Below are 121,896 nucleotides of genomic sequence, written 5' to 3'. Positions count from 1 at the left end.
AGCTACTGTCCTGATTAAACACCACACACACACAAACAAAAACACATAGAACTGCGGACTGGTGCCTGTCTCGAAAGATGGCAGTAGCTTAAACTGAGCGTGCCCGTTAAGCGGAATACCCATTTTTAAACAATTGTGTGGTTTTCTCTACCCCTCTCCTCCCTCCGATGCTGAGGCTAGTGGGAAGAGGAGTCTCCCGACGGGGCTGTTTTACTAAGATGCTATTCAATCCTCACAGACTCTTTGCAGAGGTGATCAGGCTATAGGGAGACTTATGCTTTCCAACTGTGTTTTGTTTATAACCTCCCCCCCCACACACACACATTTTCAATCATTGCAGCTATTCATTGCACTGGGGGGAGGGAAGGGGTGTGATAACAGGGATCCATTCCCTCCCTCCCCACCTGACACATGAACCAGCAGCGTCCGCTTGCAAACTCCTCGGACAGCGGCAGAATTACAGGCATGCCCCCACCCGGGAGGTTTGGGGAGGGGTTACATTCTTATCGCCACCTGGACCAGCCCCACCACGGCAGGGCACCAGAGCCAGCGGCCCCACTCACCCACGCCGTATTTCTCGTGCTCTGTAGGGATCCACATGCTCACAGCGTGGTTTTGTCCCTCTCCGAACAATGAGAGCAGCGGCGGCCAGCGAGCCCCTCTGCCCAGCGCCGCCGCTGCCGCTGCTCGGCGGGGCTCAGACACGCTCCTCGGGAGCCAGCGGAGAAGTCATTGTTGTGATTGACTCAGCCCCGCTCCCCCGCCGGCCACTCACAGCGGCCGCCCGCCTCCCCTGCCCCGCTGCATGCCGGGAAACGTAGTTTCCCCGCGGAGTACAGCGGCGGGGGGCGGGGCCCAACCAAGGCCCTACCCCCTTCTGGAGTCCGCTTCCTTAGAGCGGAGAGACTGCGAGTCCCGATGAGCTCCGCGTTCTGAAGGCGGGGCCGGAGCCCTCAAGGCTCTTTCCTATTGGTTCAGGCGCCGTTCCAATGCACTCACGTCATGCCAGGGTCCATCTGCGAACAGTGGCATGGCAGCTTCCTCAGGCGTTGGCGCTGCGGCCGACAGAGGCGGTGAGTGTGGCGCGCTCCAGAGTGTCGGGACGGGACCTCTCCTGTTCAAGCGTCCTGTCCCTTCTAGTGAGTCTAGGTGCTTACATGGAAAGCGTGGGTGGTACTGCAGCATACCCTTGTTGAGGGTCCCTCGGCCAAGTTAGAGCTGAGCACTGTCCCCGAACCTTATCATCATTACTTATTAATACTTCATCACAACACATTACAATGGTGGGCAATCAAAGAATATGAAAACAGCTGCAGTCTATCGCACAACTGGCAATACACTGTTCAGAACGTATGCCAGAGAATGGATGCTTAACTGAAAGGTACAGAAAAAAAAATCGTTTTTAATGCCAAAATAGGTAATGTACATAGAAACCCTGCCAATGTTGACCTCGCTAACCATCTACTGTATATTTAAGAAAACACACCATGAAAGGTAGATGATAATAGAGTGAGAAGTCAGTAAGGTCAGAGCAGGCAGCTTTTAACCCATGCAGTAGAACGTACTATCTTTCAAAGTGGTAGCCGTGTTAGTCTGTATCAGCAAAAACAACGAGGAGTCCTTTTGGCACCTTAGAGACTAACCAATTTATTTGGGCATAAGCTTTTGTGGGCTAAAATCCACTTCATCAGATGCCTGGAGTGGAAAATACAGTAAGGAAGTATAAATACACAGCATATGAAAAGATGGGAGTTGCCTTATCAAGTGGGGGGGGGGGTCAGTGCTAATGAGCCAATTCAGTTAAGGTGGAAGTGGGCTATTCTCAACAGTTGACAAGAAGAGGAATACCAAGGGAGGAAAAACCACTTTTGTAGTGCTAATGAGGCCAATGTAAGCAAGGCGGCCCATTTTAAACAGTTGACAAGAAGGTGTGAGTATCAGCAGGGGGAAATTAGTTTTTGTAGTTACCATCCACTCCCAGTCTTTATTTAGGCCTAACTTGATAGTGTCCAGTTTGCAAATTAATTCCAGTTCTGCAGTTTCTTGTTGGAGTCTGTTTTTGAAGTTTTTTTGTTGAAGAATTGCCACTTTTAAGTCTGTCATTGAGTGTCCACGGAGATAGAAGTGTTCTCCTACTGGTTTTTGAATGTTATAATTCTTGATGTCTGATTTCTGTCCATTTATTCTTTTACGTAGAGACTGTCCGGTTTGGCCAATGTACATTGGTAGTGATATATCACTATCTTTGTGGCTTTTGAACTTACAGGTACCATTGGCAAGCTTATCCTCCACCTATCACAGCACATACATAGCTTGCCTATACACAAAAGCTGTATCACATTATATATACTAGTAATTAAAGCGATGCACTCCGCTTGCCCCCCTACACAAACTCAACCCCTAGTGTGGATGCACTTGTATTGGTTAAAAGGTGCATTATAGCAATATAGTTATTCCTGCATAGGAAGGGGAATAAGCTATACTGCCCCTTTATACTGGTATAACTGCATCCACACTAGGAGTTGTCCCAATATAACTATTTGTGTGGGGGGGAAAACATACCCCTAACCAAAATAGTTATATTGTTACAAAAACTGAATGTAGACCAGGCCTAAGAACCAGACAGCGCTCTGGTAAAAGGAGAGTTAGCCTGAAATCTCTGGTGTGGAAGAGGTCTAAAGCCACTTACCGTACTGCAGAGTAAGTTTGTTCCCACTGGGGTTCGGAGATCTAACCTAGAATTTTTTTCTGTTTATTGTTAGTTCTTTTCTCATGGTGAAGTCAAAGTATCCTAGCTCTTCCACTGAGTTGTTGTTTTGTTTTTAACAATGCTTTGTGTTCAGGACTTTCAGTCTTTCTTCACATCCTCTTAACAGCAGGTGCACTGCAGTTTGTCTCTCTAAACCAGGGGTAGGCAACCTATGGCACGTGTGCCAAAGGCGGCACGCGAGCTGATTTTCAGTGGCACTCACACTGCCCGGGTCCTGGCCACCGGTCAGGTGGGCTCTGCATTTTAATTTAATTTTTAAATGAAGCTTCTTAAACATTTTAAAAACCTTATTTACTTTACATACAACAATAGTTTAGTTATATATTATAGACTTATAGAAAGAGACCTTCTAAAAACATTAAAAGGTATGACTGGCACGCGAAACCTTAAATTAGAGTGAATAAATGAAGACTCGGCACACCACTTCTGAAAGGTTGCCGACCCCTGCTCTAAACACTCATAGGTATCAGTGAAAATGGCTTCTTCTGCCCAGTATAAAAAGCCTGAGAACTATGACAGGATCCAACTGCACCTTTGACCCCTCCTGGTCTCTTTGAGTGTATTCCTATCTCCCCCAAGGTCTCAGGCCTTCAGCCATTACCTTTCTTGGAATGGAATCACACAGTTCTCCCACACTCAGATTGGGTCTAGGGCAGCAGTCACCTGCTATTCACTGTGGTTTCCTCAGCAAGTCTGATTTAGACTCAGATCTTGCCATTCTGTTCCTTCAATCCCAGCTGACTTTTCACCACCTTGAACTCATTCCTGAAACCCTTCCCACATCCTGCCACTACTCTCTTAGCATAATAGCTTGCTGATTTCTTTCAAGAGAAGATTGTCAAGATGAACATAAGAACGGCCATACTGGGTCAGACCAAAGGACCATCTAGTCCAGTATCCTGTCTTCCGACAGTGGCCAATGCCAGGTGCACTTGAGGGAATGAACAGAACAGGTAATCATCAAGTGATCCATCCCCTGTCACCCATTCCCAGCTTCTGACAAATAGAAGCTAGGGACACCCATCCTGGTTAATAGACATTGATGGACCTATCCTCCCAGGAATATATCTAGTTCTTTTTTGAACCCTGTTATAGTCTTGGCCTTCACAAAATCCTCTAGCAAAGAGTTCCAGAGGTTGACTGTACATTGTGTGAAGAAATACTTCCTTTTGTTTGTTTTAAACCTGCTGCCTACTAATTTGGTGACCCCTAGTTCTTGTGTTATAAGGAGGAGTAAATAACACTTCCTTATTTACTTTCTCCACACCAGTCATAATTTTCTAGACCTCAATCATATTCCCCCCTTAGTCGTCTCTTTTCCAAGCAGAAAAGTTCTATCTTCTTAATCTCTCCTCATACAGAAGCCATTCCATACCCCTAATAATTTTTGTAGCCCTTTTCTAAACCTTTTCCAATTCCAATGTATCTTTTTTTGAGATGGGGCGACCACATCTTGAATATTGTGTGCAGATGTGGGCGTACCATGGATTTATGTAGAGGAAATATGATATTTTCTGTCTTCTTATCAATCCCTTTCTTAATGATTCCCAACATTCTGTTTTCAGCAGGGCTTTGGAGCTGAGCCCGGAGCTGGAGCGCAGAGCAGCTCCAGAGCAGTGAAGCTGCAGGTTTTTGCCTGGAGCTGGAGCGGAGCCGGAGCACAACTCCAAAGCCCTGGTTTTTAGAGAACTATCCACAATGACGCCAAGATCTCTTTCTTGAGAGGTAACAGCTAATTTAGAACACATTGTTTTATATGTGTAGTTGGGATTATGTTTTTCAATGTGCAATATGTTGGATTTATCAACACTGAATTTCATCTGCCATTTTCTTGCCCAGTCACCTAGTTTTGAGAGATCCTTTTGTAGCTCTTCGCAGTCGGCCTGGGACTTAACTATCTTGAGTAGTTTTGTATCATCTGCAAATTTTGCCACCTCACTGTTTACATCTTTTTCCAGATCATTTATGAACATGTTGAATAGGACGGCCCAGACCCATGGGGGACACCACTATTTACCTCTCTCCATTCTGAAAACGGACCATTTATTCCTTCCCTTTGTTTCCTATCTTTTAATCAGTTACCAATTCCTGAGAGGACCTTCATGACAGCTTTTGACATGACCTTCCCCCTCCCTTCGACTCTCCTTCCTTCTTGCTTTTTCTCCTTCCCATCCCAACTCTGTCCTCCTCCACGGTCACAGATGCAAACATTTCCAATCTTTTCTCCTGTTCTAACCCCTCTACTTTGCCCAGTAACCCCATCTCATCTCCTGATCTCCTTTGAACCCATTCTCATTCCCTCCCTTACTCTTCTCATTACCCTCTCACTCTCCTCTGGCACTTCCTCTCACAATACAAACATGCTTTAGTATCACCCATCTTTAAAGAACCCACCTTTGACCCCATTTGCCTCTTCAGCTACCACTCCATTTCCCTTTCATTTCTAAACTCATTGAACATGCTGTTTATAATTGCTGTCTGGAGCTTCTCTACTCCACTTCCATCCTGCAACATCGCCAATCTGACTTCTACCCCTTGCTCTCAACTAAGAACTCAACATTCACATTGAAGTCACTAATGACCTCCTCTTAGCCAAATCTGAGAATCAGTCAGAGGCTGGGCACTCCAGAAGGAAGCTCTGAGGACTTGAGGGTTGGCGTGTACCTATAGTTATCTTGTAAAGAGAGAGGAGGGCCTGCAGAAGCATAGAAGCAACTGTTTGTGTTGCCAAAGGCTGGTGGATTTGGGGAATTGCCCCCCAGTAGGGACAGACAAGACTTCCTCATGCTAAGGGCAGGTGGTAGTGAGGTGTCTCAGAACCCTGGGTACTCCCAAGAAGCATCACACCATGATTCCTACAAAAGACTTGACTCTACTGCCACTGCTTATCATGCTGACCTATATTGTCTCATGTTTCCATGTATTCCCCTGTCAGTCTATCTATATCTGCCTCTTGTCTGTAGTCTTGTACTTAGCCTATGCCCCAAGGAGCTTACAGTCTATCCTTTTTTCTTCAGTGTTTGTGATCATGCTAATCATGACTCTAGTATAGTGGAGTCCTGAGCCAGGATTAGGGCTCGTAGGTGCTATGATAACACAAATAATAATACACTGAGATTGGTAACTGGTAACCAAACTGCCTTCTTAAAGCAAACTATGTATGTAGAACCAATTGACTTGAGAAAACAGATCTTACAAAGAATAAACTAAACTGTCCATGTGCTTGCCTTTCCTAAGGCTTACCATTCACCTGGATCCGGTGAAAGATCCAACTTGTTCAGGCTCCTCTGCAGACTGTCAACCTGTCCCCCTGACAGTTGACCTCTCCCTTCTCTCCTGAGAAGGGCTTTTTATCTGTTTAATGTTCTTTTGATCTCTTCATTCCAAGCATTGGCAGAACAGCTGTGTTACTTTGTTGGAGACAGGATATAGGATGCTCAAAGCTAATAGCTTCCCACACTTTCTTTCAAGTGCGTGCCTGAATGTTCTTATCTAGGATCACTGTGTTACGTTCCTGCTTGTTCTTCTAATAACCCCCTTTTTCTTTATTCTTTTCCCACAAATCCTTTCACTCTTCTTATCCCAATCTCTTACCTTCCCTGATGCCCTTTATTCTTTCCTCTCTCTCTCTCTCTCTCTCTCTCTCTCTCTCTCTCTCTCTCTCTCTCTCTCTCTCTCTCTCTCTCTCTCTCTCTCTCTCTCTCTCCCCTCCCCCAATACTTTCCTTTTATGCCTCTTTTAAAACTGCTACACTCTCTCCTCCCTCAGTTGTCCCACCTGGGTTCAGCATTTCCTCTCTATTCCCTCCCTTCACACACACTTTCTGCCATTCCTGCTTTGCTCTTCCTCCTTCGCGCCCCCCTCCCCAATTTCTGCAACCTCCAGTTCCTATGTATCTCCCCACCATGGGCTGTGCATGACTCCTGCATTTGGGGAGGCTGGGTGCGAGCGCCAGAAGCTCCCTAGAAGTGACAAAGGGGGCGAGGTGGGCTCAGGTGCAGGCAGAGCAGGACTGGGGGGCAGACCGGTAATAGGGGTTAGTGGCACAGAATGGGGTGGGTTGGGTGGGACAGAAACATCTATGCACTGGTCAGGGTGAGTGGGGACAACCTGGGGAGTAGGATTGGATGGGCAGTGGCTGAAACTAGGGGAAACTGCTACAGGTTTCTCCACTTCTCCTCTTCTCTTTAGAAACTTCTAGCCCCCACTCCTGGGCTACACACTGTAGGCCCACTCTGACAACCCCTTCCTCCTCCCAGCAACCGTCATGCCTTTCTGGCTGACAGTCTCACCTCACTTCCCCAAGGGTATGTCTACACTACGAAATTAGGTCGATTTAATAGAAGTTGATTTTTTAGAAATCGATTTGATACAGTCGATTGTGTGTCCCCCCACTAAGTGCATTAAGTCGGTGGTATACGTCCACAGTACCGAGGCTAGCGTCGACTTTCAGAGCGTTGCACTGTGGTAGCTATCCCACAGTTCCCGCAGTCTCCGCTGCCCATTGGAATTCTGGATTGAGCTTCCAATGGCTGATGGGGCAAAAACATTGTCGCAGGTGGTTCTGGGTACATGTCATCAGGCCCCCCTCCCTCCCTCCGTGAAAGCAATGGCAAAAATCGTTTCTCACCTTTTTTCCTGGGTTACCCGTGCAGACGACATACCACGGCAAGCATGAAGCCCGCTCAGCTCACTGTCACCGTATGTCTCCTGGGTGCTGCTGGCAGACACGGTACTGCAGTGCTACACAGCAGCATCCCCTGGCCTTGCCTAGCGGACGGCAGTCGGTGCAATACGACTGCTAACCGTCGTCGTCATCCCCCCGTGGGTGCTCCTGGCCAACCTCAGTTAGGTTGGTCGGGGGCACCTGGGCAGACATGGGAATGACTCCAGGTCATTCTCTTCTTTAAGTTTCATCTAATGGAGTTTCAGTCCTGCCTGGAATATCATGCCATCTGGAGGCTTCTGCCTCAAGCTACTCTCCCAGTCAGCAGCACCGCGCGGTCGCACCTACCCCAGCCTACTCCTTGCTCCCATGGTTCATGAAGCCTGGACGGTAGTAAGAAGCAGTTCAACTATAGGCTGAGCAAGTGCATAATGGTGGTAGAATGTGCCTTTGGATGTTTAAAAGCTCGCTGCCGCAGTTTACTGACTCGGTTAGACGTCAGCGAAACCAATATTCCCATCATTATTACTGCTTGCTGTGTGCTCCACAATATCTGTGAGAATAAGGGGGAGACGTTTATGGTGGGGTGGGAGGTTGAGGCAAATCGCCTGGCCGCTGATTACGCGCAGCCAGACACCAGGGCGGTTAGAAGAGCACAGCAAGGCACGCTGTGCATCAGAGAAGCTTTGAAAACCAGTTTCATGACTGGCCAGGCTACGGTCTGAAAGTTCTGTTTGTTTCTCCTTGATGAAAACCCGCCCCCTTGGTTCACTCTACTTCCCTGTAAGCCAACCACCCTCCCCTCCTCCCTTTGATCTCCGCTTGCAGAGGCAATAAAGCGGAGATCAAATAAACAACAATAAATCAAATTGTTGTTTCAAATTCATGCATTCTTTATTAATTTGTCACACAAATGGGGGGATAACTGCCAAGGTAGCCCTGGAGGGGAGGGGGAGGAGGGAAGCACAGGGGTGGGGTAGTTGTAGGAGCACCCCCTAGAATGGCATGCAGCTCATCATAGAAGCGGCACGTCTGGGGCTCTGACCCGGAGCAGCCGTTTGCCTCTCTGGTTCTTTGGTAGGCTTGCCTGAGCTCCTTAAGTTTCACGTGGCACTGCTGCGCGTCCCTGTTATAAGCTCTGTCCTTCATGTCCTTGGAGATTTTTTCAAATATTCTGGCATTTTGTCTTTTGGAACAGAGTTCGGATAGCACGGATTTGTCTCCCCATACAGCAATCAGATGCAGAACCTCCCGTTCGGTCCATGCTGGAGCTCATTCAAAAGTTCCCGGGGCTTCTCCTGTCTACCTGGCCAGTGCATCTGAGTTGAGAGTGCTGTCCAGAGCGGTCACAATGGAGCACTCTGGGATAGCTCCCGGATGCCAATACCGTCGAATTGCATCCACACTACCCAAATTCGACCCAGCAGGGTCGATTTCAGCGCTAATCCCCTCGTCGGGGAGGAGTACAGAAATCGATTTTAAGAGCCCTTTAAGTCGACAAAAATGTCTTCGTTGTGTGGACGGGTGCAGGGTTAAATCGATCTAACGCTGCTAAATTCGACCTAAACTCATAGTGTAGACCAGGGCCAAGTCTCCCAACCCCTGTCAGCTTGTATCCTTCCAACCTGCTGCAGAGGGGTGCAAGGAGTGCTCCTTCCTCTTCCAGTGTGCGCAATGTGTGTGGGCGTAAGAAATAGTGACTTTTTTTCTCACTGGTGAGAAATTCACACAGGGAGCTGCATAAAGCATTGCATCTATCATGATGGGTCTTTGCCTTGGGCACACAACGGTCACTTCTTTGTAAGGTCAATGGAACTCTGATGAATAACACCTGTTAGAAGGTGGAACATCCAGAGGACCCTAGCCCATTGCCCTGTGCATTTGAATGCTGATGGATTTTAAATTGCTGTACCCAAGGTACCCCAAATGTCCTGTTAAAGTCCTGTAACATCATAATTTACCCAGACTCCCGGTGAACACTCCAAATGCTCTTAGTTGTTTAAACCTCATTACTGATGCCATGTGGGATTCTAAGTAGAGCTCTGCACGGGACTATTTTTTTCAATCTCACTCTTGTCCTGCCCCACAATATCCACTCCCATCTGCTCCTGCATTGTTTCTTGCAATATTATCCCACTCCCACCAGCAAAAACCTTAGATCCCCACAAATCCCACAAGAGAGACAGATTGCGCCATGCTACAAAAAAATATAAACCAACTTTTTTTGGTTTTTTATATTTATATATATATATATATATATATATATATATATATATATATATATATATATATATATATAAAAATAAAAGTGGAATTGAAACACAATTTTACCACTAAAAGAATAAAACAAATCTTGCTTAAACCATGTGAAAAAAACTTTAACTCCTGTTATAATAGACATCAAATCTTTCTATCCTTGCTTAAATTTAAGTATTAAAATCTTTATTTAAAAAAAAAAAAGAATTTCAGCAATGTAAAGCAAGTTTTGTGACAGACTGATGAAAGACTTCGTGTTTTCCTGCAAATTACTGCAGCCTGTTTTTTTTTCCCCACCCAATCCCGCCCTCCACAAAGTACATTTATCTGCTCCAGCTATTATGGCAGTGGGACCTGCAGAACCTGCAGGGCTCTAATCCTAAGCATCCAAAATACTGTTGATTCTCTGGGAACTTCTCTTGTTTCTGTGCCTACATCTCATTCAGTTTGAAGCGTTTCCAAACTTGTACCTTTCTCAGCCTCCTTCCTGAGAAGGGAAACAGACCACTGCCCTCCTACCTATAGCCTTTGTCAGAACCTTTCGGGATACTGGTTTGGTACAGTGGTATAGGTTAACAATTATAAGCAGCAACATTTAGTGATTGCTGCTGAAATAAATTTACTAATTAACTTAAATCAGTGGTTCTCAAACTTTTGTACTGGTGACCCCTTTCACACAGCAAGCCTCTGAATGTGGCCTCCCCCCGTTATAGATTAAAAACACTTTTTTATATATTTAACACCATATAAATGCTGGATGCAAAGCGGGGTTTGGGGTGCAGGCTGGCAGCTCGTGACCTCCCATATAATAACCTCATGACCCCCCTGAGGGGTCCCGACCCCCAGTTTGAGAACCCCTGACTTAAATACAGTAGGCTGTATTTTATTAAAGTAATATAATTACAAAAACAGACCTTTAAAAATATTGCACTTTCTTTATATTAAACTAGTTCATATATTTTAAAAAAGCCTTTTAAAATTATTTATAGGAATCTAGTAACATTTTCTTAAGTTATTACCTGCTGAACACATTGACCTTTATAGAGGACTGAAAACAGGTTTAATACAGTGGAAACTGATTGGTTTAACAAATCCCTTTTCTATGTGGAGTTGTGTCAAAATACCAGCAGCATTCTCTTAAATAAATGTTTGTTACAGTAACAGAATTTTAGTGCAACAAGGCTAGTTTACATTCTTCCACAATGTGTTTTCTGTATAACTGAGTGACAGGAGAACATCATGAGACTAAATATTTCAATATAATGGATTATTTTACTTTGTGAAACAAGTCTGTATTGTCTATGATCCCACCATAATTCTACAGATAATTGTATAGCATGAATGTGTGTTGTATCTGCTCTGATGACATGCCTGTATAAAACAATGGGTGATCTCCTCGAGCCTTAGCGTGTATGCATATCTCCCATTAATGTTAGGCATAGACTGTTATGTTCTGTGAAAAAGCCAATTGAGGCCAAACAGTTTGAAAGCTCTGGGAATTTGAAGTTATAACCATAGCTTAAAAAATAAACTGTAAGTCAACTATCCTTCTAAATATAATATCTTAAATATCTATTAATGGACATGCAGTTACACTTAATTTCAGCAGTCTGGGGCATTCTTATTTACTTATTAGTGATTCAGTTGCTTCAGGTCTTCACTTCACTTCTGTTACCTACCATACAGTTGTTTCTGAGCAACAAGGAGAGCAGGGTTGCTAGGTGTCTGGTTTTTGACCAGAACACCTGGTTGAAAAGGGATCCTGGCGACTACGGTCAGCACTGCTGACCGGGCCGTTAAAAGTCCAGTTGGCGGCGCAGCAGGGCTGGCAGGCTCCTTGCCCAGCTCCACACAGCTCCCAGGAAGCGGCCGGCATGTCTTACTCCTACGTGAAGGGGCGGCCAGGGATGCTCCGCATGCTGCCCCCCCCGCCCACAGGTGCCACCCTGGAAACCGCGGCCAATGGGAGCTGTGGGGGCGACACCTGTGGGCGGGGGCAGCATGCGGAGCATCCCTGGCCGTGCCTCTGCCTAGGAGATTGAGGGACATGTCGCTGTTTCCCAGGAGCCACCTGAGTCAGCACTGCCTGGAGCCCACACCCTGAACCACCTCCTGCACCCCAACCCCTGCCTCCGTTCGGAACCCCCTCCCACATCCAAACTCGCTCCTGGAGTCCGCACCTTCTCCCGCACGCTTGCCCCAGCCCCATCCTGCACTCCAAAGCACTCATCCCTGGCCCCACCCCAGAGCCCGCACCCCCTCCTGCACCCCAACCCCTTGCCCCAGCCCAGTGAAAATGAGTGAGTGAGGGTGTGGGAGAGCGAGTGATGGAGGAAGAGGGGGTGGATTAAGCAGGGATGGGGCCTCAGAGAAGGGGCAGGGCGGAGACCTCTGGGAAGGTGTGGGGCGGGGCAAGAGTGTTCGGTTTTCTGCAATTAAAAAGTTGGCAACCCTAAAGGAGAGAGAATCTGTCCTGGATATTTTTCAAATTACAGGCTGCTGATTCATGTGTGATCTAAGTGCACTAAACTGAATCAGTAATAGCTAACAATATGTATTCTTCCTAACTTTTAGTAGAATTCTCTCTCATTACTTACATAAATGCACAGGCCTAAAGTTGTTAATTATCCAAAAAAACTCTTTTTAAAAAGTAATTTTTTTTTTAAATCTAGAAAATGTTTTTTTGGGGAGGGGTCTTTTTAAAGATTGTGTGTGGGTTTTTTTTACATGTAATATAGGAACTTTTTTATGTTGGATCCACAAAACACACTTTCAACCTTACTCCTTATTTAATGGGTTTTTTTGTTTGGGAATTTCCCAGTTTTTTGAGTGAACACCGAAAACGTAAATTTGGTTGGGATCTAAGGGACCCATATATAAATGATGATATATGTTATGAGATCTATTAAAAATGAGTTTTTCTCCTTCTGCAAGTCTATATGATGTGGAAGTGAGAGGGAAGTTATACCTGGTTGGGACTGGTATACAGTGGGGAGAGAGGGGACAAGGACTTTTATCTCATGGAAAACATTAAATGCTTAAAACCTTAGATCTGGGAAGATTAAAATACTGCATTCTACTACTTTAAGGCAGGCATGCCTCTGTTGGGAGCTGGTCTTGTACTTCTGCACAGTATCCCTTTGAAGTCAGTGGAGCTCATATGTGAGTAAGGGTCCATGTTTATGGGGTGTGTTTTTCTTTTGTTTCTGGGGGGGGGGAAGGGGGGAGAAAGGATTAGCACCTCAAGGAATAATATGTTCATTCATTATAACCAATTGAGAGTGAAATATACACTATCCCCAGTAACAATGATTACAGTTATAATAGTTTGAATTAGTCAATAGTTTGAGTAGTAATACTGTGCTACATAATTTGTAATAACAGAAGCTCCGGTTTTTCTGCATGGTAACACAAAGCATCAGTTCTTGAAAGGTACAAAACTTCTAAAAGATTTTGTCTGCAATAACAGTAGGAACATAGACCTATACAAAGTGCTACATAAGAATGTACAAAGCCTTCTGCCAGTAATGCACTCAGCCAGTTATGCGATACTGTATCATGCAGGGAAACTTTCCTGACCCAGCTTGTGATCACTTTATACCCTGAAGTATAAAGAAAAACACCTGTACTATAGAATCGCAACAATCCTCACCCCTGTTAATTCATATACAAAATAAAAGTGATCTCGCACTACATTTTATCAATAGGACAGGGCTATAATGAGGTCTCACATTAATACTTCATTGCTGTTACAAAATCTGCTACAGTTATGAAAGCTAAAGTATACTAGTGAAGTAAATGAATGAACTACACTCTGCATTATGCTTGGGTATTTTTAATTGGCTTTGTTCACTAGAATGGGCTGTAGCTCATTAGTATGAAACAGTGATGCTCATCTTTAAATGTTAGAGCGAGAGGAGGTACAGTAGTTGGAGATCATGCCTGATCACGGATACTGGAGTATAGTTTCCTAATCTATAATTCTTCTTTGAGTGCTTGTGTAACCCACACACCTTCTGGGTGTGGTATTCTATCCCATCTCGTGGGCACTGAGACCACTTAAAGAGAGAGATAAAATGAGTCTGCTCTACAGCCTTAACTAACAGCCAGTTGGCTTTTAGCTCATGCGGTAGAGGCTTATGCACTAAGTTCCAAAGGTCCCCGGTTCAATCCTGCCTGCTGATGACCGGGGTCTGTTGGCATTACACTTACATATGTCAATTCCATTCTAGGTGGGCATACACCCACATGTGTGGTCACTGGAGATTTTTGCCTTAGCGGTACTCATAGGGTTGGTACCTCTGGAGTGCCATGCTCATGACACGGTATATCAGGCGCCAGCGGCCCTATGCCCTCTCCGTTCCTTTTTACCGTCCATGGTGGTTAGTCAGAGCATCTTCCTTTGGTAAGCAAGAGCTAGTGGTTTTTTTTCTCTTATGAACTTCATGCCTTGGGCCTTTGTACATAGTTTGTATACAATAGTGATTAAGTAGTTGTTAAATAGCAGTTAAATATTTGTTAGTTAGTAGTTAGGCTCCCAGCGTGGACTTTGCCCTGGGGGGGCATGCCCCAGTCTCCCAGGTTTAAGCCCTGCTCAGACTGCAACAGGCTATGCCTGTGAGTGACCCCCATAGCAGATGTCTTAAGTGCTTGGGGGAGTCGCACGTTAAGGATCAGTGCCAGATTTGTAAGACCTTTCGGCCCCACACCGAGAAGGAGCGGGATATCTGCCTCAGGGTCTCCTAATGGAGTCTGCCCTCCTCCTGGCTTCCGAGCCGTCCAGACAGTTCTCACCGAGTGCTTCGGTCTCTGTGTGCAGTGCGCCACTGGCACTTGGCTCCTCCTGGCATTGTTTGACGTCGTCGGTGCTGAAGAAGAAAGCTAAGAAGCGCTCCCTGTCACCAAGCAACATGGCCCAAGGGTCATCGACTAAAGGACCCAGGCCTGGCTGCCAGGTTACTCTGGAGGCACGTAATCGTGCCTCCCCGGTTGGGGCCCCCAGCCCTCTTAAAGGTATGCCACTGACTCCTGGGAGCAGTATGGGACCCACACCCCTGCCTGCATCATCATCCTCCCAGACTCCCCAGGCACCGAGAGAGCACAGTTCTCCACCAGCTCTGTTGATGACTCCGGTGACGGAGAACTTGGCTATGGCTCCCCAAGAGGGAAAGCCAGCCTCTAAGACCCCTCAAGGGGCAGGGGAACACTGCCGGTCGCCTGACAGGAGGCGACAATCCTCTCTGCCGCGTCGAGGGTCCAAGGACAAGTCCAAGACGCGTCATCGGTCGCCCAGACCAAGTCAAGATTCCTTCGGCATTACTCACCGGTACGGGGTCGGCACTCCCCACACTACTCCTGGCACCACTCATCCTCTCGTCAGTCATCCTCCAGACATCAGTCCCGATCGACGGCTCAGTGGGAGCGTTCCCCATCTCAGCACCGGTACTGCTCTCCCCAGTACCGACACCAGTCTCCCACATCTGGTCAGTGGTCACCGATAGCCACGAGCAGCAAACAGACGCAGTCATCAATGGCCCCTTCCCAGTCACCAGAAGGTGATTCCTCCAGCACAGAGGGCCAGTTGAGCCCACCGCCCAGGTCCCATCGGCGAGATTGGGTGCCAGAACCTGCACTGTCATCTGCGGCACTGCAGTGGCATCACAGCCAGCGCAGTGGCCTTATTGGAGCATGTAGGACGTACCATGACGATGCCCCCTTCTTAGCATGATCAGATATCCTCGATTGCTGTGTCAGAGCATCGACCGGTGGCACTGGGCTCGGTGCTGGAGGCCTGTTCGGAGACCAGAGTGGAGGAACTTGTGCCCACCCTGAAGCCTCCATCCCTGGTGGCAGTTGATGCCCCGGGACCTCCCCCAGCAGTTCAATCTTCCTCCTCGTCCCCGAACGAAGCAATCGTGGGACCTTCGAGGGCCCCATGGATGACTTCAGGGAGCATCAAGCCCTACTTCGGCATGTGGCCGAGAACTTGGGGCTGGAGGTGCAGGAGATGGCGGAGCAAGAGGACACCCTTTTCAATGGCGTCTATGCCCACCCAGGTCGCCCTGCCTGTGCATAAAGGGGTTCTCAAGATAGCCTAGGCCCTGTGGCAAACCCCCCTCCTCCATTCCTCCCACCTCGAAATGGGCCTAGAAAAAGTATTTCATTCTGGCCAAGGCTTTTGAATACCTTTATACCCACTCATCCCCAGGCTCGCTGGGTGTGTCTGCAGCCAACGAGAAGGACAAACAGGGTCACACCTCCTTGACTCCCAAGAAGAAAGACGCCAAAAGGCTCGATCTATTTGAGAGAGAGATTTATTCTTCCGCCAGCTTACAATTTTGGGTGGCGAACTATCAGGCCTTGTTGGGCAGATATAACTTGAACCTCTGGGATGGTCTTAAAAAGTTCCAGGAGTCCCTCCTGCAGGGTCTATCCCAAGAGTTCGGCAGCCTGGTGGAGGAGGGTACTGCAGCAGCCAGATGCTGCCTGCAGATGGCCTGGGATGCGGTGGACTCGATGGCTCGGGTGGTCGCAGCGGCAGTTGTGATGCCGTGCAGCGCCTGGCTCCAAATGGTGGGCCTCTCCCAGGAAATGCAGAGTCCATTCAAAACCTCCCTTTCTACGGGGTTGGTCTTTTCTCTGAGCAGATGGACGCCATGCTACATGGGTTGAAGCACACTAGAACCACCCTTCGCTGGTTGGTCATGCACATGCCACAATCTGCTAGAAAGCCCTTCCGGCCGCCCTCGCCACCAAGACCCTGGCAACCTTTCAGGGCTCTGCAAGAAGAAGGGACACGAGTTTTAGTCATTGACGCCCTTCTTCCTCCCACTCACTTGTGCAACCTGGGCCCGCCAAACATCTAGGGGGCCAAAAGCGCTGATTTTGAGGGTGTGCCCGAGAGCGATGCCCCAGTTAGCCACCCGGATCCTTCCCGCCTTTTCCTCAACCACCTCTCTCCCTACTGCTCGGTCAGGTCACGGGTTACATTGGACTGCTGGGTTCTGGACATAATAGTTCGGGGCTATATCCTGCAATTTTTGGCTGCCCCTCCCTCCCACTCCCCCACCCCCCATCTCCCTGTCCCTCTTCAGGGACCCTTCTCAGGAGCAACTCCTCGTTCAGGAGGTCAAAAAGCTCCTGGACTTGGGGGCAGTGGAGGAGGTTCCTCGGGACATGGAAGGGAGAGGATTCTACTCCCACTACTTCCTAATCCCAAAGGTCAAAGGGGGCCTCAACAAGTCTCTCAAGAAGTTGACGTTTTGTATAGTCTCCCTGACCTCCATCATCCCTTCCTTGGATCCGGGAGATTGGTATGCCACTCTCGACTCAAAGGACGCTTACTTTCACGTCTCCATATTCCCGGGACCCAGGAGTTTCCTGCTTTTCATAGTGACCGGGCACCACTTCAGTTCCTGGCGCTGCCCTTTAGCCTGTCCTCGGCTCCCAGGGTGTTTACGGAATGCATGGCGGCGGTGGCGGCTTACCTGAGACATCGAGGGGTCAGGATCTTCCCATATCTCAACGACAGGCTCATCAAGGGCATGTCCCCAGGGCAGGTGCAAAGGAGCCTCGATCTGGTGCGTTTCACCTGCAGCGACCTGGGCCTGCTTATAAATACAGAAAAGTCCACGCTAATGCCAGTCCAACACATAGAGTTTATCTGAGTGGTTCTCGACTTCTCGCAGGCCAGGGCCTTCCTTCCAGAAGCGCATTTTCGGGCCATGTCGGACCTGATCTCCCACATAAATAGCCACCCACTTACCATGGCACACATGTGCCTTCAACTGATGAGCCACATGCACGTATATGGTCAGTCATGCTCGACTTCATCTGTGGCCTCTGCAAATGTGTCTGGCCTCGGTCTATATCCCCAGCAGGCACGCCCTGGACCGAGTGGTCACGGTGCCGAGCCACGTCCTCTCGTTGCTGGCCTGGTGGCTGGATTCCAAGTCGGTGCTGCAAGGAGTTCCCTTCACGTCCCCATCCCCATCGCTTACCATGGTCTCGGATGCATTGGGTCTGGGCTGAGGAGCCCACTTCGGTGAGCTCTGTACTCAGGGCCAGTGGTTTCAACATGACTTAGCCCTTCGTATCAGTGTCAGGGAGCTCAGAGCGGTTTACCTGGCCTGACAGGTGTTTTTGCCCACCTGGAAGGCAAGGTGGTGTAGGTCCTGATGGACAATACCGCCGCGATGTATTCTGTGTGTGTGTGTGTGTGTGTGTGTGTGTGTGTGTGTGTGTGTGTGTGTGTGTGTGTGTGAAAGAGAGAGAGAGAGAGATTGTGTGCGCTGGGGAAGTCTCTGAGAGACCATGCACTGTCTCTTTAAGGTAAAGGCACTCACTCACTGCCCAGAACAGTGTTCAGACCTCATACTCTTGGGGCTGTCCCCTCTCTCCTGCTGGGGTACAGGGGGAGAGGGACACCCTGATATCAACACGCACCCCTCTGCACAGCCAGCAGGAGTGTCCCAGGAGCAGCAGGGGCTCCAAGGCAGAGGGCAGGAGCAACATGGCTGCAAAGCAGCGGGGGAGGGGCACCCTGACTACACACTGCTGGCTGGATGTGAGCGGCGCTGCTAATCAACTGCCCGGCACTTCAGTTACTCCTGGGCAGCCACCCAAGTGCGCAGCTTAGATGGAACGCAGCCTGGCAGCCATTTCAGTGTTCCACCCTCCATTTCAAGGCAGGTCGGTCTTTGCCCACCCCATGACGGCATGGTTCCTGAAAGGTCTGGAGCGACTTTACCCGCATGTCTGGGACTCGGTTACCATGTGGGATCTGAATCTTATGCTGTCAAGGCTCATGGGTCCCCCCTTTGAGCCCTTGGCTTCCTGCTCCCTCCTGCTTCTCTCCTGGAAGGTCTCCTTCTTGGTCGCTATAACTTGGGCCCAGAGGGTGTCTGAGATCAGGGAGCTCACGTTGGAGCTGCCTTATACAGTCTTCTATAAGGACAAGGTCCAGCTGCGTCCGCACCCGGCTTTTCTGATGAAGGTCATCTCCCAGTTTCATACTGGTCAAGACATGTACTTGCCAGTGTTTTGTCTAAAGCCCCATGCGACGGATGAAGAACGCAGGCTGCATATCCTGGATGTCAGACAGACGCTGGCCTTCTGCATAGATTGAACAAAGCCGTTCCGTAAGTCAGCACAGTTCGTTGCTGTCGCAGACAGGATGAAGGGTTGTCCAGTGTCTGCCCAGAGAAACTCATCTTGGATCAGGGCCTGCATCCACTACTGCTGTGAGCTGGCAAAGGTGCCCCCGCTGGCAATTGTGACTGCTCACTCGACTAGGATGCAGGTGTCATCGGCGGCCTTCCTGGTGCAGGTGCCAATCTAAGGAATCTGTCAGGCTGCCACCTGGTCGTCCATCCACACATTCGCATCTCACTACGCGCTTACCCAGCAAGCTCGATATGACGCTGCCTTTGGCAGAGCAATGCTGCAAGACTGTGAACTCTGAGCCCGCCTCCAGGTGTACTGCTTGTGAGAGACCTGGAATGGAATCGACATGAGCAAGCGCTCAAAGAAGGAAAAAAGTTACCTACCTTTTTGTAACTGTTGTTCTTTGAGATGTGTTGCTCATGTCCATTCCCTTACCTGCCCTCTGCCCTCCTGCCCCTCTGTCAGAGTTGTCGGCAAGAAGGAACTGAGAAGGTGTAGGGCCAGCGGTGCCTGATATACCGAGGCATGAGCGTGGCACTCCAGAGGGCGCCACAGCTGTCCATACAGGTACCACTAAGGCCAAAATCTCTGACAACCATGCACGTGGGCGCATGTACACGTAAAATGGAATGGACATGAGCAACACATCTCGAAGAACAATAATTACAAAAAGATAGGTAACCGTTTTTTCCCATGATCACCATTACCTTCACATTTGCCACTCTCTCATCTTTTGATATACTAGTTCCTATTAGTAAAATATTAACAGTACATGTTTTTGTTAGTGGCTCAGAGACCCCAGAACTCTCAGATGGTTGCCATCTGTTCTTAGTGATGTACTGCAACTGAATTTCTTGAGCTGTTTTGTTACCTCACTTTTATTTTCTTTTTGATAACTCAGTGTGGTGTGTTTCATCTTCCTTACCTAAACCATCACTTCCACGGGAATATTCTCCCCCCCCCCCTCCATATTTCCTTTAATCTTTCCAAGATTTCTTTGCTTTTGCAAATTACAATAGGTGATACTTGGCTTTGTTTCCAAAAATGAATTTTAAAAGTACACTGTGTAGAATAAACCTGTGTTGTCTCCTTGCCCGAGTGGCTCATTCCTGGTTTGAAGCAAGCACAGATCCTGTTTAATTCAAAGAATCTTTGAATACAGGTGAGATTTATATTTGTGTGCTATTGTGTTTTCTTCTTACTAATTTTGCCTTTGTTTAAAAGTGGTAATTCTGGAGAGTCAGCCCATTATTTCAAAAAGATGCAATAGTACTTTCCACTTAATTAAGAAACAAGATTGTAGCAATTTAATGTGTTCCATTTCATTCTTAAATTAGCTCCCTTGGTAAACTACCATAAAATTTAAGAAGTAAAAGAAGCTTTATCAGAATCATTGACACTATACTAATTAGCATGTATATTTAATCAGAACATAGCACAGTGTATAGGATTAATTAGGCTCCATAAATTTCCCCTCTACCAGGGTGAAGCTTACAAACCTAGGATCTCATAGAATAATTGATCACCATCTCTTTATAACAGCCTTTAACATACTTGAAGATTGTAACCAGGTTCGTCCTCAGTGTTCTTTTCTCAAGACTAAACATGCCCTTTTTTTTTTTTTTTTTTTTTTTAAAGTTTTCCTCATAGCTCAGGTTTTCTAAGCCTTTGATCACTTTTGTTTCTCTCCTCTGGACTCTCTCCAGTTTGTCCACATCTTTCCTAAAGCGTGGCATGCAGAACTGGACACAGTACTCCAGCTGAGGACTCACCAGTGCCTAGTAGAGCAGGACAGTTACCTTTTGTGTGTTACATACAACACTTATGTTAATACACCCCAGAATGATATTAGCCTTTTTTGCAAATGTATCCCATTGCTGACTCTTATTCAGTTAGTGATCCTCTATAACCCCCAGATCCTTTTCTGTGGTACTGCTGCCTAGCCAGTTATTCCCCATTTCGTAGTTGTGTATTCAATTTTTTCCTTCCTAAGTGAAGTATTTGCACTTGTCTTTACTGAATGTTACCTTATTGATTTCAGACAAATTGGAGAATTCATCAAAATTCTTCTGAATTCTAATCCTGTCGTCTAAAGTGCTTGCAACCCCTTCCAGCTTGGAGTCATCTGAACATTTTATAAGCATACTCTCTGCTCCATTATCCAAGTCATTAATGAAAATATTGGATAGTACTGGATCGAGGACTGACCCCCGCAGGACCCCACTAGATATGCCATCCTAGTTTGATAGCAAACATTGATAACTACTCAGTACAGTCCTTCAGTCAGTTGTGCACCCATCTTATAGTAATTTCATCTAGACCACATTTCCCTCGTTTTGCTTATCAGAATGTCATGTCACGAGCCTTAATAAAATCAAGATGTGTCACATCTGCAGCTCCTTCCCTTCTTCCCCCCCTCCCCATGCCTGTAACCCTGTGAAAGAAGGAAATTAGGTTGGTGTAGCATGATTTGTTCTTGACAAATCTATCTCAGCTGTTATTTATTACCCTATTATCCTGTGGGTGCTTACAGACTGATTGTTTAATAATTTATTCCACTATTTTTCCGGGTACCAAAGTTAGGCTGACTGGTCTATAATTCTTCGGGTTCTCTTTGTTCCCCTATTTAAAGATAGGTACAACGTCTGCTCTTCTCCAGTTCTCTGGAACCTTACCTGTCCTCCATGAGTTCTCAAAGATAACTGCTAATGGTTTACAGATTGCTTTAGCTAGTTCCTTCAGTATCCTAGAGTTCATTTCCTCAGGCCTGCAGACGTAAATACATCTAACCTATCTAAATAGTCTTTAACATGTTCTTTCCCTATTTTGTCTTCTTCCTTTTTCTTGTTGTTAATATTAATTTTTTTAATCATCTGGTCACCATTAACTTTATTAGTGAAGACTGAAGCAAAATAGTACTCCTGGGGGAATTCTGCACCAAAAAATTAAAAATTCTGCTTATTTTATTTGTCAAAATAACTCTATAATCACGCCAGTTTCAGTTATTTGGTAATTTATTTCAAAATACCTGTCAGCAACTATGTCTGTAACAATACAGACACAAAAATATTCCCTCAGGAGTAGAGAGTTAAAGTAACCCCTGTTTCTTTGCCCCCTCCCGCTCAGAGCCCAGCGCGGGGGTGGGGGGGCGGGGGCCAGATACCTGCACCCCCAGAGCCCAGCTGCAGGGCATCCCCCCAACCCAGACACTCTAGCCCCCAGAGCCCAGCTGCGGGCCTCCCTGCCCAGACACTCGCACCCCCTAGTCCCCCAGAGCCCAGCCATGGGGCCTCCCCCAGTCCAGAAACCCACATCCCTTAACCATCAGAACCCAGGGATCCAGAGGGAGAAAAAGCCTGATGCTGGATCCCAGGCTCCTTCCTTCAGGGTGTGCAAGGAACTGCAGCTCCCGGAACCCTCCAGCTCCTCCTTCTCCTCCCCCTCCCACCTCACAGTATCTTCTATTTGCGAGTTGGGCTCTGCTGGGTCCAGCAGCCTCTAGTGGCGGCCAGCAGCTCTGCAGCCCATTTCTGTAGGAGGAAAAAGGAAATTCTGCACGCACAACATTAATTTCTGTGCAAATTCTGCATGCACAATGGCGCAGAATTCCCCCTGGAGTAAAAATAGGCATTCAACACCTCAGCCTTCTTGATGTCATCTGTTATTTGCTCTTCTTCCCTCATCGCTCTCTTGCTTCTAATGTGTTTATAGCACCTCTTATTGCTTATGTCCATTGCTAAGTGTAAATCATTTGTTTCTCATTTGTAACTCAGCCTTTCTGATTTTGTATATGCTTTATATATCCCTGAATGTTTGTATATTATTCTTTTGTACTTATCCTCAGCCATGTGTGCATGTTTTGACTTTTGTAGGATTCCTTTTTAGATTTTTCAGGTCATTAAAGAGCACCTGATGGAGCGATATCGGCCTCTTACTATATTTCCTCTCTTTCCTTCACATCAGAATAGTTTGCTGTTGTGTCTTTAATAATAGCTTTGTAAATCTAAACCTTTTTTTTTTTTTTTTTTGGTTAGGAAAAGAGTGGTTACTCCAATTTTTCTGCAATACATGAAAAACCAATATGAGCTTGCTTTTGTTGCAAAAGGTAACTTGCGTTCACTTTAACCTGAGCTGTGCATATTCCTTATTATGACATAGTTGGTGACGCTTGCGCGCTAACTGAGGAATAAACAAGAGGGAACTGTACCAATTTCTGACTAGTCAGAAAATAGAAGATAAAAATCAAAAGTAACCAAATTGAGCGTGGGGGGAGGGAGAGTCCACATTTTTGGTGTGTAGGATTTTCCTGTGTCAGGAAACTGGAACTCTGCGTTTCAACTTGCGGTGTTTGCCTGTAATTCTTCCTTTGCGGGGGGGAGGGCGGCAATGTTTGCCCACCCATACCGCCTCCCTCACTTTAGGAAGATACCGTATATCTAAACTGCCCTTCCTCTGCATACCTCTGCACAGTATTCTCAGGTAACATAGGCTCAACATTTGTTTTGGGGTGTTTTGGGGAGATGGATAAGTATTGCACAATTCCTGCATCACTGATAGGAACCAATATAGGGAAAAGCCAGTTACTCCTCTGTATATCGCCGTAGCTCTGTCATTATTTGACCATATTTATAGGATTCTGCAAACTTACATGATTCTTTACAAAGATATTGTCACAACCAGGATATGGGCAGTCTTGCCTAGAAGGTGGAACTAGGAGTCAGGCCTAGTGGTCAGAGCCCAAGCCAGGAGTCGAAGCTGGGAGTCAAAAGTGAGCTGAGATGCAGGTCTGTCACTATGATTGACAGAGATGTATCTCATTGCACAGACACCTCCTGGAATTCCTCCTGGGCTGAAATAGGGTTTGGGTATGTCTACAGTACGAAATTAGGTCGAATTTATAGAAGCCGGTTTTATAGATATCGGTTTTATACAGTCGATTGTGTGTGTCCCGACATAAAATGCTCTAAGTGCATGAAGCCGGCGGACCGTGTCCACAGTACCGAGGCTAGCGTCGACTTCCGGAGCGTTGCACTGTGGGTAGCTATCCCACAGTTCCCGCAGTCTCCGCCGCCCATTGGAATTCTGGGTTGAGATCCCAATGCCTGATGATGCAAAATAGTGTCGCAGGGGGTTCTGGGTACATGCCGTCAGGCCCCTCCCCCTCCGTCAGAGCAACGGCAGACAATCGATTCGCGCCTTTTTACCTGTGTTACCTGTGCAGACAACATACCACGGCAAGCATGGAGCCCGCTCAGCTCACCGTCACCATATGTCATCTGGGTGCCGGCAGACGTGGTACTGCATTGCTACACAGCAGCAGCTAATTGCCTTTTGGCAGTAGACGGTGCAGTATGACTGGTAGCCTTCATCGGCTATCTGGGTGCTGGCAGACGTGGGGCTGCATTGCTACACAGCAGCAGCCCCTTGCCTTTTGGCAGTAGATGGTGTATTACGACTGGTATCCGTCGTCGTCGTACTCCAGTTCAATCAGAGGCACCTGGGCAGACATGCTTTGTCTTCTGGAGACTCAGTTCTGCCGGCAGTCCTATTGAACCGTCTTGACGATGATGGCTAGCAGTCGTAGTACAGTATCTTCTGCCAGGCACCCAGAAGATGCCGAGGGCTATCAGTCATGCTGCACCATCTGCTGCCAGCTTAAGATGTAAAAAATAGATGTATTCATTTGCTTCCCCCTCCCTCCGTGAAATCAACGGCCTGCTAAACCCAGGGTTTTGAGTTCAATCTTTGGGGGGGCCATTCTGTGTGACGGTTGTTTGTGTTTCTCCCTGATGCACAGCCACCTTTGTTGATTTTAATTCCCTGTACCTGTACGCCATGTCGTCAGTCGCCCCTCCCTCCCTCCGTCAGTTTCGCGCCTTTTTTCAGACCAGACACCATAGCACTGGGATCATGGAGCCCGCTCAGATCACCGCGGCAATTATGAGCACTATGAACACCACGCGCATTGTCCTGGAGTATATGCAGAGCCAGGACATGCCAAAGCAAAACCAGGACCAGCCGATGAGGCGATTGCAGGGTGGCGACGAGAGTGATGAGGAAATTGACATGGACACAGCTCTCACACAAGGTACGGGCCCCAGCAATGTGCAAATCATGGTGTTACTGGGGCAGGTTCATGCCGTGGAACGCCGATTCTGGGCCCGGGAAACAAGCACAGACTGGTGGGACCGCATCGTGTTGCAGGTCTGGGACGATTCCCAGTGGCTGCAAAACTTTCGCATGCGTAAGGGCACTTTAATGGAACTTTGTGACTTGCTTTCCCCTGCCCTGAAGCGCCAGAATACCAGGATGAGAGCAGCCCTCACAGTTGAGAAGCGAGTGGCGATAGCCCTGTGGAAGCTTGCAACTCCAGACAGCTACCGGTCAGTCGGGAAACAATTTGGAGTGGGCAAATCTACTGTGGGGGCTGCTGTGATCCAAGTTGCCAGGGCAATCAAAGACCTGCTGATATCAAGGGTAGTGACTCTGGGAAACGTGCAGGCCATAGTGGATGGCTTTGCTGCAATGGGATTCCCAAACTGTGGTGGGGCGATAGACGGAACCCATATCCCTATCTTGTCACCGGAGTACCAAGCCACCGAGTACATAAACCGCAAGGGGTACTTTTCAATGCTGCTGCAAGCCCTGGTGGATCACAAGGGACGTTTCACCAACATCAATGTGGGATGGCCGGGAAAGGTACATGATGCTCGCGTCTTCAGGCACTCTGGTCTGTTTCGAAAGCTGGAGGAAGGGACTTTCTTCCCGGACCAGAAAATAACCATTGGGGATGTTGAAATGCCTATCGTGATCCTTGGGGACCCAGCCTACCCCTTAATGCCATGGCTCATGAAGCCGTACACAGGCAGCCTGGACAGTAGTCAGGATCTGTTCAACTACAGGTTGAGCAAGTGCCGAATGGTGGTGGAATGTGCATTTGGACATTTAAAAGCGCGCTGGCGCAGCTTAATGACTCGCTCAGACCTCAGCGAAAAGAATATCCCCATTGTTATTGCTGCTTGCTGTGCGCTCCACAATATCTGTGAGAGTAAGGGGGAGACATTTATGGCAGGGTGGGAGGTTGAGGCAAATCGCCTGGCCGCTGATTACGCGCAGCCAGACACCAGGGCGGTTAGAAGAGTACAGCAGGGTGCGGTGCGCATCAGAGAAGCTTTGAAAACGAGTTTTGTGACTGGCCAGGCTATGGTGTGAAACTTCTGTTTGTTTCTCCTTGATGAACCCTCCGCACCCTCCCCCCCCACCCGGTTCACTCTACTTCCCTGTAAACCAACCACCCCACCCTCCCCTCCCCCCTTCGAGCACCGCTTGCAGAGGCAATAAAGTCATTGTTACTTCCCATTCATGCATTCTTTATTAATTCATCACACAACTAGGGGGATAATTGCCAAGGTAGCCCGAGAGGGGTGGGGGAGGAAGGAAGGAAAAGGACACATTGCAGTTTAAAACTTTAAAACTTTAACACTTATTGAAGGCCAGCCTTCCGATGCTCGGGCAATCATCTGGGGTGGAGTGACTGGGTGGCCGGAGGCCCCCCCACCGTGTTCTTGGGCGTCTGGGTGAGAAGGCAATGGGACTTGGGGAGGAGGGCTGTTGGTTACACAGGGGCTGTAGCGGTGGTCTTAGCTCCTGCTGCCTTTCCTGCAGCTCAACCATACGCTGGAGCATATCAGTTTGATGCTCCAGCAGCCGGAGCATCGACTCTTGCCTTCTGTCTGCAAGCTGACGCTACCTATCATCTTCAGCCCGCCACTTGCTCTGTTCATCCCGCGATTCAGCCCGTCACCTCTCCTCTCGTTCATATTGTGCTTGACTGCCTCCACGCATTCTGCTGTGCTCTTTCAGCGTGGGAGGACATCTGGAGCTCCGTGAACGTATCATCCCGAGTCTGCCGTTTTCTCCTTCTAATCTTTGCTAGCCTCTGCAAAGGAGAAACATTTGCAGCTGGTGGAGGACAAGGGAGAGGTGGTTAAAAAAGACACATTTTAGAGAACAATGGGTACACTCTTTCACGTTAAATTTTGCTGTTCACATTATACAGCACACGTGCTTTCGTTACAAGGTCGCATTTTTCCTCTTATATTGAGGGCCTGCCTGTTTGGTGTGAGAGATCACTCACGCGGTACCAGGCAACAGAATTCGGCTTGCAGGCAGCCATGGTAAGCCACAGTCTTTTGGCTTTTTTAACCCTCATAACATGTGGGAATGGTTTCAAACAGTAGCGCCCTCATTTCCCATACCAAGGACCCATTGGGTTGGCCATTTAAAATGGGTTTGCAATGTAAAAGGAGGGGCTGGGGTTTCCGGGTTAACATGCAGCACAAACCCAACTACCCCCCCCCCCACACACACACCCAATTCTCTGGGATGATCCCTTCACCCCCCCCCCCCCCCACCGCGTGGCTAACAGCGGGAAACATTTCTGTTCAGCCGAGCAGGAACGGGCACCTCTGAATGCCCCCTTAATAAAATCACCCCATTTCAACCAGGTGACCGTGAATGGTGTCACTCTCCTGAGGATAACAAAGAGAGATAAAGAATGGATGTTGTCTGCATGCCAGCAAACACCAGGACCATACGCTGCCATGCTTTGTTATGCAATGATTCCAGACTACGTGCTACTGGCCTGGCGTGGTAAAGTGTCCTACCATGGCGGACGGGATAAGGCAGTCCTCCCCAGAAACCTTTTGCAAAGGCTTTGGGAGTACATGAAGGAGAGCTTTCTGGAGATGTCCCTGGAGGATTTCCGCTCCATCCCCATACACGTTAACAGACTTTTCCAGTAGCTGTACTGCCAGGGCAAATTAAACATTAATCATTAAACACGCTTGCTTTTAAACCATGTGTAATATTTACAAAGGTACACTCACCAGAGGTCCCTTGTGTGCCCTCAGGGTCTGGGCGCACGCCTTGGGTGAGTTCGGGGGTTACTGGTTCCAGGTCCAGGGTGATAAACATATCCTGGCTGTTGGGGAAACCGGTTTCTCCGCTTCCTTGCTGTGAGCTATCTTCATTGTCTTCATCATCATCTTCTGCGTACCCCGAACCCGCTTCCCTGTTGTGTGTTTCTCCATTGACGGAGTCAAAGCACACGGTTGGGGTAGTGGTGGCCGCACCGCCTAGCATGGCATGCAGCTCCGCGTAGAAGCGGCATGTTTGCGGCTCTGCCCCAGACTTTCCATTTGCCTCTCTGGCTTTGTGGTAGGCTTGCCTTAGCTCCTTAATTTTCACGCGGCACTGCTGTGCGTCCCTGTTATGGTCTCTGTCCTTCATGGCCTTTGAGACCTTTTCTAATATTTTGCCATTTCGTTTACTACTACGGAGTTCAGCTAGCACTGATTCGTCTCCCCATATGGCGAGCAGATCCCGTACCTCCCGTTCTGTCCATGCTGGAGCTCTTTTGCGATCCTGGGACTCCATCATGGTTACCTGTGCTGATGAGCTCTGCGTGATCACCTGTGCTCTCCACGCTGGGCAAACAGGAAATGAAATTCAAAAGTTCGCGGGGCTTTTCCTGTCTACTTGGTCAGTGCATCTGAGTTGAGAGTGCTGTCCAGAGCGGTCACAATGAAGCACTGTGGGATAGCTCTCGGAGGCCAATAACGTCGAATTCCGTCCACGCTACCCCAAATCCGACCCGCAAAGGCCGATTTTAGCGCTAATCCCCTCGTCGGAGGTGGAGTAAAGAAACCGGTTTAAAGGGCCCTTTAAGTCGAAAGAAAGGGCTTCGTCGTGTGGACGTGTCCAGGCTTAATTCGATTTAACTCTGCTAAAGTCGACCTAAACTCGTAGTGTAGACCAGGCCTTTGTGGACCAATCAGGGACCATGAGGGAAGCAGTCAGTCCAACCTTCTGAGTGGATACTTCCTGTGCTGTTTATCTCCAGAGGGTTTGTGTGACAATGCATGCGGCCCTACCATAGCTGTCAGGTAGTGGCACAGAGTTACTGGTTGTCACCCAGACCCAGATTCCAGGCCCATCCTCGCATAACCTTGAAGATACGTTGTAAATTCATGGGGCAACTTAAGGGCCCAAACTTGCAAAACTCTTATGGACATGAATAACCTTACTTACCTGAGTAGACCCATTTAATTTAGTGGGACTGGAATACTCAAGTAGGTAAAGTTATTCACATCCATAAGTTGTTTGCAAGTTTGGGCCCTAAGATAAGCAAGGTAAACAAAAGCCAGACCTAAAACCGAAGTTCAGGAAGAGGACAGCTGTGGAGAGATTGTTGGAAAGAAGAAGGTAAGTAATGTTTATGGAAGAGTGTCTTTTAAAGAGGATTTAGAAGGAGATGAGACAGGACCCGATGGTATAGCATGCTAAGAGTAAAAAAAAGAGACAACGCAATAAGTAATGCAACAGATAGGGAATGAGGGCAGGAATAGGCGGAAGCGAGACGAGAGAAGAAGTCTGGTGCAATATTGTATAAGGCAGGGATGGGCAATTGCCAGCCTGGAGGGTTGCTTCTGGCCTTCCAGATCATTTTATTTTGGCCCACCACAGCCCAGCTCGGGACAGGGGATCCAGTGGCAGCAGGGCCAGGAAGGGAGAATTGTGAGGGCCCTGCCCGCACATAGATATGCATGTCACATGACGCTGTGGCAAGACCAAAGGGTTGGAGAGGGAAGCTGGGCCCAGCCCTGAGAGACAGGAGTTGCCAATCAGGGTGAGTGCATAGTTGTCTCACTCTCCACCTCTTCCTTGCTTCTGGAACCTGGACCTGCACCATCCATGACACACACTCCAGCCTGCCAAAGGGTTTTAGTGAATTCTGTGGCCTTCTAGCACAGTGGTTCTCAAACTTTTGTACTGGTGACCCCTTTCACATAGCAAGCCTCTAAGTGCGACCCCACCCCCTTATAAATTAAAGACACTTTTTAATATATTTAATACCATTATAAATGCTGGAAGGAAAGCGGGGTTTGGGGTGGAGGCTGACAGCTCGTGATCCCCCATGTAATAACCTCACGACCCCCTCAGGGGTCCCAACCCCCAGTTTGAAAACCCCTGCTCTAGCACCTTAAAGTTGCCCATCCCTGGCATAGGGCATTTAACGTGCAAGCAAAGAACTTGAATTTGATGTGGTAAGAATTGGAAAGCTAAAGAAGAGGCTTGAGGAGATGACGGTGACATGGCTGAAATGACTGGAGGGGCAGAAAACTTTAGTAATGGTATCTTGGCCGCAGTGGAGGAGGAGTAAGTGAGAAGACGGGAGACCAGCAAGGAGGTTGCAGCAACTGAGGTAGAAGAGCACCAATGGATGGATAAGAGATTTAGCAATGGGGATAGTGAGGAAGGAGCTAATACCCTGAGTGACTGCAGCTGGTGTAGGTACAGATGTGTGGTGATGGGTGTGAACCAGTGCCAGGAGGAGAGAGAAGCAACAACAAATAAGTACAGCAAAAGCTGTAATAAGGCAAAAATAACTTGCTGGCAAAAGAGGTGGCCAAGAGTGTGCTCAAGACCTGGGGCGTGCTTTAAAGCGATCACTGACAACAAGGCATGGCCTGCTATGGGTGGAGACCAAATTACACATCTTACTGTCAATGGATGAAGTGACCATGGCCAGCCCTAGGAGTTTTGGTGCCTATGGCAGAAAATATTTTTGACACTTCCAACCAGCCAAACAAACAAAAAAAAGGGGGGGAGAGGAATTTGGTGCCCATGAATGTTTGTGCCCAGTGTGGTTGCGGTGATCACCCACCCCTATCTCTTGCCCTGTTTGGGGTGGGTGGGTTGGTTGGTGAGTTTTATTTGTGTTGATTATTTCAAAGAGGCACTGTGGCAGCAGATGTCTCAGTGAGCACTAGTGCCCCAGGCTTTGAGAGAGGAGTCATGGCCTTGTGTGACCCTGACTAGCCAGCAGTTAGAGCCCAACTTTTACCAGCCCCACTCTCTCCTGTGCCTCTGGGGCTGTGGGAGGGGCTGTCTGCCCCTTAAAAATAACTGGGGGGGACAGTCTCCACCTGCCTTTCCTGCCCTACAACAGTACATGGGTCCTACTCTTCCCTCCCATCCATTTGGGCTCTCCCTCCCCATTCCCCCGTCCCTGAGCTGTACTCTCCTCCCACCTAGCTGTCTTGCCATGTTGTCCTGATGGACTTGCTCTGTGTAGGCGGGGGATGGAGAGTGGTTGCCTCTGCCAGGTAAGTGCATGGTAAGGGCCCAGAGATGCTGCATTTCATTGCCTGCTCCCTCCCATGACCTGAATGGCAGCAATGACCACCACCCCCATTAACACCAGGGCAGCTGCCCTCAATGCCCATCCCTTGCACTGGTCCTGGAAGTGAAGTGGTGATCCTGTGTTGATGTGACAGATATAGCAATTTCCTGGACAAACCTTATTGTCAGGACCCCAGTATTAAACCCAGGCCTAGCAGGTCCTTAAGCAGCATCCTTAGCTGCTGTGCCATGGCACTGCACTGCTCCCCCGACCAACAACTTTAGTGTTAAAGACCCACAGCAACCACACCCCAGGCCTGATCTGGTGGACAGGCAGTACTCTCATTGGGTGTCTGGACTAAAAACACTCCAACAGGAAGAGAAAGCTGTCTGAGCAACAGACCATTGCCTGCTCGTTGCTCCCCAGACAAGAATTTGTACATTTGTAAGTACTTGTTGAATATTTTGAACAAATAATTGTTTCATGTTGTGTGAGCTGTTCATTTTGACTATTCAGTGGAGGGGGACATATTCACTCCTATGCAGATGACCTGCTCAAGGGCTGTGCAACTGTTAATTAATGGGTACATCACCTTAGCATTTCTTACCACCTTGCCTGACTTTCCTTCCCCAAATGACCTGGACCCTTGGATTGGATCTTCTGGCTACTGATCCTAGTGAGAACTCTGACCATTGCCCTGGACTGCCTCCGATACAGCTTTACCTGCCGGCTGTCCAACCATCTGCACGTGCTTGACTGTACTGCCCCTCGCCTCAGCCACTGGGCATTACATTTATTGATTTGAACTTAATTCAGCATGGTTTCACTTAAGTATCTTTAGGAGTTTGTTGTATTAAAAAGGTAAATGGGAATGTATTATTGTGGAATTGTATGTAAGGTCTGAAGGAGAGAGAGCTGGCTAATGTAAACCCTCGGAAATGTTATGAGCTTCAAAGGGTTATTGGAAACAATGTAAACTTTTAAATTGGATGTCCCAGGAAATCTCTAGAGGGAAGGGTATGCAAATGTAACTTCTCCAGTTATGGAAAAACCCAGCCTTTGGAAGCTATCCCCTGAGACTAGATCCATTGTACCTCATCTCAGATCAAAGGCCCAGGCTGTACAAAGGAGAGACTAAACTTTTCATGAGTATGCTTGTTCTGAGCCAAGGTGGTTATGAATGTGTGACCACAGGAAAAACCTTTGGGGGGGTTTAAGGACTTCACCTGCCAGAGCCATTGCTGGAGTTGGGCTGATCTCTGGTAAGCTTATTAGCATGTGTGTAGGTTCTTTTATTGTTTTATGTATAATGTTTTTTAATTTAAGAATAAATGTGCTTGGTTAGAAAGAGCTGTGTGGTAATTTAACTGTGGGCAATTATGCTGTTTTTATAGCCTCTAAGGAAGGAAAGCAAAGCAGGCCAGCTGAGACAGTCTGATTTGCTGGGATATTCATAATCATAGAATCATAGATGTAGGCAGGGAGCTTTGCATCCTGGAAATACCCTGGTCAGGAGTGGGAGAGAGATGTGTCTCTACCCAAGAGAAGTGATGGGGAGAGGGAAGCTAGAAGCCTGAAATTGGGTGCCCCTTGCTGAACTACAGAGGGGGAATACCGGTTCAGGTGTTCTGAACTGTGATAGATGGTACAACAGTGTATTGTGCTTAGAAATGATTTGTCATGGCACATTTTGCACTATGATTTTGGAGCTATGAAAGGAGAAAATTTAAACACAAATATCTTTGATAATTAGCAAAACAAGAAAGAGAATATCTTATTTTTTAAAATAGGAGGATGTGTTTTGAATACAATACATCTTAATTTTTTCCAGTGTAAATGTCTCTTAAATATCAGTATTAGATTATTAATACTTTGAGCATTTAACTAATGTGGATTTTATTCTCCACAGTCATGATGGTGTAAAACCAGAGTAACTCCACTGAATACAGTAGCATTACTCCAGATTTATTGAGAGCAGCTTAGCATTGTTTCCTGTTTGCTCTCTAGGGATCAGTTTCTCGGCTTAGCTACACTAGTGTAAACCCTTCGTAACTACCTTGATGTTAGTGGACTTATGGCACTCCAGATTTGCACATAATTTATCTGTCTATAGAAGTATTTAACATACTATAAATGGAAGAATGGGAATGTTTTTGTGTATTGATTACAGTTGCGCTCATAATATTTTTTTAAAGAAGTATTTGTCAGTTTCATTTAAGGTTGAAATATGTACATAATATATACAATCTTAAGAGATCCCATGGTATTTTGTTTTGCTGTGTATCCTTTGTCTATGTTGAGGTAGATTTTTTTTTTTTAATTAAAAAGAAAAAATTATGACATTCATTGGCATATGCAAGTCAACAAACTAGGCAGTAACATTAATAAATAGCATTTATGTTTTTAATATGGCCTTATTGGCGGGCACATTGGTTTTGTTTTATTTACTTCTAACAGTTAAGATTTTTATTAATCAATTTTCCACCTCTTCCATTCACTTATTTTCTGATGCCTCCACTCTGGTACCCATAGCAACACTTGTTAATGCTAATGAAACTGCAACATGTTAAGCTCCCCGACAGAGCAGCCCTGTTTAATATGGCTATTAAAGACAGTTGTATTTCTGTTAGTTTCAGCTCCCAGCAGAGACCTGCTATATGGAAACTCTTTCCTGAGATATCAGGATTTGGTGACTTATTGCTCTTCTTAAACCTGTCTGATTATGACTGGAATGAAGTCTCGTATTAGGCTGTGGATGCTCCAGACTATATACAATTTCTATAAAACTGACAAGGTTTAGCTGTAGGATGAAGTAATCTTTTGAAGTACTAATTTGCATTCAATGAAATGCTGTAGAGGGTAGAGACTGATTGATCTTGGGGAAGCTTGGAGATGTGTTGTCTCCTAGCACATGGACATTTTAACTAACTCCCATGTATCACTGATAGTGTTTTAATGAGCAGAAATAATGGCCAAATAATCCTTCATGAACTAAGACTGAATGGTAATTCAAGTTAATAGGAGTGCTTGAGCTTTTTCAATAGAAAGCTGGGAAATTGTTCTGTGTATTGTGATTCTTCTTTCACTGAGAACATGTTTTTGATGTGCTATTTGGATGGAGGGGGAATAGCACACTGTGTGTGTAATTAGTTGTAAATAGTGTTGGCCAGTTGTTAATCATCTATCTTTCATACTCTGTAAAACAAAAGAGAAATCCGATAACAAATGGAAAAACTTTTCCAAGGGTATCACTATAAATTAAATGTAAGAATGTTGCTATGCCAGTAAACTAGTTCAGTATTAGCAAGTCAGCAGCAGAGAGAAGTTGTAATATGTATAAGACGTGTAGAGCCAATGTGTTTGCTAACCTATTATAGATTTTGGGTTTTTTCCATCCCTTCTATTAAAGCTTTTAATGTAACTCTTTCTAGAAGAGTGTCTAATGCATAGGTTTACATTTGGTGCCAACTTACTTTAGGGAATTTATTTAAGTACCTAGATTAATATACTTTTGCTCACAATGACAAAGAAATTAATGTTCTCTCACTATATAGAAAAAGATAGTTTTTCCACTTCTTTCATAGATGTCTGTTGCTCTTATGTGAGGTGGTAGTTTTGCGGGGAGAGGCTGTTTAATGAGTCTGGGATTTTTTTTGTTTTTGTTTTCCTCTGCTCTTACCTTGTGCCCATTGTGGTAACTCATTTACTTGCCTGTGTCTTTTGTTGCATTCATTTTTATTTTAGGGTCATTTCAAGTTCCTACTAATCTCCTCATGATATTAACCAGCTGTATTAATGAGATAATAAACCAGGCTTGTTGCTAATGAATTGATTCATTCAACTGCTGAATTTAATTAGAAAGACACTAAACATTCCAGCAGATGTTCTTATTTGGTTTCATTATACTTGTGTTGTCACACAGAGGGTTTATAAATATATACTGTACACCTCTATTTACATAATATAAACTTAAACCTAAAACCTTGTTGTACCAGAAATCACAAAATATTGACATTAAACCTAAAAAATGGTTGAGTTTTTTATAGTTTATGTTAAAGATTATAGATGAGGTTCATTTTCTTGGATTTTCTCCAGACTTGACTTTTTAGTGCTTTCTAACATAAGTTAACACATGTCTGTAACTTCAAATATAGACACTTCACAAACTTTTGTTCCAGGACTCAAATGTTTGTTTCTAGTAATGTCCTCTAAGCTGTGTGTCCTGTAACAAACATTTGTGAATACTAGACCTTACAGTTGTGTTAGTTAATGTGTTAAGTAGCAATTAGTTAACGTGACTGAAAACTGAAGTCTAGATAAACACTCAGTAGGCTACCCATAGTGCACGGCAATGGAATCAGTTGTACTTAGGTAAAGTTGCTTTAAAGTATTTGCTAAACCTTACCCCAAATGAATTGCACCCACTCTATGCTTCTGAGATGATTATCTCCCCTTTGTGCAAAGTAGGTGAAATGGTAGTTCATAGACTGGAAGACCAGAAGGTACCATTGTGATCATCTAGTCCAGTGGTTCTTAACGAGGGGTATACATATCTCTGTACACAGAGGTCTTCCAGGGGGTACATCAGCTTCTCTAGATACTTGCCTAGGCTTACAACAAACTACATAAAAAGCACTAACAAAGTCAATAGAAACTAAAATTTCCTACAGATAATGACTTGTTTATACTGCACTATATACTAGACACTGAAATGCAAGTACAATGTTTATATTCCAATTGATTTATTTTATAATTATATGATAAAAATGGGAAAGTAAGCAATTTTTCAGTATGGGAGCCAAAGAATCTGATGCTTTACTCCCTTACTCCTCATCTGACCTTTTACCCTTGAGCAATTAGGTATAAATCACTACCAAAGCTGAATTAGGCACTCTGTGCACACCAGTGGCAGTGTTTTACACTCAATTTGCACAGGTCTAAATGGCTACACGGTGGAGAATCAGGATTGGTGTGTAAGCTCTGAAAGGAGTGTGGCTGCTCCCGTATCTTTGGCTCCTCCCATTAGCTAAAGCTGCTGGTGTCTACACTTATGCGCTTCATGAGTAAAAACTAATGGAGAAGCCGAATGGTGTAACTGAGTAAGAATTAGCCACAGAACTGCAGCATACACTTGTGACCTAGAGTCAAGCCCTGTGTGCATGGACCGCTCCCATTGTGTTATGCAGGTCGAGAAGAGTAGACTCCATATATGGAAGGATATGTTGCATGTTTCCAATGAGGGAGAACACTTTAACCTTGCCATGTTTTGCTTTCCTTTGTACATCTGATAATCTCCTAGGGAAAACATTCTTTAACTGACAAATAAGTAGAAAATGCTTAAAGACTTTACCATTTGCAGCCGACCTTCTCTTGTGTGCTGAATCCTTGCCTGTGTTCTATTATTTCACATCTACTGTATCAGCCATAAAATCACCTGATTGTAATATCAGAGGTATCGGTGATGATTTAGTGTGGGAGTACACAGGCAGAATACCTTGTCTGGAACACTTGATATAAAACACCCATATACTGTAATATGCAGATAAAAGAAAACAATCACCTAATGGCATTTAGTTAGCGTGACTGGAACTAAAAATGTTCCAGTAAGGAAAATGAATAAACTTCCTTACATCTGTTGCACCATTTGCAGCTCAGGTTCATTTATTCTATATTCTATTCTATTCTATTCTATTCTTTGCTCAAGGAAAACCAAACCCAAACTATCACCTCCTTCCAGTGGCAGATTACCAAATGGGCCTGGGGCCTCAGCCAACTGGGAAGCCCCCGCGAGCCGGAACTCCGACCCTTGCCGCGCTCTTCCTCTCTGTCCCCCTGGGGCCCCACCACTCTGCTCCTCCTCCTTCCCCCTTGAGGCCACGCCCCTTGGTCAAGCCAGACAGATGCAGGAGCTGTGGTTGGGTGAGCACTCAGCATATTCTTCCTGTGTGGAGCGCCCCTCCCCCCCCCCCGGCACAGAGCTGCCCCCTCCCCCCCAACCTCCCCTCCTCTCTCCCACATGGAGCTGCCCCTCCCCCCCCCAGCACCTCTCCTTCCCCCTATTTTACACATGGGTGTAGTGAAACACACAACGGTTAAGTGAATTGCCTACAGTTAAGCACAAACTGAATCAAGTATCACTGCTAGTTAGAGAACTCAAGAGTCCTGACTGCCAGTCTCCAACACTACCAATAGACAATATTGTTTGAATAGAAAACCTCATATCCCAGCTATTACAATATTTGGCACTTAGGCAAAGTTATCTGGCATAATGCTGTATTATGTGTATAGACAGCTGCAGCTGTCCACACTCACTCACCTGAACCTACAGGCTCCAAACGTACTGCCACAAGTATCAGCAGGGTTATTCATTCAAAACCAAACAAGTTGGTAAGATGACAACTTTAAGCCACATTTTTAGTGCATTGAACAGTTTATTTTCATTCATATTTATTTCTATGCTGCCCAGGCAGCTGTGGGGAGCCCCGGACCCTCCACCTGTCATGGGCGAGGAGCCGGGGTGCCCAAGAACAGCCTCCGGCCTGGGTCCCTGCCCTCCAGGGCACACCATCCAAGACAGGTGGAGGGTCCAGGGCTCCCCACTGCAGCCCAGGCTCTCTGGGCAGCTCTTACCGTGGCCTGACTTCTGGCCAGGCCAGGAGGCAGGTCCATGGGGGGAAGGGGAGGAGCAAGTGATGGGGCCCTGTGAGGGCGTGGGGGGGCCCCAATAAATCTTAATCTGCCTCTGCCTCCTTCCTCTGGTTCTTCTCTTATTACTACTTATTTGTATTATTGTAGTGCCCACAATCTCCAGGTGGGGATCAGGTCCCATTGTGCTAGTAGTGTGCATACATATAACAAAAAGACAATCCCTTCCCCAGAGAGGCTACAATCTAACTCTTGTTTCTATCGATCGTACTACCCAAACACCCATAGAGTACTCATCATTTTATTTTTCCTTTCAAAATTAAAAAAAACACTTCTTAATCTCCTCTTTCAAAGAATATAGCTCTGAGGTCTGATTCGCCTCTGCTTTGCTCCTTTTACACTTGTCCAAAGTGGCTGCAAAATGCCTGTTTTGGGGTGATAGCTTGTAAAATTCACTTTGCCCAGGTGCAAATTCCTCTATAGGGTAAAGGGCAAACTTTCCCACAAAAGGTTCAACCTACATGGTGTCATCAACCAACTCCTAATCCCGTAGAAGCCTTATGAGCATAGAAGGGACTGGGCCTCTTTGATGTCTGAGATCCGTGGCTTTTTGTGAAGGTTTGGGGACATCGCCATAATTGGATAGCCATGCTGTCTGACCACTATGTTGGAGGAAGGAAACCCCACCAAATGGATGACTTGGTAGAAACGCTACCGCCATGGAGTTTTCCCATGATTCTGAATTGGAGGGGCAAGGGGGAGTATTTCTATTTCGCTGCTTGTCCTCGGCCATGTGTTTGTCTGGAAAAGGGGAAAATGGGGGGCCAGCTCTTTACCACAGCTCTTTAGCACAGCCACAGCCTCAAGCACTTCTGCTATTTTCTATAAATCAAACAACTGGTTGATGGCACCCATTAGTGCCTTCCATACAACAATACTCCTATCTCAGCTCTGCCTGTCCTCCCAGTAGAGTTTAATATGTTGACATGTTGAATGACTTGTGTCCCAGCCAGAAAAAAAGAATAATGGGAAGCATAGGGGTATGCATACAGACCCAGGCATGGGGGGGCAGATTGGGAGGCTCTAGTGTGTCTTGAGGAGGGGAGTGGGGCATGCAGAATCCCTGGTGGGGGGAGACATATGGGGACCCTGGTTTGGGAGAGGGGGGTAAGACAGAGCTCCTGGCATGGGAGCCCTGCTGTGGATGAAGAAGGGGATGGGGGACATGGAGTGAGGGATCAAAGAAGCACACAGCCCCTGCTGTTAGGAGGGTCAATGGGGAATCCAGGTATGGGGAGAATGGGAGTGCACACAGTTCCTGCCATGGAGGGGAATGCGGGGGCATATGGAGAAAGTGGGAATGGGGGGCATAGAGCTGCTAATGTGGGAGGAGAGTGGGGGACTCTGGTATAGGAGGGGAAAGTGGGGATCACACAGAACCCCTGGCAGGGGGAAGACTGGGGGGAGTAGCAGGGGGATGAGAGGATGGCAAACGGAACAGTGGAGAATAGAGGGATGCAAAGAGCCCCTGGTGTGTGCAGTAAGCTCAGCTGACACAAGCTTCGAAGTGTGCGACACCCTGCCCCTGGCCCCAGTCTACAGTTCTCGAACAGCTCTTTTATAATAAGGTGACCCCTCTGGAACCACATTTGGAACAGTAGTTGCTTGTTTTGAGCTTTGAATAATACTTACTTGTACTACTATGTGTGTGCTCTGTGGTGGTTACGTTTTAATCCATTTAAGCACTGTACTGAAGGCTATAGAGTTTTGTTCTGTACTACCTGTTTGTTCTGTTGCTCAATGTTTTGCAGCAGAGGAGTACCAAGGATATTTTCATGTAATTTATCTCTAGCCCCCTTCCTTTATTTTCCTCTGCACTAAAGTCCATAAACTACTTCAGTTGCCCATGCTTCTAGTCTAGCAGTCTACATTTAATTACCTTTCCTCTGTATAGTCTACTCTCCCAGTTACGAATCAACATATGCATATTTGTTCACCTTTGTTCCTTGCCTCCTGCAATTCACTGATAAATAAGAAGATGAGCATCACAGCTAGCGATCCCTTTGGCACAACACAAATCACCTCCCTCCAATCCAGACAGCTGCCACTCACAAGTACCCCTGGTCCTCAGAAACGAGGTCAGTTCCTTGTCCATGTCAAGAGCACGCTCTCTCTCCCCCATGTTAATGTATCTTTTTAAACAGGTTTCTTGTGATGGAGTTGATCAGGTAAGAATACAGATAAATAAATGGCCAAGCTGTTGAAATGTGGCATTCCAACAGGTCCAGCTCAGAAGAGAACAAATCAGTAGTCTGCCCACTCTAGACACAAATTAACTGGCTGACAGACTATCTTCTTTAGCTCTATTGGCATCAGTGAGAATCAGCAGCTGCAGAGGAAATGGAATTGCTCTGCTTTCCTCCACAGAAACAGTTCACTGATTTTTGCAGGCTATAATACAATACTTACTATAAGGATTCACAAGCCTTAGAAACTTTCATGCTGCAGGTAGAATCACTTTTTTGGTCAGGAAAGCAGAGCCTATTCCTTGTTAGTCTGCAGAGCCAGAAAGGGCAGATAAATGCACAGAGAGCAAACTAGAAATGCTACTCCGTTTAATGTAGCCACTGTTGTCCCTAAAAGAATTAAAACTACAAAATGAAAACATTGGTACTGCTCCAACTCAGCTATGAAATAGATTGGGGAGGATGAGGAGGAAATGGGCTGACATGCAGTTAAATTATATTCAAAGTTCCTTTCTTATTATTACTTCAAAATAGAATTAGGTTAGCTATGCTGTTGCTCCTAGGAATGTTATAGTGCAGGGATCGGCAACCTTTGGCACAGGGCCCGTCAGGGAAATCCGCTGGTGGGCCGAGACATTTTTTTTTACCTGCAGCGTCTGCAAGTTCGGCCGATCGCAGCTCCCACTGGCCGTGGTTCGCCGTTCCAGGCCAATGGGGGATGCGGGAAGCGGTGGCCAGCCCGCACTGCTTCCCACAGCCCCCATTGGCCTGGAACGGTGAACCGCGTCCAGTGAGAGCTGCGATTGGCCGAACCTGCAGACACTGCAGGTAAATAAACCGGCCCGGCCCGCCAGCGGATTTCCATGATGGGCCGCATCTCAAAGTTTGCCGATCCCTGTTATTGTGTGTGTGTGTGTGTGTGTGTTTGCGTGCTTACAACCAAACAGCACAGAAAAAATTGTATCATGGGAGCTGAATTCAATGCATATTGACTATCAGTCTTTCTTCAGCCAAACTCGTTGGTGCATTTCCAGAGACTTTGGGCTTCTTGAACATCATGAGTCAGAAAAAAAAAAAAAAAAAGGCAAAATCTAAACTCTTGCCAGTTTGCCATTACTAAAAAGACAGATTGTCCACAATCCCAGATTCCAATTTACGTTAGGATTATTCAATCACTAGCTATTTATTTGTGCAGGCCAAAATTTGTCACTCATATGCCTAAGGACCTTCTCTCATGTCATCAGGAAGTATTATTAGGCTTGTTAATTACACTTCTCCAATCCGCCTGGAGATTTTCAGATAAAAGGTGCTCTATATTATGTAATAGTAAAGTGCTGGGTTAAAGCAAGTTTTCTTTGAGATAAATACATCTATTAATTTCTGAATCATCAAGAGAGCTTCACAAATGCAGCTGCATCATTTTCCAGTGTGCTGTTCCTGCAGTAGTGTGAATCACAAAGAGAAAATGGCTTGTTCCCTCTTCCCCCGCCCATCCAGCTGAACAAGTTGTGAAGCTGGCTTCATGCCAAACGTGTCAAGAAGACTGATTTTGCCAGAACACAGGAGCTGTGTCTGATTTACTTAGCTTTGCTTTCTAATGTTCATGTGCTTAAAGCCTACGGTCTGTGTATCTTTGAAACTGGTGTTCTTCTGTAATGAAGATTTCTTTGGAAAATTAGTGCCACAGTTTTATTAGTTCCAAGCCAATGGAACTTATTGAGATGCCCTTTATTGAGTTAAACTCATAGGACCCGCTGGCATAGGCCTCAGTTGCTGTATATCAAGCTTCTGTGAAGGTACGCTTATTTACACCAGCGAAGGATCTGGCCCATCATCCCATTGACGACAAATTTTGAGCATGCTGGCCCCACGGCACATCACTAATCTGTTCTGGGACAGGGAGAAGAGGCAGCCCTGCTTCAAGTCCAGCCCATCCACCTACTGAGGGCAATCCATGAACTCCAAACCCCCATGAACCAGAAGGTGGTCAGTCATTGACTTAGCCCTGAATAAATGATTAACTGTGCTCTTGTTCCCATTCGCTATTGTACCAAACTGGGCCACTGGAAATAGTGATGCCTTAATATATGGGTCATAACAGCTCCTTTCCCAGCCCATGCACAGCTGAGAAACGTTTCAGCGGATCCAGCTCCTCCAGTGGAGGCCTCTCCATCAGCAAGAACCACGTCTGTGTGACAAGAAACGTTTTGACAGTCAAACTAACAGATGCCTGGTGGCACAAGGCAAATGATTTATATAAGCATACAAAAGTGAGTGAGTGATAAAAGGTTCCTGTAAACAAGAGATGGTCTGTACTAACAGGGATAAATCCACATGCAACAACAGCCCCCCCCCCCCCCCCCGCCCCCAATTTAACCTTTTATTATCAGGGTGATGAACCTAACGCAGACCTGAGGAAGCGTTCGAAAGCTCATCTCTCGCACCAACAGAAGTTGGCCCAATAAAAGATATTACCTCACCTACCTTGTCATCCTAACACACACCTAGCCCACACACCTGTGGGCTAGTTTCTGGGAAAATAAAGTGTGTCCAACTTTTGGGAAGAAACTTCCCTGCACTAATAACCAACACACATACCACCCAGACTATACTACATGACACATACACCCTGCCTTAATGTCAGTCATGGATCACAGAGCTTGTACCCCTGTGCTATTGAAGCCTCATCAACCCACTCTAGAAGTGGAGCCATTGGCTGGCTTTGAGGAAGAAACATTTGATGGCCTTGCTAATAAATTTGCTCCTTGCTCTTGTTGGAGGAAGCCATGTTAAAGCAACAAAAGCTCTTTTCCCTTGCTCCTGATTCTACCTACACTGCTTACGAGTCATCCATACAAAATAGGTTTTCGAAAGAATGCTGGTTTATTTATGATTATTTTGGAGATTGAAGGAGAAATTGCAGTGCAACAAAGTTTTTTTTTTTTTTTTTTTGCTTTTGTTTCCTTCAGATAGTGAGTGTATTTTGGAGCCGCTGTCTTTGCCAGAAAGTCCAGGTGGTGTAGCTGCTGTGGAAGAGTCTCCATCTGTGCCTTGTATTTTCTGTGAAGAATGTTCTCCGCGAGCAGAACAAGACCAACTTCTGAAGCACATGATTATTGAACACAAGCTTGTCATAGCAGATGTCAAGCTGGTTGCAGATTTCAAAAGGTAAATTTTTCTCAGTTAAAATAGATCATGCAAATGTGTAAGTAAGATATGTACCATGGATCACCTGGTATGTAACTTTTTGATACTTTTTTGGGACATTTGCAAACTGTTACCTAACAGTGTTGGTTTGATGTTATTTATAGTGTGTTACTTAGAACATAAGAATAGGTAATTGTGATTGGTAGTTAGGACATAGGAATTGCCAACTGTTAAGAAACCAGTTGTCCAGCTAATCAATAGCAATATCAGTTTCTTCAGATGAAGTTATTTTCTTGTATTGACAAGCTCTGTTCATTTCATAAAGCACACTGTGTCAAAGGGCTGACATCTCCAGGGTGTCCCCTCGTGGTCTCGGGAAGGGCCATGCAAGGAACCCAATGCCTCAATATCCCTCTTCCACGCACTCACAGTTCCCCTCTTCCCGCAGTCCTTTCACCTGTCCACATTCATTTTCCTATATGGTATGGCAGCCCTCTTGGCACACCTTCAGTAGTGGGCTACGACAGAACAGGTGGGTCTGCCTTGCTTTCCCCTTTCTTCTGGAGTCCCCAGTAACTCCACACCAGTTTTCAGAATAGAAATAGCCCTTTGAGAGAGAGAAATTTATTACAGGAAGTCCCACAACCATAGTCCGGTTTCCCCAGCCCAGTCCAACCTCTACATGCACTTTTTCAATCTGAACGGTCCATCACACACCAAATACAGCTCCAGCGTCCCATTACGCCTACAGCTCTCAGGTACAGCTCTGATGTTTTGCACCACGCCTCACCCCAGCCCCTCTGACTGCTATGTTTCCTTCCCAGTTATGGTTTCAGCTCTTGTCCAGAGACATCAGCAGACTCACCCCTCCATCATTCCCCAGCCTTCTGCTCTCTCTGGCCCTTCAGATTCAGCTCCCTGACTCAGAGAACCAGTAGGCATCTCCCTCTGCTGCTGTCAGCCTCCAGCCCTTTCTGGCCATGGCTCACTGGCCGGGAGAAGTTTGTAGGTGAACCCCCCCCCCCCATACCCTGACTGCCCTCTGCTTTCACCCACCTGATCTGGCTCCACTGCTCAACAAGGGAACTCTCACCACTCCCTCTTTCAGGCATCCCCTCTGAAGACAGAAAATATCATATCGCCTCTATATAAATCCATGGTATGCCCACATCTTGAATACTACATGCACATGTGGTCGCCCCATCTCAAAAAAGATATATTGGAATTGGAAAAGGTTCAGAAAAGGGCAACAAAAATGATTAGGGGCATGGGGTGTCTGTCATATGAGGAGAGATTAATAAGACTGGGACTTTTCAGCTTGGAAAAAAGACGACTAAGGGCGGATATGATAGCGGTCTATAAAATCATGACTGGTGTGGAGAAAATAAATAAGGAAGTGTTATTTACTCCTTCTCATAACACAAGAACTAGGAGTCAGCAAATGAAATTAATAGGCAGCAGGTTTAAAACAAACAAAGGTAAGTATTTTTTCACACAACGCACAGTCAACCTGTGGAACTCCAGAGGATGTTGTGAAGACCAAGACTATAACAAGGTTCAAAAAAGAACTAGATAAGTTCATGGAGGATAGGTCCATCAATAGCTATTAGCCAGGATGGACAGGGATGGTGTCCCTAGCCTCTGTTTGCCAGAAGCTGGGAATGGGTGACGGGATGGATCAGTTGATGATTACCTGTTCTGTTCATTCCCTCTGGGGCATCTGGCATTGTCCACTGTCGGTAGACTGGATACTGGGCTAGATGGCCCTTTGGTCTGACCCAGTATGGCCATTCTTATGAAGCTCTCAGCCCAGCTCTGCTCTTCTTCTGTGCTCCCTCTCCGGACTCTGGGTACTGAACTTTCTCTTTCTGGACGCTATGTTCTCTCTCGCCTTTGGGCTGTCTCTCATGTATAGTTTCCGAGGGACCCCCCCCCCCCCCCCCCGTTGTCCTCATTACACCAAACTGGACTGGAGGAGAAGAGCTGGACCTGATTTTATTTAAATGACCAGCTACCTTGTTAGACACACATTCTGGTCTATCTACTTTTTTCTATTTTTGACTACCTTCCTCTCATTCCGAGGCCTTATTCCCATCTCTGCATGGCTACTTTCTAGCTAGTTCTTTCTGTCTTGCCTTGTTCTCTAGCATCAGGTGTGAGTAATTTAGAATTTAGTGATGGAAGGATTGCCTAAGAAGTCATATCAATTTACCCTAATTAGGCCTATATTGTTCCATATAATTTCCACTTTATCCTTGACTGTGCCATGCAGTATTGTCATATTCGTGTAACTGAGACCCCTTCCACAGTTACTTCATTGGTCATCCCAGCTCTTTCCTCAGCAGCTAGCTCAGGCCCAGCTGGCTCACACATCTAGATGCGGATTTGTGTATAATCTCTTGCTTGGAACTCTACAGTACCACATGGCAGTGTGTGGTATTAGGCCACCAGGCTGGCTCCTATCTACTCTTTTTTGTTGTTTGCTTTGTTGGAATGATACATTTTAGTAGGTAAATTATCCAGTTGAAACAAAGTAGGTCTTGGCACTTACACAATACCCACTTTTCTAGATTCTTGTGATCAGGCTCACTTACAAAGCAGTGATTTATGGCTAAATACCATGGTTTAATGTGAAAGATTAAGATGAAACATGGGAAATGAAAAGTAGGCCACATAAAACCCTAAGAATCATTCATTTGTTCAGAAGTGTAAGCTTAACATTGCTAAAATCAAATAATGGCACTTGTTTCTGTTTTAATGCTGAGAGCAAGAATGCAATCTTCTTTGGAGATAATGCTAGTTTCTTCATATAAACAAAAAAAGAAGTGTTCACTAAAGGAATGCTAATTAAATGGTACTGTTGGGATTGTTCTGGCTAAACAGAAATGTAATTTAAAATCACCTTTTCTAGAAAATTGCTCTTTAGATTCTCTTCCCTGCTAATGCAAATGGAAAGGAACCAAACCTGATTGAAAGTGGCAGCAAATGGTGAAGCTACAACTTTGCAGCATGCTTTGTCTTGCTTGCTGTACCATCTCCAGTTCTGCATAAGCCCTGTTACTCCTACCCTGTGAGGTTAGACTTTTTAGCTATCGAAAGGGCTTGCTGGGGTAGGAGGGAGCTGGAGGGACCTCTTGTCCACAGCATTTTAGCCTGCAAATCTCTGGAGATTTCCTCCGAGAAGATGACTATTCAGGGCAACAAGGAAACTTGACTATACACAAAATAAACCAATTGAAAAAAACAGAAAAACATTTTTCTCCTGTCAGTTGTAAGAATTTTAATTGATCCTTACAACAATAGTATCTGAAATGTTTTAACTTACCAATGTGTATTTTTAAAAAAATTCTTAGCATCTACTTAACAGAATATAATTTCCACTGACAATTTGGGCTTTAATCTTGCACACATTTACACATTATGCTCGTGAGTCATCCCATTGAGTCACCTCATGAGTAAAGTTAACTACATATATAAGTGTTTTCAGGATCATGTTTAATTTTAGAATTCCAAATAACTAGCAGGTAGACTGTTCTAGTTTTCATCCCTCCCCCCCGCCCCCCAAATCTGTAAGCTTTTTGGAACAAAGACTGTCTTTTATCTGTATGTACAGGGACTTCTAACATATGGGGGCCCTCATTTTGGTTAGGGCTTGTTAGTCCTACTGTAATACAAGTAATAAATAATAACAAAATCTTGGTTTAAACTAGCTAAAACATTAATTGCAATTGTTGCAGGATTTTCTGGAGAAATCTTTCCCAGTTGAGGGTGGAGAAATCTTTCCCAGTTGAGGGTGGTTAGAGTTGGGGGTTTTTTGTTGTTTTTGTTTTTTGGCAGGTGGCAGGGGAAGGATGTTTCTGCATTTCTACTTCTGTTAGCCTAGCTACAGGCCTCAATTTGTTTCTCTGCAAAAAAAATCTTCTCTGAGTGGAGTCTCTTTTTGTCCCAAATTTCTTGTAGAGACATTCATTATCTAGGGTTACCATATTAAAACATTTAAAAAAGAGGACACTCCACGGGGCCCTGCCCCGGCCCCGCCCCAACCCCGCCCCCATTCCAACCCCTTCCCCAAAGTCCCCGCCCCAACTCCGCCCCCTCCCCTGAGCGCCCCACATTCCCCCTCCTCCTCCCTCCCAGCCACGCGAAACAGCTGCCCGAGCGCTACCGGCTTCATGGTTTGCCGGGCAGCCCCCAGACCTCCAGATCCTGCGCCCCCGGCCGGGTGCTTCCCCAGCGCAGCCGGAGCCCGGGAGGGGAAGCGCCCGGCCGGGGGCGCGAGGTCTGGGGGCTGCCCGGCAAACCGTGAAGCCGGTAGCGTTCGGGCAGCTCGGCTCTTCAGCTACACAGAGCTGAGGTGTCTGGGGGGAGCCGCAGCAGCCGCCGCCGCCGGAGCCGCTCTAAGGTAAGCAGGGGACAGGGATGCCGGCAAAGCATTTTCCCGGACATGTTCGGCTTTTTGGCAATTCCCCCCGGACGGGGATTTGAGGACCAAAAAGCCGGACATGTCCGGAAATATCCGGATGTATGGTAACCCTACATTATCTCTTTGTTAAAGTTGAGATGTGGTTATGATATTTTGGAAGTTCTTTGTTTCAGAGCAGAGAGACCTGGAGCTTCTTTGTTCGTGGCAGACTGGGGTATACATCAACCCTGTACTAGCCTGCCTCACACTAAATGTCCATGTGGACACTGCTGCAGTGCACTAACATTTCCATAGTGCACTTTGACCTACTGCTTTGAAATGGGAGTAAATTAAAGCTCACTGCGGAACTCTTAGCATGGCAGCACTGTCTGTGTGGATACTTAGTTCAGGGCAGATTGTTATACCAAGAAAATAAAAACCAGCAGGATCTTATTAAAGGGTATAAGGCAATATGCTGCATTTATTGTGAATACAGAAAGAATCATAGTAAGCAGTCAGTTATAGCTATAACATTCCATTCAATTTCACATTCATTTATACACACACAGGTTCTGCAAGGTTGTTATCATAGTTACCAGCCTTAGAGTTGCTCATGCCAAGCCACTGGCCAGGTAGTCTGGACATGAGGAGGGAGCAGGGCCTTCTCAGATGCGCGTCTGATGCTCCTGGAAGTTGGTTTGCAGAATCAGACCCAAAGTCCTCAGTCTTCAGGGTCTGTTTTTATAGGGATTTATCCTCATACAAGTTTACAAGGTTTGCTTCATCATGCTGTTTTCATGTTTGACATGATAATCAATCACTGTTCTCACGTTTGAGGTGATAGTCAATCACGCAGATGGCACAGCAATGACGAAATGACAGTATGTTATCATCTTGTTCCTTGGCTCTTCAGCCCCCCTGTCCCGGGAGCAAGTATGCCCTCAGGGTTATTGGGCTATCTCGTCCACTGTATTCTTCAGCCAAACGGTCTTATTTTAAGGCTGGCACTTCAATCTTTAATCTTTCATTCCTCATTCAATCATACATACAATCACACTCACACTCCAACGTATATCCTGTCACATCTGCATTTTATCAGTTACCCATACTTTAACATAACCATTCTAAAATCAGTGGGATATGGCAGACTTCAATAAGTCTATTTATCCCACTTGTTACATCTAAAAGGAAGCAAACAAGATAAGCATGCAATACTATATCTAGTATTTTGGAAATGTATAAGTACTTCTTTTTAGTAAAAATGTAACCAAGTGATGGGTCTTTCTAAAGATGTGACCAACTCCCATTACTTATGTGAAGCTTGATCCAAAGCTCATTGAAGCCAGTAGAAGTCTTTTTCACTGACTTCAGTGAACTTTGGATCGGGCCTGTTTTTGCTGAAATCTGCTTCAGTGAAGCTGAATAACTTTCATGAACTGGAGAACAATATCACTTTATTAAAATATAGTCTTGTTACAGAAGACTTGGCAGCTGTACAGAACCAGCATTGGATAAGTAATTTTACATTTTAAAAAACCCTGAAATAAGAATTAAAAGGATGGGAGTAGGATACAGTGGACCAGTAGTTTAGGAAATACTGTATTTTATAGTAAAGATTCCTCCTTCACACACGCACACTTTTTTTTAAAGATACATTTTATATTGGAAGAAGAGATTCACGGAGCAGCCCATCACAGATTTCTGTAGTGTGATAAGAACCAATTCAGAAGCTCCAATAGGTAAGTGTGCTCCTTATCGACACTGCGGCCTGTACTACAGACTCAGTCCTTTAAAATGGTGAGCAATCGGGCACCAGTCCAGCAAAGTACTTAAGTATGTGCTTAACTTTAACCACATGTGTAAGCTCCTACCTATTCAGCTCAGCACTTATGTGCATGCTTAGGTCCACAGACTTCAGTGGGATTTAAACATGCGCTTAAATGCTCGGCTGACTAGGAATGAGCCTATGTACATGCTTGAGAGTTTTGCTGGATCTGGGCCAGGGTGTTCAGCAACTTCCAGGATCAAGCCCTGGAAGCAGCATTGCTCTGCAAAGGGAGCTCAGATACCAGCTGTGTGAATGGGAGGCACAGTTCTCACAGAGCTGCCCCAGTGTGCAGGGAAGCACACCCCCTGAACTACTTCAGCTCCGCACACCCTGCCCCTATGGCCAGCTCTTGTTCACAGTTGGGTCATGGCCTCACTTCTTCTCCAACTCTGTGGAAAGTATTGCCACAGGAGGAACTATTCAGTACACTAAGAGTGCCAAGACGGCAGTTGTTTCTGGCCTCTGCAAAAGATCCTCTAAAGCTCCGGGATGAACACTGTGGTCAACAGCTCTGCTTCTCTGGCACCATGGAACATTCTGTCTGGGCAGGAGACAGATCATTCTCAGGGGCCAGTCCAAGGCTGTTGAATGAGCTCCCCCAGAAACTAAGGACCATCACAAACCTCACCACCTTTATCTCCCAGTTCAGGTCAAACTTCTTCAGCCTTGTTTTCCTCTAATATAAACTCATAGCAATGTGTATATAAAAATAAAACACTATTCCCCCCCCCCCAACACACACACAATTCTCCTTCTGGTGAGAGAAAGAAAGCGAGAGAGCTAACCACACATTGAAGATGTTAGTTGCATCATTAAATACACAACTAAAACATGTTCAGCTACAACAGTGACAAGGGCAATTTAAGAACCTATATACAACAGAGGGGGCACAAGAAAGTGCAAGGGCTATGCACATTCTGGCCTTATATAAATCGACTGGTGGTGTAAATGGCTGCAAGTCCATTTATATTAATGAGATTTTACCTAGCTATGCCTGGCTTTGACCCACAAATAACTCCAGCAGTGTAAAATAAAACTGTAATTTTCTTAAAATGAAAATTACATTAATTTTTAAAATATTTAACTGAAACAGTCTAATTATATATGAGGCTGGGGGGGGGGAATAAAGGTTGAGCATGTTACAGTGCAGAATATATGCAAAACAGCTGCAAATGTCTCCTTTACATTCATTTTCTAATCTCTTAACAGAGGAACAGGACAATTATTTTCTTTTATGTGATGTTTTACCAGAAGACAGATTACTAAGAGAACAGCTCCAGCAAAAGAGACTGGTAAGTAATTATTTTGAGGACTAAGTACCTTAAGAAACTGAAACAACATAATATAAAATCAAATATGTACATTTGTATGGAATTAGAGGAAGGCATTTTATGCTAAACTGCAGAGATAAATCTTGATTTTAGCTTGTTTCCCTGATAGCCAGTTTAAAAAAACAACAACAAAACACATTTTCTTGGAGTAGTTTTACCTGCAGGCTGTATGTCAGCGTTCCACTCCAGTGGGAAATATGCCCAGAGCAAAAAAAGAGCTGAATGTGCTGAATAATTTTTCCTCTCAAGAATGTGCCATGCATTAGCACAAATTTTCCTGTGTGTAATAATAATAATAATACACCAATCCTGTGGTTTAAAAAATGGGAATACCAGAATGTCATTTTGAGGGCTTACAAAGGCCAAATCCTCTTGCTAGTCCCCCCACCCCACCGAGTAGCTTTGGCTTGGCAGAGGAGAGGGAAGCTGTATCTTTTCTTAGCCACTTTGTAGAGCTACATTAGCCCACTGATTGAAGAAGTGCTCTGTAGCCCAGTGCACCCCACTGTCACTTGAGAGCGCACCAGAGGAATGGGCCGCAGTGAATCCTCTGGGCCAATGAAATATGTGTATCCCTGGCACAGTACTCCAAATCCTCCTTTCCCTCCCCCCCACACATTAGCTTCACTGCCAGGGGTTCTCCGTGCCTTCAGAGGAGGAAGAAGGAATTGCCCTAAAATGTGAAATCTTCATTGCTGTGTACATCTTGTGGAAATGCTGTGATAGCACCAGTGGGTGGGTAGATGGGGAAGGGTAAACGGACAGTAAATCCATTGGTCCCTACCCTGCTCCTCTTCTGATCTGTCCCCAGAACCTGGGTACACTGAATTGTAAATTCTTTGGGGCAGGGTCCATGTCTTCCAGTGTGTGTTCACAGTGCTTACGTACAGTAAGGTCCACTCCCAATCAGGGCCTTTGTGCGATACCACAATAAAAATAGCCCAGGGAGTCTGCAGAGCAGAGCGGGGCTGTGCGTGGGGTTTGGGTTTTATTTGTGTCAGACCCACACCAGCTCATCTGCAATTAGGGACTTCCTCGACTGCAGTCAGGAGTGCAGGATTTGGCCCAAAGCAAACATTGCATTTATCAAAGGTTAACCGTGAAGTTAAAACAAATTTTTTTAATGTTTGTGCCTTTTACTGCTGTTTTATGAAACTTAAAGAATCCATATTTTTTCTGCCCTTTTCTGAATGTTAGAAATGTCAGATCCTTACTTTCCTCTTTTTATTGGAAAAATGAGGCTGAAACCTGAGCTGCAGCCACAGTTGGGGCTAAGAAAGTCACAGCTCAGGTTTCAGCAATAGAGGCTTCCAGTTTTTCACTTCCCTTTGCTGCAATCTGAGTGTTGATTTGCAAGTCAAACAGTTATTTTGCTTTGCGAAGCCCTCTGCCTCTGAACAAATCCAACAATTAAGGGTCAGCTGGCAAATAGGTTTGTGTGGAGTTCTACAAAAGAAAAGATACTAATATGGCTTCCGTTGATTTCCCTTGCTTCTGAATTCAAACCTCCTGTCTCCAGGGGTTTGGCCACAGTAGGATAAAGGTTGTTTTTGTTTTTAAGATATATTAGCGAATACATTTTATTTAACATGTTTAAAAACTCTAGTGTAGATAGGGCAAGTTGTATTGTGACACATCAGTTGGGCAATGAATCCTATGGGGGGTTAAATATCACTTTTTATTTTAGTGTGATCTAAAAACCCCAGGTGGTTACTGCTAGCAATACTTATTGTTCTTCACTCAGTATCTCAAGGATTGCCTCCAGCATTTCCTTGCTTTTGCCTGATCTCTCCTGATCCTTGCAATCACTGGGTCATTGACAACACTGTTATGTCTTCCAAGACTCCACTTCCATTTTATAGCTATGCCACCTCTTTGGTGGTCACACAAAATCCTGCACTCCAGCCTTGCCCATGCTCATTCCTCACGTGGCACCCTCAAATGCTCCTGCCACCCTGATACCTCTGCGAGCAGCTGGCATCTTAGAATCCTAGAACTGGAAGGGACCTCGAGAGGTCATCTAGTCCAGGTCCCTGCACTCAAGGCAGAACTAAGTATTATCTAAACCATCCCTGACAGGTGTTTGTCCAACCTGCTCTTAAAAATCCCCAATGATGGAGATTCCACAACCTCCCAGGCAATTTATTCCAGTGCTTAACCACCCTCACAGTTAGGAAGTTTTTCCTAATGTCCAGCCTAAACCTCCCTTGCTGCAATTTAAGCCCATTGCTTCTTGTCCTATTCTCAGAGGTTAAGAAGAACAATGTTTCTCCCTCCTCCTTGTAACAACCTTTTATGTACTTGAAAACTGTTATCATGTCCCCTCTCAGTCTTCTCTTCTCCAGACTAAACAAACCCAATCCCAATCTTCCAATCCCAATCTTCCCTCATAAATCATGTTTTCTAGACCTTTAATTATTTTTGTCGCTCTTCTCTGGACTTTCTCCAATTTGTCCACGTTTCCTGAAATGCGGTGCCCAGAGCTGGACACAATACTCCAGTTGAGGCCTAATCAGCGCAGAGTAGAGCGGAAGAATTACTTCTCATGTCTTGCTTACAATACTCCTGCTAATACATCCCAGAATGATGTTTGCTTTTTTTGCAACAGCGTTACACCATTGACTCATATTTAGCATGTGATCCACTATGACCCCCAGGTCTCTTTCCGCAGTACTCCTTCCTAGGCAGTCATTTCCCATTTTGTATGTGTGCACCTGATTGTTCCTTCCTAAGTGGAGTACTTTGCATTTGTCCTTATTGAATTTCATCCTATTTACTTCAGATCATTTTTAATTTTAATCCTATCCTCCAAAGCACTTGCAACCCCACCCAGTTTGGTATCGTCCGCAAACTTTGTAAGTGTACTCTGTATGCCATTATCTAAATCATTGATGAAGATATTGAACAGAACTGGACCCAGAACCGACCCCTGCAGGACCCTACTCATTATGCCCTTCCAGCATGACTGTGAACCACTGATAACTACACTCTGGGAACGATTTTCCAACCAGTTATGTACACACCTTATAGTAGCTCCATCTAGGTTGTATTTCCCTAGTTTGTTTATGAGAAGGTCATGCGAGACAGTATCAAAAGCCTTACTAAAGTCAAGATATACCACATCTACTGCTTCCACCCTATCCACAAGGCTTGTTACCCTGTCAAAGAAAGCTATCACGTTGGTTTGACACAATTTGTTCTTGACAAATCCATGCTGTTACTTATCACCTCATTATCTTCTAGGTGTTTGCAAATTGATTTCTTAATTATTTGCTCCATTATCTTTCCGGGAACAGAAATTAAGATGACTGGTCTGTAATTTCCCGGGTTGTCCTTATTTCCCTTTTTATAGATAGGCACTATATTTGCCCTATTCCAGTCTTCTGGAATGTCTCCCATCTTCCATGACTTTTCAGAGATAATTGCTAATGGCTCAGATATCTCCTCAGTCAGCTCCTTGACTAGACTCAGTCTAGGATGCATTTCATCAGGCTCTGGTGATTTGAAGACAACTAACTTGTCTAAGTAATTTTTGACTTGTTCTTTCCCTATTTTAGACTCTGATCCTAACTCATTTTCACTGGTATTCACTATGTTAGATTGCCACCAATCTTCTTGGTGAAAACCGAAACAAAGAAGTCATTAAGCACCTCTGCCATTTCCACATTTTCTGTTATTGTCTTTCCCCTCTCACTGAGTAACAGGCCTACTCTGTCCTTGTCTTGATCGCTTGTGGCTCTTATACTTGAAATGCATAATTGCAGTTTCCTTTTAAATTGGTGGCAAGTTGGGAATCGTGGAAAAACTGGTAAGCTTGAGTGTTCAGAAGTCCCTGTGCCCTTCTCCCAGTAGTCTGCCAAATACTGTCTCCCTCCTTATGGAGTTTGGCTACTCTGGACATCAAACAAGCTATGAGGCTGACCTCTAATATGCTGGCAGATAGCCAGCTCCTCTCTGCCTCTCTTGACCCTCCTTAGCTATGTTTATGTGCTCAGCAACGATTTCTCTCAGCCAATCAAATTCCTCTGCTGTTTGCTTAGCATTGTCAAGCAGGTTTTTTCATGCCTGCTATCATTAGTTAAGCAACTCCTGTTCTGGCTCACTTTGTGAAGTATGTTTGAAAACTCGCAGTTGACAACTTCTGTGTATGGCTGTTTTTAAACTATTAGTAGAGAGTCCCAAATCTGAGAGTAGAGCTGCTCTTTCTTACATTCCTCATAAATGCTCAGACCGAGGTTTTCTCGCTTTCTATGACAGGGACTCTAAAAATCTGAAGCTGATCTGATTTTGTTTGCCTGTAACATTGGTACAGATGGGTCTTAACTGATGATTTGAAGAAAAGGGGTGGTGTTTTGTGTACAATTATTAGCAGGTTGTTTCAAGCTCATGGGACAGCATGGAGAATGGTGTGATGTGGGGAAAAAGAGACATAGTGATTAGTAAGGAGGAGGGGGTTGGGCTGCATGCAGAGATTAGCATAGTTGTATGAGACAATGAAAGCTGAGATGTAGGCCAGAGACTGCAAGTTTGCATAGTGTTGTGAGGCTTTTTATATTTATAATTTTGAGCATTTTATATTACTTCCCATTGTAAGTAAGGGTGACAGAATATAAGCTCTTCAGAGCAATCACTTTTATGCATTTGTATTGTGCCTAGCATAATGGGGCTCTGATGCTGACTTGGGTGTTTAAGTGCTATCAAGCTATCTATAACAACCACATAGTAGCTTTCTCCTCTGTGAGAAACATGGTATATTTAAACAAATGGACTTAAAAATAATTTCCCAGTAGGGTATGGCACTTTTTACAATAAGAACTTGTTCCATGACAACTAACTATATACTGTACACTTACCGATAGCTATCTGGTGTTGCAAGCTTCCAGAGTTCAATTGCCACTCGCTTGTCCAGTGTCAATGCACCTGGCATTCTAATGTGCCTGCACAGGAGGGCTGGGGCAGGCTCAGCACACAAATCCAGGAACGTGGCCTTTCGCATCCAAAAGTTCTGCAGCCGCTGCTTGTAATCCCAAATCTGCTTTATAGTGTGATCCCACTAATCAGCACTCCATTCTCAGGTCCAGCAGCTGCGATCTACTATGTGGAGCTGCACCTTAATGCCAGGAGCAACCTGGCATTTTTATTCATTGTCCATTAGCATCCAGTCATTGTTGTCGAACATCTTCTCACATACCCGATTATAGTAGTGCTCGTTGAAGTTTTACAAATACAGAAGAACTGTGCGTCCTGTATTAGCAATGAGTAAAATAATGCTGAGCTCTGAAAGGTCCATGCTGCTGTCAGAGACATAGTGGAGACTGAAAAGTGGCTCCTGGAACTATGGGAATTTAAAAATGGCACAAAAATTACAGAATGGAACAAACACTATGGGATAGAGAATGTGGTATTCTGGGAACTTGACTCCTACTTTTCTGAAATCCCTGGGTGAATTGCTGGTAACCCACAAAGCTCTGCAAAAATGTCCCACAAGGCATTGTGCTGGATGGCGGCATGGGGCTCACAGGCATATCTACCCATGGTGCGCTGCATTTTCCCTCAACACAGCCACTCATGGTGAACACTCACGACGCCAACCAAGCAGCCAAGAGTGCATACACCCAAGCAATATACAGAAGTTGGCAGCTTTCGCTGACAATTTACGTCGACCAAACTTTCAAAGTGGACATGGCCTCAGTCTAGAGAGAAACTGATTGAGGGGCCATATCTAATTACATGTGATGGGCTAGAACCTGCAAGCTTCAGAGTAATCTGGCCCCAATCCAAGAAAACTTTTATGCATATGCTTAACAATGGAACTGTTCATGCCTAAGTGTTTTGCTGGATCTGGGCCGGAGTGTTCCTTGCAGGATCAAGCCCTATAACAGTAATAACACCTCTACTCTCTACGGGCTTTACAAAGGAGGATAAGTATCGTTATTTTATGAACTGGGAAACAGAAGAACAGAGTGGTCTTAATGGGGAAGAACCTGGAACAGCCTCCATTCCTTTGCTTTAACCACAACTGTTGGAATTGGGTAGTCTAGTGGATAGGATGCTGGACTGAGACTCAGAAAACAGCTGAATTCTTACTCTATTCACAAACTCCCTGTGTGACCTAGTCCCACTGAGTGTACCCTGTGCCTCAATTCCCCATCTGTAACAATGGGGATAAAATCCTTCCCTATCTCACAGAAAGGCTGTGAAGATAAAATCCATTAATGATTGTAATTTGCTCAGACTCTATAATGATAAGGTCATTTACGTTTTTAGACAGACCTTCTGTCCCCTATTCCTAATGCTTGTCAAGATCTGTCTTTCAGAATTTCTGAAGCTCTTTCTTTAGAATTTTGAGGCTTTCAGTGCTATCCTCAAGAACTAAGAAGGATAGTATAAGACAACACATGTTTTTTATTAGTCTGAGCCTTCTGTCTTTTCTAATTCAACAATTCCTAGAGCTTTTGTTAAGGTCAGTTCTATTGCATTTGAGCTACATGGAAAAGTCATTCATTCATAGACCTGCTGTAAGCTGCTAGCCATACAAAAGCTATTTTAAGTGCTTCTGGGAGAAGCTGATAATTCCTACCAAAACAATGCTGCCAAGAAGAGAAACACTTGCAATTTCTCAGACTCCCTTGAGAGACTGCAGTTTTTATGCCAGAGACTCTGAACTTCTCACAACCTCAAATGGAGCATCATGAAAGAGTGACATTTTTCTAACCTCCAAGTTTCACATTTCTTCTCAGTGATCAAATTTCTTTTGTATTCCCAGTTTAATATACTGGGGCAATTGAAGACTTTTGCCCTGGTCTCTGCAGTTACATGCTATTATCCTGATCCTTTCTGTTTAAATGGAAAGTGGACATTAGCTCATAATCTGGTTGAATTTTTCCATATTGGCAGATCAGCATTATAGAGAGCAATATGTAGTAGGAGCTTTAGGAAGGTTTTTTATAAAGACCAAGAAAAGAGGGAAGTGGAACTGAAAATATTTATTGGCAACTTTTGAATACATTAGCTTCTTTGTTAAAGGTGATTTTTAGATGTTCTATATCAGTTGCATCTTTCTTTTACCTATAGCCTCCTTGTTTGTAGATGATGAGGAAAACATATCCAGGAATTTTCCTATGCATAGACTGAGAAGGTGAGGGCATAAAAGGTTTCTATCAACTTAAGTCACATTTCTACTGTCACTGTTGTCTTATTTGTATGATGCTAATTCTCAAATGCCACACTCAGGATCAGTGCCTCATTGTGCTAGTCTCAGTATAAACACATAGTTCAAAGAGTTTGCTATCTAAAAACGTTTACTTTTGTCTGAAACTTTTTACATTTCTTACAAGCTACATGTAGGATTGCAGTCACAAAGAGATTAGAAAAAATTATTTGTCCAATTTAACATTGCATTTGATAGCACTTTGCGTGTATATCTGTTTGTCCTATAATTATTTACTCAGTTTCCCATGTTGTTTGTGTGGGTCTTTCCCTCAGCAACAGAGGAGAGAGGTAGTTTAAAAATCATAAAAAATGGCTGGGGGACTTGGGGATGTTACTTTTAACTCATATTTTGAAATTGATTAGATTGCAGATTGACATTGTCCCTTTAATACAACATATTGATGAAGAAGAAGGGGGACTCCATTAAAATCCATGTTTGCCATTTGGCATGCGGGCTTGGCATTTATATTGTAAATTAATTGCCTGAAAATAATATTTCTGGTTTTGGCATGTTGGACTCTACCCATTTCTGTCTGTGCTTGAAATCTTTATTTATTCTTATTTGTTGTAGTTTTGTAACTTCCACTTATTTTGTAATCTGTTCTCTCCTGTTTTCCTCCAGTAACTTCGATTGCCCAAACATTCTTCATCACTGTGATATGATAGTGTACTGAAATTGTCTTGGAACATTCTTCTAAATTTCTAAAATATTTTGTTTACTTCTGTTTGTAGTACACATATTTAATTGCAGAAATATATATTTAAAGAGTTAGAACTATCTCAAAATTTAATGCAGCTGGTGAAATGAATTACTGTGCCAATGCTTTTCCTCATAACCTGAGTTCAAACCTTGGCTTTTGTCACAAGTTTAAAAACAAAATAAAAAAGTCGTTCTTCATGCAGATCACAGAACTGCTACACAGTTTGGTACAATCACTATTCTCTATTCAGCAGAATCCCAGGACTGTAAAAACAGGGTGCATTGGCAGAGTTGTAGGGAAATCTTGCACAACTCCTTGTTCTCACTATACATGACTCAAGCCAATGCTATTAATCCCTCACCTTCGCAAGCACTAAACGCACTTATCAGCTTTAAAAGTAACTTTCTAACAATGAATAATAAAAGAAAATGATAAAGTGAATACTTTGGATGATTTGAATGAGATTTTTTAAAACTCCATGGAGTGAAATATCAGAACAGTGATTCTGTATTAGTGGCTATATCTCACATCTTCAAATAATGCCTTTGAGCTGCCAAACATGCCTATATAGGGGAAAACAAGAGATTTGTGCTGCACAATAGTAAGCACGTTATCTTTTGAAGGAGATAGAAAAAGGAGTTTTATGTGAGGTGGGAATCGTGAGTTATCCAGCTAACCATCAAATATTGCATAACAGTGTCTTCCTGGTAGTACAGTACAGTTAGGAAACTATCTAGGAAATTAATTCTGTTTTTTTTTTTTTTTACTAAAATCTTTTATTTAATAATTTATTTAAAACATTTAAAATGAACATGGCATCTTTCATTCTAACAAAGTCCAACTGATATGTTTTAAAAGTTCTATAGTGCTAGTAACCAGACATCATGGGGCACGACCATGGGTGGAGGACCATGTTGGCCATGGACATCAGTGTGAATCCTATGAAATGTGATATGGGACATTTTATGTCCATGCAAAGCAGACAGGCCTTTTCATTTCATATAGTCTCCTCTGAAGGACCCCCACCATTTATATTGTACTGTACTCCATTTATTTGCCTGAGGAGTCAGCACTGATGGGATGTAAATTGGTGGTTTTAGGGAGTCTGGTGGAAGGCATTTCACATCTGATGCTTAGACCTCCAGGTCATCTCTGTCCTTCTCCATCCCCTTCCTGTTTGAAGTAGTCATTATTAAGCATGGTTTTGATTTTGAAAGATAGTATAACCCAATGGTCTGATGTGGTGAATGCTTTTCATTTTGCAACTTTTTGATGTGACAGAATCTTAAGCCGAGGTTGCTGATACGTACTATCTGCCACCTCTGAGAGTCTTGGTTGGCTGGAAGTAAAAAGACACTATTGTCCAAGTTTCTAAGCAGTCAGAAAGAGTTTGGAATTCTTGAGTGGGTTTCTTCTTATTGGCAGTAAAATGTTTGAGCTCCATATGTGTTTTGGATCCTGACAGTCATTCTCTCTCTCTCTCTCTCTGCCTCATTCCAACAGTTGAAATTGGCAGTAAGACACTTCTGACCAGTCCCTAAGGAGATGGAGACAGGGTGTTTTCAGTGAGGCTCTAGACTTCGAATGTGTTTCACCTGTTGGTCCAATAATGTTTGTTGGCTTCCAGGATATGTGGCAAGACCTTAATATTTTCCCCTGGCTTATGTCTGAGAAAGTGGTTTGAATACACTGAGTTACTTTGCATTGTCAAGTCACAGTCCCTGCACTCTCCAGAGAGCAGAGCTGGCTCTCCACAGAGAGGAAGCATTCTAAAGAATGCAGCAGCTCCACTCTGCACAGAGAATGAGAACCTTGCCAATACATCATTTGGGCTGAGAAAAAGGATGAGAAATTTTAGCCCAAAGGTTAAATTTTCCAGAAGATGACAAACTTTATGGTTCTGAGATGCATAGAATGAAAGTGCCTCCTCAAGCGTAACTACTGTATTGCTATTGAAACAACATAACAATTCTCTTCAGGCACAGTATGATTTGTTATAAGGTTTTTGTTGTTTGTTGTTTTTCTGCTAGCAAAGTTCTGTGAGCAGTGTTCTGAAATTTCTAGCCTGTCACTCTAAATCAGATGAGGCTAATGGCAAGGATAGGCAAGCTTCACTTTTCCAATGTGTTCCTTTATCCCCATAACTACTAGTAGGAACTCAGACTACTTTTATGATATCTGTTTGTATTAAAAATGTCCTCACCTTGTCTGTGCTTATGTTAGGACATTGAGGATCAAATTTAAATTAAGCATAAACATATACAACTCCATTGCACCTATTTATACCAGGTCTAAATTTGGGCCTTAAGGTAAATCCAGTTAATATGTTCCATCCTTGATAGATCATTTAACCAGCTGAGGGAAAAAATGTCATTGTCAATGGTATTTCTTTCCATCTAATCTGTACTGGATTATTTGAGTTTCAGAGCTTCTCTGGATTGTACACTACCATTATGTATGCTGTTGAAATCTTTCTAACTTTCAAGATTCAGCTGCATAGTCTCATTATTGTGCATTAACGATTAATGATTAAGATATGACATGATACAGTAGTCCAAAAAATAACATTTCTTGATGGAATGATCTTAGCTAGACTTTTTCTTTATTTATTTAAGGTTGAGTATTCAAATACTTTTTCTATTTACGCAGAGAGAAATTCTGGAACAACAACAGCGTGAAAGAAATGATACAAGCTTTCATAGCATATGTATGTTTTGCGATAAAGAATTCACAGGAAACAGGTTTGTAGTTTGAGCGTATTTACTATTGTTTTCCTCTTAATTAACTGTTCATTGACCCTGTCTTTTGTTCGCTGTTTTTAAAATATCCTCAAGCCAGCTCAGTGGCATAACAGTAGGGCACTGGAACCAGGGAAGGATTCTGATGTGATTCTTGGAACCAGACTTCTTTATCCTATACTGTAAAGAGATGGAAGTGTTGTTTAGCCTAGGGATTGGGAGTCTGTGAAACCATCTTACACCAGATCTGACAAGCTAAAGATCAGCATTTGAAGGGATCTTCATCTAATAATCCTCAGATGGAAGTTGAAAGTCATTTTATCTAGCTGCATGGGAATATATAAAAGAAGGAAATATGAATCATCATATGAATAAATGTATGTAGAATGTGGAACTGCTAATGAAAGGTGGAAGGACTTTAACAAGTCCTCTGCATGAAATTTAAAAATTAAATGGAAATCCTCCCTAAATATTTTGAAAAGATGGTGATTAAAAAATAAATACAGCTGACCTTTCAAGGAAGTTTTCTAATTGGGATTTACACCAAGGCCCCATTACATCACAATGAATTTTTGGGTGCATTACAGAAGACACTTGAGAAGTATATAGTATTTTTGAAAATATAGCCTTAATTTTTTTGTTAGATAACCAGCAGAGAGCAAGCTGAGAAATGACCTCTTATCATGTTTCTCAAAACACCTGTACACATTAGTAGATGAACTGTAATAATAATAATGTGGGTCAAAAATAAAATTGTGTTGTAATTTTCAGTTAGTGGCTCAGATTTCATGCATGTGGACTAAGTAATTGAAGTGTTACTGAAACATGCAGTAGGGCTGAAATTAAAATTTTCTACTTCAGTAAGTCAAACTAATTCCATCCCTACCAGCAACAGAAACGTTGTTATTGCTGCTTATTTGATGCTGGCTTGTCTACATTTTAATGCAATTAGCGTATAGTAAAGCACTAACTCAATAATTCTCACATGCTTACACAAATATATCCAATGTTCTTTAATATCTTTTATAGGTCTGTTCTTTTCAATCACATGGCAAGAGATCATGCTTTTAATGTTGGGCTGCCCGATAACATTGTAAATTGTAATGAATTTTTGGCTGCATTACAGAAGAAACTTGACAAGTATGTAATCTTTTAGAAAAAATAGCCTTAAGTCATTTTACTGTTAGTCTTGGAAGCAATTTGGGCTAAAATGTAATTGTGCATTCAGGAGGACTTAAAAAAATAGGATGTTGCTCTCTCAGGTGTAATTTTAAAAAATATACTGTTTTCTTTTCAAATTTCGTTCTGGCTACTTCATAATTTCTTGTATTATGTACATTGATTTAAATGATGGATTAAAGGTGTGATCTTTCAACCCTTATGCACACAGAGCTCACATTGACTTCAGTGAGATCTGTGGGCAGTAAGGGCTACAGTATCAGAGCCTACGTGCATTCATAGATCCCAAGACCAGAGGAGACCATTGTGATCATCTAGTCCAGTGGTTCTCAAACTGTGGGATGGGACCCCAAAGTGGGTCGTGACCCAATTTTAATCGGGTCGCCAGGGCCAGCATTAGACTTGCTGGGACCTGGGGCTGAAGCTGAAGCCCGAGCTCCACCCCCACCCAGGGTGGTGGGGCTCAGGCTCCGGCCCCTTCTCCCCCCCCCAGCTGAGGCAGCAGGTCTCGGGCTGTGCCCCCACTCCCATGTAGTAACTTTGTTGTCAGAAGGGGGTCGTAGTGCAATGAAGTTGGAGAACCCCATATCTAGTCTGACCTCCAGTATAACATGGGCCATAGAACTTCCCCAAAATAATTCCAAGAGCAGAGCTTTTAGAAAAACATCCAATCTTGATTTAAAAGTTGTCAGTGATACAGGTGAATTGCAAGGGCTCCTCTTTTTTCTCCCGAGAGGGATCCAAGGGCGATAGGCACAGATGCTGTCTCCTGGAGGTGGCCTCCTTTTTCCCTGCTAACTAGAACTATCCAGAAGGTCAGGAAGGAGAGGGCACGGGTAGTATGGATGGCTCTGTACTGGCTGAGGGGGCCAAGTTCTCTATCTCCTCAACATGGCTCACTCCGACCCCATTGTCCTGCCCTCCCACCCGGCAGTGGAGTACATGAGCCCAGCTGCCACACAGGCCAGGCAGCTCATCCCCCGCCCCCTTCCCTCTTCCCAGAAGAACCTGAGGCAGGAGAGCACTAAAGAGACCTCAAAAAGGGGACTTGGGAGAAGTCATCAAGGGGCAGGACCTTTTCTCTTAGGGACCAATTTGTCACCCAGAGCCAGAGCATCTAAAACAAACTGCCTGGTTTTGAGTGATAATATCACATGAGAGGAAGGATTCTCAGAAGGTGTAACCTCCGCTTTGCGGGCATCTAGAAAATCTTCCACAAATTCTTCCCATTCTAGAACTTGGTGGAAGTTCAAGCTGTGGTGCAAGAACCATAGCTTCTCTCCTTTGCCATATTGGAATTCTTGGGTATAAAATTCTGCTCTGCAGTAGGAATTGATAGTTTACAGCAACAAGGCTTAGAAACAGTGACTGACCAGTCTGGTTCTGCCTATGTAGCTGCATGCAGGCTGAGAGCCCATTGGTTAACAAATCTGTCAGTCCTGTAACTTGCAGAGGGAAAATTTTTGGTAAATAAAAATAAATAAATAACATCATTTTATTTTTTTGTTTGTATTTTAATAGTTTCTTAGCTTGTCGTCTGGGTGTGTTCGGTTGACTATGCCATGGTCTGACTGTCCTGCACCACTTTAAGATGCCTCCAGATAAATTCTTGAATATCTCTTTCATTTAGCTTGCTCTCACATTCTTAGGATTAATCTTACTGTATATCTCTTCAGTTTAATTAAATATTATTAAATTGTACTGTTTTAATGCAAAATCTTTCCATTGTTTGGTTATCATTCAGACTCTCATTACATACTTTTGCAATAGTCTGTGTCAGCGGTTCTCAAACTGTAGGTCATGACCCCAAAGTGGGTCATGACCCCATTTTAATGGGGTCGCCAGGGCTGGCGTTAGACTTGCTGGGACCCGGGGCCGAAGCTGAAGCCCGAGCCCCACCACCCAGGGCTGAAGCCTGAGCCTGAGCCCCACCGCCCAGGACCGAAGCCCGAACGCTGCAGCCTTGGGTGGCAGGGCTCAGGTTATAGGCGCCCAACCTGGGGCTGAAGCCCTTGGGCTTTGGCTTCCCCTCCCCCCCCCCCCCCACCTGGGGCAATGGGGCTCGGGCAGGCTCAGACTTTGGTCCCCCCTTGTGGGGTCGTGTAGGAATTTTTGTTCTCAGAAGGGGGTTGCGGTGCAATGAAGTTTGAGAACCCCTGGTCTATGTTAAATTGTCTTTTAATTTGTTTACCTTTATATCTTAGTTTGCAGTGTTTATACTGTGAGAAAACCTTCAGAGACAAAAACACACTTAAAGATCACATGAGAAAAAAGCAGCATCGCAGAATCAATGCCAAAAATACAGAATATGACAGATTTTATATCATTAATTACTTGGTAAGAGGTTTTATATATAATTAGTAAATTGACTGTGGAGCTGCAGAAAGTATCTTGTTAAGACTGAATAATTCTGAACAAGCCATTAGCATAAAGGTCAAAATTCAAGTGAAGGACACTTAAGAAATATGCTTAATTATCAAATGATATTTTGGATAATTAGTGAACTACGAAATAATAAATGTTTAAGAATTCTGAAACACTCAGGAATACTCATTTTGAAGACACTTTATGATTAAAGTAATTAGCATTCAATCTCAGCTTTAATAAGCAGGAGGGAAAATTAAATACAATAATGAAATAAAAGGAGAGCTAATTTGAGTGTTGTGGGATTGGAGTTTGTTTTCTAGTAAATTTAAGCTGAAAATATTCTTTAGACTACACAGTATATGCAAGGAAGCTAATCAGTGGCTTTCAAGTGGAATAGAAAATAAGGTTGGATTTTTTTCCCAACGTGATGTGCAGTCTGTGATAGGTATTAACACATTCCACTTAGGTATTTACATTTGGTCTAAATCTCCTTCTGTGTATATACAGCAGTTTTTCACTCCATCCTTAACTTTGATGTGGAGTAGCTGTTCCAAAATCTGCCACGTTCTGTCCTAGAAGTTGCTGCATTTCAGTTGTGGGTAAAGTGTTTTATATCTATATTACATTTGTGTTGATATCCATGTGATAAACTACTTTTTTCATGTATCTTTTAGACTACCTCACCTACTCTTTGCCCCTTAATCCTCCTCCTTTCCCCCTTTCTCCCCAGACTTTATGCTAGTAATCAGACAGCTGTCATTGTTTCTAATTCTCTGGCAAGTTGATTTATTTCCTTCTCCTCCCCAGTGTGAAATTCATTCCCTTGTCCCCTTCCACTGCTAAAGACCTGAGGACTAGGACAGGGAAGATTCAGTCCAGGAGCAGTGATGCCTTTTCTAGATGCAAAATTGGCACTGCTCTAAAGCAGGGGTGGGGAACTTACAACCTACGAGCCGGATTCGGCCTGCTGCTTGATTTAATCCGGCCCGCAGCAACTCACTGCGCCGCAAACTGGAAGCCCTGAGTCTCCCCCTGCCCCCTGGGGCTGGAGCTGCGAGTGCCCGCTTGCCCCACTGTGGGAGGAAGCTGGGGTTGTCAGTCCCGGAAGCGACTGGCATGTCCCTGTGGCCCCTAGGAGCAGGGGCAATCAGGGAAGCTCCGCGCATTGCCCCCACCCCCCAGCGCTGGCTCCACAGCTCCCATTGGCCGGGAACCGCGGCTTATGGGAGCTGTAGGTGTGGGCAGCTCACCCTCTCCTGCACCCCAACCCCCTGCCCCAGCCTGGCGCCCCCTTCCAGACCCCGAACTCCTCATTTCTGGTCCCACCTCGGAGCCTAGCGGAAGCCTAGCACTCTAAAAATAGCGGTGTAGACAGTGCTTTGAAGTTGCGGCTCAGGCCGGAACTTGGACTTCGAAACCAACCCCCTTCTCTTGGCTTCAGAGCCTGACTGCCAGCCTGAGCTGTAACTTCAAAGTGCTGTCTATGCAGCTATTTTTAGAGTGCTAATGCAAGCCCCACTAGCCTAAGTCTGTCAGCTCAGGCTGGGAGGCTTTCTGCTGTGGATTGTGTAGACACACCCCATGTCACCTGGCTTTCTAGGTGAAAGGATACGAAAAAATACAGATACTGTTTTAAAAAAAAAACACCTCTGAAACATATGTAAATCAGTTTACTGTAAAATGTGTAACAAATGACATACTAGTGTAGGATGGTATAAAGGTTTCCTTTAGCATCAGTCTGAAGTGTTAGAACATCTCCTACGCTGGGAAGGGTGCTTGCACTCTTAATGTCCTCTGGTGCCTTTTTATTTATTTTTACACGGAGGAGGCAATGAGATTAAAGAGAATGCAGACTGTAACACGTTCAATGGGGTTTCAATGGATTACCCTGTACTCACAAAGACATAATGTTAGTTCCTACTGTGCACATTTGGACCATGGTGATAATGTTAATGTGATGAAGTTGTTTTTGAGTTGAATCCAGGTTCAGCACCAGAAACTGAAGCTGCCCGGGCCTGTTTTCCATAATGACATAACACACTGCTGTTCCTCAACTTTTTGCATCGTTTGTAGAGATGTTTAACTGTTTAAGACAAGCCCTATTAAGCTTTTCTGGTTTCTCATCCCCTGTGAAAGCTCTTTCCCTTTGCTGTACTTGAAATGTCCAGGAGATTGACAGCTTTCAATAGCTAGCAGAATGTGGCTATTATGTGTCTGTCATTCATTACAGAGCATTGCTTGATATAAAGATTTGTGGCTTCTGGTTACATGTGACTTTTGGTTTTCGGGGTGGGTTTTTTTGTTCTGTTTAATAGACAAATGAGAGAGTTTTCAGAATGAAACAGCAAATATCTTATCTTTCCAAATGTCAGTTCTGCGAAGCTTAGTTTTTAAAAAATGGGTCTTTATTAGTGAGCACCATTATAATCTCGTTTTCATCTACAGCCCTTTTTAAATACACAAAATAAACCTCTTGAAATGGTAGCTGGATCTTAACCTATTTACAAAGAAACCTATTTATATGTTGTTGTAATAAAGGTATTCCTTTTTAAAGCAGACTTGTATCTGTGTCCCTGCTCTTTTTATAATTTTGCTTTACATATAAACCTTCACAGAGCACTGTGTTAAATAGTCTTTACAGTTATAGTCAGGCCAGGGCTGGAGATTTTTTTGTTTTTGTGGGGGGTGTTTTAAATAGGTCTTTTTGTTCACATGTATTGAGGGCTTTTATTGAATTGCCTCACAAACTTCAGTCCCATTCCTGCTCCCATTGAAGTCAGTGGCAAAACTCCCATTGACTTCAGTTGGAGCAAGAACATAGCCTTTGTTTTTCCGAATTATGCTTTTGGCTTCATTAGCATTTATAGTGTAATTAATTATAAAGATCTCCTTTCTGAACTGAGAAGTTGCATTTTATGGCTTACTTCTTCTGTGTATTCGTCCTTCCCTGCCTTAAATAGCCTACTTGACATTGCTGGGAATTATGTCAATGTAGAGTCATGTGTCAATAAGTCATCTTCTGATTTACTAAGATTCCTTAGATGTCTGACATCATTTAAAAGTGGCTTTTGTTGTGCTGCCTCGAGAATTAATCACATATTCTGTTGAGTTTTGCTTCATAGGTTACTATACAGTAGTACACGTGATCTTTAGTTATGTAAGGATAGATGCTTTTCTTGAAACTTCATTATCTATGTAATTTCAGCCCTAAGTAACAATCAAAAGATTATTTATGATGTATTTAATATTCCCGTTGCATTAGGGTGGGATTTTCAAAAGATAGGAGACTCAGGCTCACAAATCCCATTGAAAATCAAGGGCTTCAGAATCATTTAGGCATGTTTCAAAATCCCAGAGGCCCCTTTTAGGATCAGAGACTCTCTGTAGGCATTCTATGAGCACATTAGATATGGCTCCTGCTCCAAAGAGCTTACAGTATAAACAGACAAGACTAACAAGTGATGAGACAACCTGGGCATGCATACTGGGCATGCACTTCCCTAATCAATTACACATTTCATTTTAAATTGGCAGATAATAGGCCATAGACTAGATCCCTGCGTGTGACTATTTTTTAATACCACTCCCACCCGCTCCCACTATTACACATTTCATTTTAAATTGGCAGATAATAGGCCATAGACTAGATCCCTGCGTGTGACTATTTTTTAATACCACTCCCACCCGCTCCCACTATTATGGCAGCTGGTTCTGTGGGTCCCGCGGGATCCCAGTCCTGCTGCAGGGCTTTACACTAGTCCCGTGCAGGGGCTCTATCCTAGAGTACAACAATGGCACTATAATGAATGGATTTATTTTCAAATTGTAAAAACTTGCTGACACGTGTACATGTTTCTCTCACAGGAATTTTAGTTCTTAAAGTTATTTTTGATATATTTTTTAAAAGAGTAAACCGATCTTTTTTTCTTGTGGCCAAACTGCAAATAATAGTTACCCTGTATGTTTTGTTTTCTTGCTACTTGCTGGCTGAGCTTGGGAAGGTCTTGTGCTCAACTTGATGGCATTTCTCTGTCTGTAATGTGATAACTTTTGAACACCACATCCAGTCAATTCCAAAATTTCAGGGAATGTTCTAGGCATCAGTGGCCAGACCTGATTGATTTGAGGGGAAATAAGATGAAGCCTCTGCCAGTCGCAACTGGTTGATAGCATCCATTTACCCCTTCCATCCTAACAGTCCTCCTATCTCATCTCTTGTCTCTTCTCCCAATATAATTTAACATGTTGACACGCTGAATGACTTATCTCCCAAATGGAGAGAAGAATTATGGTGGGTCTAGGGTGGGTATGTTGGTATGCACACAGCCCATGGCATGGGGGAGGAGGTGGTGGGGACACACAAACCCTGGACAGGCAGGAGGTTGGGGGACCCTGATACGGGGAAAGGGAGAAAAGGGGGTACACAAGGCCTCTACCATGGGGAGTATGGGGGTCAGACAGCCCCTGTCATGGGAAGAAATGGGTAGAGAGAGGGTAATGAGGGCTCACGCAGAGCCCCTGCCATAGGGGGAGAATGGAGAACCATGGAATGGATGAAGGAACGAATGTGAGGGTATAAAGAAGGCTAGGTGGGGAGAAGTTGGGGGACCCCAGTATGGGGGTCAGGGGAATAGGAGTGCACATAGAATCCCTGCCATGAAGGGGATAGTAGGGGACCCTGGAATGGGGGAAGGGGACACACACAACCTCTGATGTGGGGGGAAGAATGGGGAAATCTGGTACGGGAGAAGGGGGGCACACAGAGCTTGGCATGCAGATGAAGAAGGGACTAAAGGGCTCCATTTCCATGTTTCATAGGAGCTGCGCATCTAGGAAAGGTGCCTGCCATGCAGAGTTCCACTAGTGTGTGGCTTCAGAAGCCCTGGATGCCAGGTGACAGCTTCTGTAAGCCCTCCAAGCCAGTGCTTCGGACCCCTCTCCTCATGATGGTGCATGCTCCTCCCTCAGCTAGGCACACAGTCCCACATCTGTGGAAGTCTGAAAGTGATAGGCAATGGCAGGAAAATCCATCTTTATGGATTCATGCTGTATCTTGGGGAGAGGGAATAGTAAAATATGCAGCCTCTCTTCTCTCCGGAACTCATTTTACACAGAGCCTTAAAGGTGACCTGTAAAGGAAGTTTCAAAAACTATTCTTGTGTTTTTGTTTTGTTTGGGTTTTTGTTTAGTTTAGTTTTAGTTTTGGGGGCTGGGGAGGGTGGGTCTTCTTCATGGTATAATAAAAAGACCCTCTGTTTTAAAACATGTATTTTCTACTTTTTGAACTATTAATAATGTTAAGTCTAGTTTTTCCCCTGGCTTTGCAAAAAAAAAAAAAAGGAAAAAGTGTATAGCGGTCTCAGGAGATATTTATAGAATTCTCACATCTTAGATGTGAGACAGGGATGTTGAATTTTTTTTTAAGACATTCTTTGTGCCAGATGCTCAGTAGACACTAGAATTTAAAGGGGCACTCAAGCCAAAAAAAAAAAAAGAATTTTTAACGATCTAACTAAAAGTCCCTTCCCCCCCAGTCTCTTGGTTCTGATGATATTGTAGCTTCACTAGTTCACCACTCACCAGGGAAGATCAGACCTGAATTTTTTATGTAAAAAAGCTAGCCATCAACCAACCAAGCAAAAAAAAAAAAAGTCCCTCTTATGTACTTTGCCTTCTATGTAAACATCACAAAGAAACAAAAGCTCGTACCCAATTATTTTTCCCCTTCCCCTTTTTGCAGTTCATATTTAACCAAAAGGTAAAGCTTGATTTTTTTCCCCCCCATTTCTTTTGAAGATGCTCTCTTATGCCCATAGATTTCAAGGTAGCAGGGAAGAAAAATTGTGAAAACATCTGTTAATTTTGCAGTCATGAGCTGCTATGCTGTCATTACAGGCTGTGGTGTTGGCATCCACAGTTTCCACAGGAAATGGTGGTGTGCAGCTGTGACATCGTGTGGGGAAAGGTGTTAATAGCTGCACATTATCTCAGAAAAATGGTGACATTAATGAGTCTCCACTGTAACTTGGAAAGTTTACACACTAGAGCGTAACATCTCTGAATTAATTACTGAATCTTCATTCTGTAAGTGGTAATGGCATCATGTTAAGGGCTATCAGAGATGTTTGTGTGTGCTCCATTTACCTGATAGATTGTAACAGCTTTGGAAATTCTCATTAAACTGTTAAATGATGGATATCTTTATTTTTTTTTCTTTTCTTTTTTTAATAAAACCACATTGACAATAATAGCATTTGTTACCAGGGTATACTTAATAATGAATATCTTTATTAGAGTGACTGAGTATTTAATAGAGGGAACAGGACGTGTTCAAATATTTAGGCTCCCTGTTTAAAAGTTTCCCATATGTATCTGAGATGTGTCAAAAAGTTGGGGCCAATATCATTAAATATGATGTGTGTAAACCACAAGTGTAAAAAGTATGAGTACAAAAAAACTACGGTACTTAAATTGTTGGTTCTGGTTTACTTTTGAAGGTGGCAAGACTCTTTCAGGGAAAGAAACACTAGAGAGAGAAAGTTAAAGCACGACTGTTGGGATATAGAACAGTGGTCTTCAGCCAAGGACTGGCTCTATAATTATTGTTTATATTACAGTAGCACCTAGTGGTCTCGACTGAAATTGGAGCCCCATTGTGCTAGGGACTGTGCAAACTAAGTGACAGGCAGTCTTTTTGCTGAAGAGTTTAAGATCCACATAGACAACACAAAAGGGAGGAAGGGAATGGGGGTGAAGTGACTTGGTCAAGGTCACACATCTAGTCCAAGGCAGAGCTGAGAATAGAACCACGGTCCCAGCCCCATGCTCTAACCCTTGGATGCCACTGCCCCTCTCCAATACTCTACGGTCAGGTCTACATTACAACTGTTTGCTGGCATCCCTATGTTAGTCAGGGATGTGAAGAGGTGTGATCCCCGACTGACGCAGCTGTGTGAGCAGAAGTCCCTAGACTGAGTTACACCAACAAAACTGTACTTTTGCTGGTATAGCTGCTTATTTCACTCAGGCCTGGTCTACACTATCAGGGTAAGTCGCCCTAAGTTATGCTACCCCAGCCACGTGAATAACGTAGCTGGAGGCGATGTAGCTTAGGTCGACTTACTACAGTCTATACCATCTGGGTTGACAGGAGATACTTTCCTGTCGACTTACATTACTCTTCTCATTCCGGTGGAGTACCAGAGTCGACGGGAGAGTGATCTGCGGTTGATTTAGCGGGTCTTCACTAGTCCCGCTAAATTGACCCCCGCTGCATTGGTTGCAGCAACGTCGATCCCTGGTACATGTAGACATGGCCACAGGCGTGGGGGGAATAAGCTATACCAGCACAGTTTTCTTAGTATAAGCTGCATCCACACTAGGAGCACCTACACCAGCAAAGCGCTCCTAGCATAGTCGCTCTGGAGGGGACTATATGTCTGATCATGACACTGTTCCCTGTTCGTATTGCTAGGTCATATGAGTGCAGTGCTGATTAAAGTTGTGGTCCTCAAGCTGCCAGATGTTCAATGCAAATGTCAGGCAGCATACTGAGCAAGTGGGCACATATATGTGGGAACTTCTCAACCACCTATAGCTAGTAGGTGGGAAGAGAGAATAGGGCCCCCACCCCTTCCTTTATGCAGGAAGAAACCAGAAAGGGTGACAATGTTGCATCAATACTTGATGTGTGGAGTCATGACTGTTTGCTAGAAGCTGGAAATGGGCGACGGGATGGATCACTTGATGATTACCTGTTCTGTTCATTCCCTCTGGGGTACCTGGCATTGGCCACTGTTGGAAGACAGGATACTAGGCAAGATGGATCTTTGGTCTGACCCAGTATGGCCGTTCTTATGTTCTTATGACACTTTTACCATGATTGCATTGTAACTCCCATCAGATGATGAAGTGATCCTCCAACTGTTAAAGATTGAGTACCATTGTGTTAGTGCGTTTTGGAGCACATCTTACTTACAATGATGATGTTGATTTGCTCTTGTGTAAGCAATAGATCAGAAAATAGAGTTCTTTTCATAATATTCACAGCATTGAGGAGAGGCAGGACTTGCTAAAAAATTAAAATCTTCAACCAGCTCTAATACTGGAAATGGTCTGTTGTGATGTACTCCTGTCTTCAGAGATCCAAAAGGGCTTCCAGTAAGTTGGTGGAATTGGAAACCATGTGTATGCATTGAAGGTCAGCTTTGACCTATTGTGTGTAAATGTAAATCTCTAGGCAAACATGGCTTTCCTTTAAATTGGGACCTCTCACTCGTTTATTAGGAATAAGGTGAATAAAGTTATGTTTAAAAGAATTAAGCATATAACATTACTTTAATTTAAATCCACAAACATATAAGAATAAATCCAAACTAAGATATTGACTGTGACTTAAGAAGTTGTACATTTATTCAGTTGTTTCTTAACATGTGGCACCTGTGTGGAAGTTACTTTTCCTTTATCTTGCATTTCCAGGAATTTGGAAAGTCCTGGGAGGAAGTTCAATCAGAAGATGACCGAGAATTGCTAGATAACGTGGACGAGTAAGAGTTATATAGCCATTTTATGCAAGTTAAGAGTTTAATGGGGAGTTTGTGCTCGGTATGTAATTTGAAAAGATTCATAACATAGTCGAATCAAGCTCAGTTTTCATCAGGACATTTCATCAAAGGCACTTCTCAGTGAGGGCTACTTCCAAGCCACATTTAGTCTTTCCAACCCCAAGCTGTTTTGACTGCAAAACTGTTCAAATGAGGGTCATCAAAAAAAATTTATAATAGGGGTAAAGCATATTTTCCCCTCTTTTTCTTAATACTCAGAAATGGCTGAATTGCTTTTCACTTATTGGAGCTGGGCAAATGCTCAACCCTACTTAAGTGAATAAGGAAATCATTAATAGGTAGGAAGCATTTTCTAGTGGTTAAAGCACAGGACTGGGCATCAAGACTACTGATGATTGTTTCTGGTTTTGCCTGTGATTTGAGCTTCAGTTTACCTACATGTAAAACATGGGTATAATAATACTTTTCTACCACACATAGGTGTTGTGAATCTTGATGAATCAGCGTAGTTAAAGTACTCTGAAATCCTTAGGTGAAAGCTCTGTATAAGTGCTAAGTATTATTATTTCAGAGTATCACTACAGGTCTGGATGTAACTTATTGCTTAAATAAAACGTGTGTGCACTTGCACCTAATGTAGCAGAAACAAGAATCTGTTCTGTGGAATAATAATGTTTGATAGGTACGTAAAATTGAGAAAACTCCAGCTGCCTGTCATGTGTGTCTTTTGCTAGTATATGAAAAGATTAGAGAGGCACAGTAGGGTGTGAAAGACTTCATGAAAATATACAGTTAAAAAGCAATTTGCTGTGGCTTACCAGATTTGATTTACTAAAGCATTACAGAATTTGCCTGCACTGTTATTCACTGCACTATCAGGGTCCTAACTGTAAATGGAGTTAATTGTACAGCAGTTCAGAGCCCCAGTAACCTAAGAAGGAGCTCTAGTACTTCTCTTCAGGGTAGTGACCCAAACAGGTTCTGAGAGCCAAATTCCAGCAAGACTGTATATTCATTTTTGGCTATATTTTGCGCTCAGAGTAGCCATATTGAAGTCAGTAGAGTTGCTCTGAATCTATAATACTGTAACTAAAAGCCAAATCTGACCTTTTGATAAACTTTACCTTTGTATTTTTTAGTCAAGGGACTAAATTCTACCAATGTAGCATATTGGCATGCTGGTCCATAACTAGGGCTTCTAGGCGCTATAATAATAGAATTAATAATAAATCCGAAGTATGGTAACTCAACTGAAGGAAAATGACTTACTCTGCAATTACATTAGTTCAGCGAGATGAAAATTTGGCTCACGCTTTCACATCATCTATCTTTCAAAAAAAGTCTCTTCAAGCCCTTTTCAATTAAACAAACACCTTGTCTCCTTCATCATAGAGACTGGTCTGATTGGGAAGAGCATCCTGTCTGTGCAGTTTGCCTGTTTTGTGAAAAGCAAGCAGACACTACCGAAAAATTATGTCTCCACATGAAGGTAAGGCACAAATATGTTTAAATCACATTTGTTTTATCAGTTTGAAGTGAAAAGAAGGATTGTGGCAGCGCTGTTAAGATCAGGGCTTCTGTTGCACTGCAAATACAACATGCATTCAGAATTATGCAAAATGCAATCGTAGAATGCCCTCTTTAGTGCAGAACACAGTCATTGCCTCTCCAGTGTCTACTTTATGGAAAACTCATTGGCGCCAAGTTCTACAATGAGAATGTGAATCACCATCTCCGGCAAGTTTACATGGTAAGATGATAGAGGCGGCAATAAAATTTTATTAACTACAGCGATTTGCTGCCTTAGCATTTATTATAGTTAAACACGCTACAGAATTGAAACGTAGATGTTAAACAGAGAATGGTAATTAAACTAGCCACATACAAAAATTTCTGGCAAACCCAAATCTATCTATCTGTGTTAGCCTGACTATATAGAAATTGAGCTGCTTTCAACTTGGAATACCAGAAGTAGTGGTGGTAATAATAATAAGCTATGTTTTTTTCCAGGAAGCACATGGATTTGACCTTCTTAAAATAAAGGCAGAGCATGGTGAGTAAGAGATACTGTAATTGTCAGCATCTGCCATTAGTGTGGGGAAAACCACAGCATAAGAATACTGGAAAACAACTGCATCACTTTAATTTTTTCAGATTTTAACTTTTCCTTTATGGAAACGCTGCTTTGCCAGCTGACAAAGGACAGCCCAGTCTATTCTATTTTTTGGAACTGCTGCTAATACTTCCCATGAAATAGCTATGCCAGGGTATTTGATATTTTCTCTTGAAATTTTGGGTTCTTTCATGGAATAACTTCTGCAGATCCCCAATCGAAGGGTCTAAGACTTTGCCACAAGACCCCTTTAATCATTATTTCAAAAATGCTGTTGCAGTTCCTTCCACTTTACGTTACAGGAAGCAGAATGCACCCTGTGCCCAAAGCCATAGGGCTCTGTGCCATGTGGTGAAGGGAAACAAAGTGTCCTTAATTTTTAAGCTGTATTACTGACCAGTTCTGCTACAAGAAAGCATACAGGGATAAACTTTTGCTGAGTTACAGGACTCTGCCTGTGTATGCCTTTGCATTACAAGTGCTTCTTTGCATTTTGTATCTCTTACGTTGTTGTTTTCTGCCATTTGCCAGGTTTGAAGTTTTATCAGCAAGTGAAGTTAGTGAACTTCATCAGAAGGGAAATCCACCAGTGTCGATGTTACAACTGCAAGGAGTTGTTTCAGTCTAAGACTGAATTAATAAGTCACATGGAAGTTACCAAACACATTACATTTCTGCCAACCAGGTCTACGTGGGATCAACCACAGTACGTGCTAACTTGCGTTTTTCCTCCAGCATTTATGTTCCTATTTGATACTGCCCCAGAGGAGTATGGTCTGAAAGGTCCATTCTATGGCAATACTATGGTACCCAGAACTACCTAGCTCTTCGCAGGCCCAAGTGATGGTATGAGCACAATTGCAAGCTGTCTCAGGCCTATCCAAAATTGTAAGTCCCCACACTGTGTGAAACTAGAGGGGCTTTGGCACAGACTGCTGTCCCAGATGCCTCAACACTGTGTTGCCATAGTCAGGGACAACATGCTACACAGGAAGAAGGAACTGGCTTCAGACAGCTAAACACTTACTTCCCCTAGTCCTTATGTGGCTCTTATAAGATACACTAGCAACCTGACTTTTCAAATACTCTGTTCCGCTTCATGCTTTATAACTCCCATCTCAGAAAGCCAGCAGATTCATGCCCCCTAAAAGTCTTCTTAAAAACAGCTTATTTGCCCAAAACATCTGCAGGGGCTCTACTGGGAGCCATAGAATTCTGGACTCTTACTTTAGAACCATATGGCTGTATCTACACTTAAAATGCTACAGTGGTACAGCTGTAGCGCTTCAGTGCAGATATTCACTCCAGCAATGAGAGGGTTCTCCCTTCACTATAGTTAATCCACGTCCTGGGCAGTAGCTGGGTTGATGGAAGAATTCTTCTGTCAACTTAGCACCCTCTACACCAGGGGTTAGGTCAGCTTAACTATGTTACTTAGAGGTGTGGATTTTTCAAACCCTGGGGTGCTGTAGCTGGGTCAACCTAACTTTTTAGTGTAGACGTAGCATTATAGGGTAGTTCCCATCTCCTATGCTTCATCATACTGACTCTGGTTGTGAAGGGGTACAGTTAACACAACAGCTTAGCTTCCACTAGGATGCTGTTTTCTTACCTGCTTCTTTTCCTTTTGCCCAGACAGCTGCAACAGTAACCCCAGCCTGTGCCTTCTACCAGGCAATGGAGTGCTGAGCAAAACAACAACAAAAAAGTATTGCTTCCCCCACCCACCCCCCCAATAAAAAGTGTCAAGGGAAGAAAAAAAATTGAGGTTTTACTCTCAAGAATCCAACTATACTGTGATAAGGGTATAACCACCCTTTAAAACCAGAGCACGAGAAAATACATAGTGAAAACAACTAAAAAGTAATCTTTCCCTGCAGAATCCTTTAGGTAGGGATAGCAAATCTGGCAGAAATCTCTATAATGAGGCACTGGCTTTGTCCCATGGGATCTGTAAAAAGCTTGCAGCAATTGTGAGCAAGTGTCTAGCTGTTCGGTATATGCAGCATAATATGCTATGACTGACCATTTGTGGTCCAGTGAGTCAGACTTCTTGCCCGATTTAAATGTGACACTACGCTTCACTTGGTGGCATTTCTTCATTTGTCTGTATGCAGCATGATAACTTTGGAATGCTGCATCTGATCAATTCCAAAACTTCAGGGGGTGCTCAGTGGGCAGAACCTTATTGATTGAAATCCAGAAAAGCCTGATTTCCATTAAAGTCAGGCTCACAGTGTATCCATTTGGTGCTGTGGGCAGAGGAATATCTCTGCAGCCCTCTGCTGCTGTCTACACATCACAGGCAGCAGCTTACTGAAGGGTTGCACACTTCATTGCTGTGCACCCAGCTACATCCTTCACTGCCCCGCTCCAGGCTGACCCTTCCCACCCCCACTCCAGCCAGTCTTCCCTGTGCCCCCACTAAAGCCTTCCCCCCAGCCATTTCCTCCTCCTCCTCACCTCCCCCTCCGCCGCCTGGATGGCCAGCCTCCTCCCAGTCAGGCTTCCATTTGCACTTAAGTTGGATAGATACAGTTAACTTCTAGCAGTCAGCCTACATGTGCAATGCAATGTGTGACCCTCTAGTAATATTTTATTCTTAAATTTTGTCACTTTCAGGTATTATTTTCCTACCTATGAAAATGATACACTCCTATGTACACTGTCAGACAGTGAAGATGAACTGACAGCCAAGGATCAAAGCGAAGATGTCCCTGTCATTAGTGAAGATCTTTCCGACCTAGAGGCTCTGAGACAAAGCAGTGTTTTAAACCAACTTCTGCGTGAACAGAACAATGATTAAGGGAAGTCTAAACATTGAGAGAGAGATTTACTAATCTTCAGGCATTCTACCTACAAGACTAAAAGGAAAAATCTGATCTCACTTACATACTAGTGTGATTCAGCCCATGATTGCTATAAACACACTGATTGTAAATGAATGAGAATACCAAATAAAGAAAATAGGCAATAGAAACCATATGTAAACTTGTATTTTTTCTTCATTGTTGCTACTTTGTTTTTAAACTCATGCTGTGTTTTTTCTCCATTTAATTCTCAGTAGCATATTGTTGTTTATTTGCACAGTTTTATTTTATCTGAACATCTACAATGTAGCAATTCTTGGTGGCTGGCATTTGATGAGCATCTGGTGCTAGAGATGAGAGAACCCAGACCACCATATGAAGAATGAATGAAGCTTTGCTATGTTATATATTGTTGCGAGAAGTCATATGGGGGGGAAAAAATGACTTCAATTTGAATCCTAATCACAAAACTATTCTTTAAAACAAATGCCAAAGTTTAACTTCAGATAGAGATCATTTTTCACTTTTAAGATCTAATCTCATCGCTAGTACATTTCAAGGCTTTTACTTTGCAATCTTGGGTTACTATCCTGAAAACTGCAAACTCGTTTGTCTGCGTGGAGTCCCAGCAACTTCAGTAGGGCTCTGCATGAGCACGAGCATCTGCATATGTGGAGGTGCTTGCAAGATTGGGGCCTTGATTTGCATTTGTAATGAGGAGCATCTTGGCTGTTATCAGGGATTTCAAGAATTAAAAACATGAGTCTCTTCAGCGTGAGCTAAAGTTCTGTAGCTGAGAGCTGTAACAGACTCTCACATCGTCTATACCTGAGGCACTATGGGTATAATATGCAGTGAACAGTGGGTTACATAGTATGTTCAGTAGCTTTTCAAAAGCCTCTTTTACTTCTCTTTGATTCTATAATCCAGAGTCTAAGGTTTTTCCCTAATTGTGGATATCTAGGCTTACGTATAAGATTTCTTTAGCTATTTTAAAATGAAAATCAAGAGTCCCTCTAGCTCACTGTTAGAATCATTTAAAATGCTATTTCCATTCTTCAGTTGCAAACTTGCTACTTGCTCATAGTAATTATGGCTCTACAGTTCTTTCAGTTATATGAAAATGAATTAGTGTAACAAAAGCAACATACAAATCTTACTAGGCATATGATTAATGGAGACAAGCCTATTAAATGTAAAAAGGTACTGATGCATCATTATGGTTTGAGAATTTAAATGTACAAGTCAGGAAATCCAGTTATGGTTCACATACCCAGTGGACAATTGCAGGTGTTTAGGGATTTGAAATCAATGGGAACTAGGTGTCTTTGAGATTCTGGGCCTTAGCCTCTCTGTGCCTCAGAGCCCCATTTTACAGACAGGGATAATAGCACTTCCCTACCTCACAGGGGTTTTTGTGAGGGTAATTATATTAATGATGGTGAGGTGTTCAAATACTAGGGTAATGGGGGCCATAGGAAGTACCATAAATACTCTTCTCCCTTGCACATATGCAACATTTTGTATGACTGTGTGTAGTAATGACTGTATGTAAGCAAAATCACAGTTATGGGAGTTGCATAACCAGATTTCTGAACCCCCCAGACCAAGACATTATTCTTAAGTACCTAGATGCTACCATAGCACCTTGTATTATTGAAACAGACACTTTAGAAATGCTCACCAGGAAGAGGGCACGCAGAATGGTTTGGCAACTTGCTGCAGGAAAACCTGTCTTTTTGGTTGTGTAATGTGGTAGAGTTTTGGCGCAAGTGTGTTGCGTGGGAGATGAGTTATTTTGGCAAGGGGCAAGACAGTTATTTGGGAAGGTGATGTGATTGGGTGAGAGGAGGAGGATTTAATGCATCTCTTTGCGGGTGAGGGTGGAAGTGCTCAATAGGATGAGGGAGAAGGACGTATCTCTTCTCTAGCTAGCGAACAGGAGCAGCTAACGGGAGTTTCACGAAGGAGTTCTCCAGGTGAAGGAGGAGCGATTACATGACCCTTGGAGTAAGTTTGTTGTCTGTAGTGCGTGTGTTTGTGATGTGCTTCCTGCTTAAATATACCTGTGTAGTCCGTTTGTTTGGGGGACCATGTGCTGACCATGTGTGTGCTGAGCCTAGCGGCCTGCTAGGCAAGGCTGAGAGCTTCTTAACAAGGCTTTGATTCCTAAGCCTTCTTAACAAGGCTTTGATCCCTAAGCGGCCAATTACAGTTGGCATGGCTACTCCCACCTTTTCATGTTCTCTGTATGTATAAATATCTTCTTTCTGTGTGTTCCATTCTATGCATCCGATGAAGTGGGCTGTAGCCCACGAAAGCTTATGCTCAAATAAATTTGTTAGTTTCTGAGGCCTTGTCTACACCCAGCCGCTAGTTCGGCGGCTGGGAATCGAAGTTCCGGGTTCGATTTATCGCGTCTGGTCTGGACGCGATAAATCGATCCCGGAAGCGCTCGCCGTCGACTGCAGTACTCCAGCTCGGCGAGAGGAGTACCGCGGAGTCGACGGGGAGCCTGCCTGCCGCGTGTGGACCGCGTCTGAACTGCGGTAAGTTAGAACTAAGGTATGTCGACTTCAGCTACGTTATTCACGTAGCTGAAGTTGCGTACCTTAGTTCGAAGTTGGGGGTTAGTGTAGACCAGGCCTAAGGTGCCACAAGTACTCCTGTTCTTTTAACATTCTTTAAACTTAAAGCCAAACACCCCCTGATAAAAACAAAATGACAACAAAGGAACAAGTGTCAGGAGTTAAAAGATAATGCAGGCAGAAGTCCAGCAACAGAGTGGGGGCTATCCAGTTTATTGCACCCAATGCAGCATGTATGATTACCTGCCCCATGGGCAGGTGGCGTATGTGTGCATTCAGTGCAAGGAGCTCCTGGCCCTCAGAGACCATGTGTGGGCTTTGGGGACCAGAGTGGCTGAACTGGAGGAGCTAAGGGAGACAGAGAGGTACATAGATCAGAAAGCCTCAGGGAAGGAGAACATCCAACTGGAGCAGAGGGAAACGATCCCATAGCTGGAACCCTCATTCCAGATGATGATGTGGTATCCTCTTGCACTGAGAGGTTAGTTAAACAGAAATTAAAAGGTACAGCACCAAAAGAGAAATCCCTGCAACCTGCATGGAAACTTTTTAAAGACACCATAATAGAGGCTCAACTTAAATGTATACCCCAAATTAAAAAACCTAATAAGAGAACCAAAAAAGTGCCACCATGGCTAAACAACAAAATAAAAGAAGCAGTGAGAGAAAGAAGGCATCCTTTAAAAAGTGGAAGTTAAATCCTAGTGATGAAAATAGAAAGGAGCATAAACTCTGACTAATTAAATGTAAAAATATAATTAGGAAGGACAAGGAAGAATTTGAAGAACAGCTAGCCAAAGACTCAAAAAGTAGTAAAAAAAAAATAAAAAAATGTAAGTACACCAGAAGCAGGAAGCCTGCTAAACAGCCAGTGGGGCCACAGGATGATCAAGATACTAAAGGAGCACTCAAGGACAATAAGGCCACTGTGAAGAAACTAAATGAATTCTTTGGATCGGTCTTCATGGTTGAGGATGTGAGGGAGATTCCCAAACCTGAGCCATTCTCTTTAGGTGACAAATCTGAGGAACTGTCCCAGATTGAAGTGTCATTAGAGGAGGTTATGGAACAAATTGATAAACTAAATAGTAATAAGTCACCAGGACCAGATGGTATTCACCCAAGAGTTCTGAAGGAACTCAAATGTGAAATTGCAGAATTACTAACTGTAGTCTGTAACCTATCATTTAAATCACCTTCTGTACCAAATGACTGGAGGATAGCTAATGTGATGCCAATTTTTAAAAAGGGCTCCAGAGGTGATCCCAGCAATTACGGGCCAGTAAGCCTGACTTCAGTGCCGGTCAAATTGGTTGAAACTATAGTAAAGAACAAAATTGTCAGACACAGAGATGAACATAATTTGTTGGGGAAGAATCGACATGTTTTTTGTAAAGGGAAATCATGCCTCACTGATCTACTATAATTCTTTGAGGGGGTCAACAAGCATGTGGATAAGGGGATCCAGTGGATATAGTGTACTTAGATTTTCAGAAAGCCTTTGACAAGGTTCCTCACCAAAGGCTCTTACGCAAAGCTGTCATGGGATAAGAGGGAAGGTCCTCTCATGGATTGGTAACTGGTTAAAAGATAGGAAACAAAGTAGGAATAAATGGTCGGTTTTCAGACTGGAGAGAGGTAAATAGCGGTGTCCCCCAGGGGTCTGTACTGGGACCAGTCCTATTCAACATATTCATAAATGATCTGAGAAAAGGGGTAAATAGTAAGGTAGCAACATTTGCAGATGATACAAAATTGCTCAAGATAGTTAAGTCCCAGGCTGACTGCGAAGAACTACAAAAGGATCTTTCAAAACTGGGTGACTGGACACCAAAATGGCAGATGAAGTTCAGTGTTGATAAATGCAAAGTAATGCAAATTGGAAAACATAATCCCAACTATACATATAAAATGATAGTGTCTAAATTAACTGCTACCACTCAAGAAAGAGATCTTGGAGTCATTGTTGATAGTTCTCTGAAAACATCCACTCAATGTGCAGCCGCAGTCAAAAAAGCAAACAGAATTTTGGGAACCATTAAGAAAGGGATAATAGGACAGAAAATATCATATTGTCTCTATATAAATCCATGGTACGCCCACATCCCCACGCAGTATTCAAGATGTGGTCACCCCATCTCAAAAAGATATATTGGAATTGGAAAAGGTTCAGAAAAGGGCAACAAAAATTATTAGGGGTATGGAACTGTTTTTTTATGAGGAGAGATTAATAAGACTGACTTTTCATCTTGGAAAAGAGATGACTAAGGGGGGATATAATAGAGGTCTATGAAAGCCTGACTGGTGTGGAGAAAGTAAATAAGAAAGTGTTATTTACTCCTCTCATAACACAAGAACTAGGGGTCACCAAATGAAATTAATAAGCAGCAGGTTTAAAACAAACAAGAGGAAGTATTTTTTCACACAATGCACAGTCACCCTGTGGAAGTCCTTGCCGGAAGATGTTGTGAAGGCCATGACTATAACAGAGTTCAAAAAAGAACTAGATAAGTTCATGGAGGATAGGTCCATCAATGGCTATTAGCCAGGATCGACAGGATGGTGTCCCTAGTCTCTGTTTGCCAGAAGCTGGGAATGGGTGATGGGATGGATCAGTTGATGATTACCTGTTCTCTTCATTCCCTCTGGGGCACCTGGCATTGGCCACTGTCAGAAGACAGTGGGCTAGATGGACCATTGATCTGACCCAGTATGGCCGTTCTTATGTTCTTCCATTCTTCTCTGCTCTCCTCCCTGCCGCATTATGTCTGCTTCAGTTCCTTCCATCTTATTATTTAATTGGATCCCAGCAGCTACTCACTTGACCTGACCTGTCATCCACTAGTCCCTCTTTCTGAGTCTCTCCTCTCAGTCTACAAATTGAAACAGTAGCACAGCAGAAACAAAAAGAAAGAGGCTGTTGAGAGGCACCAGCTATCAGGTTGCATAATGGGCCAAACAGAGGCAATTTCTATTCCTGAAAGGAGGAAAGGGGAGGGACTCAGACTGGGAGGAGTCAAAGGGGATGGAACAAAGGGTAAAGCAGATTCAACCATATCCTCTGCATTGGTTTTACTGAAACTGCTAGAAAAATCCAGCAGAACCAGCTGTCACACCATGACCATCCTGATAAATTGAGACATATGGCCATCATTAATGAGTGCTGTAACTTCTGTTTCTTGTGTGTGCTTTTGAAATCTCACTGATAACATTACATACATTCAGGGGTAGTTGGTTTGGAGTTCTCTTCTCAAATTGCTTTTCTCTCTCTCTCTCTCTCTCTCTCTCTCTCTCCCCCCAAAATAGAAATTGAGGAAACTGGTTGTGGGATCAATCACACCTTCACTCTAAAGTGAGAATAAAAGTTGGTGGATTTTGCATTAATGACAGATAAGTGTGTATTGAAGCAATGGAAAAATCAGCAGGGAAGAATGGTTAAACAGCATATGAATGTTACATATAGCACAGGCTATCAAAAGTACAAATTAATGAAAAGAGGAGAACTTTACTGAAATGCTTCAAAGTGAAATTGCGAAATATTACCTAATCAGGAGGAATGTGACATTGAGTCACACAACTCGGTACAAAATGGAAATCAATAACATTTAAGATAGAAAAACTAGAGTGCTGCTCTTCCTCATTCTAAGAGAAATTTGAAATGGCAATTTGTGGGTGTAGAATTAAAGAAGCGCATTTTAAGAAGCTTTTATATGGATTAGAGCTACTTTTTTGAATAGAGAGGAAGTGGACTTCAGACCATTGGAGAATTCTTTTCTATAACTGCTCTCTGGAATTATATGAAGTCTGATGTCACAACCTCTTACTGCAAATATGCGTACTGGACAACAAAGCAGGTGTCATTGCAACACTTTCATTGCTCAGTAAATTCTCAAAGAGATTATTGGGGGACAGATTAGACTAAAATTGGCACATAATCATATTTGTGGCAAATTTGCTAATAATTTAATACCTCTACCACATACCCTCAACAAAAGAATTTTAAAAAAAGCAGGAAAAGTTGCAGATAATTTTGTCAGAAGACCAAAGGCTGGTAGGGTGAATTGACAGTAATATCAGTAATTTGGCAGGAATTTTTTCCCCTTATCAAGACCACATTTCTTTATCAGCATAAATCAAACTCAGTTACCATAAGCATAACAAAAAGATTCCATAGCCTGGGGTTCACTCAGCGGCTGGATAGGATACCCTGCCTTCCCATGCATTCTCCCTCTTCTGTCTCTGCAGCTGCCCTTTTTATAGTTGTAACTCTTCCCAAAGCACCTATGCTAGGAGAGGGGAGAGTTAGGCTTGCGGACTCAGACCACGTTTACAAGTATCTGATGTCTCTTGACACCATTAACAAAAAGTATTCCACCAACCAATTATTCTGACAACTTTGTGCAAATGTAACATGATTTCTTATGTTTAACATTTGTTCTTTATCTTAATCATTTCATCTAAAGATATGATTATATTTGTCATGTTCCTATGCTATACTTATCTGGCATGTTAAATCAGTTTCCTAACATGCATGGTTACTTTAATTAGGTATGAATACAACTTGAAAAGTTTGGTTGCAACTGTAGAATCCCCAAAGTTCTAAGCAGGAACTATTTTAGAACCACTATCTGAACTTGTTAAATGCTAACTGATATCCTGGGATACTGAAAGAGACCTCTGATGGAAGAAACAGATGTTTTTAGGTTCCCCTCATTGCTTCTGCATTCTTCACTTGACAACCAATAACTTACTCAACAGCATAGAGCTATCCCATCCTCCTATTTTATACAGTAGCAGGACTGGTCTAGATCTGACATAAGAAATCAAAGTGTGGATAGAAATAAAACTGCTGTTCATTGTTATCTGGCCTCCATGCTCCAACACAAGTAAATTGTAAGCTCTCGGACAAGATCGTGGACAATAATAGGCAAGTTATGGTTTTGGCCACGCCTAGCATTCACCGAACTGTGGAGAATTTCTTAGCTATGTTGATTACTCATTGCTACATCAGATGTTTTTGAATTATTTATATTTTATTTATACATACACAGAGAAAAGGGAAGAGTCCATAAGTATATACTGTTTCTCACAGTGGCCACATGAAAAATATTTAAGAAGCTTTTTTTATTGTCCTTTCCCCTGGCTATTCCAATAGTGTTGTTCTGATTTTCTAGGATTATTGTCCTAAATTACAGGAGAGAGATTGAAGTAGGCATGATCAAATTCTGCTTTCTTTTATGTGCATGCCACCCTGTCAAAGTCAGATAAGTTGCAGATCTATAACTTAGGATGAAATTGGACCCTTTGCATCTTCACATCCATAGTGACTGTCTTCAGCTTGACTGTCATTAGAATGAGCAGCTACAGAAATGCCACAGGCAATATGAAGAGTCCTATTTCATGTCAGATTCCTTCTTTTTCTCCGTTAGTATTGAAAATTGAGGTTTTCCCCCTTGCTGCAGCCTTTCTCCACTTCAGGTTCTCTGCCACAAGCCCTGTCCTGATTTGACTTTTTCCACTTGGGGAATCTTTAGCTGCTCACATTCGCTTTTATAGCATTTTTTCCTTTGTGCATGAGGGTACAGGATAGATAACTTATTAGAAGTGACCATATTACTCACTACTTGGGTCTCAGCTTTGGTATCTTATGTCATGAATAAAGTAATCCTCCCCATTTTGAGAACAGGGAAAGAGCGGAGAATGTCTTCATCAAAAGATGCTGCTCAATGTTGGTCTTCCTCAGATGGTTTAGAACGATAGAAGGAAAGTCATTTTTCTGCCATTGGAGTTCTCGAGACCTCTGAGCCTCCTCACCTCACTCAACACTCAGACTCAACCTATAATTTGGCATATTTTGCCTTTTGGGCAGAAAGAGAACCTACTTCTTCACACTTGAAAAAAGTTAGATGGACAGCTAGTGGGGGCAGAGAGAACACTGCATAGGATTGCAGGGCAAGTGAATAGCACTGGAGTTTGGTGAGTAACCCCCTCCTAATACCATGGAGAGCTGCCTGTAATCTCCTGGTGAAACCTTTGCTCTTCTGCCTGGAGAGAATCCAAACTGCATCTCTGCTTACTCAGTACAGTAGGACAGTCGTCCTCCAGAATGGGTGGATGGGGGAAAGAGAGACACTCACCCTCAGTGAGAGTGCTCAAAAATTTGCTTATGCCTTGTCTATACCAGCACATTCCATTCTTGTTGAAGACTAGCTTCAATCAACACAGGGTTAGAGGATTTAGCCCTATCTACATCAGCACTTAAACCATTGTCAACTCTAGTGCAGATGGGCTGCTGACAACAAGTACAGAATATGCTACTGCAGACAAGGCATTAGAAGTTGGCAGCAGAGCTGGCGCTTCTACACGGGGATTGGAGGGAGCTCCTCATAAATGGTTCTGCTGCCACAGACCTCTGGTTCAGTAAGTCTGCCCCTGCCTTTCCATTTATAATTGGGGTTGGGGGTGGGTTTATTTCTTCCCCTAACCATGGGTGCCTAACCTCATATGCTTCAAGGGGCATAAGCTCTAGCTCTCTGTAGCTCTTCACCTCAGGTTGGTGCCCTAACCACTGGACTGTAGAGCCATTCTCTCTCTTTCTGTCCCAATGCATATTTAATTATTTATACACAGTGCAAAGACTTCAACAGGAGAGACTCAGAAAGCCCAACACCAGCATACCCCATAGCCCAGGGGTTAGGGCACTGCTGAGAGGTGGGAGACCCCAAGTCAAATTCCTTCTTTACATCAGGCAGAAGGGGGAATTTACATTGGTTCCCATACAGCCAGGGTACATGCCCTAACAATTGAGCTAATGATTATAAGGGGGTGCTAGCCTTGTCTTTCTCCTCAGTCCCAAGCAGAGATAGAAGCCTAGCTCCCTGAGAGGGGTGGTCTTAGGCCACACCCCTTCCTCAGCTTTCCCTAGTGGCTCCCCACTCAACAGCCTGGCTTTTATGGATCCCATGCTTAAGCACCTCTCTCTTCATATGCATTATATAGGGAGTCTGAGCACCTAGGGCTGTGGATTTTACTGGGTGGCTAGGCACCTAAAAGTTAGGTGCTGCAATGCTGAGCCATTTGTGAATCTAGTCCTAAGTGAACAAATCATAAAAAAACAAAGAAAATGCATCACAAAATATACCGTTTGTTTATTTGCTCTCTTAGAAGGCATATCACATTACAGCATTAACTACAACCTCTGACTGCAAATACAATCAGTTAAATAGCATAACAGGCTTAAATCACAAATTCTTCAACTGTTTGAGTAGATGGAGGGTGTCCAGGCTAAAGTAAACTAGAAGCTGGGCATGTCTTGTGAATAGGTTGAAATACCTCTAGCAGACTGGGTCATTTTTCTGACCCTTAGATTATCATTTCCCCATTTTTTATCTGGAAGTGCCTCTAAAAGTTGGATTTGGCAGGAAAAAGGGATGAACTTTTCCTTGCTAATCAGGTGAGTCAACCATACGATGCTCGTTAATTTCATTGAGAGTCACGTGGCTAAATTGTGGGTTTTACCCCATCTTCCCTTTCCTTACTCCCAGGACATACACCCCCCTAGTCTTATCCTGCCATCAGGTCTTGCTGTTCAGATTCTAGTTGCTTTAGGACAAGAACTCTCATTTTCTATTTACAGCACTTAGCACAATGGAGCCCAAACTGGCTGAAGCCTCAGGACACTACTGCAATACAGAAGTGTTTAATAAGAATGGGCTTTAATTTACTAAATGCAAATGTGGAACTATGACACCCTTCCTGCTAGCATTGAAACTGTCTTATAGACAATTGTTGGAATGACGGTCCAGAAAATGAATTGTGATTTATCATGATTATTTTAAGATGGCTCTTGACATAAGTTAGTACGAAGATTGTTATAACTTATGGCAGAAAAGGTATTAGAAAGTACTCAAAATGACAGGTATTTCCCTTCTGGAAGTATTTGCAAAGCAAACAGTTTGCAATTCTGTTCAAAAATAGGATGGAAAAAGTCCCTTATTTAAGTGTGACCAGTATCCTGACACCCACCTTAAACTATGAATATAAAGCAGGAAATTATGATGAGACAAACCTTTAGGTGTGAAGTAAAAGAAGATTAGTGTGAAACCAAAGCAAGATATTACTATTCTCTAATTGTTATTTTAAAATACACACATTTGAGCAAGTTATTTTGACAAATCATTTATCAGGTTATATCACAAAGAAAGTGTGGTCCAGGACAACTGCAAGGGACATCATTCCATCATGGAAATTAAATAAAAACACTACCTTCCACATGGACTTTACACTCAAGGGTCCAAACGCTGGCAGGTTCTCACCATCCAGGCAGGTTTCATTCCTAAATGGTTTAAAATATCGACCTAGCATTGCCATTTATCAGAAAAGTGAAGCTCTAGCAACACTTCATCAACCCTCCTCAACATCTACAATAGAAGATAGTTCGGAATGTGGCAGGTCTCTAGTGCAAGATTTAGACTGTGCTGAGGTTGAGCAGTTAATAACTGCAAAGTCCATGCCAAAGGTGTTTCTCAATTACAAAGAACAATCAGATACATCAAAATTTCATAGACTGGCTGATTTGTGCAGCTCTTATTCTTTGATACTGTACATTATGATGCAGTGAAACCAGTTTAGGTAAACTACTGACACACTTATTCCTATACCCAAAACAAACCTTTGTTGAGGTTCAAGAATGTTGGGTTAATTTATCTTTCATTTTTATATTTCCTGGAAGTGCAAGAACAGCATGCAGAAAAGGAAAAATTTGTAATATTTCCAGCACAGACAGCTGCAGGTGTTACTGGACGTCTCATGAGAGAGCCTGTTTTTGCAACACGCCCACCTCATTGCTGCAGAGTTGATCAGGTCAGATAAGCATCTGAACTTCTGGTTGGTTTCACATCTCAAGTCTGTTGTTGAGGTTTGCCTATTGCAGTTGTTTCTGAAACATATCTGTATTTATTCAATTTGCAGATCTTCACACACAGATTTGACTCAACAGTATAAAATATTTCTGTATTGCATAAGGCATCATTTATGTTCTAGAGAAGATGTGATGAGAGACTATTAATATCTAAATTAAAAGGACAAGGATTAGGAATGGTGAGGGAGTGGCACTTAGTGATTAGAGCATATGACAATGTCTGGAATCCTCTAGTTTGACTCTGCCATTGACTTACAATTGAAACTTTTCTGTGTTTCAGTTTCCTGATCTGTAAAATGGGAATTGGATTATAGTAGCTACTTCACAGATATAAAACCTGATAGATAAAATAGGATTCTGGCACTTCCTTAATAAATTCATTCAGCTTGTAGAAGTTCTTTTAGTTGAACTTTTAATTTATCAATGAGAAGGTTAAGAGGTAACTAAAAGCCTTGGATTCAGAAAGGGACTTAGACATTGCAATGTCTAACTTTTAGACACCTAGAAAATCACTGGAACAACAATGGGATCCACAAAGTCTGAGTTAGGTACCTAGACTCCAGAGCTAGGCACCTAAGAATGGGATCCACAAAAGCTGGGATCCTAGGTAGGAAGCCCCCCTGTGCTAGCTAATGGGAGATGTTGACAAAGGGTATGTGTGTCCTAAGTCCTACTACTCTCACGGAGCTCAGTGCCTAAGTCAGGGTTGCCGGGAGGCACCCATCACGGCCTGCTATGCACAGCCAGGAACTCCTTTCCTTGAATCAAGTGGCTTAGGCACCTAAGCTACTTTTTGCAAGAATGAGTTAGGTACTTGCCTAACTCCACACAAAACAGCCCCAGGAGTCGAAGCCTGCCTTATAACTTTTAGCCCATCCATTAGAGCATTCACATGGGAGTTACAGGTTCAATTCTCCCCTTAGCCTAATGGTGAGAAAGGATTTGAACAGACAGCTCCTAGCTCTCAGGTGAGTGCCCTAACCACTCAGCTATGGGATACTCTGAGCTAGGGTTCCCTCAGTCTCTCCTATTGAAGTTGTTCTACTGTATGTACATACTTAAAGACTTATTAGACCAGAAAGCAAGAGGGAATGACTCTGTAGCCTAGTGGTTTGGGCACTGAGGTGGGAGATCCAGGGTCCAGTCTCTCATCTCCTAAGTGCTGTGCAGGAAGTGGCTCTCTCTCTAGTGGATGCTGTGTAAGAGGAGACTTACCCCTGCATTTTCTTTCTCTCACAGTTGTTACTTGGAAGAAGGTCACTCCTCAAATTTACCACAGTGCTACAGACTTTGATTTGCTCCTTTTAAGTGGAAGCCTCAGTGTTCCACTTGTAATGGAGTTGGGGGAAGTGAAGGGGGTGAAATGCATGAAGTGCAGTCAGGCTGGCTTTCAATTAAATAGTCTATCAAAGTATTAATTAATAATAAGCCACTGGTCTATTTCTGTAAACATAAACCAGGAGAAAAAGTCTTGGGGTGAGATCCTCTACAGTATTGCCAAACCCAAGAGATCAAAAAACATGAGATTTTTAAAAAAAAAGATATATTGCCTTTTTTGGTCCTGTTTCATTTGAACTCCCTCTACCCACCTCCAGTGTGTGGAGGGGGGGAGGAGGGAGTGGTGTGGGTGTGTGGCCAATTTGTGTTGCTGACTTTACCTAATTTATTGGGAAAGGTGATTTTGGCCCTATCAAGGCTCCTTCCCCACTCTGAACTTTAGGGTACAGAGGTGGGGGCCTGCATGAAAACTTCTAAGCTTAACTACCAGCTTAGATCTGGTCCGCTGCCACCACTCCCAATGTGCTAATTCCCTTCCCTGGGTAGCCTTGAGAGACTCTTCACCAATTCCCTGGTGAATACAGATCCAAACCCCTTGGATCTTAAAACAAGGAGAAATTAACCATCCCCCCTCCTTTCTCCCACCAACTCCTGGTGGATCAAGATCCAACCCCCTTGGCTCTAAAAACAAGGAAAAATCAATCAGGTTCTTAAGAAGAAGGCTTTTAATTAAAGAAAAAGGTAAAAATCATCTCTGTAAAATCAGGATGGAAAATAACTTTACATGGTAATCAAACTTAAAGAGCCCAGAGGAACCCCCTTTAGCCTTAGGTTCAAAGTTACAGCAAACAGAGGTAAACACCCTAGTAAAAGGTACATTTACAAGTTGATAAAACTAACACGCCTTGCCTAGCTGTACTTACAAGTTTGAAATATGAGAGACTTGTTCAAAAAGATTTGGAGAGCATGGATTGATGTCTGGTCCCTCTTAGTCCCAAGAGCGAACTCCCCCCAAAACAAAGAGCACAAACAAAAGCCTTCACCCCACCAACATTTGAAAGTATCTTGTCCCCTTATTGGTCCTTTGGGTCAGGTGTCAGCCAGGTTACCTGAGCTTCTTAACCCTTTACAGGTAAAAGGATTTTGGAGTCTCTGGCCAGGAGGGATTTTATAGTATTGTACACAGGAGGGCTGTTACCCTTCCCTTTATAGTTATGACACGCCCCTACTGCTGGAACTCTCATCCCCACATCTGCCCATTCCCTGCCCAGAAATTAATTCTTTCCCCCAACCACCAAATAAAACCTGTCTCCTCAATCCCCACATCAGTTCTTCCCCCTCCCCCCCGGCCTCTACCCATTCACCTCATCTGTTCTACCGTCTATATGTTCTGCCCATCCCCCCACCCCAACTGCCCACCCCCCACCTCCCAACAGTTCACTCCCCCTTCAGTTCAGTACCACTCCCCCCCCCAGCCTCAACTATGCTCTTTCGGGGGTTCTTCGTTCCCTCTCCCAGGCCTGGGGGCTGCAGGGGCAGGAGAAGGAGCAGAGGCACCATCCTGTCCCTGTTGCCCACAGATGGGGCGGCTCCAGGCACCAGCGCAGCAAGTGCGTGCCTGGGGCGGCAAGCCGCAGGGGGCGGCCTGTCAGTCACTGTGAGGGCGTGCCTGTGGGAGGTCCGCCGGTCCTGCGGTTTCGGCGGCAATTCGGCGGCGGGTACGCCCAAGCCACAGGACCGGCAGATCACCCGCAGAAACGCCGCCGAATCCGCGTGAAACATAGAGCCGCCCCTGCCCACAGAAGAGGAGGGGGGAGGAGGGAGCCATCCTGAGCTGCTGGGCTCTTTCGCTCCCACCTCTCTGTGAGAATGGTTTGGGGTTGCTGAGGGGAGAGGGAGAGAGCTCTGACTGCAGCAGCTCCGACTGGTTGTTCTTTCCCAGGATGGGGGACAGGCAGCCAATCAGATGGCTCAAATTCACTAGCATGCTGGACCTTCTCATGTCATCATGCGACTAGATTCCAGCCCCAGCCAAAATCCTCTCACTCGGGGAAAAACATGGCAAGAGTTGGCTATGGTGGCCTCACCCCTTTGCTGCCCTATTTATGCTGCACAAAAGGGCCTTAAAAGCCCAATATCTGACCAAGGGAAGAAGTGGTAAGGCTGCCTCCTGCTAAACCCAGGGTTGTGAGTTCAATCCTTGAGGGGGCCACTTAGGGATCTGGGGCAAAATCAGTACTTGGTCCTGGTAGTGAAGGCAGGGGGCTGGACTCAATGACCTTTCAAGTTCCTTTCCAGTTCTAGGAGATAGGATATCTCCATTAATTAATTTATTTTATTTTTTTAATTTATAAAAGGTGTGCTAAAGCGTCTGACGAAGTGGGCATTCACCCACGAAAGCTTATGCTCCAATACATCTGTTAGTCTTAAAGGTGCCACAGGACCCTCTGTTGCTTTTTACATAGTAGCATCCTTGCCCAGGCTGAGAGTGCTGGACTGTGCCTCTTAAGGTCTGGCTATACTTGGAATCACACCCCTAGCTCCAAGTGCAGAGGTGAACTAAAACGCTAAAAACAGCAGTATAGCCACAGTGGCACAGTCTAGCCACTCAGGTACATACCTAGGGTCTCGGACAGGCTTGTACTTAGGCAGCTGCCTGTGCTGCTGATGCTATGCTACTTTTAGTGCTCTAGCTCAATCAAAGCTAGCACGGGTATGTCTATCCAAGGTGGAAATTACACCAACAGCTGCAGTGTAGATGAATTCTTAGAGGCAGCACACAGAATCTCTCCCATGGAATCTTAAAGTGGCAGAAGTCTACTGGTATTACTATGGCTCATCTCCCTGCCAATGCTGGATTGTTCCCGATTGTATGTTTGCTAGTGACTTTTAAATGTCCCAAGAGACAGGGTTTCCCGTATGTGATTATATTATGCACTAAGGGCCTGTCAATATTGGGGAAATTTTCTAACCAGTTCAAATTGACAGATTTTAAACCTAGTTAGCTATGACTCTAACCAGCTTAAAAAATCAGTTAGAAAAATGTCTCAATATAGACAGCCCCTAAGCAAGGATTTTCCCGCTGTTCAGTCTAAACGTTCCCTTTTTGAGAAACAATTCCTCAGTGTATCTGACAATTGTAAAAAATCCAGTTTCTGCATTTTTCCTCAGCATTGTTCCATCAGAGCCTAGACTGACAGCAATACGGTCTCCTCTCTGCTTCAGTCAATTTGTTTTCCCTCCTTTGTTTCCCCTCAGTCATCTTCTTCTTGAAGTCTGCCACCCAGGCTGATGAGGGAGCATCTGAGGCACAATCTGTGAAGCTTCAATTTCCTTTCATAGGGCAGCAGGGCTCAGTGATGAGGTGGCAGCCTCTGAGGCCTGACAAAGAAAGAGAGAGGAGTTGGAGGGTGGGGGCTAGAGAAAGAGTATCTGCACAGCCCAGGCACAGATGGGCCTAACTGCAGAAGTAAGAGAGGAAGCAGCAGGAAACTGAAGAGTAGGCTGCAGGTAAGTCACATGAGGGGGCAGAGTCTTAGGCTAGGTCCACAATACCCGCCTGATTCGGCGGGTAGAGGTCGATCTTCTGGGATCGATTTATCGCGTCTCATCTGGACACGATAAATCGATCCCAGAAGCGCTCCCCCGTCGACTGCGGAACTCCTGCTCGCCAAGAGGAGGAAGCGCTGTCGACGGGGGAGCTTGCCTGCGCCGCGTGGACCCGCAGTAAGTAAACTTAGTTCGATCTAGGAAACGTCGACTTCAGCTACGCTATTCTCGTAGCTGAAGTTGCGTTTCCTAGATCGATCCCCCGCCCCAGTGTGGACCAAGCCTTAGGGAAAGGTGGGTGGCAGAGAGAAGAGGGAGGGAAAGATGGTTAGATGCCTACCAAGCTGCTTATATTAAATTGGGCCAAAAAAGTGGTTTAAAATCAACTGGGCTATACTAAAAATAGGACAATCCTAGTGAACCAAGGCATCAGAGCTTGGTGTAAATAGGAGTAAATATTGAAATTAGTGGGGTTGGCTAAATACAGCCCTGGCAATAAGTGAGACCCTCAGTTTTTTAAAATAATATATATTAGTAAATATTAACTCATCTAGCTGTTTTTAATAGCACGCTGATTCTTTAAATGAAAAATTGGACCTTGACATCTTCTTTTCATGCCACTCAGTTTTTCTACCCACCCAAACTATTATCCTGTTTCTTTAGTGTGAGAATATTTTATGATCTTTGAGGTACACAACAAAACTAATCCTCTTTCAGCCAATACACTCAGTCATTGTGAGAGACCCCAATCTCAGTTACTTCAGTGTAAATCTGGACTAACTTCATTTAAGTCAATGGAGGTACTCTGGATTTACAGTTGTGTAACTGAGATCAAACTTTGGCTTGATGCCTTTCTTTCTATATGTATTAGTAAGTAATATGTTACAATTACAATTAATGGAGATATCCCATCTCCTAGAACTAGAAGGGACCTTGAAAGGTCATCAAGTCCAGCCCCCTGCCTTCACTAGCAGGACAAAGTACTGATTTTGCTCTAGATCCCCAAGTGGCCCCCTCAAGGATTGAACTCATAACTCTGGGTTTAGCAGGCTAGTGCTCAAACCACTGAGCTATCCCTTTGTAAGCATACAAAGCAGAACCTCAGTAATTTGCACTGAGTGGGAGCCAAGTTGTTGATTTCTGAATTTTGCAAATTAGTGAATAAATGAACAAACAATAAAAGAGAGTAAAAGTGGAGTCTATTGTTAATTATTTTGGATAATTTACTATTTACTGGTAAATGTTCTGCAAATTAGCCCCTGATCCTGCAATTGAATCCTCACGGGTAGACCTCTCCACCCATACAGAACCTGATTAAATTAAAAAAAGCTTGACTCAGGGGTCCTCCCATGCAGATCCAGTCCCAGGATCAGGCCTTATTTTGTAAAAGCAATGGAGTCTTATGGGAACCCAGGAATGAAAGTCAATTAACTCTACTATTACAGCTTTGGTGAGAAGTGGGGAGAGAGCTCCATTTCTTTGTGTGTGAATTATGTGCCATGAAAATTAACAAAGTACAAATTAGACAATTACTACTACAGCATTTTGAAAGATGTGAAAGGAGTTTTATAAGTCAATAATGTCTATTAACCTATTTGGTACTGTGTTATTTAACCATAACAGAAACATATGATTGTAGGGTCATCTTCTATCCATTCTGCAGGCTGTGAATTAATGTTCTGGCAGTTTCAAGATGATGAAGGGAATCTGGAATTTGCTAATGTCAAAGAACTAATTAGTGCTTCTTTCCTGTAATTAGGTAACTTTTCATCTCGGCCTGTAAAAATGTCTGCATCTGTCCAAAAGACGGATCTTTTTAGCCAGGTGATAATAGTGGACATTGTACATAATTGTAAATAGTCACCTATTCAACTCTTTGGTTCACTGTATTTAGAAAGCTGTAGAAGCAGGTTTAGTTTAGACAGATGATGATGATGATGATCAGGCAGCCATCATTTGCTTAAATAATGATCCAATAAATCTAATTTCTAGTCTCTGACTTAAAATGCCCTTTAGGATTACCTACCTACCATTCATTTTATTAGTGGGTTTTAATTTCCTTTACATGTTGCTCACATTGTGTGCATAGACGTGAGAGTTTAGGGGCTGTGAGTAAAAAGGAATACTAGCACTGATTAGAGTCATGTAGCTACATAGCTTTGGAAGGGCCAGTCCAGCCTCAATTCCCTTTGACTTCAATAGAAGTTGATAGCACTCAATAAATTGCAGGCTCAGTCTCTTAATGTATTCAGTCCTATTGCTGACCTGCTGCAACCAGTGATTGAAGTCAGTCATGATATACTGCAATTTTTCCAGCCAGCACCTTCAATGTTATGACAATTATTTATATGCCACAATTTGAACACTGGCTTCTATTGTCTATAACAGCCTGGCACTATAGAAGAGTTATGATCTAGACATATGTCCAGTAGGATGAAACCACATGCACATTTCTACTTGTTAGGTAAACAAGCTTTGAACTTAGGTTCCTGGAGAGGCAAGATTACTGTGGTGATGACCATAGTATAAATCCTTAGATAGGTAGATATATAAATAAAGCCACTGAGACAATTAGATTCTCTCTGCATATGTCTACACTACCACAAAACACCGTGGCTGACCTGTATGAGCTGACTTGGGCTTGTGGGGTTTGGGCTGCAGGGCTATATAATTGCAGTGTAGATGGTTAGGCTTGTGCTGGAGCCTGAGCTCCAAGTGTCCCAGAGCTTGGGCTGGAGCCCAAGCCTGAATGTCTACACTTTAATTTTGTAGTCCCGTGAGTCAGACTCAGTGTTTTATTGCAATGTAGACATACCCTGAGCTGCACCCAGGAGCGGCGGAAGGTCCCTAAAAGTGGGGGGAGCACTGGTGCCCAAACCGTGGCCCCTCCCTCCTGTGCTGCCCTTTCCCCCTGACGCCCCGCCATTGCATCGCCCATTCCCCCCGAGGTCTCACTCTCGCACCACCCCTTTTCCTGAGGCCCCGCTACGACGACGCTTCTTCCTCCCAAGACCCTGCCCCACACTCACTCCTCTTCGCCTCCTCCCCCCCATTGCTCACTCTTACAGCCAGTAAAAAGTGGGAGGGCATCGTTATCCCACTTTTAAAAAGTGATGGGGCCATGGCCCCTGGCGCGCCCTCCCTGCCCCCATTCCTGCACCTAGACCATGACAACAGCCAGTCCCTGTTCCACTGAAGTGACAAAACTGCTGGGGCCCAGATTTGTCAAAGGATTTGCATACTTTTAACACAAGTCCACTGTCTCAGTTCACAGACCTGCAATCAAATCCCCATGGGTGGACTCTCATGAGTCACCTGGTTATTAATCTCTAAATTTTAAGTCCCAGACTTGTAATCACATTTATGAGGGTGAACTCTTGAGCTTGTGCAGAGTCCCATTGACTCAAAAGGGTCTGCCCACATGCACTCCATTTCACAGTTGTGGCCTGAGACAGTTGTCTCGTATGAAAAAACATATAACTTCCTGAAGCCCAAAAGGCTTAAGCAATGTGGTATAACTATTGCCACAAGGTTGTCAGTATTTGATTAATGAACTACAGAGGTCTCATCTGTTGTTTTTCACATTGGAGTCCCTGTTCATCTTTAAAAAATTTGTGGTCACTAGTGACAGACTGCAAACTACCTGACTTTTAGAAGACTCATTGCTCCAGGCTCTGTACATCTATTACTGTCATTTAATACATTGGGAGAAGTACAAAAGCAAGAGGGCTGCTTTTACCAAGCAGGGTACCACAGGGTTGCTATGAAAAATAAAACGTGATGTTTTCTCAGTAAACATTGCTTAGCATACAAAAGGACTGAAATTAGCCATTTAATATGCCAGATTCAGTGGACAAATTATAAATGGCTGCCTGCTTACACAGAATGTTGAATTATTGTTTCATAAACAAACATTCTCCTTTACTCCTTAAAGGTGACCTTCAAAAGGGGAAATAATGGGTTTGTGCCCTTTTAAGTGGGAAAACAAGTTCTGTCTGACATACAGAAGACCATCACTGAAATATAACTATATCTGGGATGAAATGTGGCAGCTCGTTTAAGAGTACATAGGATCACTCCAGAACTTTGATGTGAACAAGAAGGGCCCAATTCTCCTCCCCCCTGATTGGCAAAGGGAGCTAGCAGGCCCCACGTAATGATAAGAAGTATATCTACTTGAAACTAGATAAAGAATTTAGGTAGGCAGTATGTCTTAGCTATTTCACCATTTAACTGAGAGCCAACTACATCCTGTGGCGTTCAGTAATCATTCAGTGCTTATGGTGCTTGCAAGAGCTCTGCTTTATTCTGTGTTTGGTTCCAGCTGGCTGCACATAATGACAACAACATGAGCTTTCCAGCATCCCACACAGACTCTCTGTCTAGGAAGTTCAGCCCTAAAAGGCACAGTCTCCAGTAACGCATCTTGCCTTCCAAGCCAAAACTTAAGAACATTTAAAAAACAGTATAACACAATTACAAATACTTATAACCAACCTAATCATTAAAATTACTAACAATGTTCAAACAGTCACTGAGGTGCGCTGCACTGTCACTTGTACCCTGTAAGGCTCTCCTGGAACATCAGCACTACTGCCGTAAGGTGGCAGCAAGTCCCCTTGTTCTAGCTGTTCCATGTCTTGTAGCTCCACTCTCAATCTCCTGTGGCTGTTGCCTGAGACCATCCTGGGCAAAATGGCAGACTCAGTGCCCCTTATCTCCCTCCCTGCTGGTATTTGGAGGAGATATCGTCTGTCCCTTCACCTATATAGTGTGCATCCTGCTGGGATGACAACCTCATATGACCATGTGACAACCTCGTGACACCACTGCTGTTTGTCACCATTGTTGTCAATCATAGATACTTACAGTGTCATTTTCATAAAGTGGTGGCAGCTCCCAGGACCCTGAATCATAATGAGCTTTTTTGTTTTGCTTTATCTGTCTCTTTATATATCAGCAAGTCACCAGTGATTCTGACATCAGTTTCTAACAGGACAGGCGATTTTATTTTCAGTTTTCTGTTGAACAAAAAAAGCAGGTGACAACATTACCACAATTCTGGTAATTACCAGTGCTAAATTACCACAATTCTGTAATTTAACAGTGCTAAATACAGCTCAAAATCTGACTGCACATCCTTTTTCAGGTGGTGGCTTATTATTTTCACACTATTTTCCACCAACACATTGGATTGGGGATAGAGTGACCAGACAGCAAGTGTGAAAAATCAGGATGGGGGTGGGGGGTAATAGGCACCTATATAAAACAAAGCCCCAAATATCAGGACTGTCCCTATAAAATCGGGACATTTGGTCACCCTAATTGGGGATAATGGAGACTAGCAGCTATATGTCTAAATGCATACTATGCTACAAACTGCTTAAGCTTTATATCCCATGAATTGCAGACAATTGTCAGACATCACTAGGTCAGGTATACCATGTCTAGCAAAAAATTGATATGAACAATCTCCTGTTTAGCTGTAATATCTTCTAGTAAGGTTATGCTAAGGAAGTGAGAATAATAGTCTCAAACAAATACATATTTTCCCCCAGTCGTCATAAACAAATTATGCATACTTTGCTCTAGGGGGCTAAATTTTCGTGGGCCACCAACATAGGCTACTTCACTTGATCTGTGTTTCTGGAATATGCGATAAGCCTTAACAGCTTCCTCAATGTCACTGTTTATTTGAATCCAATAAAAAATATCTCTGGCCCTTTTCTCAGAGCAGTGCCTTGGCTTGTGGTGTTTGCCACAGTGTGTGCAGCTCCATGTGGTGTTTTTGCTGGACTCCAACTTTGAGCTTCGCATGTTTTTCTGCCTCAGGTCTTTTTTCTTGTAGTATTTTGGATTCTCTGTTAAATCTACAGTGCCAGAGCACTGTCCAGTCTCCGTAAGCTTCATTCTGGACTGGGTGACTTCCTTTGCTTGGAAAGTTCTAATTGCTTTGTTAAGAGTCAATTGTGGGTCTTCCAATAGTCTCTCTCTCAGGTTTTTGTTCCAGATGTCATTCACAGTCTAATCTCTTATCAAGGACTCAGTGAGCCAACCAAAACTGAAAGATTGGCTCTTCTCCCTTAGGCCTGGTCTACACTACGAGTTTAGGTCGACTTTAGCTGCGTTAAGTCGACTTAAGCCTGGACACGTTTACACGACGAAGCCCTTTCTTTCGACTTAAAGGGCCCTTTAAACCGGTTTCTTTACACCACCTCGACGAGGGGATTAGCGATAAAATCGGCCTTATGGGGGTCGGAATTGGGTAGTGAGGACGGAATTCGACATTAGTGGCCTCCAGGAGCTATCCCACAGTGCTTCATTGTGACCGCTCTGGACAGCACTCTCATCTCAGATGCACTGGCCAGGTAGACAGGAAAAGCCCCGCGAACGTTTGAATTTCATTTCCTGTTTGCTCAGCGTGGAGAGCACAGGTGACCATGCAGAGCTCATCAGCACAGGTAACCGTGATGGAGTCCCAGTCTCAGGATCGCAAAAGAGCTCCAGCCTGGACCGAACGGGAGGTACGGGATCTGATCGCCATCTGGGGAGATGAAGCAGTGCTGGCCGAACTCCAAAACAGTAAAAGAAATGGCAAAACATTAGAAAAGATCTCCAAGGCCATGAAGGACAGAGGCCATAACAGGGACGCACAGCAGTGCCGCGTGAAAATTAAGGAGCTAAGGCAAGCCTACCACAAAGCCAGAGACGCAAACGGAAGGTCCGGGGCTGAGCCGCAAACATGCCGCTACTACGAGGAGCTGCATGCCATTCTAGGGGGTGCAGCCACCAGTAGCCCAAGCGTGTGCTATCAGTCCCTCTCTGGAGACAGGGAAGCGGGTTCGGCGGACGAGGAAGATGAGGATGGAGAGAACATCATAGATAGCTCACAGCAGCAAGGAAGCGGAGAAACCAGTTTCCCCAACAGCCAGGATATGTTTGTCACCCTGGACCTGGAACCAGTAACCCCCGAACTCACCCAAGACCCTGTGGGCACACAGGGGACCTCTGGTGAGTGTACCTTTGTAAATATTACACATGGTTTAAAAACAAGCGTGTTTAATGATTAATGATTAATTTGCCCTGGCAATCGCGGCCAGTACAGCTACTGGAAAAGTCTGTTAACGTGTATGGGGATGGAGCGGAAATCCTCCAGGGACATCTCCAGAAAGCTCTCCTTCATGTACTCCCAAAGCCTTTGCAAAAGGTTTCTGGGGAGGGCTGCCTTATCCCGTCCGCCATGGTAGGACACTTTACCACGCCAGGCCAGTAGCACGTAGTCTGGAATCATTGCATAACAAAGCATGGCAGCGTATGGTCCCGGTGTTTGCTGGCATGCAGACAACATCCATTCCTTATCGCTCTTTGTTATCCTCAGGAGAGTGATATCATTCACGGTCACCTGGTTGAAATGGGGCGATTTTATAAAGGGGACATTCAGAGGTGCCCCTTCCTGCTCTGCTGAACAGAAATATTCCCCGCTGTTAACCACGCGGTGGGGGGGAGGGGTGAAGTGTCCAACCCAGAGAATTGGGTGTGTGGGGGAGGGGAGTTAGTTGGGTTTGTGCTGCATGTTAAACCTTAAACCTCAGCCCCTCCTTTTACATTGCAAACCCATTTTAAATGGCCAACCCAACGGGTGCTTGGTATGGTTAATGAGAGCAGTACTGTTTTAAACCATCCCCACTTGTTAACAAGGTTAAAAAAGCCCAAAGACTGTGTCTTACCATGGCTGCCTGCAAGCTGAAATCTGTGGCCTGGCACTGCGTGAGTGATCTCTCACACCAAACCGGCAGTCCCTCAATATAAGAGGAAAAATGCGACCTTGTAACGAAAGCACATGTGCTGTGTGATGTGAACAGCAAAATCTAACGTGAAAGAGTGTACCCATTGTTCTCAAAAATGTATCTTTTTTAAACAACTCTCCCTTCTCCTCCACCAGCTGCAAATGTTTCACCTTCACAGAGGCTAGTGAATATTCGAAGAAGGAAGCGAAGGACACGTGATGAAATGTTCACTGAACTACAGACTGCCTCCCACGCTGACAGAGCACAGCAGAATGCGTGGAGGCAGTCAATGACTGATTTTAAAAAAGCCCAATATGAGCGAGAGGAGAGGTGGCGGGCTGAAGAGGAGAAGTCGCGGGCTGAAGAGCAGAGGTTGCGTGCTGAAACGCGGGCTGAAGAGGAGAAATGGCGTCAGCTTGTACTCAGAAAGCAAGAGTCGATGCTCCGGCTGCTGGAGCATCAAAGTGATATGCTCCTGCGTATGGTTGAGCTGCAGGAAAGGCAGCAGGAGCAGAGACCGCCGCTACAGCCCCTCTGTAACCAACAGCAGGAGCAGAGACCGCCGCTACAGCCCCTCTGTAACCACCAGCCCTCCTCCCCAAGTCCCATTGCCTCCTCACCCAGACGCCCAAGAACACGGTGGGGGGGCCTCCGGCCACCCAATCACTCCACCCTAGATGATTTCCACAGCAATAAGTTTTAAAGTTTTAAAGTGCAGTGTGTCCTTTTCCTTCCCTCCTCCCCCACCCATCCCGGGCTACCTTTGCAATTATCCCCCTAGTTGTGTGCTCAATTAATAAAGAATGCATGAATGTGAAGTAACAATGACTTTATTGCCTCTGCAAGTGGTGCTTGAAGAGGGGAGGGGAGGGGAGGTTGGGGTGCTTGGTTTACAGGGTAGTAGAGTTAACCGGGTGCGTGGGGGGGGGGGGGGCTGCGATTTCATCAAGGAGAAACAAACAGAAGTTTCACACCATATCCTGCCCAGTCACAAAACTAGTTTTCAAAGCCTCTCTGATGCGCACCGCGCCCTGCTGTGCTGCTCTAACCGACCTGGTGTCTGGCTGCGCGTAATCAGCGGCCAGGCGATTTGCCTCTACCTCCCACCCCGCCATAAATGTCTCCCCCTTACTCTCACAGATATTGTGGAGCGCACAGCAAGTAGCAATAACAATGGGGATATTCTTTTCGCTGAGGTCACAGCGAGTCAGTAAGCTGCGCCAGCGCGCTTTTAAACGCCCAAATGCACATTCCACCACCATTCGGCACTTGCTCAGCCTGTAGTTGAACAGGTCCTGACTCCTGTCCAGGCTGCCTGTGTATGGCTTCATGAGCCATGGCATTAAGGGGTAGGCTGGGTCCCCAAGGATCACGATAGGCATTTCAACATCCCCAATGGTTATTTTCTGGTCCGGGAAGAAAGTCCCTTCCTCCAGCTTTCGAAACAGAAGAGAGTGCCTGAAGACGCGAGCATCATGTACCCTTCCCGGCCAGCCCACGTTGATGTCGGTGAAACGTCCCTTGTGATCCACCAGGGCTTGCAGCAGCATTGAAAAGTACCCCTTGCGGTTTATGTACTCGGTGGCTTGGTGCGCCGGTGCCAAGATAGGGATATGGGTTCCGTCTATCGCCCCACCACAGTTTGGGAATCCCATTGCAGCAAAGCCATCCACTATGTCCTGCACGTTTCCCAGAGTCACTACCCTTGATATCACCAGGCCTCTCATTGCCCTGGCAACTTGGATCACAGCAGCCCCCACAGTAGATTTGCCCACTCCAAATTGATTCCCGACTGACCGGTAGCTGTCTGGCGTTGCAAGCTTCCACAGGGCTATTGCCACTCGCTTCTCAACTGTGAGGGCTGCTCTCATCTTGGTATTCTGGCGCTTCAGGGCAGGGGAAAGCAAGTCACAAAGTTCCATGAAAGTGCCCTTACGCATGCGAAAGTTTCGCAGCCACTGGGAATCGTCCCAGACCTGCAACACGATGCGGTCCCACCAGTCTGTGCTTGTTTCCCGGGCCCAGAATCGGCGTTCCATGGCATGAACCTGCCCCAGTAACACCATGATTTCCACATTGCTGGGGCCTGTGCCTTGTGAGAGGTCCATGTCAATTTCCTCATCACTATCGTCGCCGCGCTGCAATCGCCTCCTCCTCCTCAGCTGGTCCTCCTGGTTTTGCTTTGGCATGTCCAGGCTCTGCATATACTCCAGGACAATGCGCGTGGTGTTCATAGTGCTCATAATTGCCGCGGTGATCTGAGCGGGCTCCATGATCCCAGTGCTAGCTATGGCGTCTGGTCTGAAAAAAGGCGCGAAACTAGTATCTAAAGACCAGGGGAAGAAGGGAGGGAGGGAGGGAGGGGCGGGCGACTGACGACATGGCGTACAGGTACAGGGAATTAAAATCAAGAAAGGTGGCTGTGCATCAGGGAGAAATACAAACAACTGTCACACAGAATGCCCCCCCCCCCAGAGATTGAACTCCTAAGCCTGGGTTTAGCGGGCCGTTGATTTGACGGAGGGAGGGGGGAAGGAAATGAATAAAACACAAATCTATTTTTTACATCTTAAGACGACAGTGCAGCATGACTGATAGCCCTCGGCATTTTCTGGGTGCTTGGCAGCCAATACTTGGCAGCAAATAGTATACTACGACTGGTAAACATCATTGTCCAACGAGGACGGTTAAAGGCAAGGGGTTGCTGCTGTGTAGCAATGTAGCCCCACGTGTGCCAGCCACATGTCTGCCAGCACCCAGATCGCCCTCGGCCTTTTCTGGGTGCTTAGCAGACAATACTTGGCAGCAAATAGTATACTACGACTGGTAACCATCATTGTCCAACGAGGACGGTTAAAGGCAAGGGGTTGCTGCTGTACAGTAGCCAGAAGGCTCGGTAAAGGCGCTCAGGCTACAATAATCTATGAGCATTTCAGGCAACCTCTAAATTTACTTGCTTTCAGACCTGAGGAAAGCTCTTCTTTCAGATCTGCTGAGCACCCAGATTGCCCTCGGCCTCTTCTGGATGCTCAGCAGACAATACTGACAGGACGGTTACCAGTCGTAATAAACTATCTACTGCCAAAAGGCAAGGGGCTGGTGCAATGCAGCCCTACGGCTGCCAGCCCCACAGCTACCAGCATCCCGAGCGCCGATGAAGGCTACTACTCATGCTGCACCGTCTACCGCCAAAAGGCAGTAATCTGCTGCTGCTGTTTAGCAATGCAGTCACACGTTTGCCGGCACCCGGAAGACATATGGTGACGGTGAGCTGAGCTGAGCGGGCTCCATGCTTGGCGTGGTATGTTGTCTGCACAGGTAACCCAGGTAAAAAGGCGCGAATCTATTGTCTGCCGTTGCTGTGACGGCGGGGGAGGTGCGTGACGCAATGTACCCAGAACCCCCCGCGGCACTGCTTTGCATCATTCGGGCATTGCGATCTCAACCCATAATTCCAATGGGCGCCGGAGACTCCGGGAACTGTGGGATAGGTACCCATAGGTACCCATAGTGCAATGCGCCGGAAGTCGACGCTAGCCTCGGTACTGTGGACGCGGTCCGCCGACTTCATGCACTTAGAGCATTTTATGTGGGGACACACACAGTCGGCTGCATAAAACCGGCTTCTATAAATCCGGCTTCTATAAATCCGACCTAATTTTGTAGTGTAGACAAGCCCTTAGACAGTCAAACTTTTCTATGGCTTCCATCTTCTTTTTGCATTATTTGTTTAAAAATCCTAAGCATTCCCTTTTGCTCACATTTCACTTTTACATGGAGTGCAGTACTCCTCAGTACTACTGTACTACAGTTTCATAGTTACCCTTCTCTGCCTGAGTTAACTGAAAACCATTAAACACATCAAGTGCTTCAGAACCACCTCTTGTCAGAAATAAGGCTATCTTCTGGCTGTCTTCCTTTTTGCTGGCACCCATTGCTTGCAGTTACAGAGTGAAGTGCAGTTTAAAACGTCTCCTGTTGTCCAGAGAGTTTCAACTCTGCTGGGACGTTTAACTGCTCCATTCTTTCACTCGGAGTTTTTCTTAGTTCCTTTCTTACTCCATGTGATGTTCAGTGATCACTCAGTGCTTACCTTGCTTGTAATATACCTGTTTTATTCAGTGTCTGGTTCCAACTGGCTGTGTATGACAACAAGAGCTTCACAGCGCTCCACTCAAACTCTCTGTCTGGGAAGCTCGGACCTTAAAGGCACAGTTCCCAATACCACATATCCCGCTATGCTATGCTTCATTTTATCATGTGCAATGCAAAAAGCAAAGATTCAGTTACTCATTTGTAGTATTTTATCAGTAAACTTTTATAGGGATACTAATCTGAGTCATAAAGTTATTGAAACCAATTCCTTGAGCCATTTAGTCCAACAGTATTATTTCCTGGGAATTATTACTTTCCTCTTCCCTCCCCAACCTTTGGCGTCTTTGGAATTATCTAGTTTGGGGTCTGGAGAGTGTCAGTGCCTGTACCGCACACCAGGGTCTTTCCTTGTAGTAGTAGATCCGGCACATGCTTTATTTTTATCTATTTAGAATTCTGCTCACTGTGGTAGCTTCATAAGATACACATCCCGTTTTTGTGAAGAGACAAGTCTTTCTCTAACTTACTTCAGTGCAATACACTTTAATGCAGGGCACGTGACCTAGGAGAGCAAACAAGCATTAAGCAGCCACAGTTTCTTTTCCTTTTTTACCACTGACAAGACTTTTTAAGATAAAGGATTGAAGGTTTCTACCAATGTTAGTGACTCTTTGTGGCTTATTCTAGATACAGCCTCCAACGTCTGCCTCCCGTTATTGATATTGGCACTGAACTCTTTACAGTGAATAGACTGGGTTGAGTAGAGGGCATAATGCAATCGGTATTAGATAAGATTGCTGGTACCAAGCCAAGAACACTTTAATCCAATGTGGTAAACCAATGTCATTGCCTTTCCTGGGTGACTGGCAAGGCAAAGCTGAACGGTATTTCTGGTGCATTATCTTCATCAGTTGATGGGACCGTCCTGCCTCCGTGTGGCAAGTTTGTAATGGTGCTTTCTTGAACTGTAGAGCAAGTTTCTTTCAAGGTCTCACACTAAAGCTCTATCAAAACCCTTCTTAGAAGAGTCCTTTTGTATGAACAATGTTTGGTATCCTCTCTTAATTCAGGGCTGCTTATCCCATCCCATCCCACCCTGTTTTTCCATATACCCTGAATAGCATTTATTTTATATTAAGGGATAAACAAAACAAAAAAGATCAAAAATAAAGTTGCGATGAGAGCACAAAGTGTGTGTGTGTGTTTGCAGCTCCTCAACTGCCCCTTCAGTGTTTAAAGACAGAACTAACAATCATAACTGTCTGTCTTTCTTTTCACACAGAGGGAGAAATAGCTTGCTTAATTTACAGGATTATTTTGTTTGCTTGAATGTGCAAGTGAGTGAGTATGGGAAGAAGTTATTGGGAGAAGACTTGGTTGAAGCAATGGAGTTTTTCCATTTAGTTCTAAGTGGTTAGCTTCCTGGTCATTATTTTTTCTTGTGGAATGAGTTCCATAATCTAGTCCTAGCTCATGGGTGCATTCTTTTTTACACACTCCTAAGCATTCCCTTTTTCTCTGCAGCTTCATTGTCCCACTGAAACAATAGCTGTTGTGGGAATTCATGTTCTTAGAAGGAGACGCACTCTTTCAGCTCAGCTAGGACACCACCAGAGAGGATTCTGCATATCAAGCCTGTAGTTCCTCAGATCCTATAGTTATGGATGTATTATAAGAATCTAGATAGATGAGTTGAGATAAATTGGATGAAATCCTTGTTTGCATTTCATTTCTGTGTACTTGTCTTAGGAAATTAACAGCTATTTTCACTAGTTAGACAGCTGGCCTCTTTAGTGAGTCACTATTCTCATTAAAAAATCCTCTGAACCATTCATATTACATTTGATAATAAGCAACCTTTTTTTATTTATTACTGCCGCTTTTGTCTTCCACCTCAGTTGTCTTGTTCCTATTTAGGTTCTAAGCTCTCTGGGCAGGAACTTTTATATCTGTGCAGTGGTCAGCACAATGGTTTAGGACCCCATAGTTTCGGACTCTAGGTGCTACCCTAGTACAAATAATGAGCAAATAACATTAGCTAACAAACTCCTCCTTGGTCAAACAGTTGATAATGTAGCATAAGCAAACATCATTCTGGGATGTATTAACAGGAGTGTTATAAGCAAGACACAAGAAGTAATTCTTCTGCTCTACTCCGTGCTGATTAGGCCTCAACTGGAGTATTGTGTCTAGTTCTGGGTGCCACATTTCAAGAAAGATGTGGACAAATTGGAGAAAGTCTAGAGAAGAACAACTGAAATGATTAAAGGTCTAGAAAACATGACCTATGAGGGAATGTAGTGAGACGGAATGGCCTCCCTTGAAGACTGAGGGTCCTGGGGGGTTGAGCCAGGCCAGGCCTGCCCCTCGTGCTAGAAATAGAGGTGGAAGAGGAAGTATAAGAGGCAGAGCATCCAGCTCAGTTGAGCCAGAGTCAGGGAAGGCGTCGGACACCTCTGCCTTGCTGCTAGCCTCTGGACCGAGTGATGCCACCCCCTGCCTATGGAGGAGGACCCCGAGGAACTGCTGGGACTGCCATCTGATGAGCAACCCAAGGATCTGCTAGGCCTGCCTACTGCTGAGTACCGCAAGGAGATGGAGGACCCTTGGACTATGGAGTCCTATCCCTGGACTGTGGTAGGAAGTAGCCAAGGGAAACCAGACTTTAGTCTGGTTTTGCTGTCAGAGCGCAATCAGCGTGTTTTGGCAGGATCCCTGCCAACCCAGTGGTGGGGTTCCCTGACACTGTTAGTGCCATGGCCTGGGACCTGGTGGAGTAGGGAGAGCCTGGGTCCTCCTACCTCTGCTGCCAATCCCACCCCTGGGGTGGCAGCCTATTCACCTTAGGTCGAACGGCCTGTGTTTGTTTGCTGTCTGCCCATCTGGAGACTAGGCTTTAGACTGCTGTTGCTTGGCCCTACCCAAAGGGCTGAGCCTGATTATGTTTGTTTGCTGTCTTCCCCAGCCCAAAATCTGGGTGATAGACTGCCTGTCGCTCTGCCCTGCCCAGAGTGTCAAAGCCTTTAAACGGCTTATTGTTCTGCCCTGCCCAGAGAGCCAGGACCTTGAGACTACTGATTGGTGCTGGGCCCTGCCCAAAGGGCCAGGGCTACAGACTGGTGCTTTGCTAATTCCCCATCTGTCAAGGCTGTATCCCTACTTTGAACTTTAGGGTACAAATGTAGGGGCCTGCATGAAAACTTCTAAGCTTATCTACCAGCTTAGCTCTGGTCCGCTGCCACCATCTTAAGAATTCCCTCCCTGGGAAGCCTTGAGAAACCTTTCACCAATTCCCTGGTGAATACAGATCCAAACTCCTTGGATTTTAAACAAGGAGAAATTGACCCTTCCCCCCTCCTTCCTTTCACCAACTCCTGGTGAATACAGATCCAAACCCCCTTTGGATCTTAAAACAAGGAGAAATCAATCAGGTTTTTAAAAAGAAGGCTTTTAATTAAAGCAAAAGGTAAAAATCATCTCTGCAAAATCAGTATGGAAAATAACTTTACAGGGTAATCAAACTTAAAGAGCTCAGAGGAATCCCCTCTGTCTTAGGTTCAAAGTATAGCAAACAAGATAAGCACTTTAGTAAAAGGTACATTTACAAGTTGAGAAAACAAAGTAAATCTAAGACGCCTTGCCTGGCTTTTACTTACAATTTTGAAATAAGAGAGACTTGTTTAGAAAGATGGGGAGAACCTGGATTGATGTCTGGTCCCTCTCAGTCCCAAGAGCGAACAACCCCTTAAACAAAGGACACACACAAAAGCTTTTCCCCCCCCCCCAAGATTTGAAAGTATCTTGTCCCCTTATTGGTCCTCTGGGTCAGGTGTCAGCCAGGTTACCCGAGCTTCTTAACCCTTTACAGGTAAAGGGATTTTGGAGTCTCTGACCAGGAGGGACTTTAGTACTGCACACAGGAGAGCTGTCACCCTTCCCTTTATAGTTATGACAGCCCTGCCCAAAGGGCCAGGGCTACAGACTGGTGCTTTGCTAATTCCCCATCTAATTAATTTGACCACTGTGATGCAGTGAGGGAGAGTGGCCTCACTCCGAGCCTGAGGGGGAGGGATGACTGCCATCACACTACAGGGAAGATTGAAAAAATTGGGTTTGCTTAGTTTGAAGAAGAGAAGACTGAGGGGGGACATGATAACTGTTTTCAAGTACATAAAGGGTTGTTAGAAGAAGGCGAGAGAAAAATTGTTCTCCTTAACCTCTGAAGATAGGACAAGAAGCAATGGGCTTAAATTGCCGCAAAGGCAGATTAGGTTGGACATTAGGAAAAACTTCCTGTCAGGGTAGTTAAGCACTGGAATAAATTGCTGAGGGAGGTTGTGGAATCTCCATAATTGTAGATATTTAAGAGCAGGTTAGACAAACACCTGTCAGGGATGGTCTAGATAATACTTAGTCCTGCCTTGAGTGCAGGGGACAGGACTAGATGACCTCTCAAGATCCCTTCTAGTCCTATGATTCATTGATGCCCAGGTATCATCAATTTATAATTAGACTCAGCTACTTTGCTAGCAGAGGCTACACAAATAACACAGCTGACATATATGGCCTACAGGGTATGTTATTAGTCCCACAGGTGCATCTTCTGCCAGATGGAGAAAGAACAAAGTTTGTGGTTTCTGCAAACTGGAGGAAAGAAAACAAGGTTACATACATCATAAAAGTGTGCAAATGTGGGCTTTACATTATACAATTATTTATTTGTAACTCACAGAATAATGTTAAATCCAAACTTCCCAAGATGGATAATTTAAAAAACCAATTTGATCATTCAAATAATTTATAGCTTCACAGAGTTGCAATATGTTTTGGTGACTGATGCCAGAGCATTTCTCCATTCAGTCTATTGCAAGTTAAATGGGCTCTTCTGAATTATTTAAAGGATATTTTCTTAATTTCTTCATAAAAAATTTACTTAACTTTGACACGACACCCTGCGGAGTTATTGCACAAGTGTGTTACATTTATCCAACAATTGATATTTTCTAGAATAGGCCCAATTATGCACCATTGAAATTATTGAAGTTCTGGTGGTGACTTCATTGATGGCAGGTTCAGGGACTTAAAGAAGAATAACATGATGGTTAAAACATAGGTCTCGAAGTTAGGGATTAGGGCTCTATGCTTGGTAAAAATTGAGGTGTAGAGCTGCACTCTCAGAAGGTAGGTTGCCCTTCAGACGGTCTGGAACACAGCCTGTCCTTGTGGACATAAGTTAAGTACTCTGGATCATTAATCAGATAGGGAAACTAATACCACTTTCCTCTCGGACATGGTATAAGGGTTAATTCAATAGTGTTTGTGCAGTTGTAACAACACCCTAGTTGGGTTGTCTGCGGGGAGTGAACCTGGCTTGTCATTATAAGTTCATGGTTTTCACAGTGTTTTGAGATCTTTAAATAAAAGGCACTAAAATGCTCAAATATTGGAACTAAAAAGGCACTTTGTCCATTTGTAACTAATATTGGACGAAAGTCAAGGATACTATGCACCATCAGTTTATAATCCGCTAACAGCCAGTGAAAATTGCTAATACAAATTCAGGTTCTCAGTCATACCATATGGAATCATTTATTAGCAACACACATGTGATCACTGCCTGTCATTTTTGCTTGCTTTGTGGTTTAGGGAATTTTTTTGGATACTATACAATGTCTTTTCCCCTCGCTGACACACTGTTCCATGCACTCACATGGGACCACATTCTGCCATCCTTACTAACACTGAGTTATACCTTCCTTTGCAGACTAAAGATACTGCTCAACATGAGTAAAGGGATTAATGTGATTTACAGTTAGTGAAAGGAAATAAGGAATAAGCTTGAAATCATTACTTAGTCCATTTTCAGCCTAATGCACAGGGGGTTATAAATACATCTCATGTATCTGCCCCCCATGTACCTTTCTATAAATGTACCATTTACTAGATCTGTGAAAACATAGATGTGCCTGCCTGGCCACGCCCACTCATGCCCAGAAATGTCTCAGCCTCTCCAATGAATGGTACCTCCACATTATTTATTTATATTCCCACCACCAATCTCAATACATTCTTGCGCAGCCAAGTATTTACAGTGGTTTCTTGCCCTTTCCCACAGGGCCAGAGACTCCTTCCCCTGGGATCTCAGAGCATATTGAGCTCAGCCAACCCAATCCTCTCTCCCTTTACTGCTGTCCTGTGTAGTCTTTTATAGCCCTCAGCTGATGGCTAATTGGTTTGTCAGACCCCAGACTGGTCAGCTAATTAGTCACATATTCCCCACTCAGCCTTCTCCAGGGGAACTAATTGGTGCCTAAGTGATCAGAAGGCTAGCTCACTTGTTAGCCTGCAGCTCTATGTCACACAGTTGCTAGGTTTTTTAGAGAAGCCTTGTCTTTGTTTTGCCCCTGGGTTTTGTTTTGAGTGTAGATTTCAAACCATTCAAAGTTGAAACCACTGAATTTTACCAAGCTCTGCATGAGGCCTATGTTCTATAGCAATGAACATCTTACAAATGGACAGACACTTAAAGATGATCCTGTGGTTTGTGAGAAGTCAGGCTCGGGACAGGCATGCTTGAAATGTATGCAAATTGAGCTGCCCTTATTAAAGGCTCCTTTTACAGCAGCACCACAGTGTACTAAGGCCCAGATCCACCAAGGTACTTAGGCACCTAAACCCGAGATTCAGGTGCCTAAATCCCAGTTTTGTCTCCCCTCCAATCCACAAAACTTGCACCAAGCTGTCTAGGTATCTAAATCCACTCAGCACCTAAATTTTCAGGGTAAAAGTTCCCTCAGCACCTAAGTTTCGGCCTCTGGACATGTGCACTGCTTCCTCCTTCTAGGCATCCAGATGCCTAGCTCCTGTCTGAGCCCCAGAGTGATTCATAAACGGAGGGAGGACTGACATTTGTCTGCCTAAGTTGTGGCCAAAGACCAATCCAGTAGGCACACTCAGAGGCTGCCTACTGGGTCAGCCCCATTCAAAATCTGGGCAGGGAAAGAGGAGGTAGTGGTGCCCACTTTATAATTTTTAGCCCAGCGGTTAGCCCACTTGCCTGGGATGTGGGAGACCCAGCTTCAAGCTCCCCCTCTGCCAGACGGGGAGAAAAGATTTGAATGGGCCTCTCTCACATGTCTCAGGAGCATGCTATAACTAACCGCTGGACATCTGATGTGGGAGCTTTTTCAGTCTCTCCTGCTGAGGGTGTGCCACTGGGGATAAATAATGAGACAGTGATTGGAGCCAGGCGACTAGATATTGGGTCTCCCACAAGGGTGCCCTAATCACCTGTTGATAGAGTCATTCTCTTGTTGGCCCAATGACTATTTAAGTATTTAGCAACAGTGGAACAATCATTGGGCCCAAGCAGGGCCACCCAGAGGATTCAGGGGGTCTGGGGCAAAGCAATTTCGGGGGCCCCTTCCATAAAAAAATGTTGCAATACTGTTCTTGACCTGCTGCTCACAAACAGGGAAAAGTTAGTAGGGGAAGCAAAAGTGGATGGGAACCTGGGAGCCAGTGAGATGGTCAAGTTCAGGATCCTGACACAAGGAAGAAAGGAGAGCAGCAGAATATGGACCCTGGACTTCAGAAAAGCACACTTTGACTCCCTCAGGGAACTGATGGGCAGGATCCCCTGGGAGAATAACATGAGGGGGAAAGGAGTCCAGGAGAGCTGGCTGTGTTTTAAAGAATCTTTAGTGAGGTTGCAGAAACAAACCATCCCAATGTGTAGAAAGAATAGTAAATATGGCAGGCGACCAGCTTGGCTTAACAGTGAAATCCTTGCTGATCTTAAACACAAAAAAGAAGCTTACAAGAAGTGGAAGATTGGACAAATGACCAGGGAGAAGTATAAAAATATTGCTCAGGCATGCAGGAGTGAAATCAGGAAGGCCAAATCACACTTGGAGTTGCAGCTAGCAAGAGATGTTAAGAGTAACAAGAAGGGTTTCTTCAGGTATGTTAGCAACAAGAAGGTCAAGGAAAGTGTGGGCCCCTTACTGAATGAGGAAGGCAACCTAGTGACAGAGGATGTGGAAAAAGCTAATGTACTCAATGCTTTTTTTGCCTCTGTCTTCACGAACAAGGTCAGCTCCCAGACTACTGCACTGGGCAGCACAGCATGGGGAGGAGGTGACCAGCCCTCTGTGGAAAAAGAAGTGGTTCAGGACCATTTAGAAAAGCTGGACGAGCACAAGTCCCTGGGGCCGGATGCGCTGCATCCGAGGGTGCTAAAGGAGTTGGTGGATGTGATTGCACAGCCATTGGCCATAATCTTTGAAAACTCCTGGTGATCGGGGGAGGTCCCGGTTGACTGGAAAAAGGCTAATGTAGTGCCCATATTTAAAAAAGGGAAGGAGGAGGATCCAGGGAACTACAGGCCAGTCAGCCTTAACTCAGTCCCTGGAAAAATCATGGAGCAGGTCCTCAAGGAATCAATTCTGAAGCACTTAGAGGAGAGGAAAGTGATCAGGAATAGTCAGCATGGATTCACCAAGGGCAAGTCATGCCTGATTAACCTAATTGCCTTCTATGATGAGATAACTGGCTCTGTGGATGAGGGGAAAGCCGTGGACGTGTTATTCCTTGACGTTAGCAAAGCTTTTGATACGGTCTCCCACAGTATTCTTGCCGGCAAGTTAAAGAAGTATGGGCTGGATGAATGGACTATAAGGTGAATAGAAAGCTGGCTAGCTTGTCGGGCTCAGCGGGTAGTGATCAATGGCTCCATGTCTAGTTGGCAGCCGGTATCAAGCGACGTGCCCCAACGGTCGGTCCTGGGGCCGGTTTTGTTCAATATATTCATTAATGATCTGGAGGATGGCGTGGACTGCACCCTCAGCAAGTTTGCAGATGACACTGAACAGGGAGGAGTGGTAGATACGCTGGAGGGTAGGGATAGGATACAGAGGGACCTAGACAAATTAGAGGATTGGGCCAAAAGAAATCTGATGAGGTTCAACAAGGACAAGTGCAGAGTCCTGCACTTAAGACGGAAGGATCCCATGCAGTGCTACAGACTAGGGACCGAATGGCGAGGCAGCAGTTCTGCAGAAAAGGACATAGGGGTTACAGTGGATGAGAAGCTGGATATGAGTCAACAGTGTGCCCTTGTTGCCAAGAAGGCTAACGGCATTTGGGCTGTATAAGTAGGGGCATTGACAGCAGATCGAGGGATTTGATCATTCTCCTCTATTCAACATTGGTGAGGCCTCATCTGGAGTACTGTGTCCAGTTTGGGGCGCCACACCACACAAAGGATGTGGAAAAATTGGAAAGAGTCCAGCGGAGGGCAACAAAAATGATTAGGGGGCTGGAGCACATGACTTATGAGGAGAGGCTAAGGGAACTGGGATTGTTTAGTCTGCAGAAGAGAAGAATGAGGCAGGATTTGATAGCTGCTTTCAACTACCTGAAAGGGGGTTCCAAAGAGGATGGATCTAGACTGTTCTCAGTAGTAGCAGATGGCAGAACAAGGAGTAATGGTCTCAAGTTGCCGTGGGGGAGGTTTAAGTTGGATATTAGGGGGGAAAAAATCACTAGGAGGGTGGTGAAGCACTGGAATGGGTTACCTAGGGAGGTGGTGGAATCTCCTTCCTTAGAGGTTTTTAAGGTCAGGCTTGACAAAGCCCTGGCTGGGATGATTTAGTTGGGGATTGGTCCTACTTTGAGCAGGGGGTTGGACTAGATGACCTCCTGAGGTCCCTTCCAACCCTGATATTCTATGATTCTATGACTCCTCCTCCAGCTCTTTTGGTGGCGCATGGCAGGTGGCTAAATCATGTCTGCAAGCAATTCATTAGGCACCTAAGCCACTTGACTCCAACAGGTTTCAATTTGTGGATTGCTCAGCAGAGATAGGCACCTCCCTGCAGCCTGGACTTAGGAACCTATCTCTAAGAGAGATGGGGCTTTGCACACACTTTTTATTTGCATCTCCCATTGGCTAGCTTAGGTGACTCCCTGCCTAGCATGCTATCCCCCCATTCACTGTACAGGGAGACTAGTGCCTAACTTCAGCTTTGTGGATCACAGGGCTGTTCCCGTGATTTTCTATGTGCCTAAAAGTTAGGCACTGGGATGCTCAGCATTTCAATGCCTAAGTCCCTTTGTGGATCTAGGCCTACATGCTTTCCAAATACCCCACTTCTCTGAGGTTTGCACAATCCAAGAACAGATAGGCAGAGATTAGGGTAAGAGAAACAATAAGCAAATTTATAGATGCACATTCAGCCCAGGTTTACGTTTCATTGTAAACATGTGACAGCTCTACAATTGGCTGCCTACATCCACAGTTCCTACCTCTAATTCAAATGGCACATATTACTTTTATCCTATTACTAGTATATATTCCCTTGTTTTGCAAAGGAGATATATTATATTTAAAGTGTGTTACAGATTGTTAAATCATACTTTGGCTAAGTCACTCTTAGAAAAAAATGTTGTATAATAATCCTAGTGAGCTCTCTGCTGCATTTGGAGAAATAATAATTCAGATAGATATGAAAAAAACCCCATCATCAGAAGCTCAGGGCCACACGCAAAAAATGCACGCACAATGGCAAACCTCAGTCACTGTGACCTCCTCGCCGATTTGGAATTTCCAGTAATCATGCAGGCAAGCTAGGTGCGCTGAGCACACTGATGATTTGCAAATCAGGCTTTAAAAACCCAGAAGCAAGTTAGGAGAAAACAGCTGAGGCAGGGGGCAGGCCGGATGGCTGTTTGTTAAGCTGTTCTGTTGAAACAGGGCTTTATGCCAGCATATCCTTTTCTACTGTGTTTCCCTTTCAAGTTTGGCTCCACTGTCTACCTCTGCTTCTTTTGAAAATTTTTCTCTTTGAACATTGTGTTCTTGTTTCATGTGGAAGCACAGACATGAGAGCAACAGCAGAGAAGCTTTAGCAGCTCCATCAGCATCCACAATTCTGGCCTCTTGGTTCATGTCCTTGGGGCTCCCCAGACAGCTTCAAACTTCCTGCACCAGCAGTTGCTGCTGGGAGAAGTGTATTTACCAGCTATTTACTTTCTCAGAGCACCCCAGATACTTATGACCTTGCTATCACAGGAGAAGGGGATATTATGGAAATGCATGCAGCAATTGTTTCCTTGAGAAGATAGATAGGCTTCAACTATTTTTTTTTCAGTCACGGCTGGATAATGTTTATGAAACCTCTGAAATGCTTGGTAAGACTATTGATACACATGGCACTAAATTAAATTCTCAGCAGGCAGCTACAGAAACTTGGCTCAAGAATATTTATTAAAAAGACTGAATATCGGGGAAATCTGATTAAATGTAATTTGCACATTCTGCATTTGCCCAAATATACACATAGGATAAAAGAGTAGAGCCTCAGGTCACTTTTAAAGAAGAGTCAGTTGATTGTTAAAGCTGGGAATCCTCCGCCTTTGGCAAGAATTAATTTTCTTCCAGGTAAGAGAAATGTTCCCAAATATCCCAAATTTAGGACTAGATCATGACTTGAGCTACATACCCATACAGGGAAGGAAGTGCCCCCGAACAAGCTCCTCAGATCTCAGGTCCTGGCACGCAGGAATAAGCATGCATTGCATACCTGCTATTTTATCCTCACTACCCACCGCTGGATGACACGGAATGGCCTTCTAGTCAGCACAGCCAAGCCAGTACGGGCAGTATCAGTTTACTGCTGCTATAGACCAACAGCAAATTATTAACTAACCCTCACCTCCACAATCCTCAGGAGGAGGTTAAACAGGAGCTACTTTAACATTAAATATTTTTAAATCAGCAGGACCAGATAGCCAGTTCTTTTAAAACACTTTGGAAGCAAGTTGAGGGACTCATTGGACCATTAATGTTGCTTTTCAACAAGTCTTGCAACACTGGGTAAGTCCAGAAGACTGGAAGAAAGCTAACATTGTACCAATATTTAAAAAGGGTAAATAGGATGACCCCGGTAACTAGAGGCCTGTCAGTCTGACAGATAATGGAGCAGTTGACACAGGCCTCAATTAATAAAGAATTAAAGGAGGGTAACATAATTAATGCCAATCAACATGGGTTTATGGAAAATAGATTTTGTCAAACTAACTTGCTATCTTTTTTTAATGAGATTACAAGTTTGGTTGATGTAGGTAATAGTGATGATCTAATATACTCAGACTTCAGTAAGGCACTTGACTTGGTACTGCATGACATTTTGATTAACAACCAAGAAGGATATAATATTAACATGGCACACATTACATGGATTAAAAGCTGGCTAACTGAGGGTATGTCTACACTGCAATTAGGTACCCCGGGCTGGCCCATGCCAGCTGACTCATGCTTGTGGGACTTGGGAAAAGGGGCTGTTTCATTGCGGTATAGACATTCAGGCTTTGGGCTGCAGCCTGAGCTCTGGGACCCTCCCACCTCACAGGTTCCTTGAGCCCAGGCTCCAGCCCAAGCCTGAACATCTACACTGCAATGAAACAGCCCCTTAGCCTGATCCCTGCGAGCCCAAGTCAGCTGGCACAGACCAGCTGCGGGTTTTTAATTGTAGAGTAGACATATCCTGATAGGCCTCAAAATGTAATTGGGAACAGGGAATTATCATCAAGTGGCTGTGTTTTTAGAGGGGGTCCCATAGTGCTTACTCCTATGCTATTTAACATTTTTATCGATGACTGGGGGGGAAATATTAAAACATCACTCATAAACTTTGCAGATGACCCAAATTGGGGCGGCGGGGCGGGGGGGGGGGGGACTAAATAAAGAAGACAACAGGTCACTGTTACAGAGCGATCTGGATCATTTAGTAACCTGCTGTGAACAACTGGGGGTCTCAGGGTCCCCAGCCACCACCATCAGTGGAGAAGGGCCCTAGCTTTTCAAGGGCTCCATCAATGAAGCTCCTCAGTGGGGATGACATCTGGCCCCACCAATGGTTTGGATGCACTACTTAAGCCAGAGGAGGCAAAGTAAGTTGTCTGAGCAGTTAGTTGAATCTCTGCATGCCTGCAATTTTGGATTTGCTTACTTACTGACTCCTGATTCCTACCTCCCAGCCTGTTCCTTGTTACTGCTCTCTTTATCCCAGATCCTTCTCCTCTCCTAGTTCCTGCCTTGCTCCAGGGTCCTGCTCCTCCACCCTATCCCTGAGTCCAGCTGTAGCTTTGACCCTTGACTTTAGGGTTACCATATCTATTAAATAAAAAAAGAGGACCCTCCACGGGCCCTGGCCCCGCCCATTTCCCCACCCCCAGCCCCGCCCCAACTCCGCCCCTTCCCCGCCCTAACTCCGCCCCCTCCTCCCTCCCACTCCCAGCCACAGGGAAAGGGCTGCCCGAGCGCTACCGGCTTCACGGTTTGCCGGGAAGCCCCCAGACCCTGCGCCCCCGGCCGGCGCTTGCCCAGCGCAGCTGGAGCCCGGGAGGGGAAGCGCCCAGCCGGGGGCGCAGGGTCTGGAGGCTGCCTGGCAAACCGTGAAGCCGGTAGCGCTACCGGCTTCGGGCAGCCCCCGTGCCTCCGGACCCTGCGCCCCCAGGGTCCGGAGGCATGGGGGCTGCCCGAAGCCGGTAGCGCTTGGGCAGCCCGGCTCTGTTTAAGAGCCGGGCTGCCCGAGCGCTACCGGCTTCGGGCAGCCCCCATGCCCGGCTCTTAAACAGAGCCGAAGAGTCAGGGGAGGAGCAGAGCCGCAGAGGCCTCCGGACCCTGCGCCGCCGGAGCCCGGGCGGGGAAGTGCCCGGCCGGCGGCTGGGGTCCGGAGGCAAGGGGGCTGCCTGAAGCCCATAGCGCTCTGGCAGCTCGGCTCTTAAACAGAGCCGAAGAGTCAGGGGAGGAGCAGAGCCGCCATTTTCCCGGACATGTTCGGCTTTTTGGCAATTCCCCCCGGACGGGGGTTTGAGTGCCGAAAAGCCGGACATGTCCGGGAAAAAGAGGACGTATGGTAACCCTACTTGACTTCTACTCTGACTCTGGTTCCTGGCTCCCAACTCAGACCACTAGGCCTAACTAACCATGCCCTGGTCCTCACAACTGGGCACAAGCAAACAATATGTGTTTTAATACAGCTAAATATATACCTCTAGGAACAAAGAATGTAGGCCATACTTATAGGACGGAGGACTCTACCCTGGGAAGCAGTGATTCTGAAAAGGATTTGGAGGTCATAGTGGATAAACAGCTGAACATGCGCTCCTGATGCAAAGCTATGGCTAAAAGGGCTAATGCAATCCTTGGATGCATAAAGAGGAGGATCTTGAGTAGAAATTGATTATTTTACATCTGTGATTGGTACTGATGCAACTGTTGCTAGGATACTGTATCCATATTTGTTACCAACATTTCAATAAGAATGTTGAAAAATTGGAGACAATTCAGAGAAGAGCCATGAAAATGATTCAAAGGTTAGGAAACATGCCTTATAGTGGAGCCTCAAGGAGCTCAATCTATTTAGCTTAAGAAAGAAGGTTAAGGGATGACTCGATAACCATTTATAAGTATCTATATGGGGAACATTGTTATGAATGGGCTCTTCAGTCTAGCAGAGAAAGGTATAACATGATCCAATGGCTGGACGTTGAAGCTAGACCAATTCAGACTAAAAATAAGGTATAATTTTTTATCAGTGAAGACAATTAACCATTGGAACAATTTACCAAGGATCATGGTTCATTCTCCATCATAGGCAATTTTAAAATTGTTTGGATGTTTTTTCTAAAAGATCTGCTCTAGGAATCATTATGGGAAAGTTTTATGGCCTGTGTTAGACAAGAAAGAAGACTAGATGATCACAGTAGTCCCTTCTAGCCTTGAAATCTATGAACCCCCAGAGTAAAGAAGAAGGGAATTATGCCTCAGAGGGGTGTCCTGGTCACTGGGTGGGATGGGGTGGTTTATGCACCTCACCTAGCCCAAGGCTGTGCCTCAAGGCACAATCTAACCCTAATTTATTTAGGTAACTTTTGGTACTTCTTGACCAGTGCAGTTGGAAGAAACACTCTACAATAGTTGTCTATGACTGTGACTGGATATTAAGGGCTATATTTTCAAAGCTTTGCACCTGTAAATAAGGCTATTTCACCTGCAATAGCAGCATGCAAGTGCTGTGTGCATCAGCAGCACATTTTCACAATTCGCAAATGGGATTCAGGCTTATGAGGGTGCAAAATGTTTTACCTGCAAGTCAGTTAGGTTGACGACAAGGCCAAGAAATAGCACCTAGAATGGAATTCTCAGAAGTTCACCTGCATACAGGTTGTATTTGGAACACAAATAATTTCTACCAGACAGCATATTATTGGCTTATCTAGCCCCATTACTGACATACCTGAGCAGCACACAGCCCTCTTAATGCTATTATCCCCATTTAGGAAT

General features: G+C 44.5%; 1 protein-coding gene across 2 annotated transcripts; it reads left to right on the top strand.

Annotated features, from left to right (window-relative positions):
* The first annotated feature begins 1,008 nt into the window (after nt 1-1,008).
* ZNF277 (zinc finger protein 277) lies at nt 1,009-78,483 on the top strand. Of its 2 annotated transcripts, none has more exons than XM_065416497.1 (12): nt 1,009-1,073; nt 42,905-43,103; nt 49,135-49,223; nt 50,522-50,604; nt 61,206-61,297; nt 62,324-62,434; nt 64,678-64,810; nt 73,319-73,386; nt 74,797-74,893; nt 75,415-75,457; nt 76,049-76,223; nt 78,140-78,483. In XM_065416497.1, the coding sequence occupies exons 1-12, from the start codon at nt 1,031-1,033 to the stop codon at nt 78,321-78,323; spliced, it is 1,317 nt and encodes a 438-aa protein (XP_065272569.1). In that variant the 5' UTR covers nt 1,009-1,030; the 3' UTR covers nt 78,324-78,483. The 2 variants fall into 2 exon arrangements, with proteins under 2 accessions (XP_065272569.1, XP_065272578.1); XM_065416506.1 differs by having other exon boundaries at nt 1,009-1,139.
* Nucleotides 78,484-121,896: the final 43,413 nt, after the last annotated feature.

Source organism: Emys orbicularis, chromosome 1 (genome assembly GCF_028017835.1).
Source record: "Emys orbicularis isolate rEmyOrb1 chromosome 1, rEmyOrb1.hap1, whole genome shotgun sequence".
Lineage (NCBI taxonomy): Eukaryota > Metazoa > Chordata > Testudines > Emydidae > Emys > Emys orbicularis.
This window is presented reverse-complemented; position numbering and strand designations above follow the sequence as displayed.

Bases quoted from the DNA above. Each gene is read 5' to 3' on its own strand.
- ZNF277 (XM_065416506.1), top strand. From the start codon at position 1,031: ATGGCAGCTTCCTCAGGCGTTGGCGCTGCGGCCGACAGAGGCGGTGAG. The intron at 61,298-62,323 runs GTTTGTAGTTTG...TATCTTTTATAG, and splicing joins AAAGAATTCACAGGAAACAG to GTCTGTTCTTTTCAATCACA. The intron at 76,224-78,139 runs GTACGTGCTAAC...TGTCACTTTCAG, and splicing joins TCTACGTGGGATCAACCACA to GTATTATTTTCCTACCTATG.